Here is a 134,096-nt window from a genome sequence, read left to right as displayed (position 1 = left end):
CCACTGGTCTGTTCTCGTAAGCACCCTGAGTAAGCATCATCCTCATTTTGCAGATGAAGAAAGTTAATCAGAGAGGTCAGGACACTTGTCTAAGGTCACTCACTCAGCTAGAAGTGGTGTCCTGGTGAGAAAAGAGGGATGGGGAAGGGAAATTAACAATTATCGGGCTCCTGATATGAGCCAGGCCTTGCACCAGGGACTCAACATATGTTCTCTCATCCTCATAACAGCTCTGCAGAAGCAGTGATTATTACTTTTTACAAGGAGGAAATGCAGGGTCAAAGGGGAAGGGTCAGGGGTGGGCGCTGGGGGGCAACCATGTGCCAGCATCCTAGTGTGTGAGTTCTGGACCACTCCACAGGGATATGAGGTCTGCTGTGCAGAGGGAGGCTCCCTGGGGGTGCGGGTGCCCCGGGAAGGGTTTTCCCAGGGCTGGGTCTCATCTGGAAAAGAGTCTTAGCCTGGACTCCATTCATGCTTAGTCTGGACCACTCTGGCTTCCAGAAGGAGGCCTGGGCCAGGTTTGAGCTCGGATGGGCCATCCCCACTGGCCACAGGACACAGCTTTCAGTTTTGCTGTGACCCAGACATCCCAACCCGGGTTGCCCACGGCACCCCTCTCTTGTCCCTGGCTGATGGGTCTTGCTGACCAGGGTGGGCCCTCGATATCCCCTTCACCCCAGGATCATGTCACCCCGGGCCTTCACGCTGCTCCCAGAACCCTCTTCCTTGAACCTTGAGCTGGGCCGCAGTTATTCCCTGCCCAGGGCTCGTCTCCCCTTTCCTGATGGATCATGTCCTGGAAAAGGGGCTGTGTGGCAAGGAAAGCTGCGATCCGACCGTGATTAAAGCTGCCCTCTGGGGAGAAGCTCTCCCAAGTGCCCTGGGTTTTGCGTTCATTAGCTGGTTGAATCTTCACAAACCTGCACCGGCTGACAGAGGAGGAGACTGAGGCTCAGAGCAGTGAAGCAACTTGTTCCAGGTCGCACGGAAGGAACTGAGCACAGAGCCAGGCCTGGCGGGCTCTTTCAAGCTACCATCCTTCAAGGCCAGAAGTGACAGTAGAGAGAGCCCTGGGTCCCTGCAGGGAGGAGGCAACATGGAAGGGAGGTGCATGTACTTCACACCTTCTGGGCACGTACTTCACACGTACGCCTGTGACGGTCACGAGCACGTACTTCACACCTTCTGGGCTGCTACTGGGGCAGGTGGCAAGGTGAGTCTTGGGCTTGGGTTTGCCCTGTAGCCTCTCCCTACTTCCTCCCCAGGGGCAGCAGGACCCCTTCAGGACCCCGGAGTTCATGGGTTGGGTCCACCTCAAGCTTTGGGGCAGATCTGAGAACTTGTGATGGACTGGTTCAGGGCGTCAAGCTCTGGCTCGGGTGCAGCAGGGAGAAGGAAAACCAGGTCAGTATTTGCTGATTTCCAGGCCCACCCATGTCTCTGGCCAGGCACATCCTGTCAGGCAGTGTGGGCTGACATCTAGATAACCCACCTCCTACCCATCCCCACCCAGGTCTGCTTTCTCCAACGTTCCAGGCCTCGTTCCCTTTGTCCTGCTGGCCGAGGTGGGGCTGGGTCTCTGAGAGGCTGCTGTCACAAGGAACATTCCAGATGCCATTGGTCTCCTACAGCTCCAGGACTGATGCGGGAAGTTGGGTGCGACGCACGAAGAGACCAGATTGAGGGTTCGGGGCCCACCAACCTGTCACAGATACTGCCTGGGCCCGAGGGTGAGGCGAGAAGGCAGGCTTCAGCCCCTTCACAGACAAAGCCTGTGAGTGAGGCAGGGAAGCCTGTCCCACAGGGCTCCGCTGGGCGGCCCCCAGCAACCAGCAGGGACAGGAGCCGCAGGAAAGGTGTCGTGGAAGAGGAGGGAGTCTCCATTACCTCACAGAGTGCCAGTGACCATGTGGCAGTACCAAGGCTGAGCAGGGAGAGGCCGTGGCCCTGCCCAGCCCCTGCCTAAGCACACCAGGCCTGTGTGACAGCATCACAGCACATGGGTCAAGGCTGAGGGGACTCCAAGGTGACCCTGGACCCAACGAGAGTAACATCAGAAACACAGTATGGCCTGAAACTCCAGGGACAGCCCACATTACCACCTCAGTCTGGTCTTCAGACTGGCACCCTCCCAGGCAGCAGCCTGTTAACACAAGCTGGGCCCAGATCCGGCCACCTGGTGACCTTCCAGGGGGGCTTCTCACATTTCCCAGACCCAAACTTGCACTGAACCTTCATCTGTACTAATAACCATCATACGTTCTGAGTAATCACCTACTTGCTCTATCCTCAGGTCTTTTTGGTTTCCCTTTTATCTTTCTTCTATTGTACTGAGACGTAGCTAATGTGCAGAGAAGTACACAGAACGTATCTGATCACCACCACACAGGTCAAAAAGTGGAAACTGCCACTCCTGGCCCCAAGTGCTCCCAGGCATTACACCCGCCTCCCTCCCCCAAAGGCAATCACTCCCAACTTCTTTTTCTTTACCATCGACTTTTGCAATAAGCATTTTTTTTTCCCTCTAGTTTTACCACCCATGGAGATCCCTACATAGGGATCCAGCTGGGGGCCCTTATATACAAAGCTGCTGTGAACAGTCGCTCAAGTGCTGGTGCAGGTGTGCGTGTCCTCAGTCACAACCCTGGGAGCGGAATTGCTGGCTCACAGGGTGGGTCTTCAGTTTTACTGGCAAACACCCTTTTCCCCAACTGTTCATACCAATTTACGTTCCCACCAGCTGGGTATCTGATCCTGTTGCTCCACTTCCTCATCGGCACTTGGTATCATCTGACTTACAACTATACGTGAGCGTATAATGGCATCGTGTTTGCGTTTCTGACTACGAATGTGATTGAACACCTTCTAACAGGCTTATTCACCACTTGGGGATTCCTCTGTGGCTGCCTTCCACGTCTTTTACCCATTATCCTGTTGTGTTGTCTGCTTTTTCTTGACTGCAGCTCTGAACTTGCTCTAGAGAGTCCTTTGTTGTCGATGTGTGTTGCAAATATTTCCAACCATGGGTTAGGCTCCTCACTCGCTTTATGGTATCTTTAGATGACGGAAGTTTCTATAATGCAGTTGAACTTATCAACTTTTTCTTAATCTTTCCCTACCCTGAGATCATGAAAATCTTCTCATATTATCGCAATGTTTGTATTTATTATCTGTCATTTCTCTCCTCACCAGACTGTAAACCCTCTGAGGATAAACAAAGCTGCTGTGAACATTCGCTGAGGTGCCAGTGCAGGTGTGCCGGTGTCCTGAACAATTCCAGCACTGCATCTGATCCTTATAGCATCACTTTCCAGGAGGGGAAACTGAGTCTCACAGAGGCCAAGTGCCATGACCAAGGAACACAGGGCTCTCAGGTTTCCATATTATGTTTTGAGGACCAGTCTTCCTCACCCGTAGAAGAGGAAACAGTCACTTGTTACTGTGAAAGAAACAAGTGTTTGCAAAGATCTTAGCTCTGGACCTAGTTCATACCAAATCTTCAGCGAAATAAAGATGAAAATATACCAGATAAAAGTGTATCTCACTCAAGCCCCTACCCCAGTTGTGATGCTCACATTCTTTCTGCCTCCCTAAGAGAACAGGGCAGGCTGCAAGAGCCCTGCCCACTCCTCCCAGAGGCCAGGAGAGCACAGGACAGTTGGCAGGTAAACCTTCACCCACATCCCAGCCACCCTTTTCCTAGTAGCTCTGACTGCCACTGACTTTTCCACCAGGTGCTACCTAGCCCAGCTGTTGACCACATGGACATCTGGATCCCAGGAAGGGATCAACCCACACTCTCTCCCACATTACTAAAGGACTGAGACACGCCAAGCCACCTGCCCAAGGCCCGTGTGGCCAGGATGGCTGCCCTCCAGAGTGGGAAGGAAGCTGCCAGTTTCGATCTGCACTGATAAGGAGGGCGGCAAACCTGGTCACTCCCGGAGGAATAGGCCACTCCCAGCACGCCTGCTTCTCATATACAAAGCCCACTCGTGAAGGCCACTGACTTTATTGATTTAAAAAACTTTACAAGGACAGTGACTGTTCTGCCAGAAAGAGGGCCAAATGGCATAAAACAGACCAGAGGTGGGAGCAGGGGGGCAGGGACAGGGCCAGGAATCACTCAGAAAAGCTGGTAGCTGCTGTCACGAAACTGGCAGGGAAAGGAAAAGGGGGATGCATGCAAGGATAAGAATTCCAAAAAAGTTGAAATGGTGAGGGGAGAGAACTCCCAAAAGACCCTGGAGTCCATGGGACGTGCGCACAACAACAGCAATCTTTTCCTTTGTAGAGGACGGGGGAGGAGTCCTCACTTGGCTGCAAACTCTGGAGACTCAGTGCTGGGGCTCGGGGTCGGGGGCTCCCCAGAGAGCATCACAAGAACGCGTCGCACCACTCTCGAAGGCACCCGAAGCAGTCCCGGGACTGCTTGGCGTTCGCACCGCACGTGTCCTTCAGCCATTCCCGGAAAAGATCTTCATCTTTCTTTAGCACCAGAAACTGACCAAGGACCACATAGGCCTGCAAGATGGGCAAAGCAAAAGGCGGGCTGCTGAGCGCTCTGTGGGACTAAGACAAGAAGGCCACTTCCATGCCGCTCCCAGCACAGGAGACGGAGCAGGCTCCAGCCTGCGGGCTCTGCAGATCTCACACCACCGCCCATCCCCAACAGGTACACGCACTCTCCTCACTCCCCAGCTGCGGGGAAGCACTGTAGTCGGCCACCCCCAGCCCTCCCCGGCTGCACGCAGCCGCCCCACACCTTGTCAAAGCCCCTTTCCTCCAGCTTCTTGCCCAGGACTTCGCCAATCCCGGCCAGGCTTCCCACTGGCTTTTCCCCCATGGGCTCTGCCACGAAGTCTCGGTGCTTTTGGGAGGTTGTCATCTTGATCAGGCTTAATCTGGGAATCCTAAGAAAAAGGAAGTTACGGCTAAAAACCCGGGAATTCTCGAAGGCCCACTGGCAATCTCACAGTAAGAGACAGCTAGAGCATCCGTTAGGAAGGCTTTCTCGATTTCCCCCAGTTTACGGATGAGAAAACAGAATCAAGAAGTCTTTTCCTCACTGTTCAAGAGAAAGGTCTCTGCCACTCCCTGCGGGAGCTGCGTTTTGGTACCGCCCCACAGGAAAAACTATCCTGCCCTAACAGGTGGCGCACGCAGGACAAAGAGTGTCGCTCAGTACCCAGGGCCCATCCTAAAGCTGTCACTGCTCTGTGACCTTGGCTGGGCAAAGGCGGCACTGACCCAGAATGGAACGACCACCTGGTCCGAAAAGCAAATGAAGGGCTCTCCCACCCGCCCCACTAGCTGTTCACAGAGCGAAGGCGCAGCGGGAGCGCACACACCCGCTCAGCCAGCCCCTCAAGCTCCACGCCACCAGCCCCCTCCGCGTCCCACGCCGCCGGGCCCGCCCCAAACGCGCCGCGCCCCGCCCCCTCCCCGTGCCGCGGCCGAGCCCTCCCACAGGGCACGTCCGAAAGCGCATCCTCTGGCCCGTCGCAGCACTTGCGGCCCCTCCTCTCTCCCTCCTCCCTGCGCCTCCTCCGACCTCCAGCCCGGGCCTTGCTCCGCGGCTCGCACTCACCCACAGCTCCGGTTCCGTAACGGGTTCTCCCGCCACCCGGCTGCTCCCGCCGATCCCTCAACCCACTAGAACTTTCTTCCACTTCCGCTTCCGGGTCGCTTCAAGGGCCGCCTTAAAAAAAAAAAATCTACATTGGGCACTTCTAGCCGCTTAGAATCACCGAGTTGAGGCACCCCCGGACCTCGAGGGCGCCCTTTGTAGGCGCTCCTTTCCGGTTCCTTCGCGGGAGGCCGGGCTGCCTTCTGTGGTCTCGCTTCTCGGGAAGCATTTCCGGTCTCAGGGAGCAGAGGTCTGTGACAAGAAAACTTTATTTCTCTGCTGCACGGCATCCGGAACCTAAAGGACTTACCCTTGGCCGACCTGATGGTGGGAAGAGTTAGAGGGACGGACAAGGAGAGAGGCGTGGCCGGGAGACTTCCGGGAGAGCGCCGGAAGTACGGTGTGCGACTCAGGCTGACACGCGCCGTTCTCCTCGCCGTCGGGCTTGCGAAAGTCTGACGGGAACCGGAGGCGTAGGAGACCCGAGTCCAAGACGACTCCCTTGTCGTGACCGCCGACAAGTCCTTTTTCTGGGCTTTCATTGGCTCAGCTGCGAAGTGAGTCGTGGACGAGTCGATCTCAGCGTCCAGCCTGGAGAGCGGGGTCTTTTCAGGCAGCGCCCGTGGGATTCGAGGACCAGAGAGTAAGTATGGGGCTTTCTCTCTGAGCGTTTTTCCTCCGTAATAGGGAGGCAGGAGGGCAGGGGGCGGCAGCTAGGGATGACACGTCGGAGTTTCCTTTGGAAGCCATCAGTCTCCTGAGTACGCATTAGTCCTTGTTTTTTCAGTACCCAAGTCAGAAACAGTAGATGTCGAAGACCAAGCCAGCCTACCCTGACCTTTAATTAACTCGTTCCTGACTTGGATTCTCCTAACTTGTCTGTGTCTGTATTGTGTTGAGAGATTGAGCATCTGTGTTGTGTGGTTGTGCTGCACCTGGGATGTACAAGCATGTTGAGGAAGAAATGGTTTATCTTACACTTTCCCCAAGTGGTTGCCAGAATGATTGATTTTTCTAGAACACGTATTTAGTTTTTGTGGTTATGTCAGTACTTAAGAATAATACGAGTTTTTTTACGTGCCTCACACTGTGCTAAGTGTTTTGCTTACGATTATTTTGTTTTAATAACCGTGTTCTGAGTTAGCTACTGCTTTTCTCTGAGATCTAGAGAAATTGAACAGCCAGGAAATAACCAAGGTAGGCTTTGAATCCAAGCAATTGGATTTCAGAGCTCATGTTCTTAACCAGGACACTGTGTCACTCCTCAGTAAAAGGCCTCTCCCCATCTTCAAAACAGTCGTGCACTCTGAGCCTGCCATCCAAGAAACTCAGGAGGAGGAGTTGATAGTCTCTGCATCCCTCACCGCCCTGGGACAGGACCCAACATGTCTCAGGCCACCAAGAGGAAGCATGTGGTGAAGGAGTTGCTGGGGGAGCACATGGTGCCCTCCGACCAGCAGCAGATCGTGAGGGTAAGTGACATTGGGGACCAGCTGCTCTGCCCCCGCTCTCCACTCCTGTTGAGCCCCTGGGGTGGGGGCAGGGTGCACCACAGCTCAGTGGGTGTTGGAACCGGCTGATGAGGCTGACAGGTAATTGGTCTCTCCTGGACCAGGTACTCAGGACCCCAGGGAACAATCTGCATGAGGTGGAGACAGCCGAGGGGCAGCGCTTCCTGGTGAGCATGCCCTCCAAATACCGCAAGAACATCTGGATCAAGAGAGGTGAGAGAGGCAGCCCTTTTGGAGACAGAACCGTTTCCTATGGCCTCAGCTTCCGCCACTGCAAGCAGGACTGACTGTGCTTTTTCTCCTCTCTACCTGCAGGGGACTTTCTCATCGTTGACCCTATTGAAGAGGGAGAGAAGGTGAAGGCCGAGATCTCCTTTGTGCTCTGCAAAGACCACGTGCGCTCTTTGCAGAAGGAGGGGCTCTGGTAGGATGGTCCCCTTGGTCACTGGCTGCCCTACTTCTCTGGAGGATTTACTTCCTAGTTGTGGATTTGGGGGAGGGAAGATCATGGCATCTCAGGCAGGAACAGCTGGAAACAGCTTTTTTGCTGAGGAGTTTCTCTGTCCTTTCTGACTTCGGCTCTTCTCTTGGCACAGGCCTGAGGCCTTCTCCGAAGTGGCTGAGAAACACAACAACCAGAACAGGTGAGGCACAAGTCCTGGGGTAGGGAAGACATAAAATGGGGCTTCAGGCCTTGGTACTTTGAGGGGAAATAGAACCTTCCTTCATTCCTACATAGGGTCCCTGGTGAGAGCTTCTAAATTTGTGGTTGAAAGTATGATTTAAAAGTCAGATCCCCTGGGTTAAAGTTTCGGCCTTGCGAGTTATAACTGAGTGACCTTAAGCAGGTTAACCTATAAAATGGGAACTTTGTAACGGTTAAAGAGAATAACGCTTGTAAAATTGCTGAGCATAGTACCTGGTAAGCAGTGTGGGTTCATTGAGTGTTGGTTGTAGTAGAATCATTATTATTAAAGTCAGTAGCTCTAGCAAATTTTTTTTTTTTCCTAGCAAATTTTTGAGGTGGGGGTGAGGAGGAGGTAGTTTCTTGCCGCTTTTTCTTGGCCAAGTTTCCTGCGATTCTCTCTGTGTCTGACTCACTGAGCCCTGACTGCTTGGCCATATGGTCCTCCTTTTTGTGGGGCTTCTTGGTTTTCCCAGAAGGCCTTGGGCTAATTGTCCTTTCCCCCCACCCCGATGCAGACAGGCTCAGCCAGAACTCCCAGCTGAGCCACAGTCATCGGGAGAAGAGTCCAGCTCTGAAGGTGATGCTGACCTTTTTGTTAACACCAACCGCAGACAGTGTCATGAGTGTGAGGAGGAGAGTGAAGAAGAGGAGACAGCCTGAGACCCCAGGATCCTCTTCTCCTCCTGCTCAGGGAATAGTCCTTGGCTCCTCTGAGCTTGGACATGCCCAGGAGCCTCTGTGGATCTTTCCCCCTGGATGGGGACAAGGCAGGGCCCTTCTCTGAACTGACTTTCTGACATAGGAGAATTAAACCCCTGGTGGGTGGTGACTTACGCTGGTGTCGGAGTGGCTCTTTGGAGGAAGGAGGGACATGTAGTAAAGTTAAAAACTGCTCCTAGGTGGTGTCCTCATGGGCAGGTGGGCTGAATGGGCAGGAAATGGGAAATGGCTGGAATCTTTCCTAGTTTCTCCCTCTCTCGTCGGGCACTTAGTAAGTGCCAGGCCCTGTGTGCTTCCTTGCATGTACTTAGTAAGTGGGAGCATTTCCACCTCATTGCCTGCTTGCAGTTAGTACTGGTTCAGGCATTCAGGATCACAGTGGGGCTTAGTGCCCATCTGCCTTTACGAGACCCTCAGGATGAATTTCACAGTGCCTCGTAAGCTGTTCTCCCTGCCTTTCTAGTCACTTGTGACTGCAGGAGCGCCCACCTCCATGCTGCTGTGTACATCCCCTGGTTGGTGGCCTCCTCATGGCTACTCAGACCATCACTCCTCAGCCCTCGTGCAAACCACATCGTCCCATTTCTCCTTGGAAGCTTTTTACCTCTGACTGTACATTTTCCCTCTTCATTGCTGGCATTCACCTTTTAGTCACTGCTCAGACGTTGACGTTTACCTCCTGGCTTAGAGTCTTCTACTCTTGCTTCCATCATTGTTTTTCTACATCCCATGGATGGGCCCGTTCAACACTATGGCCACCTAGGTCCTTGATGTCCCCATCACTAATGCCCTTGTCTTCTATTTCAGGCCTGTTGCCTATATCTGTAGTCACTCTCTGGACCCCTGACGTCACTAGAAATTGCAACGCCATTTGAATTCAAAAACCTGTACAATCACCACCTCCAGGCCTCCTTGCTCAACTACCACCCCTCCCTCCCCCCATAGAAATTCTTCATCTTCCAGCCCTGCCACATTCTCACCATCATTCTCCTATATTCACTTCCTTCCCTGTGCAGCATCAATTCCGTGGTCTACACCCTGTACTCCCTTTCTTCCTCCATCGTGTTCATCTAGTAAAACCTAACCTTGGGTCAACCCAGTCATTCACCTCTGTGCCTGTACGCAAGTAACTGTTAGAGAAAATAGCCAACCTGGTTCATTAGTTTTACCTTAAATTCGTAATTACAAACCTCAGATGGCCACGCAGCACTGCCTGGCAGATCTACCCTGGGATGTCGTATTAGAAAACTTTCTTTTTTTTTTTTCCAAATCCCTCTTAGCCTGATAGTTACAGACTGCAGCTCATTCTTCATTAAGAAATAGTAACCATTGGAGGGAACTTTTACCTCTCTGTTACCAACCCTACAACTGTGCTCATGGATCTTCCTGTCATTTTACTGCCCATTGTAATCCAGTGGGACTTAAGCCTTTCCTCTGGTGCTTTGGAGCCTGTCTCTCTTTACTTAAGGAGTTTTTGTGAGTTTTGTTTTTTGTCATCCTGTGTACTGGGTATGTTAGCATCAAAGGTGCTATACAATCTCCCATCTGAAAAACAACCAGAAAAAAAACCTGTCACTGATCCCACATCCTCTCCAGCTACCACTTCATTTACCTGCTCCTCATTCACTCTTTTACGCTTGCTTATTGTAGTCTTAAATACGTATATACACGTGTGTGTATGCTTACATGTGTATATACGCACGTATAGAAATGTGTGTATATACATTCGTGAGCAAAAAATTAACCAGGTAAGTTGAAGATGTGAGTGTATTTTTAACTCATCTGAAGTTTATTTTTGTATGGAAGATGGCTAATTTTTTTCCCTAAAGGGCTAGCCACTTGTCCCTATACCATTTATTGAGTGGTTCATTCTTTGCTCACTGGTTCAAAATACCTTTTTTAAAATAAATGAAATTCCTGCATATATATGGATCTCTTTGGAATCTGGCACACTGATTGTGTGTGCACACGCCATATTTTATAGCATGATTGATAACTCATTCTCCCTCACCCTTGCCCCATCGTTCCTTGGAATTTTCCTGTTTTCTTTTACATAAAAACTTTAGGATGAACTGGTCATTGCATTTAAAAGTTCTGTTGCAATTTCCATTGGCGTGGTTTTAAATCTCATAGTTTGATTTGGAGAGGAGTGGTACTTAACGGTTGTTTTTGATCTTCCTATACAGAAATTAGTTATGTGTGTTCTTTCATAAGATGTTATCTTCTGGGAATTCCCTGGTGGTCCAGTGGTTAGGACTTCACACTCCCACTGCAGGGGGCACTGGTTTGATCCCTGGTTGGGGAACTAAGATCCTGCAAGCCATGCGACCAAAAAAAAAAAATGTTGTCTTCATATGGGTCTAGTTCAATGTAGTCTTAAGAATTTTAGAGCTATTTGTTGTTATCAATGTGTTCTTTTGAAATTACATTTCCAACCATCACTGGCAGGTAGGAAAGCTGTCCATCTCTGTGTGCCCACCTATTTATCTAACTGAATTCTCATTAGTTCTAAGAGTTCTTCAGTTGATTCTCTTGGCTTCCTGGATAGAGTGTCAAATCATATTCTACCAGCGGCAGTTTCATCCTGTCCTTTACACTCCTTTCTTTTCCTTGTGAATTGTGGAGGCCAGGACTTCCAGTATAATGTTGAATGGCACCCTTGTTTGTTCCTCTCTTAGTGAGAATTGTTCTCATGTTTCATCATGAAATATTATTCTTGCTTTGAGTTTTTGGTTGATAAACTTCATTAGGCTGAAGATGTTTCCTTCTGTACCCAACTTACTGAGTGTTTTTTTCCTGTATTCAACAGTGATGAATTTTGACATTTATGAGATAGTCAAAAGATTTTTTTTATTATTGCACTGATTTACATGATTAGGTTTCCTGGTGTTGAACCATTCTTGAATTCTGATGTAAACTCTTCTTAGTTTTATATTTATTTATTTAGGATTTTTGTGTCTATCCTTGGGCCAATTTCATTTTTTATTTTAATGATTTCTGTGTCCCATTTTGACAACAGCATTATGCTAGCCTTGTAGAATGGGTTTGGAGACATTTAATCTTTTTCTTTGGACTGGAGTAATTTATAGAAAAGGAGTTGTTTGGGGACTTCCCTTGTGGCACAGTGGTTAAGAATCCTCCTGCCAGTGCAGGGGACACAGGTTCAATCCCTGGCCCAGGAAGATCCCACATGCCGCGGAGCAGCTAAGCCCATGCGCCACAACTACTGAGCCTGTGCTCTAGAGCCTGCGAGCCGCAACTACTGAGCCCTCGTGTCACAGCTACTGAAGACCGTGGGCCTAGAGCCCGTGCTTCGCAACAAGAGAAGCCCCTGCGACGAGAAGCGTGCATACCGCAACGAAGAGTAGCCCCGCCTCGCCACAACTAGAGAAAGCCTGTGTGCAGGAATGAAGACCAAATCTAGCCAAAAATAAATTTATTAAAAAAAAATTTTTTTTTAAAGAAAAGGAGTTGTTTCTTCAGGGTTTGATTGAATTTTAATTATAAAATCTGTGCTTGATTCCTTTTTTAAGGGTAGATCTTTGCCTTGTAATTTTTCTGTGGCATTTTATTCAAGTTTTCTATCCTTGAGTCAGTTTTGATAATGTATATATTTTTAGAATTGTGTGTTTTTTGTATATTTAAGCCTTTTTTGCAAAACATCATGCGTACTATTTGTATCATTTGGGACTGTCTTACTTAAAAGTGACAAAAGTCTAATTCAAACCAGCAGAAGCAAACAAGAGCTCATTGTTCTGCAGTCTCAGGGCAGAGCTTTAGGCAGAGCTGACCTAGGCCAGCATAATTTCGTCAGGGCTCTCATTTATTTCTTGGATTGTCTGTGCTCCTCTTGGTTCAGCAATCTCTTACTCCCTATAGGTTTTTTCTTCAGGAAGCTCCAGTTTGCACTTGGTCCTGACAGACAAAGAGTTACTTCTTCAGGATCCATGAACTTCAGGGAAGACCGACTGGTCTTGCTCTGGTCACTTGCCCTCTCCTGGCAACCACTCTGGCCAGGGCTGAGTAGGGGGAATAAGGGGAGGCGAGATGAACCTCCCTGATCCATATGACATGCGTTTCCCAGGGAATAGAGAGGTTCTTTTACCCAAAAAGGGGGCAAGGGGTGAGAGCAGATAAAACAACAAACATTTGTGGCTTTTGTTTTGGGGAGGGTTTTTTTTTGGCCATACTGTGCAGCTTGTGAGATATTAGTTCCCCAACCAGGGATTGAACCCCAGGGCAGTGAGAGCGCCCCGGAGTCCTAACCACTGGACTGCCAGGGAATTCCCAAAACAACAAACGTTGTCCTGAATTCTGTGTATTTTGTTTTCTTTGACTAGCTTTGCAAGATACCTGTCTATTAGCCTTTTCCTTCTGTTTCTTTGGGGTTATTTGCTCATTCTGACTTCTTGGGTTGTATGCTTAATTAATTTCAGACTTGTTTTCTAGTACATTTAGGGCTAAGAATCTTCTTTTAAGTACTCCTTTGTTTCCTGCTTTTTTTTTTTGGCCGAGCCGCATCGCTGCGGGAATCTCATTTCTCCGACGAGGGATTGAACCCAGGCCACGGCAGTGAAAGCACTGAGTCCTAACCACTGGACCAGCAGGGAATTCCCTGTTTCCCACTTTATCGGGTGTACTTGTGTGATTTGGGGGGGCATTGTATCTAAGCATGGCCTTCTGTTTTTCTCCAGCCCTCAGTGATTCTGTGATCTACCTAATAACCTCTTTTTTCTTCCTAAAACCTTTTAATCTCGACTTTCTCTCTTATCAGCCATTCAACTCCTGGGGGTCATACCTAGGAATTCTGATGGAGGTAGAGTCCTTGTATTCTGTATACTGTTCCCCTTTGTCATTCTCCAAAGTTGAATTCCACCTCTATTCTCCCAGCTTAGTAGTGGAGTCCAACCATATATGTATAGATGTCCCCAAATGAGCTGGCTTTTAGGAGCCCTCCTTCCCCAATGCCAATGCCAGTCCATGTGATCTGTTGCCTAATAGTACTGACCCCTGCTGCAGTTAGGTTTAAGACTTGTAGCCCGCCAGACTCCGCACGTCTATCACTTTACGACCAACCTTTACAGCCAGGTCATGTCCATCGGAGCCCCCCCAATGCAGCCCAGCTCGCTTTCCTCCCTTGTCATCCAGCCACACATACATGTGTGCCAAGGAGCACCCATGGCACTCTGAGCTAGCCGCATGGTTTTTCTCTTGTAATATGTAAACGTGGTGAGATATCTTGACACAGTTTCTCATGTTAAGACATCCTTGCATTCCTGGAATAAAATAGCCATGATACATTTTTCAGTGTATTGCTGGATTTGGTTTTCTGATGTTTGGGAGGATTTTGGCATCCAGGTTCATAAGCGAGATGGTTTAAGCTTTTCCTTTCCTGTGTTGCCCTTGTCTGGGTGGTTTTGTTTTATCAAGGTTATGCCAACCTCGTAAAGTGAATTGGAGAATGTTCTCTCTCATTATTAGTGTTTGTGTAAGATTGGAATTTTACATTTCTAAAATTTTTGGTAAAACCGCCTGTGCCTGGCATTTTCGCGGTAGGTTTTTAACTCTAGATTTTTATTGAGTATAGGATTGCTCGGGTTTCTGTTCTTGAGTCAGTGATATTTTCAAGAAAAAATATTTTCTTATTTTATCTATGGCACAAAGTTATTTGTAGAATTGCCTTATGTTCATAATCTTGACTATATCCAAAGTTATATCCCCTTTTTTATATCTAATACTATTTTTTTGTGTTTTTTCTTTTTTAATCTTGTCGATCTTGGCTGAAGTTCATTTATTACTCTCTTCAGGGCACTGGCTTTTTTTTTTTTTTTTTTTGCGGTACGCGGGCCTCTCACTGTTGTGGCCTCTCCCGTTGTGGAGCACAGGCTCTGGACGCGCAGGCTCAGTGGCCATGGCTCACGGGCCTAGCCGCTCTGCGGCATGTGGGATCTTCCCGGACCGGGGCACGAACCCGTGTCCCCTGCATTGGCAAGCAGATTCTCAACCACTGCACCACCAGGGAAGCCCAGGGCACTGGCTTTTTTGTTATCATTCTTCATTGTTAGTTTTTTTTCTATTTCATTAATTTCTGCTCTTACCATATTTCTCCTTATACTGCCTTTGGGTTTATTCTGTGGTTCTTTTTCTAACCCTTTTGGTTTGGTCCTTAACTCATTGATTTTCAGCTCTACCTCCTCCTTCCCCACAAAACTAGTTAGGGAATTTTCAAATCTGAAGAAAAAGTAAAATAATTATAAAATAAGTACCTGTGTACCCTTCAACAGGGTCACTAATTTATAACATTTTGTCATGTTCTACTTCTCTATACATAAAAAACACATAGGTTTTGCATTTAATTGTTACATCTCTTTAGCTTCTTAATTTAGAATAGACTTAACATTTTTTTGGTTTATTTTTCATAAAATAGACTTTTTAACAAGTTCAGACCAGTTTTCTTATAACAAATGTCCTGGGTTTGGATTTGTGTGATTATTTTTGTGTGCTTAGATTTGAGTTAAACAATTTTAGCAAAAACCTAGAGCTGATGTGCTTTGACCACATCACCAGGTACAGAGATGATGTTCATCTATTGCAGATCACAAGGCACGTGATACAGGATGTCCAACTATTGGTGATGCTAGTTTTGATCACCTGGTTAAAGGGATGGCTTCTAGGTCATTTTCTTATGAAGGTATTATTTTCCCTTTGTAATTAGGTAATCTGTGGGACAGTCTTACCTTTTAAGGCTAAAATTTCCCTTAATGCAGCTCTATAAGTATTTGTATTTGGTTTTGTTCTTTTTGTGTGTTGAAATTTTTTTGTGTATGAATTTTTCATAGCCGTTAACAACTCCCCATTTGCCCTTCCTCCAGTCCCTGACAACCACAATTCTATTGTACCTTCTGTTTCTTTGTTTTGTTTTGTTTTGTTTTCTTTTCTTTTGGCTGCACCACGTGGCTTGCAGGATCTTAGTTCCCTGACCAGGGATTGAACCCGGCCCCTCGGCAGTGAGAGCACGAAGTCCTAACCGCTGGCCCGCCAGGGAATTCCCTACTTTCTGTTTCTGAGTTTGACTAGATACCTCAGATAAGTGGGCTCATTCAATAGTTGCCTTTTTGTGACTGCCTTATTTATTTCACTTTGTATAATGTTCTCAAGGTTTATCCATGTCGTAGCATATGCCATAATTTCCTTCCTCTTTAAGACTGAATAGTATTCCATTGTTTGTATGTGCATTTTTTTTATCCAAGAGTCGGTGGACTCTTGGATTCTTTCCACCTTTTACCTGTTGTGACTAATGCTCTTATGAACATGGATGTACAGATATCTCTGAAACCTTGCTTTCAGTTCTTTTGGATATATACCAGGAAGTGGAGTTGCTGGATCACAGGGCTATTTTTAATTTTTTAAGGACCCACCGCCATACTGTTTTCCATGGTGGCTGCACAAGTTTGCATTCCCCACCATCAGTGCACAGGGGTTCAAGTTTCTTCACTTCCTTGCCAATGCATTATTTTTTGTTTGTTTGCTAGTAGCCATCCTGATAGGTGTGAAATATCTAGTATTTTAATTATACTTTAGTTTTGAGTGTTTTTAAATTTCCATCATGATGCCTTTTTTGATCCATAAATTTTTTTATTATTTTTTTTATAAATTTATTTATTTATTCTTGGTTGCGTTGGGTCTTTGTTGCTGTGCATGGGCTTTCTCCAATTGTGGCGAGCGGAGGCTGCTCTTCATTGCGGTGCACGGGCTTCTCATTGCGGTGGCTTGTCCTGTTGCGGAGCACGGGCTCTAGGCCCGCGGGCTTCAGTAGTTGTGGCTTGTGGGCTCTAGAGCGCAGGCTCAGTAGTTGTGGCGCACGGGCTTTAAGTTGCTCCGCGGCATGTGGGATCTTCCCGGACCAGGGCTCGAACCTGTGGCCACTGCATTGGCAGGTGGATTCTTAACCACTGTGCCACCAGGGAAGCCCCCGCACCTTTACTTCTGTCTTCCATATCTCTTAGCTTTTGTTTTACATTTTAAAAATTCTCAGTCCTTCTTTGAAGATTTTCTCAATCTGGTCTTCCAATTGACTGATTCCTAAACTGTGTCCCTTCTATTGTGTATCCTGTCTATTGTGTTCTTTATTTCAGCTCAAGATGAGTTCTCTAGCAGGTTTAAACTACAAGTGACTGTACTGGAATTTTCCTTTATAGAGAACTCTGGGATCCAGTGTCTAATACACTTTAGCAGTAGCCCCCTGGGGGATTGAGTAGACCAGGCTTCAAGGCCACTGAAATTTGGCCAGCACGCACGTGTCTATCATGTTCTGAGAGGATACACGTGAAATTCTGGAGTGTGCACTGCTCAGCAGCAGGAAGAAGTTCACAAATGCAAAAGCCCTGGGGCCAATAAGTACTGGAGGAATATAATTTCCAAAGCTGAGACGAATTCCATGGGGCTGAGTGTCAGGGCCCCTGCACACTGGTCTCGTCTGGTGACCCAGTTTAAAGGCTTTAAATGTGGAATATGCTGCCTTCAATGTACAAAGAAGCCAAATTGGTGTAGGGCCTCTTTGTAGTTTGAGGAAAAGGACAGCAATTTGTCCTTAGTAGTTGCCCAGATATCCCCTTAGGAAAGTCCTTGGGTTGCGGGACCCTGGATTTTGTCTTCATTCAAGGCCCAACCAACTCTGCCTACCTGTGTCTGAGGAGCACGTAAAGCAGCGTGGGCAGTTTCCTCAGTAGGAACCACTCTCAGAATATCATCAATGTGAGGGAAAGTCGGGACGCCAACAGTGGCTCATGTGCTCACGTGTGATGCATTGATGACATACTTGGGGGAATCCAGAATCCCTATGGAATGTGTCAAGGCCCATTGCGCACCTTGCCTGGCGACATAGAGGAATAAACCGTTAGCAGTGCCCAAGGCTGTCTCCCAAGTGGCAGCAATTTCTTCAGTTATTGTTACGATAGAATCTGGTGATGCTAAAATATCCACTTCATTAGGTAACCTTTGCTCGTTCACAGTGAGGTGCCAAGCACCCGAAACCCTTGTTTCTAGCCAGTGCAGCTTGTTAAGCCTGGAAACAGCGCTGTGTATCACTCCGTTGTCATGAATTTCTGTATGAGAAGGGTATTCTTTTTCTTCCTGGGGTTCGAACTGCATGACCTTGGCCAAAGTGAGAGGGGTGTAATCAGTTCCTGGCTCCACATTCAGTCAACGTTCATAGAAGCTGCCAGCAGGGTCACAATAAGCATGTCCACCAGTAAGTGAGCACTTGCCCTGGGTTGCAGGAGCCCAACGGTCCACTCGGATGATACAATCCAGTAACACAGTAGCAGTCTCAGTCCAAGCATAGGGTGCGACGGCCCCAAGAGCAATTGTGACTGGTTAGCCACTGGTAACAAGTTCCACAACAGAAGAGGGGAGTTCACTTACCCAGGCGTTAGTCTCCCAACCCTCAGCACAGACTGGAGTATGTGCTCAAGAGCACTTGGAGAGTGGTGGGGAGCTGCCCTAGTCCTCTCAGTTCTAAAGGACCCAAATCAGGGTGCAGAGGAACTCATACAGCAGTATCTGCCCTGACTGATCTGTCTCATACAGAGCTTTGCGGGAGGGGGCCTCTGCAGGGAAATCCTCCCCTTTTTCAGTTTCCCTTTCTGTCGAAGGCTGACAAGTCAGACACATTTTGGGACCCCCTCCTGTCTCCGCCCACCCCCCCAGGGGAGCATATATTGACACAGAGGGCAATTTTGCTTTTCTTAGTGTCCCCAGAGCAGGTGTACAGCGGAGGGAAAGGGCAGGGGTCTGAGGAAGGGCAGGTAACGTGGTCTCACTGGGCAGGGCCATGTTGTCTGGCAGGTACAGGCCTGGAGTGCCAGCCTAGGGGGTTTTGATGGGAGTCACCTGAGATGGCAGGACCTGGTGCGTCAGGAGTCAGAGAGGGGGAAATGGGTGTCGCAGGAAGGGCTGGGACCCGCCGGAGTGAAGATCCCGAGTGAGGCTGACTACCCAGGGCATTAGGGCCTCGGAGAAATGGCCGTGGGGGAGTGACTTTGGCTCTCACCTCCGCCCTGTGAGCGAGGACAGCCATCTCCATCCTATACCAAAATGAAGACATTCAGAGCAGCAGAATATGGTAGTTTATCACCAACAGACAGAACTTCTAGAAGACAAACTTCAGAAAAAATTGAAAATGACTCCAGAGGAGAGATCTGAGAGGCAAGAAGGAATGAGGAAGAAGTTCATTAATGATGATGATGTCTGACTAGGGGGTGGTTCTTAGAAAGTCAAGATAAGGTCCTGGAGGATAAAAACACCTAAGAATAGGGACTTCCTTGGCGGTCCAGTGGTTAGGACTCTGCGCTTGCACTGCAGGTGGCACCAGTTCCATCCCTGGCTGGGGACTAAGATCCCGAAAGCCATGTGGCCAAAACTAAAAAAACCCAAAAAAACAAAACCCATGTAAGGATAGAGAGGGAGCAATCATAATTAAAGGGTTCTAAAGGCCTGTATAGTTTGAAAGGAGATAGATCTGTTGACCAAGTTTAGACTTTAATACACACGTTGAAACATTAAGGGTAATCTCCAAAAGAATAGGAAGAGTGGATAACTTCCAAGCCAGTAAGAAGAAAAGGTGTTAAACACTCAATCACTCAAAAAGAAAGCAAAGGAGAAAAACAAGAGAAACAGGACAAAGTATTACTTGTATAGAACAGAAACTACTGTTTAAGCAGAAAAGGGATTTTCTAGACCATTTTAGGTGACTGTGATAGTTAATTTTGTGTGTCAACTTAACTGGGCTCAGGGATTCCCAGATGGCTGGTAAAACGTTACTTCTGTTATGTCTGTGAGGGTGTTTCTGGAAATTAGCATTTGGAGCAGTAGACTGAGTACAGAAGGCCCCCTCGCCAATGCAGGTGGGCCTCACCCATTGCGCCCCGAGAGCCTGAGGAGGACGGGGAGGGGGCGGTGAGGGCGAGTTTGCTCCGTTTGAGCTGGGACACCCGTCTCCTCCTCACTCCTCAGGCCTTCAGGCTCAGACTTGAGACTCACACCACCGGCTTTCCTGGGTCTCTAGCTCGGAGATGGCATATCTGGGGCTTCTCATAATCACGTGAGCCAATTCCTATAATAAACCTCCTCATATATGTGCATATCCTAACGGTTGTTTCTCTGGAGAACTCTGATACACTCACAGAATCCCAGGGGGTCAGAGAACAAATCTCGGAAGGGTGCCTGAACTGGCAGGGCCCTGCCTGGGCCTCCAGGGTAAGAACTGGGGAGGCTTCATCAGGCAGCCCTGGGGAGGGGGAGGGGAGAAGGCAGGGGACACCCTGCTGCTTCCCAGTGCTGTGGGGAAACGACAGAACTGGACCATGAGCTGACAGGAGCCACAGCCTGGGTATGGCTGCTGGGGCTTGAAGGGGTTCAGTGGACCTGGGCAGGGTGTGGGCACAGCTCAGAGGGAGAAGGACCACCTGAGTGAGGAGGGGACCCATCCTGCCCGTTTCACTTGCAGGCCACACCCACTTCGGATAATCGGCTTTTGGGCCGAGGTTTCCATCACCAGGCCCAGAAGAAAGGGCCTTCTTGGGGGCTGGCCAGGGAATGAAGCAGCTGGGAGTGGCGAAGGGATCCTGGGCAGGCCTTTATACCTTGGTGAGGGTGCCACGTGGGCCGGTGGCAGAGAGGCAGATGTATGGGCTTCTGTAAATTAAAGCTGGGCTCTCTGAGCCCCTTTGAAGGCCTTGTGTCACGTGGAAGGGCATGGACTCCCCCCATCCCCTTCACGTCTGGTGGTGTCCTTGCTCGACGGCTGCTCACCCATCAGATCCTCACGGGCCCAGGCAGCCAGTCTGGCCCTGCTCCTTACCCTCAGGCCCAGCAGCCCTGATGCTCAGTAAACATTTGCTGAAGTAATGAAAGGATGAACGTTCTTAACTCTGCTTTACACCAGCCCTGGAAGTCTGAGATGAAACACGGACTCAGTGGTAATTCGCCCAAGGTCAGACAGCTTGTGAATAGAAAAGCAGTCCAGATGAGTTAGTGCCCCAGCCAGCTTGCCCCCAGGCCCTGGCTAAGACCTCAGTGACCCTCACACCAGCCTGTGCGGAGGCATCACTGCCTGCAGTTCCTGAGGGGGAAAGTGTTGCTGGCAGGGCCCCACCTTCTCCCATGGTTCTTCCTGCGCTGGGGGCTCAGGCCTCAAAAGATTTGGTGGCCCCCAGCCCCTCCCACCTCCAGAGAGCTGAACTGACGCCTTGCTGCTTCCCAGCCCCCGGCAGGGGCAAGCACAGCCTGGGGAGGGGACTAGCTAGCATGCATTCGGGCCAGGAAGGGCAAGCACGGGGCCTGGGGACCAGAGGCCACAGGATGTCTCAGAGGAAGCAGACGGCCAAGCAGGGAGGCTTTCTGGAGAGGCCCCTGCGAGTCCCTGGAAGCCCCTCCTAGCCCCTGGTGCACTATTTACTGTCTCCTCAGTCACAGGGTCAGCGTTGGGAGGCATCCTGGGCCAAACCTGGTCAATTTGACCCTGGTCCACCGTTGCTTTAGGCCTTGGTCGTTTCTGGCTCTGATGATGGTGACAGCCTCCTAACAGGCTGCACAGCGTACGGTGTGAACTTTGACAAGAGCTCGGCCAGAGCTGGTGCTATGCCACCAGGGACACTGGACTGCCCATCCATAACACCGGACGTGCCTCAGAGGCTTCCAGGAGAAATGGACTGAGATTCCCCAAATCCCAGATCTGGGCTAGGCATCCTACGGGGACCCTCCATGAGGAAGCAGCCCAGATGAAAATTAAATCAGAATCAGACCTCAAAACGAGGAGATGAGCGCAAGAAAGCACGAGGGGCTGGTGCTTGCTGGGTCTGCCACGCAAAAACTGTCATCAAAGGCAATGTGCTAAGCAACTGTATTTTTGTCCCTTGCTTACATTTCTCTCACCCTAAAGTTATCCACTCTTCTTCGTTTCATTAAAAAAAAAAAAATCCGTGAAGCGTCTGGAATGCATCCGGGTGTACGTCAGGGTGGGCACTGGTTCGGTCGGACTCCCATGGGAGCCAGCTGTCACCTTTCCCTTGATTCAGGCTCTTGCTCGCCCCTCACAGAGTTCTTCCCTGCTTAACCGGACACAGCTCCCAGGAGGTGCTCCGAGGAGCTCTCAGCCTCTCGCTCCACACACACCAAGGCGGTACAGGATCACGGAGCAGCCTCGGTTAGCGCCTCCACCCTGCGCTGCCCCCAGTCCCTGCCCCGCCCGTCCTGGCCGGGGAGGGCAGTGCCACTTGTGGCTCTGGAGGCTGGGAGAGACCAGGGTGACTGAGCCTCTAAAACACCTTCCACTTCTTACCCAAAAGCTAGCCCTGCAGAGGATAAGGCACGGCCTTCAACAGACGGCCAGGACCCATGCAACCACACCGGGGAGGCCAGGGGAGGGGGCGAGAAAATGAACCAGCTGGCTTCTCTTTAGCTGGCTGGGGCCCAGGGTGGGCTGGAGAACCGCCTTAGAGGATCCAGGCTAGCTTTCGCCCTGCATCTCCGTTCAGTTATTTGTGTCACCTAGGACCAGGTCTCACCTGGCAGAGGCCATCACTCTAAGCCACCTCTGAGGGGTCTTGCTCACCTTCGCACTGCAGGTGAACGAACGAATGAGTTCATTTAATTGTCACAAGACATCCTGTGAAGCAGAGGTGTCTTGATGGTACAAAATGGCAGAATTAAAGCCCAGAGAGGTTCAGTGACTTGCCCAAGGTCACAAAGGTGATGATGGATGGAGCCTGAGGGCAGTGTCACTGATGCTCCTCCACCTGCCCTCCTCCCAGGTCTAACCCTGGAATCTGCACCATGACCAGGGGGGGAAAAAATAAGGAGGGAACTTTATTTAATATTAAAGTCGGGAGGGGATCAGAAGGGAGGTCGGCTTCACTTGGTAATGGTGTTCCTGCGGAGAGAAGAGGGGCGTGAGGCTGCAGAGCGGCTGCGCGCCTCCCCGACCCCACGCGTGCACCGCGAGGCCCTGTGCCCGCCCCGCCTCCCCACTTACGCGTTCATGCTCTTGCCACTGCCGCTGAGCACGATGTACGGTGTCTTCTGGGCCTTCTGCTTCTCCTGGAGCAAAGCCACGGTGCCCAGGGGCGTGTCGCTGGAGCTCATCTTCTTCAGGAGCTGCGGGAGCAGGGTTGGTCAACACGGGTGGGAGCGGGCCTCGGCACCTCAGCTGCCCGCCACGCGTCCCGAGGCACCCCCCGCGACCCCTCGGGCACCCACCGCCTCCTCGTCCAGCTTCTTCATCCGCCGCTCCGTCTTCATCTTGCCCGAGCCCTTCCCATGGAAGCGGTGGGACAGCTGCCGGAAAGCCTGCGATGGGGGAGGGGGGCAGGACCGTGTTGGAGCCGCCCAAGCCGCACGGGATAGGGGAGGGGCAGCGCTAGGCCCAGGGTGGGGTGGGGTGGCTGGGAGGGGATGGGAGAAGGCCAGCGGCCCCAGCACCCTCTGGGGCCCCCAGCAGAGTGGGGGGGATGGACTTTGTCGGGGCACCGGGGCTGGGGCTGGAGCGAGGGGGCAGCACACCCAGGGAGCATGTGGGGAAGAGTGCTGGCGGGTGGAAGACAAAGAAAAGATGGGAGAGTCGGCCGCCCCGCGAGGGCCGCCGGCGGTGAGAGTGAAGGGTCAGGCCAGCAAAGGCACCCTTCCGCCAGGCCTGCGAGGGGGACCACCGGGCCTGCCAGAGACACAGACACCACCAGCCCCCAGCCCAGACCCTGGGGTGCGGCTCTGCCTCGCGGCCCCGCCTCAGAGGCCCCGCTCACCTCCTTGGGAGTGAGTTTCCGGCCCGTCTCGTCCACGTACTCTATCTTGACGTCAGGCTTGTAGCCATCCTTCTCCTTGAAGTCCTGGGTGAAGCCTCGGTACTCCTCCCGCCGGCTGTACTTGTCATCGATGGCCCTGCCCGAGACGGATAGGGATTCAGTGTGAGCCGCTGCCCCCCCGGCCCAGGCTCCAGGCAGTGCGGCCCCGGCTGGTGCCCCACTCACATCTTGTCCTCGATGCAGTACACGGCTGACGGCAGGGACTTGTTGGGCGCCTTCACCCGGGCCACCTTCTGCACCGTTGTCTCCAGCAGCCCTGAGGACAGGGGTTATGAGACTCCAGGCTGCCCAGCACCCACCAACAGCACAGGGCCACTGGGAGACCCTCAGAGCTGTGCTGTGGGAGTGGACGGACATCAGGCCCATTGTGCAGATGGAGGAAACGGAGACAAGAGTCAGGTCCTTGTCAGGGGCCACTGGCCAAGTAAAAGGCAGAACTGGGATCCTAATGCCAAGGCCTCTGTGCCACAGCCTGGACTGTTTCAGCTCCCCACACTCCTCCCCAGAGGAGACACCAAGCCTCAAAGGATGCTTTGCAGGGGAATACGTGAGCACGGGCATTGAAAATGGGGTGATGCAGCACAGAAGGCCAGCTGCTACTAAGACTGCCCTGGAACCAGGGTGCAGGGGAAGGAGTGGCTCATGGCATCAGAAACGAGGAAGAGGCAGCAGAAGGGACCAGGGGAAGCCGCGCCAGCACCTGCCTCGCCTGCCCTTCCCGCCACAGCACCCAGGCCCCAGCAAGGCTGCCCCGAGCCCCTTACCTTTGTTCTGACACAGGAGCAGGGCGGCTGCCAGCCCTCTATTCACGATGGGCTCCTCATCCAGGATGGTGGTGGAGGAGGCAGAGAACTGGGGGTGGCACAGAATGATGGGGGTGGTAAGCGGGCCACACGGGCTCTTCTGACCCTCCAACCCAACAGTCACCCCCCACTGGACTGTGGACCTCTCTATGCACCAGGCCCTGCATGACAAGACGTCTCATTTAATCCACAATAACCCCGTGAGGTTTATACACTCCATGTACGCATGAGGAGACCAAGGCTCTGAGACATGGAGGCCCCACGGCTAGGAAGGCACAGAGCTGGGCCTCCAGCCCAGCTCCTGACCCCAAGGCAGCGGGGTCTCCACTCTCATGTCCTCCCGGCCCCAGCCCCGTTCCTCCCTGTCCTCACATCTTGCTGCTGCTTCTCCTCATCAAGGTTGACTGTGCTCCAGCCAATGTTCTCCTCCCCATCAGATTCGGAGCCGCCGTTGGCCGATCGCTCCTCATCCCGTTCAAAGTCCTAGAGGACAGATCAGGCTCAGCCCAGGCGGCCCAGCCTTCAGCCGGCCCGTCCCACCTGAGCACTGGGGCTCAGCACTGAGGACCGGCAGGGCCGACACTGCCGCCCACGCCGCGCCCCTGCCCCCGGAGCAGAGCAGGCCAAGGGAGCGTGTGGGCGCTGGGCTGCCGAGGACCCACCATGAGCTCTTCCTGCTCCTCCCGGTTGCCGGCCAGCCCGTAGGTGGGGATCTCCCCCAGCGTGCGGCAGAACTCTGATGTGGCGTTGAACACGATGGCCCCCTTCCGCTCCGGATCCTCCTCCTCCTCCCAGCCCCGCTGGCGACACTCCAGCCTCCTGACGATCTCCACCACCTGAGGGAGGGAGTGGCTGTGGGCAAACCCGCAAGTTTCTGGGGTGGGGCCACAGAGACCCGGGAACCCAAGACCCTCCGTGGTGGCAGTATGACAAGCCATTCCCACTGCTCACGGCAGACCAGACCGGTCTCTACTTCTCCCTGAACCCCGATCTGCTCTGCGCTCTGCACCGATCTCACTGGCTCGCTTCCCTCCTCCAAAGTCGTCAATGGCTCCCCACTGCCCTTTGAATTAATATCCAAAATCCCACAAGGCCCTTCATGACCGGGCCTGGGCCGACCCTTCTCCAGAGCCCCTCAGCTCACTCCTGCAGCCTCACACGCACGCCTTCCTCCAGGGCCTCTCCCGCCACTCCTCTGCCACCCACTCTTCACCTGAGAAACTCCAGTTTTAGGACTCGGCGTAGACATCCCTCCCCCCGGAACCCTGTCCCTAAGGCTGCAGGCTAGATGCTCTGTTGACCTTCCACCTGCTTCTGGCACTGAATCCACCAGCTACCCACCCTGCCTGCCCTCCCATCACAGCAGACGCCCGGCCCTGCTCCCACCTCAGGCCACCTTACCTGGCACGGCTCCAAGGGCCCGCAGAACTCTGCTCCTGACACTACCCCCCTCCTGACTACACTCACTGTCCCCTCTATTGTGTCGTTCCCACAAGCACACAGGGATGACCTAGGATCTCCCCTCTTTTATTTTTGGCTGCGCGGCATGTGGGATCTTAGTTCCCCGACCAGGGATCGAACCCACGCCCCCCGCAGTGGAAGCACGGAGTCTTAACCACTGGACCGCCGGGGAAGTCGCTTTCCCCTCTTTTAAAAACTCCTCCTTGGACTTCCCGGGTGGCACAGTGGTTAAGAATCCGTGCTTCCACTGCAGGGGACACGGGTTCGAACCCTAGTCTGGGAAGATCCCACATGCCGCGGGGCAACTTAAGCCCGTGCGCCACAACTACTGAGCCTGCGCCCTAGAGCCCACGAGCCACAACTACTGAGCCTGTGCACCTAAAGCCCATGCTCCACAACAAGAGAAGCCCCCGCAGTGAGAAGCCTGTGCTCCGCAACGAACAATAGCCCCCGCTCGCCACAACCAGAGAAAGACCGCGCGCAACAAAAACCCAACACAGCCAAAAATAAATTTAAAAAAAAAAAAACTCCTTTCAATACCGCAGCCCTCCTGCTCTGCCCCCTGACAGCAAACTCCTCCGAGAAGTTTCTAGTCTCCATGTTCACTTTTGCAACCCTTTTCATTTTATTATGTTACATTTTTAAATGAATGTCATCCTACACAAAAAAGGGTTATTTATAATACATGCATATTTTAAAAAATAACAACCACCAAACAAACACCCATGTCCCCATCACCTGGCTGAGAAACATTATTAACCTCAAGTGTCTCTTCCCCACATATCCGTGGTCATGATTCACTGGCTTTCCTTTATAGTTTACCACATAAAGACCTATCCACGAACAGTCTGTTATTTTGTTGTGCATTTTTCAAACATTATGCAATCTGAATCGTACTGTATGATTCTACTATGACTTGTTTTTATATATATATAAGTATATATGTATTTTAAGGTTAATCTTGACACGAGCGGCTATAGTTCATTAGCTTTTAACTACAGAATCATATTCCGTGACACGATCATACCTCAATTTAGTTATCTAGTGCACCAAGGATGTTCTTCTTCTGTTACCACGAGTAACGCAGCTGAAGCAATCTGATGCAAGCATTTCTCTGGGGCACACGTGAGAGTGCGGACCGGTGAGCCGCACGGAACACACTCACTTTCACTCTGCAAGGTTCGTCAGTGTCTTCCCACTGATTAGACTCGTTTACACGTCCATGAAAAGTGTGGCTAAGAATTCTGGCTGCTCCACATCCTCACTGACATTTGATGTTGTCAGACTGACATTTTTGCCAAATGATGCAAATGTGACACAGTCTGTCATTGTTTCAGCTCACCTTTCCTTGATCACTACTGAGGTTGGGCCTCGCGGGGGATTCTAGTGGTCATTTATCCTTCTAATTCTCTGAATGCCATTCTGCATATGGACAAACATCTTCTCCCTCTGGCCTATCTTTTTACATTCTTTATGATGTCGTTTTTCTTCTTTCCTGGCCACGTATCGAGGCATGTGGGATTTTAGTTCCCCGACCAGGGATGGAACCCATGCCCCCTGCAGTGGAAGCGCGGAGTCTTAACAACTGGACGCCAGGGAATTCTCCTTCATAATGTATTTTAAATAAAACAAAGTTTTAAAATTAAAATTAAGGGGCCTCCCTGGTGGCACAGTGGTTAAGAATCCACCTGCCAATGCAGGGAACATGGGTTCGAGCCCTGATCCGGGAAGATCCCACATGCCACGGAGCAACTAAGCCCATGTTCCGCAACTACTGAGCCTGCACTCTAGAGCCCACGAGCCACAACTACTGAGCCCACGTGCCAAAACTACTGAAGCCCGTGCGCCTAGAGCCCGTGCTCCGCAACAAGAGAAGCCACTGCAATGAGAAGCCCACGCACCACAACCAAGAGTAGCCACTGCTCGCCACAACTAGAAAAAGCCCACATGCACCAACAAAGACCCAATGCAGCCAAAAATAAATAAGTAAATTTTTTTAAAAAATTAAAAATTTTTATTTCTAAGTAAAATGTCTGTTTTCTTCTTCATGGTTTATGCTTTACATTTATATTGTAAGAAATCTTTCTCTTGAAATAATCCAATCACATAAAAACAAATACTCTATGATTCTACTTATAGGAGGTCCCTAGAGGAGTCAAGGTCATAGAGACAGACAGTGGAATGGTGATTGCCAGAAGCTGGGGGGAAGGGAGAATGGGGAGTTAGTGTTTAATGGGGACAGAGTTTCAGCTTTACAAGGTGAAGAGAGTTATGGGGATGGATGGTGGTGACGGCTGCACACAAGGTGAATATACTTAATACCACAGACCATACACCTAAAAATGGGTAAGATGGTAAATATTATGTGTATTTTAACACAATAAAAAAAAGAATCTCTACCACGAAGTCATAAACATAATTTTTTTACTTTGGCCTCAAATATTAAGTTTTTACTTTTAAGTTCTTAATCTAAGTGAATTTGCATAAGGTGTGAAGTACAAACCCAATTTCACATTTTTCCAAATAGGTAACTGATTGTCCCACCACCACTTATTGAGCTGAGCACCTTTCACACTGGGACACCACGTGTCCTGGCTCAGTAGTCTGTTTCTGGGTCCCTGTATTCAATCTCAGCCCTATTAGTCCACACTTATGCCAATATCATGCTGTTTCAATTTCAACTTTCTAAAAAGACTGTACAGAAGGTGTACAGAAACACAATCAACGTTCATCTATTAATCTTGTGTCCAGCAACCTTGTTAAAGCCTGCATGATCTAGTCCCCATTTCCCACCACCCCACAGAGCTGACCTTAAGATGGGAGCATCAGTGACCTCCATGCTGCCCGATCCCAAGGTCAGTTCCCATCCTCCTGATACCCAAACTCTCTGGAGCATGCGCCACAGCTGCTCACACGCTTCCACTCCAGACCTTTCTTCACATGGCTTCCAGGACGGCACCCTCTCCTCTTTACCCTCCTCGCTTGGAGCCCTACATTCTCTTCCTTATTTATACTCACTCTCCTGGTGATTCCATCCAGTCCTCTGGTTTTAAATCCCAGCTACACAGACTTCCATGCTTGTATCTCTCATCTCAGCCTCTCCCCTGAAGTTCAAAGTCATATATCCAACTGCCTATTCAATATCAATCACCTCCAATAAGGAGGCACCTCAAAGCTAACTAAACCAAAAGGAAACACTTGCTTTTCTTCCCCACACCTGTTCCTCCCCTAGTCTCCCCCATCTCAGTAAATGGCCCAGCCAGTAGAAAACCCAATCGTGATTAATCCCACCGGGCCACGTAACCTTTACTATCCTTTCAGCCGTAGACTCTGGGACACTCGCACATAATTTTTAAATATTAACGCTATTCCGCATTAACTATGAAAGAAAAACTTCCCTCAACTCGCGCCCCCTTCGGCTATTGCCCCATTTTCCCATCCTCTATTAGAGTGGGGTTGGGCAAACTGGGGCCCACTGCCTGTCCTCGTAAAGCAAGCTGTATTGGCATGCAGCCATGCCCACTGGCTACACTGGCAGAGCAGCTGAGTAGCTGCTGCCAAGATCTAAGCCTCAGACGTTTACTCTCTGGCCCTTTAACAAAAAGCCCTCACGCTCCTGCGCTGAGGAATCATCCCCAGCTGCTGCCCTCACCTCCTTGAGTCCCATCTCTCCTCAATCCTCCAGAAGCTACTGTCTCTGCCAGGGCACTGTCTCCACTGGTGCCAAATCTGACCTGCCCCTCAGCAGTGTTAGATGACGCCACTCTCCCTCTCCTCGAAACCCCTCCTCGGCTTCAGGGAGGCCTCACTCTTGTGGCTCCCCTCCTACGCTACCCCACACAGTAGGCACCCCAGGTTCGCTGCTGCAGCCTCTGTCTCCAGCCCCACTTTCTCCCTCGGTGGGAGGTGCAGGGTTACAAGTGTGGGCTCTGGAGTCAAGCTGTGCAAATTCCAGCTCGGCCACTTACCAGTCACGTAACCTTGGGCAACTTGCCTAACGCCTCTGTGCCTCAGTTTTCCTCAACTGTAAAATGGAGAAAACAGAACCTTCCTCATAGGGTGTTGCTGTGAGAATTAAATGAAGCAGCACATAAAGCACTTAAGCAGTGCCCGGCACGTGCCAGTGCCCCGTGAGGGTCAGCGATGACCACGGCCTCAAGGCCCCGCTGACCTCTCCACCTCAGCTCACACCACCAGCCCTTCACTCTGCTCCAGCCTACCTGGTCCTCCAACATTCTAAAGTTGTCTATCCAAAGGACATCTGCTGTCCCCAGGGCCTGAACGTCTGTCTACGCAACCTCCACACTGAATCTGCACAAGATCGGCTCCTTTGTGTCATTTCAGTCTCAATTCAAATGTCTCCCCTTGAAAGGTCTTTCCTGAACACCCGAACCAAGAGACCAACCCTCCGGTGACTCCTGTCTGGTCTGCTCAGCTCTAGTCACTATCAGAAATTACCATTTACTCGTGTTCACAAGCTCACCGCCAATTCTGCCTCCATGAAAGGCATAGGCCTTTGGCTGTCCTGTTCTCCAATGACTCCCCAGCCCTGGGACAATGCCTCACACACAGTAAGGCATGCAATACACACTCCAGAAGGAAAGAAGGGAGGGAAAGATCCAACCACTAAAGCATCCCCTAGTGGAAACGCTGCAGAAACCTAGAAATCTACCAATATCTATCAGTAACACCATATGAAACAAAAGAGAGGATGCAAATTGAAATGCGGGTGCTGCCTACGATGGCGCGGGAGCACGTGCTCCTCAGGACAGGCCACTACAGACACACCTGTCACCGAAGGGCCCAGCGCCCACCCACGCCTCAGGAGTCCCCCTACCTTCTCACCGCTGTCCCGCAGCTGCTGTAGCTGCCGCAGGCGGCGCCCCTTCTCCAGCTGCTTCTGCAGCTCCAGCTCCGCCTCATCCTCCTCCAGCACCTCAGGTGACCCAGACCACGGTGCTCTGCCCTCCTCTGGTGGAAACACGGGAGACGCCGGCTCAGATCACTTCCAGGGGCCCTGGGCTCCTGTCCCTGCTTTTCCACCCCTGCCCCCAACTCCCCCTCTGCCCTCCCACCCCCCGAAACGGGCTGGCTGGGCCCTTACCCTCGTCGCTGATGTCCATGTTCTCCACGCGGGGGTCATCTGACTGCAGGGGCTGAGACACAGGCTCCTTCTCCCCCTCCTCCTGGGCCTCCTCGTCTGCCTGAGGCACTCGGCGCCGACCGCGGCCCCGCAATCTGTGTGAAGAGGCCTCTGCGTGAGCCCTGGCCCCGGGGCTGGCTCAGCGCCAACACCGACCCCTGTCCCCACACCCACCTGGAACCGAAGTCCTCATCTTGAGTCTGGTCCCCAAGGGGCAGCAGGTCATCAGCCTGTATTACCACCTCCTTCTCCTTCTTGCGGATCTTCTTCACTCGCCGCTTGGTCTTTTTAAAGGTCACCTGAAGGGGAGAGAGAAAAGAGAAACGTGAAGGCCGGGGTGGCGGTGGGGGGAAGGCAGGCAGCACAAGCCCACGAGAGCGAATGCTGCCTTAGCGTTACTCTGCGCTGGCTGTGGTCCTACGTAGTTTACGTACATGGGCAAGACATGAGGTGTGGGCGATTATTCTCCCGCCTGTGAGCTGAGAAAAACCGAGGCACAGAAAGATTATGTATCTCGTCCAAAGTCAGCTAGCTCCTAAGCAGGAGAGCCGGGATTGTGAATCCCAGGAGTCTGGCTGCAGAGTCTTGCTCATAATCACAGAGCCAAGCAACCTACTGAGCCAGTAGTCTACCTGCGAATTCACACAGCCATCCCAAAGGCGACAGCCACGCGCAGCTGTAGAATGACCACTTACCAGACCACCACCAATCCTGGTATCAGCCCCCAAGAGCTGGCTCCCGCCATCCCCATTTCAGATGGGGCGCCTGGTACTTACATCACTCACCCCAGGCACAGGCTGGCTAAGCGGCAGGGTCTGAACACCAGTTCAGGGCCACCTGGCTCACGGTCCTTGTTCTGTCTACACCAACTGCCTGCCCACAGCTCCTCCTCGGGGCTGCCAGTGACTGCGCATCCCCAGGGACCAAGCACCACATGATCACCTGATCCCCCTCCTTAGCTCATTCTGGCAGCCTGTGACCTCCGAGGGGAGGGAGGGTCACCACCCTAGTCACAGGTGCGGGTGGAGGCCTCGGGGCTCACCATCTCCTCGGGCGTGAGGTACTCGGAGGCGAGCCGGGGCCCGGCTGCGCTCAAGGACTGAGCCTGCAGCCGCAGCTTGGCCCGGATCTCTTCCAGCTCCCGTTCCCGGAGGCCATCGGCCACGCCGCCCTGCTCCAGACGGAAGGACTGCAGCCGCTCGCCCTCGAGTTCCTCATCGTACTTGGACAGGACAGAGCGGGGTTTTTGCTGAAAGACAAGAAATACAGGTTAGGACCCAACCCAGCTCCTGAAAAGCCACCACCGTCTCCGCCCAGAGCCCACACTGCCGGCCTGCCTGTGCCAAGTCATCCACACTCTCATCCTCTGCGTACGGCAGGTAGTCAGGCTTCTTCTTGCGCAGCTCCACGTTCTTCTCTGCCCGCTCCTTATCCACCAGGTTCACGTTCACCAGCACATCCTCCTCCTCCTGCAGCACTCCTGGAGCCAGGGCGGAAGCAGTGGCCGGTCACGCTTGCCCTCAACTCAGCAGTGCCTGTGGCCCCAGCCACAGCATCCCAGTTCAACCCACCTTTGTCCTTGAGGGTGAGGATGACAGTCTCCCCCTCTTGGAAGGCGTCAATGGCATGCTCCACAGTGAGGCCCTGCAGGTCCCGGGCACTGTACAGGACCTAGAAGGGAGGCAGAAGGTCCAGCCGGGTCAGGAGCCCGACCCACCAAGCCCTGGGATCCCAGCACCAAGGACAGCACCCCCCGCCCCCACCCCCCAGCTGCTGCAGCTTCACCTGCCGCCTCTGCCCAAACTCCTCCTCCACCAGGGTGCTGACACCAAACTCTTGGTCCATCTCCTCCAGCAGCTTGGCCTATGGGACAGGGAGGGGGTGACGTCTGACCTCAGGCTGTTCAGGATCAGCAGAAGGTGCGGGGCCTTACTAAATGTGAGTGCAAAGAGCACAGGACTTGGAGGCACGCTGCTGAAAACCCAGCGCAGGCACTACTGACCACTCCTACAGCCCCGAGCCCAGCCTCACCTCCCTAGGGTCCATGTTCTGCCTCACCAGCCGGTCAGGCCACCAGAGGCACTGAACGACACCCCAGCTCCCAGCACCTCACCCTCCTCTCTGCCAAGTCCTTCTCCTTCTGAAGCTGCCGGGTCCTCTCGATCCAGGCTGCAGTGTCATCCAGCCAGGGGTCATCCTCCCCCAGGGCCTTTATCTTCCTGAGGAGGGAAGACAGTGATGCTCCGGGAGCCAGCTCCTGCTCCCCCACCCCAACTCCAGAGCTGCTTGGCGCCTCCTCGGGCCCTCCCCCTGCCTGCCCGGCTGGGACCCTCACCCCAGCTTTTGGTTCAGGAGGCGCTTTTCTTTGGCAGCCGCCAGCTTCTCTCGTAGCTCTTCTCGCTGTCGCAAGGCCATGGGATTGATGACATCGGCGGTCACGGGCTCCTCCTTGGTGCCCGCCTCTGGAAGGGAGGCCCAGGCGTGAGGCTATGCCTGCCCAAGGCTGGTGGGGAGAGGAGGGAGCCACTCACGCTGCCCCCGTCCAGCTCAGGGGGCCAGAGGGGCCATGGGTGGGGGAAGAATCCGTGCCTCCCTACTCCCACGCGACCCCACCCTCCCATGTCTCCCCACGGCACAATGGGACCCTCCATGCCTTCCAGAGTCCCTCTGATCATACTTCAAAAACAAAACAAAATGAAAAAACTAGCACCTGCACAGCCCAGATCCGTTTGCAGGAACTGTGCACATCTCTCAGCCCATCTAATGCTACCTCACAGCCAGACTGAGGATGCAATGCCAACTGCTCAAACTACAAGAAGCAGCTGAGTCCCAGATCCGCCACACAACAGCAAGGAGGGCCCCGCGCCCACTGCCAGCACACACACAGGACTGCTGAATGGTGCTGAACCTGTGCCCACTTTCTTCAAAGACCCCTTCAGATGGCCTCTCTCCTTGGTCCCAAATGCCCTCCCTTCCCCCACCCTCAGCCCCACACTCACCCTTCTTGACGGCATTGACCTCCAAGGGTTTCAGCCCCAACTTTGCCCGGAGTTTACTGAAGGCAAGAGATACAAGTGTTAGGAACTGTCAAAGAAAGAGCACCGAATGCATTTCTGGACAGACGGGGTGAAAACATGAGGGGACTGAGTGGTCCTAAGGGTCCCAAACCTAGGGCCTGACCCAGCATTGGGAAGAGCACTGGCCTCCCAATCAGGCGGAAGGCCTGGCCTGCCTCTAACCAGTGAAATGCCATCCTTCCTCTTGGCTCTTAATTGCCCACTTCTGTAACTCAAATGGTTGGCTAAGATGATTTACGTGGCAACTTCCAACTTCAATCAGAACGTGTTACTGTGCGAAAGCCACCCGAAACAGCTGCCCCTGAAACTGCTTGTAAGAAAACACAGAAACATAAAGGAGACAGTACTTACTTGGTCTCCTCGATGCTGAGTGACGAGGCATCACCTGAGCTTGCTTTGGAGCTGGCAGCTGGAACAAGAAGCAGCAAGGCTCAGGAGCTGAACACAGGGCTTGCAGCCACAGCCTTGGCTCCAGCTGCAGGGCCGAAGACGAGAGGCCCTCACCAGCACCTGGGCCTGCTTCCTCCTCCCCAGGAGCTCCTTCTACCTGAGTCCCAGGCTCTGAGAATGCCACCTCTCCACACACCTTCCTTTCTTCATCCAAAAGGTCCAGCTTTCTACATCCTTCACTTTGCCGCCTCTTCACTTTTGTACATTCTGTATTTTCAACCTGCACTGCCCTCTCTGGCCTCACCCTGATTAACAAAATCCTATCCGAATGCAACAGTGAAATGCCACTTCCTTCGTGGAGTCCTGTTCAATTATTGATCAGCATGAACTGCTCTCCCCTGCACTGCATAGTACGGTCAGTCATTTCTGGGTCTGTTTCTCCTCACAGGGCAGGAACCACCTTGGCAACATAACCGTGTCCTCTGTGTAATTCATGCAGTCAAGAAACACACTTATTGGTGCCTGTTCTATGATGATACCGGGGTCACAGAGATAAAGGGGCATTTCGGACCTCCTCCACCCACCTCACAAACAGCAAATAACTTCACCGAACACCAGAGACAACAGCCAGACCCCATCAGGCGGAGCTGCCCCAACCAGCTGCCACCACGTGCTCATCCTTCCGGCAGGCCCACCTCACAACCTACCTCTTTCCCTCTTTCCCTTTTATCCCACCTGGACCCTGCATCCCAACCCTTCTAGGCTCTCTCCAAGGTCACCAGCCTCCTTAATTCGAAATCCCATGGATTCTTTTCAGCTCTGGTTTTCGCCTGATCTCCTGTGGTGTGTGACATTGTTGATCACTCCCACAGATCCCATGACACAAGATTCTACGGTTCTCCTGCTTTGGAGGATAGCCTACCTCCTTTTTCTAGTCTCCTGCTCTGCCTACTACTAAAACATTGGCATCTCTCAGGTTCTACTCCCAACCCTGGCTTCTCACTCCTCAGTCTCTCAAGGGACTTCATTTGCCACCTGAACTCTCATGATTCCCAAATTGCTCTATCTGGCCCAAAAGCTGGGTTGCTCCATGCACATCAAATGCAACACTCTCCAAAAGCGAATTCGTTGTCTCCCTCCAAAAATCTGCATCTCTTCCAAACTCCTCAAGTTCAGTCGACAGCACTCCCACCCACCTAATCGCTCAAGCCAAAATTCAAGGAGCATCCTCAATTCCTTCTTCTCCTTCCCGTCCTCTTCCAAGTGCTAAGCTCTGTCACATCGTCCTCCGAAACACCTTTCCAATCTCCCCTCCATCCCACTGCTGCTGCCTTGGTGCAGGCCACCATCAGCCTTCACCTCACCTCCAATCTTCACTGCCCTTGACCCAGTTCTCAACACAATGATCTGTGCAAAATATGAATATAATCAGCGCACTCCTCAGCTCAAACTCATGGCTCCCTACGACTCTCAAGACAAAGTTCAAATTTCTTAACAGGGCCTATCTCACAGCCTCGTGTCTCTGCTGTGAACTCCACAACTTGCACAATATCAGGTTTCTTCTTGCCTCTGCACGTGCTGGCACCACTTCATTCACTCACTCAACACACTTAGGGAGGACCTGAGATATGCCAATTGAGGAAAACAGGAAAATTTCTACCCTCACGAAGTTTAACAGAGAAAAACAACCTTTAATTCCAAATAACCACAGGAAGACCCGTTACAGTACTGACGAAGAGAGTGTGGCGATGCCTCGGCCTGGTGTGCTCGGCCTCCAAACCCAGAGCCCACCACCCCCAGACACCCCCCATCGCCCCGCCCCCTGCACAGGCCCCGCCCCTCACCGGCCTCGTAGCCGTCCTCCCGCTTCTCCCGCTTCACCCGCCGCTCGGAGGGCTCTGTCTGGTTGCGCTCCCGCCCGTGCGCGCCGCTGCGGGCCTCAGCTTCGGCTCCGCGTCGCCCGCTCCCGCGTTCGCTCCCACGCTCTCGGCTTCGCTTCCGTCGTTCGCCGCCGCTGCTGCCGCCGCCGCTGCTCCGGTGCTTGTGTTTTTTGTGTTCCCGGTGCCGAGGCGGCTGTTCGGTGGCGCCCCCGGTGCCGGCCGCTGCCGTGGTCCCGGCCGCCTCCTTCTCCCCACGGTGCTTCTTTGACGACCCCATGGTGGTGTGTGCACCCCGAGCCCGGCTACCGCCGAGCCCCGACAACGCAAAATGGGAACACTTCCGGGTCGCCAGACAGCCGGTGTCGTATTGCCGGAAACCAAGAGCGGCTGCTTCCGTCGCTTGCCTCGGAGCCGGCCCCAAAGGTTCATGGGAAAGCCGGGATCGGAGCCCGACTGTGCAGTCGCGGCCGCCTCGGGCCGTGGTGCAGTCTTTGAGCAGGTCGCCCAATTGCGCATGCGCGCCTCAAGGTGCTGTGCGACCGGGTCTGGGTAAGACGGCATCCCAGAACTTTAAGGACTTAGGGGCCATCAAAGTCAGCACCGCCGACGCAGAAAAGCCCCTCTCAGGCTTCCCTCCGCTTGCACACCCTCAGTCACGGGACAGCCACTGCCTCACGGACTTTCCGTGGCCAGCGCCCACCGCTCCAGTAGGCGTCCTCCTAGTGAACTCCCTGGGGTCGTGGCTCCATCAGGTGTTCAACGACGAGCGTGTTCTCCTGAGACCCCCCCCAGCTCCACATTCCAGCCTCCTCCCAATCCCTACAACTAGTACTGTCTGCAAACGCTACCTTCCCCCGTTCCTTGGATCGGAGTTTTTAACTTGCGCCCTGTGACTGCTACGGAGGTCGAGATGAACTTCTGCGTGTCTGAGTCCCCTGAAATTGAATGTAAAATTTGGCACGTCCGTGTGTTTGAGGGGTTTTTTTCCCCCTTGAGGAGAGGGACTCTAACCTGAAGTTGCTTAAATGTAAAAGCTCAGACCACACAATCCCTCCTGACACCCCCGCCTCACAGTTGCTCGTTCTGGCGGCCCGTTTGTTACACCGTGCGCCCCTTTAATGGTCCGACCCCCTCCCCCACAGGACTGGGAGTTCCCAAAGGCGGAAGCCATTGTGTCCTATTCACTCTTGAATTCCAGCACCCAGCATTTTTAGGAGGTGCAGCTCTCGCTCTTGGAGATGCCCCGCTCAGTCCTCAGGGCAGAGGCAGAGCCGTGTGTGCTGGGAGGGGGCAGCCAGAACAGCCAGAGTTCCTCGTCCTGGGAACAAGCCAAGAGCGCTGCATACCCACCTGCCACCACCTACTCCCAACCTGCAGCCTCTTTCCACTACCACCAGGAATCCCACACTGTACATTCCACAAAGCATTTAATTTTTATCTCAGGGACTGGACTCGGTCTGGGCTTGGGGTGGAGTGCTTGTCAGGCTGGCTGCCAGTGGGTTCTTTCTTTGGGGGACTCTTGAGAAGAGTGCTCCATTCTCACTCCCACTGACCTGTGGCTCCTTAAAGATAAAGACACAGATAGAGGCCATTGGGATGTGCAGCTCCCCACCCCCATAACCAAGGAGACCTGGGCTGTAGAAGGGGAAAGGCCATCATCACAGATGTGGATTCAAATCTGGCTCCTATGCTGTGTGACCCTGAGCAAGTGACTTCCCCTCCTCAAGCCTCATAACCCCTGCTCTGCACCAAGTTGTTCTAAAGCATAAGGGTAGGTGGAGTGACCAGCGTGGCACCAGCCCACAGTGGGGGCTTGATGTGTGGCCAGTCAGGTGGCTGCAGGTTCCCAGATAGGCTCTGCTGCTTATTCATTCCTGTGTCCTTGGGCAAGACCCTACCCCTGGGGTCCTTAGTTTCCTCATCGGAAGTGGGGAAAATAACCCTGGCCCCGCCTTCCTTGGGTGACATGGAGGACAGCACCTGGGGAAGGCCCTGCTGACTGCGAAAGCTAGACAGAGTCCTCCAGGCCAGGGGGTGGACGGGGCAGGACTGAATTCACGGTAGATCCGTGTGGCTGCTCAAGGAGTCCCCTCGGCCTTTCCCCAGGGCAGGGTGACAGGTGGATGAGGCCCTGCAGGGCAGAGTGCTGGTGACCATGCCCTTCCTCCCCACAGCTGGGCCTCACCTGGGTTTCCTGGGGGTGCCCTCCGTATCCCCCTTTCCTGCCTCAGCCAGCAGCCGCTCCTCGTCCAGTCCCAGTGCCGACAGCACCTGGGAGAAGCGCCGGGTCACAGTGAGCCGGGCATTGGCCTGAGGAGAGAGAAGCGGGGTTCCTCTCTCACCTGGGCTGCTGAGGATACGGTGAGCCTCTGCTTACCGAGGGGGTCCCAGGGCTTCCAGCTGGGCAGCAGCCCAGGTGTCCCACTAAGGGGGCCCACGCCCACCTCATCTCCCCACCCACTCGGCCAGTGAGAAGCTCTGGTCTTGGGGAGCCACGTGCTTGCCCAGGTGCTAGCCTCACCTGCATGGCCTGCTGGAACAGGTAGGGCCGGGCCTGCACCCGCTGCTGGATACCTTGCAACTCTGCCTGGTACTCAGCAAAGCGCTGTCGGTCCTGGCGCCTGCGGGGAGACGGGCCTCTGGGCGGCTAACTGTGGACATGAGCCGGCCCCCTCCTGAGCCCACTTGTCCTCATTAAGAACTTTCGGTTTCTGTCCTCCTGCCCTTAGCTTTACAAAACCATTTGATTTCCATCCTTGCCCTGGATTTCTCCTGAGGTCAGTGGGGCGGGAATCATCTGTCCCATTTTACCCATGACACGCCTGAGGCTCAGGAGGGTCAAGGGACTTGTCCAAGGTTGCACAGCTGGGAAGTGAGGGACTGAGCGCTGAACCCAGGTCTGCAGGCGGTGCCAGGCTCGCCCCTCCTCCTAGCCGTCACCAAGGGAGAGGGGCCAGCACTGACTTCTGAGCAACTGGACATCTGCATGCACAGCCCTCCCCTCTCTGCATCCACCCCTGCACCCTCTCACACTCTGCCTGTGAGGAGACGCTGTGACTGTTGGCTGTGACTTCGGGCAAAATCCCAGTCTGGGCTCTGGGTTCAGTTTTCTTCTCTGTGCTATAGCCCGAATGGGACAAGCTTGCCAGCATTCTCTGTCGATCTTATAAGCCGATAGTTTAGAAAATGGGACAGAGGAACTAAAGAAATGTATTGCAAATGAAAGAACACATCCCAGAAAGATCTAGGTTCCACTGGAGAAGCACAATCCCATTTACAAAAACCCAGTCTGTGCGCTTGTCGGAAATCTGTCTGCTCGCAAGCCGTGCATCCTGGCAGTGAGGGGCCCTCTGGCTACACCACACACGGGACCGGGCATCCTTCTGGAGAGCACACGAGAGAGGCCGAAGGGCGTGGTGGCAGCACCCACAGACAGAACGGGAGGGGAGAGGCACACAAGACTCCAAAACTCATGCTGGGACTTCCGGCAAGTATGCTGAGCCCTGTGGAAAACACTGGCTTGCTGGGCCAGGCCCCTTGGCTATGTGCCAGAGAAGGAAACTTCCTCCGTTCGAGAAAAAGGTGGACTTGAAAACCATGGCCAGGAACAGAAGTCACTGCAAAGAGAAGTCTTCACTGTTCAAGAGGGGATTTTACAGCAGTTACAAGGAGTGGGGAGTGGGGGAAGCATGAGCTGCATTCAGTCTCGGTCTTGCCCGTGAGGTTGTGTACATTTTTCCTGCTTGGTTCTTGATGCTATTTCTGTTAGAATTGAGAGGAAGCCCATGTCTTGGAGCTCTAAGCGAAAAAGGAAGTGATGTCAGTGGATGTCAGCCCTGTCTCAGAATAAAAGTAAAGTACGGAGCTTCCCTACCACAGGGAGATATCTTTTGTGCCCACCCTCCCGGGAAGGGCAGAGTCTCCCATGAAGCTCAGAGCAAAGTTCATGCGCTGGAAGGGCTGAGACACCCCGTGGGAAATATCCTCTCCCAAGTCGAAAATGAAAGGAGTGCGTTTGGAACGCTCCTCTCACTGACATCTGCCACTGGAGTCTGGCCTTCCACTTCCTGCCGTGTGAAGAAACAATGAACTTGAGGTCCGGCAGGGAGAAGGCATCTCCCCGATCACTGGCCAAGGATTCCTTTAAAGTACACGCGACCTCTCGAGTCTTGGTTTCCTCATCTGTAAAGTTGGGAGTGATGAGGCTGAGCCTCAAAGAGTAGGTGATCAGAGCCCCCCTGAGTCCTCACGGGCCCCATTGCAGGGCAGGAACCCTGTAGTCTCTCAGCAGCGCCCAACTCACCTTGCCCTAGCGCTTCTCCCTGGATGAAAGGGCTGCCTGGGTGCCAGCTGCACCCCGTAGGTCTGCAGTGTCAAGGGCATCGGTCATCATATTTACTTGAGTTATCTCCTTCCCTAGCTTGGGCTTTGGGGGGAAGATCCTGGTGCACTTTATCTGAAGATTGGGCATTTGAGCTCTCCGAGGCAGCATAGCAGGGCAGATGAATGGCTGCCTGGGTTGGAATCCCAGCTTTGCCCCTCTGTTGTGACCTTTGACAAATTATTTAAGCTCTTGAAGCCTGACTTTCCTCATCTGTAAAATTATGGGAGTGCTGATGATACCTACTTCACTCTCCTCTTATGAGTCTAAGAAAGATTTGCTTTTAAATATGAATTTGCTTTTTTATGATCAAAATATAGGAAGAAAATGAAACAGATGACTCTTCCCCTGACCACGAACAATGGCTGTTTCCAGGAGCCGGATCACAGGCACTATTCACATTCTCCATGAACTATTTCTGTAATATTTGAATTTTTATAGTAAGCACGCCTGGCATTTGAAATCAGAAAACAAGATTTGAAAGTGTGATAATTCAAGAAGAACATTTTAAACTTCAGCCTTCGACGGCTGCAGGAATTGTTATTATTAACAAGGTGATCCTGGCCCAGCCCCTTCTCCTCCCAGGCCTCAGTGTCTTCATCTGTAAAGCGGCCCGACCTGCCCACCTGGTGGGGAGGCTGGCCCTGGAAGCTCAGCCCGTGGGAAGGTGAGGGCAGGTTCCCCTTGGTCCTTTGGTCTGACACCCAGCACCGCCTCCCTGCCCTCTCCCCTCCAGGCCCCCCGCAGCTCCGGCCTACCTTAGCTCCTCCAGCTTGCGCTGGGCAGCCCCCGGCCCCCGGCTCCCTCTGGGTATGTAGGCTGCCAGGCACTGAGCCAGCCGCTGCTGTAGCCGCTGCTCCCGGGCCCGCCGCAGCTCGGCCTGCTGCCGCTTCTCCTGCTGCTGCTGCTCCCAGGCCTGCAGCCGGTTTCTTGGGTGGGGAGAGGAAAGGAAGAGGGGTGGGAGAAGTCTGCAGGGAACCAGGAGCCTCATGGAGGGCCAGGGGCAGGTAGGGGCGTATGGGGGCCTGGAGGGAGGGACTGCTGCAGCCCAGAGATCCAGGGGCCTGGGGAATGGGGTTTGTTGTGGAAGTTGGACAGGATGCAGGCTGACTCTGGGGGCTCAGCCCTCAGGCCTAACCCAAGGTCTTTCCCTACGCTTCCTGGAAGCTTCCTGCCTACTCCAGCCAGGGGTGTACCCCAACTCGGACAGTCCTTAGCCTTGTGGAGCTCAGCACACACACCCATGACCTCACCTGTATCGCCAACGTCCCCTTGCAAAGCAGCTCTCCTTGAGGGGAGGGCCCAGATCTTTTTTTCTCTCTGACCCCTATATCTGGTAGGAGCTAGGGTAATGCCTACGGGTTTGAGGGACAGACGGATGAATGGATGGGAAAAAGAAACAAATGGTGATTGGTGGGTGGATGAAAGGATGAAAGGATGGATGGATGGTGTGGACGGTTGAATAGACAGCACCTAGATCCACCTGGAACATTCTTCCCCCAGATGTGATGGTCAGTTCCTCTGGTCAATCAGGTCTTTGCTCAAAGGTCAGAGAAAATGAGACCTCAGCACCCCATCTACCTCCCAGGGACTTTCTATCTCTAGCTATACATTCTGTTCATTTCTTTATCAATTATCCTCCTTCCCAAGTAGAATGTGAGCCTCATGAGAGCAGGATCCTTTGTCTGTCCTCTGCACCACCAATGTATCCCCAGCACCTAGCACAGTGCCAGCACCTAGCACAGTGCCTGACACAGACAGAAACTCAGTATTGATGAGTTCATGCACAACTGAATCATGGTCAGATAGAAAGATGGACAGATAGGCAGACATACATTCAGCACATGTTTATTGAGCACCAACTATGTGCCAGGTCCTTTTAGGGTGCCAGACGGGGGCTGTGATCAAAAAGATCTGTCACCAGGACTTCCCTGGTGGTCCAGTGATAAAGAATCTGCCTTCCAATGCAGGGGACGCGGGTTAGATCCCTGGCTGGGGAACTAAGATCCCACATGCTGCGGGGCAACTAAGCCCGCGTGCCACAACTACTGAGCCCAGGCGCCTCAACTAGAGAGCCTGCGTGCCACAAACTACAGAGCCCACACTCTCTGGAGCCAGCACGCCACAGCTAGAGAGAGAAAACCCTCACACCACAACTAGAGAGCAGCCCACGCGCCACAACAGAAGATCCCACATGCCGCAACTAAGACCCAATGCAGCCAAAAACATAATAAATAAATAAAATAAATATTAAAAAAAAAAAAAGAGCTGACACTGTCCGTGGAGGAGCCCTCAATCTGTACAAAGGGATGGACAGACAGCCCAACACCTTACCAAGGAATCTGGGCTTTGTCCTAAGGGCACTGGGAAGCATGGAAAGGTCTCAAGGAAGGATAACAGGATAAGACTTGAAGGGTGCTATCAGGATGCTGAATGGGTTCTCACCTACCGCTTCTAACTTGTCACCGAGGCCCACTGAGCCAGCCTCCAAATATCTTTTAAATAAATCCCCCTCTCTTTACTCACATGGCCACCCGGTCCAAGCCCTCATCAACCCTCACCTAGACACTGTCAACAGCCCCCATCTGTCTTCCCCTCTGCTCCCACTGTCTCTCGTTCAAGCCCTAAGTATAGTAATGATCTAACTCTTCTGCCATTGTCGCTGTTTTGCCCATCTGTCTCCTTTTCCAGCCGACCTTGAGCTTCTTAGGGCTGAAACCAAGTCTTTTTACCTTTATATCCTGAGGACCCATGAGCAGATACCTGATATATGTCGCATTAATCACTTAGCTAATAAATTAATGAATGGCTAGAAGATGGGAAGTGAATGAAAACTGGCTTGTGTCAATAAACAGTTGGCCAAGCAGACAGATGTATGCATGGATGGTGGATGGATGGATGGATGGATGGTGGATGGTGGATGGATGAACAGATGGTTGGATGATCAGAAAGACTGGTGAATGGATAAATAAAGGAATGAATGAGAGGATGAATGAATGAGAGGATGAAGAACTAGCTCCTTCTCTAGTCCCTGTGCTTTGCTCCCACCCTTCTTCGTCTCCACCTCACCTGGTGGCCTCCTGTCGTTTGTGGAAGGTGCGGTTAGGGAAGTGTGCAAACAGGCAAGTCTCATCAGCTCCCAAGGCATGGGCCTTCCTGTTCCAGCGGGAGGCCTGAACAGCAGCCCGCGATGGCTCCCAGGGCAGCTTTTCGGGATCTGTGCACAGAGGGACAAATCAGGCACTGCCGTCTCTCCTGGCCCCTTGGGCAATCCCTCCCCGCACCTGGAGCGCAGCCCAGCCCAACCCAGCCAGGTGGCTGGCTCCAGCCCCTCTCCGCACTGTGCGGCTTCGTGGGGGAACCCGGGCCTTGAGCCCCATGCTCACCACAGTCCAAGTCCTGCTGCAGCTGCCTCTGCAGCTTCTCCAGGTTCCTCGGCCCCTCCAGCTCCCTGGCCCTTGGCCTCCTCCTCTGTGGTCCTCGGAGGTTGTTGGAGCCAGAGCCACTCCCCTGGCTCCGCAGTTCACTCTCGTCCCAGGCCTCCTCGCCAGAATTCCGCCCCTTTCTTGGAGAACTAGTCCTCCTTCTCTGGGGGACCCTGTGCTCCCCCTCCTCGGCCTCGTCTGTGGCCTCTGCAAATGGCTCCTCCTCCAAGATCGACCCCCTTCTGGGGAGCTGGGGCGGTTCCCCGGGGCTCAGAGCCCTCTCGGCCACCTCAGCGCCCAGGCCTTCTGGCTCGGCCTCCGGCCCCGATCCTGAGCTCTTCTCAGGCAGCTCCAGCTCTTGGCCCCCCGCTTTGCCAGGAGGGATGGGGATGCATCTACAGGCCCTGAGCTGCTGTCTCCTCTCCGGATCTGGCGCCTCTGTCTTCCAGCAGGAGCCACGGGCCTCCGGGTTGTTGGCCGTGGACTTGCGCCTGGACTTGTGCCGATGGACCGCTGGGGGCAAGGGCAGGGCTTGGTGGCCAGGGGCCGAGGCAGAGCCCGGCTGAAGCGGAGCCCGGCCATCTGTGGTGAAGCTCTCCCAGACCCACTGGAAGGGGAAGGAGGGTTTCCGAGGAGGAGAGGGGACCAGACTGAGGAGGGAGAGGGCAAGGGGCAGGGGTCAGGGTCTGTGCGCTGGCCCCAACTGGGGCCTGGCACCCAGCAGCCCCCCGGCCCCTCTGCAGCTGCTTACTCCTCAGCCTCAGCAGAGCCTTGCCCCTTCTTGTTCCGGTCCCTGGGCCTCCGGTCCTTCTTTGCCATCTGCCCTGTGCTCACAGACCTCTGCTGCTGGCCCTGAATTACACCATCACTGCTCCCAAGACTCCCCTGGGCAAAGACAGGAGAGGAGGCCCAGCTCTGAGTAGCTCCCCCAGGGGACCCTCCTGTTCTTTCGTTTGTTTGTTTTATGGCTGTGCCACACGGCATGTGGGATCTTAGTTCCCTGACCAGGGATCGAACCCACACCCCATGCAGTGGAAGCTCGGAGTCTTAACCACTGGACCACCAGGGAAGTCCCAGGACCATTCTTTTCTGTCAGGCTGGCCCCTCTGGGCCCTTGTTACCACTGAAACTGACTGATCATGACCTGAATTATTAATATTAAAATAGCAACAACTGCTATTTACTGAGCATCTACTGGGTGCTCAGGACTTTCAAGTATTAACTCGTTTAACCTTCCCAAGGATCCATGAGGTAGATATTCGCTATCACCCCTGTCATGCAGATGAGAACACTGGGGCTCAGAGAGGTGAAATCACTTGGCTAAGGTCACACAGCTGGTAAGTGGAGCCAGGACCTGAGTGTGTTGAGTCTGTCTCCAGAGCCCAGATTTGTCACCATTGCACTGTACTGCCTCTGGGCTCCGGATAGCTCTTCTGAATGCCCCACAGGGCCCTGGACTTACTAAGCCAAAGTGGGAAAAACTCATTGTCTTTCCAGAAATCCTGATCCTCCCGCAGTGTTGCAGAAGTTGCTCCATCAGAAGCCTGGGAGTCATCCCTGGGCATCATCCTTTTCTTCATCCGACATCCTGCAGGCCTCCCTGTAGTCCCTGCCCGCCTGGGGCCTCCCTGACTCTCACCTGGGCCTCAGCTCCAGTCTTGTGGCTTCTCAAGGGCTTCCCTCAGCCCTAGCCTCCCCACCCCAGAGAGCCAACCTGCCTCTGGGCCATTGGCTATCCCCCCAAGGAGCCCCCCTCACCTGCTCAGCTTGGGGGATGCTTGAGAGAAGCTTGAGCAGACATGGGACCGTCCCTGGAGCCTGCTGTGGTGTGTCTTGCCCTGGTCTCCCCGATGCGGTCCTTACCAACTGTTGGTGGGCGTTTAGCATGTTGGTGTCTTGTCCCATCCCCCGCCCCGCCCCACATCTGCCAACCTTGGAATTCCCTGTCCGACCGTCTCTATGGCAACCAGTCCTCAGCCAGTCTCAAGGGCTCTGGCAAAAGCAGGCCAGGAAAGGTATATATATAAGTCCTACTTCCTTCCGGAGGGGAGAGTTGGGCAGGATGCTGAGAAAGAGTCCAGGCCTGGGAGTCCAGAGATCCAGGGCCAAGGCCTGCCTCTGCTCCTGACTCTGCAGGACTCCCCGTTGACCGAGTACAATTCCCCCCTGCCCTTGCTCAGCCTGTGTTTCACCATCTATCTATCAAAGGGGTCTCAGGGCTCTCCGTCTCAAAGGGTCCTCACACCCTACGAAGATGGCAGATGGCGCCTGCCGTGTCCCTCTCCCCCTGCCTGCCTCCTTGCTGCCCCTCAGCCCCTGCTGAGGCCATGTAAGGGGCAAACTGAACCCTCACAACAAGATCTTGTTCAAACCACTTACCCTCCGAGGCCCTGACAGGACGGGAAAGGCCAGGAAGTTGGATACCACGTCCAGGAACAAGGCAGCAGGCAAACCAGAGCACTGAGGAGGCTCTGGAGGGAGAACATGCAGCCCTCATTCCAAACTTCTAAGCATCGCCAAAAAGCCTTGACATGGTAAATCCCCGTGAGATGCCGGGAGCTGACCACTGTGACCAGCAGTATAGGGACATGGTGCCGAGCTGAGGCCCTGGAGATGGAGTAGCGTGGCTTAGCCTCTCACCGGTCTGTGACCTTGGGCAAGTCACTTCTCCCCTCTGCCAAACTGGAATCAGAGGCCCATCCCGTAGGTTTGTTGCAAGGATTCAATGAAATCACAAAGGCAACACACTCGGTAAATGTTGGTTAAAACTGCTAAAAATCACTGATGACTATTGGTAGGCAGCAGAGTACGATGGTCAGGAGTACAGAGGAAAGGGACTTCCCCGCGGTCCAGTGGTTAGGACTCTGCACTTCCACCGCAGGGGCACGGGTTTGACCCCTGCTGGGGGAACTTAGATCCCGCAAGCTGCAGGGCATGGCCAAAAAACCCCCCCAAAAAACAGAGGAAGTACGGGGTTTGAGATCCCAGCCCCTCCACGTGTCACGTACCTTCTCTGTTTCCTCCTGGGCAACATGGGGCTGGTTATAATAGTGTCTACCTTCTAGGGCTGTGGCAAGGATTAAATCAGTTAATGTATACACACATGCATCATGGAACATTTCCACAGCTTGTCACAACTGCCAGGTGAGAGTTGTTATTAATCAGCCAACAGTGCGGCCCCGGTGAGACTGCTCGTGGAAGTAAATCCCAGCAGATGCCCTACGGGCATGTTTTGCTCAGAGCTTTGTTGCTGTGGACCCCTGTCTGCTTGCAGACTCCATCCCAGTAGCACCTCTGCAATGAGCACATTTCACTGAACAACCTAAGTAACGCTCCAGGGAAAGATCTTTTCCATTCAAAATAGGTCAACTCTGCTCTTTCTGGTGGGCTGCCAGCCCCGCCCATCCACCTCCTCTGCTGAATGTCACCCGTGGGACCCCAGGTGAAGGGCAAGTGTGTGGGCTGCTCCATTTTCAGAGAGCAGGTCCCCTCCAGACCCCCACCGAATTGATTTTTTGGACAAACTCTGGGCTACTTCCTTCCTTGGCAGAGGACAGGTCTGGGCTCCTCAGGTAAATATTTTCACGAGGTGTCTACAGACCTTTCCAGCCACACTCACTCCTCAAGTGAGCTCCTCCAGTCTGCTGGCCTTAAAAGCCATCTATCACCTTCCAGGTCTGCCCGAGTTTACATATCTCAGGACTGACCTCTCCCGCAAAGTCCAGACTCGTATCCAACAGCCCATTCGACAACTCCACTTGGATGATGAATAACCATATTAGTTAATTTGACTGTTGAAATTCAGACTTTCCATCTGCCCCATCTCAGTCAAGGCCACATCCATCCTTCCTGCTGCTCACGCCAAAATTCTGGTGTCATTGTGGACTCATCTCTTTCCTTCACACTCCACACCCCAGGGTTTGCACTAGCAAACCCTGCTGGTGCCGCCTTCAGAATACACACAGAATCCAGCCACTTCTCCCCTCCACCACCATTAGCACGCTCCCCCAAGCCCCCACCCCTTCTCATCCGGATCACTGCAGTAGCCCCTGCGCCCAGCTTCTGCTCTTGCCCCAAGTCTGTTCTCTACTCAGCAGCCAGAGTGATCCTGTTAAGACCGGAGCCTGTCCTGCCTTTGTTTAAAACCCTCCAGTGGATTCCCACCCCCTCACTTTTTGGCTGCGCCGCACGTCTTGCGGGATCTTAGTTCAACCAGGGATGGAACCCAGGCCCCCTGCAGTGGAAACGCCAACTCCCAACCACTGGACTGCCAAGGAATTCCCGGGATCCCATCTCTTGAGGAGTAAAAGCCAAAGTCCTTACCATGGCCTACTAGGTCCTGTGTGATCCATCTGCCCCATCTACCTGCAGGTCCCACCACAAGCACCTGCTTCGGAACACGGGAGCCGTTGAACTGTTGACTTATGCTTGGCCTTCGATGCCAAAACAGACCTGAAACCGGGGACCTTTTTAATGTCTTGTGATTTTGCATGTGTGTGTGTGTAATTTCTCAACAAAAGTGACATCATACTTTTTTGCTTAATAGTATATTATGCTTATCTTTCCATGTCAGTACATGCAGAGCTACCTCAGCCTTCACACTGGTTGTCACCATATGTCTGACATGATGTACTAAACTCATCTCCTCCTGTCAGACACGCACACAGCTTCTGCTAGCTTCCCTGGGACAGACATTGCACCAGTGACATCCTTGGAAATGCGCCTTTGCACATGAGGTATTTCTGCAGGATAAGTTCCTCTAAGCAAACTTGCTGGCTGTCAGCAATTTAATTTTGATAACGCTTAATCACTGTCCCCAAATGCTCAATCAATATAGATTTCAATCCACAGTGTTTACACCCTCACCAGCAAAACATAGTATAATTCAAAGAAATCTTTGCTGTGCTCACTTCAGCAGCACATATACTAAAATTGGAACGACACAGAGAAGGTCAGCGTGGACCCTGTACAAGGATGACATGGAAATTTGTGAAGCGTTCCATATTAAAAAAAAATCTTTGTTAATCTCATAGGTGAAAAAATACGAACTCGTTGCTGTAACTTGCATTCCCTTCATTATTTGTGAGATTCGTATATTTTCCTCTCTTTATGGGCCATTTGTGCTTCCTCTGTGAATTCCCTGTTCCCGTCCTTTGCACATTTCTCTTCTGGTCCTCGGGCACAGGGTGCTGAGTTGATTATGTTCCTTATTTCACAGTGTATGAGAATCACCAATGGATACAAGGTCAATCTCTTGTTTTGGTTTAGCATTTTTTTCTCCTTTATCTTTGCTCTTCATTCCCATCTCACTTAAATAGGAATGGCTCTGTGAAGTATCTAATATCATGTTTATGCATTGGTGGTTTTAGTTTACATAAATGTATTATGCTGTTGACCTCATTTTTGTTCCTTACTCTTCTCTCTGAACGCCACGTTTTGAGAAGCTGTCTGTTGTTTCTGACTGTTGCCTAAAGTTCTGTAGTTTGCTTCCATTACGCTTTACTATGCATTCCCCTGAGGTTGGATGCCAATGTTGCCCCCAGCTTCTGTTTCCACACAGGACACTGCAGTCAATGCCCTTGTACATGCCTCTTTGTACATCTGCACGAGAATTTCTGGGGCTTATTTACCAAGGATTGAGAGTGTGGGATCTTGAAACAAATGTATATCTCTTTTTAGATTGCTTGAAAAAGAAGTTGTACCAGTTTATATGCCTGCAAAAGCGATAAGGGGTTCTGTCGGCCCACACCCTCACCAAACATCAGTATTCACCTGATGAATTTTTACTCACCTGATGGTTATAAAAGGATATCTCCCTGGGATAAACCATAATGGAAAAGAATACAAGAAAGAATGTATATATGGGACTTCCCTGGTGGTCTAGTGGTTAAGAATCTGCCTTCCAATGCAGGGGATGCGGGTTCAATCCCTGGTGGGGGAACTAAGATCTCACGTGCCATGGGGCAACTGAGCCTGTGTGCCACAACTAGAGAGAAACCCGCACGCCCTAACAACAGATCCTGCATGCTGCAACGAAGATTCCGTATGCCACAACCAGGACCGATGCAGCCAAATAAATAAATAAATATTTTTTTAAAGTATATATGTGTATAACTGTGTCACTTTGCTGTACAGCAGAAATTAACACAACATTGTAAATCAACTACACTTCAATAAAAAAATAAATTTTAGGGACTTCCCTGGAGATCCAGTGACTAAGATTCCGTGCTCCCAATGCAGGGGGCACGGCTTCGATCCCTGGTCAGGGAACTAAGATTCCACATGCCACGCGGTGCGGCCAAAAGAAAAATACATATATGTATATATAAAATGAATGAAAAAATAAATTTAAAAACATGGTATCTCATTGTAATTTTAACTGAATTGTGCTGATTACTTCTTTGACCCCATCTTCATTAATTTTTTGCCTTTGGGCCAGTTCAGTTCAGTTCAGTTCAGGGGTACTTGTTTCTGTTCATGGCCATTTCTCTATTGTGTTTCTTGGCTTTTTCTTATTAACTTGCAGGAGTTCTTCATTCACTAGGTTGCAACCAGCTATCTATTAACATTATCTCTGATGGCCTTTGTGGAGCAGAAATACTTAATTGTTTTTGTTTGTTTGTTTTTGTTTTTTTTGCGGTACTCGGGCCTCTCACTGCTGTGGCCTCTCCCGTTGCGGAGCACAGGCTCCGGACGCGCAGGCTCAGCAGCCATGGCTCACGGGCCTAGCCGCTACGCGGCATGTGGGATCTTCCCGGACCGGGGCACGAACCCGCGTCCCCTGCATCGGCAGGCGGACTCTCAACCACTGCGCCACCAGGGGAGCCCGAAATACTTAATTTTGATGTGCTCAGATCCATAAATGTTTTGAATGAGAGTTTGCATTCTGGATGTCTTAAGAAGTCCTTTCCCTACCCCTAGGTGGGGCATTCTTCTCTATTTTATGCTATTAGATCATAATTTAACATCTGTGTTCAGAGTGAAATGCTCTACACTTTTCCTTTTCTGATACTGTTCTTTTCTGGTTTGGGAGTCACCTGAGGAAGTGGGCAGCCTTTTCTCATTCTCTGTTTTCTGGAACAACTGGTATAAGATAAGGACCATCTCTCTGTTCCTTGAAAGTCTGGTGGGCTCCACTGGGACCCTTTGGCACTGGAGTCTTAGATTATAATCTTCTTTACTGGTTATTGATCTATTGAAGTTTTTGATAGTTTTGTACCAATTTTGGCGTTTCACACTTTTCTGAAAAGGCCTTCACTTTGATTAAGTTTTTATTTTGGGTGACATACAATTATTTGTAACATTCTTTTTTTTTAAATTGGAGTATAGCTGTTTTACACTGCTGTGTCAGTTTCTGTAATATTCTTTGATATTATGGCATTTTAAATTCTCTGGGGGCTCGGAAGTCGGGTCATGTGGCCCAGTGGCCACGGGAAGGTCTTGGGATTGGTCCTAAGCATGATGGAAAGTGTGAGAGGATGTTAGAAGACCCATTTTGTCACGCGAAACCCCCGGTCTACTTGAAGATTATAAAGGGTTGGGAGGGTGGATTCTGGAAGGAGAATTTTGTGATGAGATTGATTTAGAAAGGGAGTCCCAACACTCCCCTCAGGGACTAGGGATGGGGTCTGCCTTCTAATCCCAAATCTGGGGAGAGGTGTTTCAAGAAAGCTGCCTGGAGAGCTTGAGATGGGCTACCTGAAGTCGTGGCAGCCCAGTGGATCAAGGGTACAGGAGACTTCCAGAAAGGCTGCGGAGCCACGGTGGGACCTGGCCAGCACTGTGGAGAAACATGGCACAGAAAGTCACGACTTCATCTGAGGGCATAGAGACAAGTTTCCTTTGGAATTTTAGAGGGACATTGGGAGACAAATTATCCTTTATTATATCCCGCGCATCTTGTATTGTCACAGTAGCCTCACAGTAGAAGATTTTGAGGGGAGGAAGTGATGGGGGCTGATTCAGGGCTTTTTTTTTTTTTTTAAGATTTTTTTTGATGTGGACCATTTTTTTTTAAAGTCTTTATTGAATGTGTTACAATATTGCTTCTGTTTTATGGGGGGGGGGGGTGTTGTTTGTTTGTTTTTGGCTGCGAGGCATGTGGGATCTTAGCTCCCTGACCAGGGATCGAACCCACACCCCCTGCATTGGAAGGCAAAGTCTTAACCACTGAACCACCAGGGAAGTCCCTGATTTAGGTGGTTGTTGTTTTGTTTTTTTTCTTTGAGGCAAGGAGTAGTGACTTTATTCACAACACCGGCAGACTGAGAAGATGACGGGCTAGTGTGCCCAAAAAACCATCTTATCGGGGTCTGGATGCCAGTTTCTTTTATAGAACAGAGATGGGGAGCAAGTGAGGAAGTAAAGTAAAAAGGCTATTAGCTTTGCGTGGCTTGGCCAGCATCGGGGAGGGGACGTGTTAATTTCTTCTTTTCTGCAGCCATTCACAGGTGGGCAGTGGGCAGCATGGACGAATATCCCTCCCTCCTGGGGCCTCGATCTGTACACTGTGTAACTTTCTTTCCACAAGTGGAGACATTTGAGTTGTTCCCCCGATGAGAAAGACTGCCTGTGTCCAGCATCATCTACGAAACTTCATCAGAGTTTCCACGAAGCCCCTACTGTGTCCCAGCCCCTGTCAGGGTCTGGTACAACCAAAGTGCTCAATAAATATTTGTTGGGTGAATGAACTAAATTCACCTCTCTCCCAGGCAGTGTTAGTCAAACTTATTTGCCCAGGATATATTCAGAAGACAAGCAAGGGGCTTCCCTGGTGGCGCAGTGGTTGAGAGTCCGCCTGCCGACGCAGGGGACACGGGTTCGTGCCCCGGTCCGGGAAGATCCCACATGCCGCGGAGTGGCTGGGCCCGTGAGCCATGGCTGCTGAGCCTGCGCGTCCGGAGCCTGTGCTCCGCAACGGGAGAGGCCACAACAGTGAGAGGCCCGCGTACCGCAAAAAAAAAAAAAAAAAAAAAGTAGGAAACAACCCAAATGTCCATGGAGGGATGAATGAATCAACAAAATATGGTATATACATTAATAGACTAGTATTCAACCTTAAAAAGAAATTCTAACACATGCTACAACATGGATGAACCTTGAAGACTTTATGCTAAGTGAAATAAACCAGACATGTATGGATAAATATTGTATGATTCCACTTATATACGATGCCTAGAATAGTTGATGACATAGAGACAGGAAGTAGCACAGTGGTTACCAGGGGCTGTGGGAAGTGGGGAATGGGGAGTTGGTGTTCAATGAGAATAGAGTTTCAGTCTGGGATGATGAAATAAATTCTGGAGATGGAGAATGGTGATGATTGCACAATGTGACAGTACTTAATGCCACTGAACTGTTCACTTAAAACTGGTTAAGGGAATTCCCTGGCGGTCCAGTGGTTAGGACTCCGCGCCTCCACTGGGTCAGGTACACGGGGACCAGGAACTGGTTTGCTCACAGCCTAAGGCCAGCACCTAGCATAGCCTGGCACTAAGCAGGTGGTCAGCAGATCTCTATAAATATCTCTGTTAACAACGCTTTTATGAGGCCCATTTTATACTAAGGAAACTGAGGCACAGAGAGGTGGGGTTATCTGCTCAAAGCCACAAGGCTGGTAAGGGGTGGTGCTAGAACCACAATACATACAAGGAGTATAGCCCAGAGCCCAGACTCCTTGGTGGGGTGAGGGCTCTGCTCCCTGGAATACGGTAGGGGGGTGGATCCTGACGGGGAGATGGGACCAGGTAAGTGATGAAGTGGGGCCTTTGGAGCAGCAATGGAGGCCCCGGCCCCTACCTCATCCTCTGTCCCCCGCCCCGAAACTGTTTGGCTTCCCTGCTACTTCAGATGTAACTCCAGACAAAGGTGGTGCGCGGGGGCGGGGAACCCACAGACAGAAACAAAACTCAGAGAATTTAGGGGAAGGGGAAAGTGAAACCAACCCTGGGCACAGGGCAGGGGTGGGAGAGAATCAGTGGCTGGAAAAAAGGGCAGCACCCCAGCCCCTCACAGGAACAAGGAAGGGTGAGGACTCCAATGGCCAGGGTCCCCGCATACCTGCTGGCTGCTGCTTCCACACACTGGCCTCACTGGCACCCCCCATCCAAATTGGTTGTTTGTGCATTTGTTCATCGGAGCAGGTTGACCTTTTTCTTTTGTGCTCTTCTCCCCAGAGCCCAGAGCAGTGCCTAGCACAGAGTAGGTGCTCAGGAAATATTTGTTGAGTGAGTGAAGGAAGGAAATACCTATGACCCCAAGAGCACTGCAGGGCCACTGTTTACTTGTCCTTATAGGACACTGTCTAGGAGGATCAATTCGTTTGGCCCATTCTGAAGATGACAATTGACAATATTTTTTGGGTTTGCTTTAAACATGGCGTGCATAGACTTAGCTGTTCATCTCTTTGGTTTGAGCACTTCAGGCACCACCAGGGTCCTGAAAAGCCTTCCTTTAAAATGGACTTGCTTGGGGATTCCTTGGTGGTCCAGTGGTTAGGACTCCGCACTTCCACTGCATGGGACACAGGTTCAACCCCTGGTCAGCGAACTAAGATCCTGCAAGCCGCGAGGCGTGGCCAAAATAAATACATTAATTAAATAAAATGGACTTTCCCTTTCAGCCCATCCCCAATCCCATTCTTGCTCCCCACAGCGCCCCACTCTTGTGTGTCTAGAGCATGTCCTTCCAGTCTGCCTTCCAGGCATTGATTTCCATCTGTGTCAATTACAGGCACCATTTATTGAGTGCTTACCATGTGCTAGGCACTGTGCTAAGCACTTTATATGTCACGTCTCATTTATTCATCATACGTCCCTGAAAGAGGTGCTATTATTTTCTTTTATATATAAATTTATTTATTTTATTTTTGGCTGAGTTGGGTCTTTGTTGCTGCACGCGGGCTTTCTTTAGTTGCAGTAGGGGCTTCTCAATGCGGTGGCTTCTCTTGTTGCAGAGCACTGGTTCTAGGTGCGTGGGCTTCAGTAGTTGTGGCATGCGGGCTCAGTAGCTGTGGCTCACGGGCTCTAGAGCGCAGGCTCAGCAGTTGAGGCCCACGGGCTTAGTTGCTCCGCAGCATGTGGGATCTTTGACCAGGGCTCGAACCCGTGTCCTCTACCTTGGCAGGCAGATTCTTAACCACTGCACTACCAGGGAAGCCCAAGAGGTGCTATTATTGTCGCCACTTTACAGATGAGGAAACTGAAGCACAGAGAGCTTAAGTCACTGGCCCAAGGTCACAGAATAAATGGCAGAAATATACGGCATTGCTGTGCTTGTCTGTGTTTTGACTTTCCATAAAAACTGCTGTGCTATAGATCTTGTTCTACATTTTTCTGTTTTCTGATACGTTGAAGCTTTGTCCACATTGCTACCTGCCATGCAGCACCCCAGTGACAGACAGCTTGGCAGCCTGTAATACTTCACCACTTCTAACCATGCCTAGGGCATGTCTTTCTCTTTGGGAGAGGTTTTACCCACGAGTGGAACTTCCGGAAGTCACTTAGCCATCATAATGACCTTTCAAACACGCCAGAAGCACCTGACTTCTGTGTACCCACCTCCCCACCAGCCATCAGTTTTATCTTTCTTCCTTCTTTTTTTTTTTTTTTTGGCGCTTGTGGGATCTTAGTTCGCCGACCAGGGGTTGGCCCCGGCATTGGAAGCGTGGAGTCCTAACCACTGGACCGCCAGGGAATTCCCTTATCTGACTTTCTGTTCTTGCCAATCTGACGGGTCTCATGTGAGATCCTTTGTTTTCCTTTGTAGCTTTCTGATTACTGGGGTGGGTGCAGAAATCTTAGCGCTTATTCCATTTCTAAAAATAACATTTGAATACACACAAGCACACAAAATAGGAAGGACATGATTTCAGAATAAAGAAAGCTCACTCTGGTGATGGGAGGTGAGTGTCGCCCAGGTCCTGCCCCACTCCCCAGCTACAAGGAACCCCCTGAGAGAGTCCAGAGCTACCTGCCACTCTCACCAAACACTCTGCCAAGGAGAGGAGGGACCAGGACCCTGGTGGAGCACCTGGATCACAGGTGTCACTCCCTTGCTGCAGTTCCTATAGCCTAGAAGAGTGGGAACTTGGTCCCATCCACGTCCTGGAGACAAGCTTACCACACCCAAGAAGGAATGGGGGGACCTCAGAACTCCACCTCCCCACACTCTGGACCCATAGGCAGGCCAGTGTACAAGCCCCTGCCCATCTCTGTGCCAATGAGCAAACTCGGGGCACTCGTCCCACTTCCTGAGCCTCAGTCTCCTCCTCTGTAAAATGGGAGGTGATGGGAACACCTCTCCGAGAGAGTGGACTCAGATACAACGCTGGGTCGTGCTGCACTCAGATACACAGCGCTGCAGATCAGTCCACCAGGCCAGTGGGCGGTGGGTGAGGTCACTCCCACCCCTTATCTCTCCCTCCTTCCCCCTCACCTCCTCCTCCAGCCCCTGGGGCCTCCAGGTGTGGCAGCCCCCGGCGGGGGGGGGGGGGGGGCAAGTGTCAGGGAGGAGCCCACACCACTACCTTCTCTCCCTCCACGAAGCTTCTGGGACCCTGAGGGGCCATCAATGCCAGAAGGACACCCCTTAGCCAAGGTGGGCTGAGTACAGGGCTGGTGCCTCCTGAATCTGGGTCCCGGGTGGTGGATGAGGACGTGGGAGCTGGGGGAGACCACAGGGAAAGCTGAGTGGATCAAATCTCAATCCTGGCCTTTGCTCTCACTGTCCCCTCTGCTCTTTCCCCACCGATAGCCTGTGGCCTGCACACTCCTCACTTAATAGGGCTTTCTAGTGAAATCTCCCCTTATCAGTCTCCCCTGAACGCTGCATAGAATGGCTGGGGCCACCCGTCCTGTCCTGCCTGGGATTCCCCACTCCTTTATTATGCTTCCTTTTCCCCAGTACATGTTATCGCCATCTGACATACTATTTATCTTCTTTATTGTCTCTCTCCATCAGAAACGAACTCCAAGAAACGCTTTCTTCGTGTAATCACCACTACCTAGAATAGTATCTGGTGTGCAGTAGGTTCTCAATGGACATGTAGATAAAATAAAGTTTTTATGTTGTATCATAAAGGTGTGTGTATCGTTAAGTGTGCAGCTTAGTATATTTTTATATATAACCATCACCCAGTTCAAGCTATGGAACATTTCCAGAAGGCTTCCCAGTGACCCCCCCCCCATCAGCCCCCAGCCCAAGGTAATCGTTATACTGACTTCCATCACCATCGGTTAGTTTCACCTGTCCCTGAACTTTATTTAAATGAATTATGTCATAGCGTGCACTCACTCTTTTGTTAGGTTTCTTTTGCACAACATAACGTCTATAAGATTCGTCCTGATACTGTGTGTCACAGTGGTTTGTTCTTTTGTGTTTCTGTTTTATTATATATTATCCTATCATTTATTTATTCATGCTCTTGTTGATCGGATTTGGATTGTTTCCAGTTGGGGGCTATGAACATTCTTGTACGTGTCTTTTGGTGGCCGTATGCCTAGGAGTGGCATCGCCGTGTCACACGGAAGCGTATGTTGATAGACTCGATGAGAATCTGCAAAAGCGTTCTCTTTCTTCTTTTTTTTTAAATTTATTCATTTGGTTGCGTAGGGTCTTAATTGCGGCAGGAGGGCTCCTTAGTTGTGGCATGCAAACTCTTAGTTGCGGCATGCATGTGGGATCTAGTTCCCTGACCAGGGATCGAACCCAGGGCCCCCTGCATTGGGAGTGTGAAGTCTTATCCACCACGCCACCAGGAAAGTCCCTTCTTTTTTTTCCTCCAAACCGTTTTCTAAGGTGGTTGCACCCACTGCTATTCACCCCAGCAGTGTGAGTTCTGGTGTCCCCACCTCTACCCTAGCATAGGTGGTATCAGATTTTATTTATTTAATAAAAGAGCTTTTTGTTTATTTATATAATTTATTCACTTTTGTTCCCCACCCAGGGATTGAACCCGGGCCCGCAGCAGTGAGAGCATGGAATCCTAACCATTGGAGCACCAGGGAATTCCCAGACTTCTTAGTTTCTGTCTTCTGGTGGGTGACTGGTAACTCATTTCCCTGCTGGGTGATGATGTTGGGTGCTTAATAAACGTTTGTTGAATGGATCCTTAAATGGGCTGTGGAGGGGGGGCTTTCCACTTGGCAGGGAGAGGTGGGTCTGTACTCTTCACATGAAGGTCACAGCTGCTCCCTCTTTCACACACTGGTCACACTTACACCCTGGGGCACAGCTGATGCCGGGCTGAGGCATTCAGGCTCAAGGCTCCCCAGTGGACAGACAATAAAGAATGACAATCATCTGGTTCCCAGGAAGAGCTCTGCAGATGGGGTACTGAGAGGCTGCCCCTCCCTGTGCCCAGTGGTACCCAGAGGGCAGGGCAGAGCCATCTTTTCCCATTCCCAGGAGGCACCCAGAGGCCAGGCCCCGCCAGAAGCACTGTCTCCCTGGGGCCCCTGCCCTCTGCCTCAGGAGGCCACACTCCTAACACTCGTCAAAGGCTGGGTCAGGCCCTTCCCACTGGACCATGAGGTCCTGTGGCAGAAGCTGGCTGGTCACCCAGGTTGGCTAGACCACCTTCCCCAGCCTCCCTCGGGTGGGACCCTGTGACAGGTCCAGTGGGAAAGTAAACAGAGGCAATGGGACCACTTCCAGCCCTGGCCCGGGAAAACCTCCGCAGGCTGAGACTCCCCGTTCCGCAGTGACTTTGAAAGCCATGAGTTGAGGGTGGTGGGGCCACAGGATGGAAGGAGCCTGGGCCCAGAAGTCCCTCTTGGAGAAGCACGGCCCACTGAGCAGAGAAAACCCGTTATGAACCTTACGTGGGCAAGAAATACATTTCTATTGTATTTCAACCTACACATGTTGAGTTTGTTACATTAACCCTTTACCCTAACTAATAGGTATAACTCGTACATAGAGTTTAGTACATATAACTAACACAGGTAATAACTAGGCCCCGTTTTACAGATGAGAGAACTGAGACAGAGAAGCTGAGAACTCGTTCAAGGTTAATAAGTGGAGAAGCCAGGATCTGAATCCGGGACTAATGAGGTTCTACTCATAAGCACCCTGTCAAGTCTGAGTCAACAGGCTGAGGATGCAGAGACCCAGGGCAGCGGCTCCTGGGCATCTCACTCCCACCTGCACCTCCTGGATGAAGGGAGGCTGCTCCCTGCACCTTTGCCTCCTCGCCTTCCCCAGCCATCGCCCACCCTCTCGGTGCAAAATCTCACCTTTTGGACAGATCCCAGCAACGGGCTCCCAGGGTCTCTTTGTCTCCCACCCACGTGCCTTGCATGGCTTGGCAGGCCTTCGGCTCCGTGGACCCCAGGAGCTCACCCTCCCTGGGACTGCGCCCAACTTGCTGCTGGAGAAAACCGCTTGCTCCCTCTCCGGGGCCAACAGGAAGCACCTCCCATGCACAGTCCTTGCCAGCCGGAGCTCTCTTAGTTACAAGTGACAGAAAGCCAGCTGGCTTCTAGGGAGAAAAATATTTTTATTGGCTCACGTGACTAGGAAGTCCAAGGTGTACAGGCGTCAGGGTCCAGGTTATCAGATGTTACCAGAAGATGGTGCCTCTGAGCCTCCTGGCACTGCTGTGCTGGCTCTGTGCTCAGTCAAAATCACCCTTTGGGGTGGGAAGCAGCTTTCAGCACCCACCAGGCTCCATTCCGCCAGCCTTGCTACCCCAGTGTGGCCACTGTCGTCCTCACCTGGACTCCTGAGAGGGTTCCCTGCTGCCACCAGAGCCACGGGGAAGCCAGCGGCGATCTTGTCAAAACCCTTTCCCAAGGGTCCCACCTAAAGTCCCAGGGCTCAGGTGTGTTGCCCACTGGGGTCATGACACTGCCTACGTACTCACGGCGGTCAGAGCCTGTTTGATTGGCCAGGCTGGCGGTTCCCATGCCTCAACCCCACAGAGTGCAGTCAGCTGCACACACCACAGGCTGAGTAGGGATGTTTCCCCAAAAGGAACCGGGGGCTTTCCTTTCTTACACCTAGAGCAGGAGCAGATGAGAAGCAGACAAGACCCATGTGCCCTCAGGCTCCAGCTGCCCTGGGCCCACCCAGGCTTGCCACGGTGCCTCCCACTTCACAAAGAAGTCATACGCCATCAGATAAAAACCGAATACCTCAGTCCCCCACCAAAACCTACTCAACCCCTCTCCCCAGTTAGGCTGGGGTTGGCTTCGGGCAACCCCACCTCACTCCATCAGTCCCCCCTCCCATCCCTTCAGCCCCTTCAGTCTGCATTTCTGCCATCTTAAAAAATAACCCATCTTAAAAAATAACCCCCCCGGGGCTTCCCTGGTGGTGCAGTGGTTGTGAGTCCGCCTGCCAATGCAGGGGACACGGGTTCGTGCCCCGGTCCGGGAAGATCCCGCATGCCGTGGAGCGGCTGGGCCCGTGAGCCATGGCTGCTGGGCCTGCGCGTCCCGAGCCTGTGCTCCGCAGCGGGAGAGGCCGCAATGGTGAGAGGCGCGCATACCGCAAAAAAATAAAATTAAAATAAATAAATAAACCCCAATCCGTTCCTCCGTCCTCACTCTGAGCCACTGCCCTCTCCCACCTCCCCTCCACGGTTCTGAGTGTTGCTTCCACTCACCTCCAAGTTTCTCACCTCGCTGTCCCGTCCACAACCCCCAAGCCACTGAGGCATCCGACAGCTGAGTTCTCCCTCCTCCCAGATGCCCCTGGGTGGGCACCGCAGTGGCTCCTGGGGGGCCCTTGGGCTGGCTGCTCTTCAGTCTATTTTGGTGGTCTGTCCCAGCCCTCCCCTCTCCCCGACGCTCAAGGTTCACACACCTGTCTTTAGCCCCCTACGTCCAAGCGCCCACTCCACTCCTCTCCTCAGTGGCCTCACAGGCACCCCAAACCCATCACAGCCAAACTCAAGATCTTGCTAACCCTCTTCTTCCTATTCTCCCCCAGCCCCACCCAAAGAAACCTGGGAGTCCTTGAGGATCCCCTGCCCCTGATGCAGTCAGTCATCAGCGTCCAGGATTCCCGACAGCACGCCATGCCTCCCCGCCCGCCTCACCAAGCCACTGCTCCCTGAAGACACACATCTGCCTCGCGCCCGCAGCTCCAGGGTCTGCTCAGGGTCACAGCCTGCTCGCTCACAAGCCAGCCTTCAAGGCCGCCACAACCCCACGTACCCCTGCTCCCACTGCCCCTCCCCACACGCCCTGCAAGGCAACTGGCCCAAGCTCTTGTTTACAAGACCGTTGCCGTTTCCTGTCCCGTCTGTCCCTTCGCAGCAGCCCAGAGTGACCAGAATGGTCTCCATTAGACAGACAAGAAGAGGCCACTCACAGAAGAGCAGAAACCTGCCCAGGCTCACACAGCACAATGAGACAGGTTGTCTCCCAGCATGACCGGCACCAGCTGGCTCAGGCCCTCTGCCACTCTGATCCGCCTTCCTTCCGTCAGCCCCCCGGTCCTGCTCTGGCAGAACCGTGGCCTCTGGCCCCTCCCTTCAGTCAGCTGCTGTCCAGACCACCACGGCTCCTGGCCCCAGCTCAGCGTGGGGAAGTAGGTGGATGGACGGGAAGGAGGCCACAAAGCGCTGGACACAAGCTGGGACAGACACTGGTGCTCCCTTTTATTGTTGTTTTATTAATAAATTTAAGAACAGCTCTAACTTCTCTCTCCCCCCAGAGCAACTAAAACCAACTAAAAGGGGGTGGGGCCTGGGGGGCAGAGGGCGCTAGGAGTCATAATCCTCTTCATCCTCTGCGTCAGGTGCTGAGGGGCCTGGGGGTGCTGGGGGTAGAGGCAGAGTCGAGGTGAAGGGCATGAAGGGTGTCGGGGGGCTGCAGGGCAGAAAGCAGGAAAGGAAGATCAGGCCACTCTCTGGTGCAGATTCCTGCCCACTCAGCCCCACCCGGTCCTCCACACAGGCAGCCCTGGAGCCCAGCGCCCTCTGTACCAACACGGAGCCAAGCCGAGAGAGGGGAAGGATCCAGGGCAGGTCACACAGCCTCACCCAGGGGGAGGGGACCTTCTGAGAGCACAGTATTCAGCCTTTAAGGTCTCCTCAGTTCCTCCCCTCCTATCCCTGAAATTTGCTACAACCAACAGAACCAAGTGGCCAGGGAGGCCAGGAGGGACAAGTCAGCCTTGGGGTCGGCTAGCCCTCTCTTGGTGCCACTGAACTGCTTACCTCTGAAAGTGGACAGAAGGGTGGCTGGCCTGGGGTGGGGCCTGTGGTGTCTCCTCTTCGCCGTCAGTATCTGTATCCTCAGACTCATCCTGCGAACAAGGCAGGAATGAGAAATGACCAGAAAGGCATGGGCTCATCACTGGAAAGCAGAAATAGGAGATGGACCTCCGTAGCCCCAATTTACAAGCAAACAAAGCAAAATGAAAAGGTCACAGGTGAGGTTGGGACCAGGCCTCCAGCCAGCTTGGCCTGGCCGGATGCAAGGCTGCCCTGCGGGGCAGGACAGAGGGCTGGGGCCGCACTCACCTCCTGCTCCGAGTCTGTGCCCGACAGCTTCTTGTCCTTGCCCTTGCTTCCCATCCCACCATTCTTCCGGTTGCTGCTCCCTGGCTTCCGGCCCCTTCAGGAAGGTATAGTGCATCTGCCCAGAGGTCTCTCCCCTCCTTTGCCACCCGCCAGCCACCCCCAACCCCAAGGGCCTTGGCCTTCCCCACCTGGACACTGGACCCTGGCTCCCCACCTGCGGGGACCCTTGTCCCCATCCATGTGGTTTTCTTCCCCGTCCCCCTGCATGTCAGGCACAGATGCCACCAGGTCCTTCAAGAAGTCAAATTGCTGCTCCAGCTCAATGCACTGCTTCCTGTAAGAGGTGGGGAGGGGATGGCACTCAGGTGGGGCACAGCCATCTGCACCCTCAGCAAGGGGCTCTCTGGATGTCAGGGGAATGGAGCCTGGAAAATTTCAATCCCAACCATCCCCCCCTTTGCTAGAACACTCAACCCCTCCTCCCAAGTTCAAACCCACTAGTCTTTGAGGCCTTGCTGATCTCCCAGCACCTCCTACCTCCCGCACTATCAAGGCACAGCCTCTCCTAAGCGTGTGAACTTCTGGAAGAGGACCCCAACCGGGCCCTCCCAGAGCAGAGCCACTCACAGGTGGGACGTGGTCATGGTCTTGGCGTTTCGGGACTGGGTCACTTGGCAGGCCTTCTTCAACAGTGACTCCAGGAAAAGCTCGAGCGCCCGAGCTCAGGGGGGTCAAGGAGAACGCCCGGTGGTGTACCAGCCCACACAAAGCGACCCCGGGCTGCCGGCCTCCCCCACCTCCCTCAATCCGACCAGCCCCCAACAGGATACAGATGATGACAGGCACAGCCGCCGCCACCTTCCCAATCTCTTCATCCGTCTGCATGATCTTCTTGATCCGTGCCTGGGGAGGGGGTAGAGAGCTCGGACCCCGTCGCCTCCGTCCCGGAAGGGGTGCTTAAGTGGGGGGAGAGAAAGGGAGCATCCCAGGAGAAAGGGGGCGGGGGGCACCGACGCTGAGAGGGCACGGAAGGGGGCGGGGCGTCCGGGCCCCCGAACATCGCGATGCGCCCTACTCCCTAGCCGGGCCTGGGCCGGAGCCTCCCGAGAGCCCGGCCCGCTCCTCCGGGGCCTGGCCACGTGCTCACCGGCGGGAACCGCGCGTTATACTTCTTCTTCTTGCTCGGCATCTCGGGGCCTCTCTCGCCGCGCCGGGCCCAGCGCCGCCGCCCGCAGCCTCCCGGCCCACGGGCCTGCTCGTCGCCCGCCCGCCGCGGTTCCCCCGGGTCCTGGTGCCGCCCGCTCCGCCCCCGCCGCTGCCCACAGGGTCCTAGCGCCGCCGGTCACGACACCGCCGCAGGGCCCGAGCGCCCTCGTCTTAGAGCCTCCCAGGCGGTGCGCGTCTGTCGCGGACTGGACCGCCACTCCCGCTCGCCCCCAAGGCCAGAAGAGAGAGCGTTAGCCCCGCCCCCCGCAGGCCCGCCCCTCCTCGCGTTCCCTGACTGCCCCGCCCCTACTGCCCCGCCCCTACTGCCCCCGCCCCCTACTGCCCCGCCCCTTCCCCCGGCCCCTCCCTGTGCTGCGCTTGTCTATAAAGTTGTTGTTGAAGCGGCGGGGCGCTAAGATGGCGGCGGCGGCGGCGGCAGCCGTGGCGGGGGCGGGGCGCGGCGGCGGCGGCGCAGATCCCAGGCAGGAGCGGAGCCGGGCCCGGGGCTGGGCCGGCGCCGAGCGCAGCGAAGGCCGGAGGTGACCCCGGGCGGCGGGAAGGGGTAGGGCGGGGCGGAGCGGGGGCGCAGCTAGGGCCGTGGGCGCTAATGGCGGCGGGCGCGGCGGGGCGGGAGGCTGGCCCTCCTGCAGGTTCTATCGACCGTGGGTTCGAGTCCGGACACCGCCCCGTTGGCCTCGGATCGGTCACTGCCGTCTCTGGCCTCAGTGTCCTCGTCGTTAAATGGGCTGGATAACGCCCACCTGGAGGCCTGGCGCCATGGGGCCTGCCGCGGTGCTGCGCGAACGTGTGCTTTGCCTCCCTCCATTAACTCCCGGCGCCCGGGAAAGCTGCCATCCTCTGGCAGGGCCGGGAGGTTCCCACGCCTGAATTCACATTTCGGCCCTGTCACTCACTGCAGGTGTGACCTTGGGTGAGTCCAGTCTCTCTGAGTTTCGGTTTCCTCGTCTGTAGGTCAGGGAGAGTAGTAATAACATTAACAATAGCTACACAGCTTTTGTTCCACTTCAGGCATTTAATTCTCTACAGCTGTTTGAGACAGGAACAGTTGTTATCCATTGTAAAGATGAGGCAACTGAGGCACAGCGACATTAAGTTTTGCCCAAGGCCACACAGTTAATTCAGTGTCTGGCACCCACTAGGGCCCAGCAAGTTGGGTCTGTCGTGGACCTGCCCTAACTCAGTTCCCTACGGCAGGATGGAACCAGGTGAGGAGCTGGAGGACGAGGACTCTCCAGGTGGTCGTGAAGATGGCTTCACTGCTGAGCACCTGGCTGCAGAGGCCATGGCAGCTGACATGGACCCCTGGCTGGTGTTTGACGCCCGCACTACACCTGCCACAGAGCTGGATGCCTGGTTGGCCAAGTACCCACCATCCCAAGTTACCCGCTACGGGGACCCTGGCTCGCCCAACTCTGAGCCCGTGGGCTGGATTGCAGCATACGGGCAGGGCTATGTCCCCAACTCGGGTGATGTGCAGGGCCTGCAGGTAGCCTGGGAGGCTCTGCAGACCAGCGGGCGGCCCATCACGCCAGGTACCCTGCGCCAGTTGGCCATCACCCACCAGGTGCTCTCTGGCAAATGGCTGATACACCTGGCACCTGGCTTCAAGCTGGACCACGCCTGGGCTGGCATTGCTCGAGCCGTGGTCGAGGGCCGGCTTCAGGTGGCCAAGGTGAGCCCACGGGCCAAGGAGGGTGGGAGGCAGGTCATCTGTGTTTATACAGATGACTTCACGGACCGCTTGGGTGTACTGGAAGCAGATGCAGCCATCCGTGCAGCAGGCGTTAAGTGTCTGCTCACCTACAAACCTGACGTCTACACCTACCTGGGTATCTACCGGGCCAACCGCTGGCACCTCTGCCCCACTCTCTATGAGAGCCGTTTCCAGCTTGGGGGCAGCACCCGTGGTTCCCGTGTGCTGGACCGTGCCAACAATGTGGAACTGACCTAGTGGGGCCAAATGGGGGAGACCACCCTCTGCCGCCCCTGCTAGGGATGGATCCTCCTGTCTGTCTTCCCCCTCCTTGTCCCAAGGAGGCTGAGCGTCCCCAGCTCTGAGGACTGGGTCACTCGGGAACTGCCTGCATCTACGAACCCTTTGAACTTCTGTCCTGTGTTCAGGGCTGACTCAAGTCCCCACTGGCTGGAGGCTCTGGCTCCCCGAGTGCCAGACCTTCAGCCTCTCTATTCGCTGCTGCGCCCCTTGGTCACCCAGGACTACAGGCTGGGCGCGGACACCAGCAGGAGAGCCTTCCTTGGCCACACCCTCAGTTTTGGCTGTACCTCCCCCTCCTCCTGCATCCTCCCCTTCTCTTCCTCCCTCACAGGAGAGAAAACCTAGTGCTTCCAGTCCCTCTCCTTGGGGCCTTCACAGTCCAGCGGGCAGAGGCCCTGCAGGCCTGAGCATGCCATTTTGTTGGGGGTGGGTGGGTGATTGTTCCACTCAGCTCCTGGCAGAGACAGGGGCTGCCAGGGCCATGGATACGGGGCCTGCCCCTCCCTGCCATCTCATAGCCCACACCACCTTCCTCCTTTCTTCAGCTACCTTGTCACATGCCTGCTCCTGGCATTTCAATAAAACCCAGCTTGGGTCTGTGTCTTGAGTGTTTTTGAAGACACTGTGTTGGTGGTTACCTGCTTTGGTTGCTGGAAAGAGGCAGGGCCAGGAGAGACTGCCCCTCTGTTCTGACTGGGCCCCCCCAACTGCCTCCAGTAGTAAGATATGCCTCACAGCCAAGGCTGGAGCCTCTCTGAGAGCCTCTGCAAAGCCGGCCCTGTTTCCCCTCCATCCCAAGAATCAATCAGTTTCTCAGTGACTTCCCATAAATTCAAAGATTTGGCCCAGCAAAGTCTGAGGGGCTACTGCTAGCTCAGAGGGTATATTTGTGCCCACTAGAGAAAGGTACCTCCTTGGTCCTGGCAGTTCTAGGCCAGGGCACATGGTCTGGTGAACAGAGGATGGGTTGGGTTTCAGCCGCCTAGGCTGGATATCCTTGTGCAGTGAACAACCTGCACAACCTCAGGGAGCCTTGGAAGTCCTTCCATTTCTACTCACCTCTCCCGCCTCCCTGACCATCACAGAGGCCACCGGACTGTTTGCACATCACTTCCATATGGATTATTTAATTCTCGCAACCTAACAGGAGAAGATTTGGGCCCAATTTATGGTCAAGAAAATTGAGGCCAAGAGGGGAGAGAGATGATCCCTCAGGGTCATGCAGTGAGTTGGGCAGAGTTGAGACTTGCACCCCAGTTCTCCTCAGGCAGAGTGGCGTCCCTGGCCTCACCTGCAGTTAGCTTTTTGCAACCCAGCAGGCACATTCACTCAACATGACCTCCCTGGGCCATACCGCTCAGCTGAGGCTGCTATAGCTTCTGGGAGGGCCCTGGGCTTGGCTGGCGGCTCCTGGCAGGGAGCCCCTTGGGACTCTGCTCTCGTGCCGTGCTGGAGCTGACTCAGCCTCCAGCAGCCTCATCAAATTGGAATTTGGAGCAGGGGAGCGGAGATGCCACCAGGCTGACTGGGTGGAAGTAGGTGAGTCATAAGATGCTGGCTCGGCCCCCTCCCCAGCCTCCTCCGCACCCGGGGCTGAGTCCCCTTCAGCCCAGCTCTGGGAAGTTCCTAGGGTTGGGTGGTCTCCAGGTCAAAGCCTGGTGCCCCTCAGACTGTCAGTGCCTTGCACTTACCCAAATGGGGCCAAGGCTTGGGAGGATCATGGCCAGGCCCTTGTGGGTCCCACAAAGATGCCCAAGTGGTGTCAACACCACCTGGTTCTTCTTCCATAAGTAGCCATTTCACACACTTAGCGCCTGTCCTCCATCGTCATGGCCCTGCTTTAGCCCCTTCCTCACTCTCTCTCCCAAACCATTACAACTTGCCTCTTCTGCCCCAATCCCCCTCCCTCCCCCCACTGCCAGCTGTCCTGCAGAGCGGCCTGTGTCCATCTGCTACTCAAAGCCCTTCTGTGGCTCCCCACAGCCTGCAACTTAGAGTCCACTCTCCTGAGCCCGTTATGGCCTAGCCCCCGCCCCCAGCTGCCCAGCTTCCCTCAGGCGTCCCTTTCTGCCCGTGCTCACCCCCGCCCCCCAGCCCGGAGCCAACTGGCTCTCCCTTCACCCCTGGCACGCAGCCCTGGGCCTCAGGCTCTTCCTTCTGCTTGAACACCTGCCTTGCAGTGAGGATCGAGGGGTTACTTAATGTAACCACTGGATTAATGTCTCTCTCCCGCTGCTGGCCCCTAAGCCATGTGCCCAGACTATGCTCAGTGAAGGCAGAACAATGCCTAAATCTCAGCCCTGTCCCCAGAGGGCCTAGCACAGTTTGTGGCCAGAGCAACCTTTTCATAAATTATTGAATGAATGAATGAGTGACTCAAGTCCATCCCCTGCCACTGCCTGCAGCCTCATCTCCTCCACTCCCTGTTTCACTGCTTCTGGGTCCAGAACCATGAGCTGCCTGTGTTTTTCCTGCACACCCGCTGGCCTCCTCACTTTTGTGCCTATTCTCATGCTGTTGCCTCTGCCTGGTATATCTGACCCTCACCCGCTTCCCTGTCTGACTCCAGATCTCAGATGCACATGCTCAGGTGTCATCCACTCAGGGGTTCCCCCTCCCCCAGCCATGCACACCCCAGGCTCCCGTAACGCACACGCACCTGTGGCTCTCATCTGTGCATCCGAGGCCCCTCAAGGACAGTGGCTGCGCTTTATCCCCCAGCGTGTCCTCAGCATCCAGCATAGTACCTGGCTTAGCATAAGTGCCGAATAAACATGATTGAATAACTGAGTGACTGAATGAAAGTTGCCCTCTGTCTCTGGGCCTCAGTTTCCTCATTCCATTCATAACAAGAGCAAGGCACTGTGCTAAGTGTGTACCTACGTTATCTAAGCCTCACCCAGCTCTACTATTATTGCCATTTTGCAGAAGAGGAAACTGAAGCCCAGAGTGGTTCAGTAATTGGTTCAAGGTTACAGAGTTCAATATTTGAATCCCGGTCTTTCAGCTCCACAGCACCCAGTGCACTGTTGAGCCCCCACTATGTGAAAGTGCTGTGGGGAGGGGGGCTGCCGAGGTAACTGAGATCCAGCAAGGACTTAGGATCTGATTTATAAAGCACACAGGTTCGGCCCTCAGAACCACCTGAGAGAGAGGCTGGGCCAAGACTAAGATTCCCATTTTGCTGTTGGAGAAACTGAGGCCCAGAGAGTAGAGTGACTAAGCCTACTGAGCAGGAAGGATCTCCCGGGCCTACAGCGGGGACTGCTCCCCTGCCAGGGCAAGAGCTCCCAAGACACACCCACTCAGGCTGGCAGGGAATTGTGTCCTGTTTGTCTGGCCCGTTCCCATACAGGCATCAGGGAGCAGCCCTGACCCGGGTTAGGCCAGGCTGGATAAATTTGGACAAGCCGCTGTGCTCTGCTCCCTTTTATAAAACCACAGAAGGATGACTGAGCCAGGAAAAGGAGGACACCTGCACTGCATCTACTCCCGCTCGCATGCACCGCGAACCCCAGCCCCCAGGCAGGAGGCTCCAGAGGGGCTAGCCTGTGAATGGGGAGAATCTCTACCCACCTCCTGATTCCGGCTAGGGCGAGGGGCTGAATTGGGGAGGACAGGAAACAGCTGAGTCGGGAGAAAGCTTCAGCCAGAGCTTTGGCGAGGTTTGGGGGATTTTCCCAGCAACTGCACCCCACTCCCGCCCACTGGGAGGGGCCCTGGCAGAGACCAGGCTTGGGTCACACAGCTGATTCATCTGAGGAGGGAAACTCCCCGTTTCTCTGACGCGCATCCCCCAGGTGCTGAGGAGTAACCTGAGGGCACCTAGCCCAGAAACCTACCTTTCCTTGATTACTGGCCTCCTAGTAGGGCTTGAAAACCCCCCAGGCTGGACAGAGGGACAGCGTTGGGCAGGGTGGCAGGGCATCGGGGCAGCTTCCTAGGGAATAGAGGCAGAGACTGGAACCAGAGCGACAGCTGGACAAGGGGCACCTCAGGCATTTCCCCCCCTTACCCATTTTTCAGATGAGAAAACTGAGGTTCAGATAGCAAGAACAAACACACATGCAGACCTGCTCTGTTCCAGACACTACTCTAAGCAGTTTGTACGCATTCACCCCTTTTGGTCCTCACAGCCTTCATTTTACTGAGGAGTAAACTGAGCAGAAAGGGGGTAAGTAAAGGCCACAGTCAAGGCTGGAAATGCTCCGGAGGCTCTCCACAACGCCCGAGCGCTGTGCACACCCCTACGGCAGGGTGCTCCTCCCTCTCCCTGAGCACCTCTGGCCCCAGGGGCCAGAGACCTCCCTGGGGTGAAGTCTGAAGTGGTCTCTGGGGACCCTTTATCCTCACGTCCCAACTCAGGCCCCTGGGAACCCTAGAGGACAGGCAGGTCACCCACGGGACCCTGGCTCCTCCGAGGCTAAAGGGAGAAAGCTGGCTCCTGCAGAAAAAAAATCAGCCAAACCCACAGAGGGCAGGAGAGGGCAGCGAGGCGTTCCCGCCAAAATCTTCCTCTGGAGGGTTTTGACTCCTTTCCAAAGACCAATCCTTTCCCGCCCCCCATCCCTGCGTCAGAGCCTCCCTTTCCTGTCTGCCTGCCCCCGGCCCTGACACCACACACACTCATGCCCGCACACACAGGCACACACGTGCACACCGAGAGTCCAGCCTCCAGGCCACTGCTCCTCAGCAGGCCGGCCCTGCGCCCTCTGTCCTGGGCCAGGGGCCCGCTGGCTACTCGAGGGGAGCTGAGGGTGTGGCTCTGTGGAGTGTAGCCCAGGGCCCCACGCAGACAACTCTGCCCATCTGGCTCCCACTCACAAGCGGATGACTCACCCCCTTGTCCCCCATGACTCAGTTTACACGGGTGCCCAGAGGTCCTCCCAGCGAGGGTGGGGCGGTTTATTAGCCCAGCCCAGGCCCACCAGCCTTTCATCCCTGGATGAGAGTTTCATCCCCCTCCTGGCCCACAGCCAGAGCTGGCACCCGGAGCCTGGAGCCTGGAGGTGGCGGGAAGCCTCAGGCCTGGGAGGGTAGGAGAGTCCAAGAACTGAGTGACAGTCCCCAACTTCCCTGGGCCTGGGTCTGCAGGGAACAGCAGCTACTCTAAGAAATAAGAGGCCAGGCTGAGCGGGCAGAGCGCCATCACGGGCACCAACAGCAGAGCCCTCGATGTCCTGCATTCAGAGGAAATGGTCCACGTGGCACAAAACATAACAGCAAGAAAACCCTCACTAACGTGTATTGATCGCTTACTGTACCAGTCCTGTGCTAAGTGCCATCCACACCTTGCCTCATGTACTGAAGAGCGCGTACAATCATTATGATCTCCGTCTTAAAAGTGAGGAAACAAGCATAAAGAAGAGAATGACCCAGGTCACACAGCCAGGACTCAAACCCAGGCCATCCAACTCCAGAGCTCACGTTGCTATCCCTCCTGCCTCCCTGAGCCGCGCTGGTTGGAAGAGGGATGACGGCCCAGTCTGCCCTGCCCCTTCCCCCAGCGCACCTCTGCGGAAACCTCTGGTTTTAGGGATCACTGTATGTAAACCACTAATCTGCAAGAAGGAAAAACTGAGGCTCCCAGAGGGAAAAAGACTGGCCTGAGGTCCCATAACAAATCAGAGGTGCAGCCAGAGCTGGGACCATGTAGTTAACACTCTCCCCAGTGCCCTGGGATGGAGAGGTCTGCCCCCGCACAGACTCCCTGTAACCCTTTAGCCCAGCTCCTTTCCCTCTCTGGAGCCTCATGTGCTCCTCTGCATCATGGGGACAGGACTGCCTTCACAGCAGGGTGGCATGAGGCTCAAAGGACAGCAGAGGGACCAGTGCTCAGTGGCATCTGGGGAATGAGGAGGGTGATACCTAGGCCCTGGAAGCAGCAGCCCAGCCCCTTCTCATCCCACCCCGTTCCTCGGCCCGGGCCCCACCAAATGGCTTCCTCCACCCCATGGGCCAGAAGACCTTCCCATAAGGGACTCCAGCCCTCTCCTCCCCAGACTCCAGCCTCAGTAAAGTGAGCATAGGTCCCTTCCCCGTTCAAACAGCACTCAGGGGTCCTCTTGTCCTCTAGCCCAAGTCAAGCCCCTCACACGGGACTAAGGGCCCTGGCTTAGGCCTCACTCAGCCCACCCTTCCCATCATGGTCCCAATACACATTCTACTACATGCCCTAGACAACAGGGAGCCAGGCCTCGCCTCTCCCAACCCCCGGGCCTTTGTAAAGCCTACTGACTCCAAATCCAGAAATATCTCCTCCATCTTCAGATACCCCTCAACCAGGAAACCTGCTGCCCCTACCCTCACAATAGGAAAGCATCCTTCCTTCCTGGGCGCTCCTGTAATTCCCCCGGCGCTCTCCAGCTCCTGGCCCCAGCACTCTCTACCTTCCACCAGGGATGTTTTCCTCAGCAGCTGATCCCTTTTTTGGGCTGTAAACACCTTGGGGCCAGGACCAAGTCTGCTTCCCTACCTCCCCGACTGCTGGTTCCATTCGACTTTAACTCTGTTAATTCAGGAGAATGGATAAACTTGTCCATCATGCAACGGGACCAGACTCAGAAATCAAAAGAAGTGAATTACTGCTACCCACAACCTGGATGAATCTCACAGACATAATGGTGAGAAACGGAAACCAGACACAAAAGAGTACACACTGTATGATTCCACTGATGTGAAAATCTAGAAGAGACAAAACTGATCTATGGTGATAGAACCGAGATAAGTGACTTTCTGGGTTAGGGAGGATTGACTGCAAAGGGGCAGGAGAAAATTTGCTGGTGGATGGAAATATTCTATATCGTGACTGGAATGTGCTTACATGAGTGAATACAAATGGTCAGACATAAGACCAGCACATTTTTTAAAATGTAAATTTTACTGAATGTAAAATATACCTCAACGAAGTAGATTTTTGTTTGATGGGGCAGGTCTACATATACTCAGTGGAAGGATTTCCAAGATATAAGAAAACAAAAAAGCAAGGAGCAAAACAGGGTGTAGAGCAGGCTAACTTCTGGGTAAAAAGATAGGCAAGAGACTGAATACAATAGAGAGGGAGGCTTTTCACTGTACACCTTTGGGTAGCTTCTGGATCTTGAAGCATGTAAATGTATTACCTAGTTGAAAAACAAATGCAATGAAAAATTTTAAAACATAAGTAAAAAATAAAAATCATGTTTTAAAATGATTTTTTCTCTTACACGCACTATATATATATATAGTGTTTTGTGTTTGTCTCCCCCAAACAGAAAATCTTTAAAAATTATTCTGAGCAGGTTAAAAAAAAATGTAATACCCTGCATAGTGCTATGGGACTCTATTACATGAGGGATTTAACCTAGGTTAAGGACTCATGGGACTTACCTGGTGGCGCAGTGGTTAAGAATCCGCCTGCCAATGCAGGGGACACGGGTTCGAGCCCTGGTCCAGGAAGATCCCACATGCCGCGGAGTAGCTGAGCCCGTGTGCCACAACTGCTGAGCCTGCACTCTGCAGCCTGCAAGCCACAACTACTGAAGCCCGTGCACCGAGACACCGTGCTCCACAATGAGAAGCCCGCCCACCACAATGAAGAGAAGCCCCCACTCGTCGCAACTAGAGAAATCCCGAGTGCAGCAACGAAGACCCAATGCAGCCAAAAATAAATAAATATATAAAAATTAAAAAAAAAAAAAAAAAGGACTCATGAGGACTTCCCTGGTGGTCCAGTGGTTAAGAATCAAACTTCCAATTCAGGGGACGCGGGTTCAGTCCCTGGTCGGGGAACTAAGATACCACATGCCGTGGGGCAACTAAGCCCAAGTGTTGCAACTACTGAGCCTGCACGCAACAACTAGAGAGAAGCCCGCGTGCCACAAAGAAGAGCCCGCATGCCACAAAGAAAGAGCCCACATGCCACAACTAAGACCAAATGCAGCCAATAAATAAATAAATAAATAAAGGACTCATGGACTCATGGAAGGCCTCCTGAGGAAGTGATGGGGAAACTGAGACCTGCAAGATGAGAGTTGCCCAGGCAAGGGGATGAGGGAGGGCATTGTGGGCAGAGAGAATAGCCTCTGCAAAGGTGAGAAGCTTGGTCCAGTAGTAAGCCTGGTGCAGAGAGAGTAACTGGGTGCTGCTGAGGGAGGACCCTGGGCAGGTGGCCCACACCTGGAAGGGCCTGGGATGCCATGTTAAGGATTCTGGCTGTTTTCAAAGGACAGACCAGTAAGGCAGTGAGGAGCTCAGGCTCCGGAGACTGACTGCTTAGGTTCAAATCCTGGCTCCACAATTTCCTTGCTGTGTGGCTTTCAGCTAGTTGATTAATTTCTCTATGCCTCCATTCCCTAATCTGTAAAATGGGTATAATATTATTATCTGTCTCTACAGGGTTGTTGTGAGGATTAATGAATTACTTTGAACAGTGCCTGGTTCATAAGAGCTACATGAGCGTGAGCCACTAGTGTGACCCTTTTGGCCCTCCAAGTCCCCCAATCAACAGACAACCAAAAAGAACACAGAGTGTATCAAGCATCCTGACCCCACCCCTTCCCAAACCTCAGACCCTCCTGTGTAGCAATCTGAAGCGTGGTGGCTCGGAAGGGTCCAAGTTTGAGGGTGAAATGGTCAGAATTGTAAGAGATTTTTCTGTAAACATTGTCAGGATTTTAAAAATTCCTCAGGCTGCTTGTGGGAAGTGGAGGGGAGGGAGCAAGCTGGAGGCTGTGGAGAGTGTCCAGAACAGATGGAGGGGACTAGGACCAAGGGAAAAAAATCTTTTTGTTGAAATGAACTGAAATGTCACCTCCAGATGTGGGGAGACTGGAATTCTGACCCACTGCTGGTGGGTTGGAGAACTGTTGGAGAGAATCAAAGCCAAATTTATAGGTACCCTATGACCCACAAATCCACCCCGGGCACATATCCAAGAGAAGTGAGTGCAATTGGCCACCGAAGGACATATCAAGAATGCTCACGAGGGAATTCCCTGGCAGTCCAGTGGTCAGGACTCCGTGCTTCCACTGCAGGAGGCACAGGTTCGATCCCTGGTTGGGGAACTAAGATCCTGCAAGTCACGCGCAGCACAGCCAAAAAAAAATGTTCACAGCAGCCTTATTCAGAAGAGCCCCAAACTTGGAGAGCCCCCAATATCATCATCAGAAGAATGTAGAGAGTGATTATGGGATATTTGTGCAATGAAATGCTACACAGTAATGGGAAAGACCAAGCTACTGCTTTACCCAACAATGTAGACGAATCCCTCAGACATGCTGTGTAAAAGAAGCCAGACCCCGGACTTCCCTGGTGGTCCAGTGGTTAAGGCTCCGTGCTTCCAATGCAGGGGGCGCGCAGGTTCGATCCCTGGTCAGGGAACCAGAATCCCACATTCCGCATGGTGCGGCCAAAAAAAAAAAAAAGAAACCAGACCCAAGAGAGTACATGCTGTATGTTTCCATTTACATGAAGTTCAAGAACAGGCAAAACTGATCTATGACTCTAGAAGTCAGAATAGTGGTTACCTATAGATGGGGGATGGTGAGTGGGAGGAGGCACAAAGAGGTTCTGGGCTGTTGGAAATACCCTACACCTTGATCAGGGTGGTAGCTACATGCGTTTACATACATGTAAAAAAATCACTGACCTGAACATGTTGGATGAGTGCACTTTACTGTAGTTATGTTAAACTTCAATTTCATCAACAACCTAAATATAAGAATCAAAATTATAAAACTATTAGAAGAAAACATAGGGGTGAATGTTCATGACCTCAAATTTGGCAATGGATTCTTCAATTGGACACTGGGAGCGTGAGCAACAGAAGGAAAAATAGATGAACTGAACTTCAAAAAAATTATAAAAACTTTTGGGCATCAAAGGACTTTATGAAGAATGTGAAAAGACCACCTACAGAATGTTAGAAAACATTTGCAAATCATATATCTGATAAGCATTTGGTAGCCAGAATATGTAAGGAACTCATATAATTCAGCAACAACAAAAAGAAAGCAACCTAATTAAAAATGGGCAAAGGACTTAAATACACATTTGTCCAAAAAATATATACAAATGGCCAACAAGCATATGAAAAGATGTTCGTTGGTCATTAAGGAACATGATTGGTTATTAAGGAAATGCAAATCAAGAAATCAAGACACAATGAATAGAGAACAAACGTATGGACACCAAGGGGGGAAAGCGGCGGGGGGCGGGGGGGTAGGGGGTGGCGTGATGAACTGGGAGATTGGGATTGACATATATACACTAATATGTGTAAAATGGATAACTAATAAGAACCTGCTGTATAAAAAAATAAATAAAAGAAAAAGAGACACAATCACTTCACACCCTCTAGGATGTATTTTAAAAACAGAAAATAATAAGTGTTGGCAAGGATGTAGAGAAATTAGAACCCTCAGGCACTGCTGGTAGGAATGTAAAAGGGTACAACCACTGTGTAAAACAGTCTGGCAGTTCTCACAAGATTACACAGAGAGTTACCATATGACCCAGCAATTCCACTGTTAGGTATATGCCCAAGATAAATGGAAACACATGTTCACACAAAAGCTTGTACACAATGTCCACAGAAGCATTATTCATAATAGCCAAAAAGTAGAAACAACCCAACGTCCATCAACTGATGAATAAATAAATTGTGGTATAGCCATACAATTGAATATTATTCAGCCATAAAAAGGAATGAGGTGTTGCTACTTGCTACAACACTGATCAGCCTGGAAAACATTATGTTAAGTGAAAGAAGCCAGACACAAAAGGTCACAAATTGTACAATAAATTTTCCATTTATATGAAATGTCCATATGAGGCAAATCTGTAGAAACAGAAAGCAGATTAGTGGATACCAGGGGATGGGAGGAGGGGCTAATTGGGAGTCATTACTTAATGGATATGGAGTGTTTTTCTGGGATAATTTAAAAGTTTTAAAACTAGAGAGAAGTGGTGGTTGCACAACCTCGTGAATGCACAAAATCCCATTGAACTGTACACTTTAAAATGGCTAGGAAGGAACTTCCCTGTTGGCGCAGTGATTAAGAATCCACCTCCCAATGCAGGGACACGAATTCGATCCCTGGTCCGGGAAGACCTCACATGCCGCGGAGCAACTAAGCCCGTGCGCTGCAACTACTGAGCCTGCGCTCTAGAGCCCGCGAGTTACAACTACTGAAGCCCACACGCCTAGAGCCCGTGCTCCGCAACAAGAGAAGCCACCGCAATGAAAAGTGTGCATACTGCAACGAAGAATAGCCCCAGCTCGCCATAACTAGGGAAAGCCCATGTGCAGGAAGGAAGACCCAACGCAGCCAAAAATAAAAATCAATTAATTAATTAAAAGACTTTAACAAAACATTAATTAAAAATGGCTAATTGTATGTTATAGGAATTTCACCTCAATTTTAAAACTAAATAAACTTCAATGTAGAAAGTGAACGGAAACTGGAAAACATAAACATCACCTACAATGCCCTGGGAGCATTGACAGAACCTACTGGGCGCAAGGCACACTCATCCACCACCTCCTTTCACCTCATTGCAGCCGCAGGAGGTGGAGATTGTCAGGGGCTCAGAGAGGGAAAGTGATTGAGCCAGTCTCACACAGCTGCCAAGGGACAATGCCTGGATCTTTCAGACCTCCCAGCCCCCAGACTCCTGAAACCACTGTGGCCCCCTGGGATTCTCACCAGGCCTCCCTGGGTGGGAGCCGGTGAGGTCAGGGGCCAGGAACGTTACTGCAGCCACGAGGCGGGCGTTAGTGACTGAGGAGCTTGGAATGTGCTGCCTCTGAAAGGACCTCCTTGTGGCTCCACTGACGGTTAGAGCAGGAAGGGACTTTCAGAGTCACGTAATCACACACACACACACACACACTCACACACACACACACACACACACGAAACCTGAGCCCCTGCTCAGTCACTGTCCCAGGCTGCTTGGGGAGTGGGGGTAGGGTGGTGTTTCTGGAGCCGGCAGACGAATGCAGTCAAGGCTGACCGGTGTTAAGCCTCGCATGTGCCACAACCTGGCTGCCTGTGTCACTCCGACCTGTCCTGCTTGGACTTAGCCAAGGAATTCAGATATCAGTTAGTGTGTGTGCATGTGCATGAGTACCTTAGCATGTGATCAGAGCCCCCAGAGCTCCCAGCCCTGGGGCTTTTTATTAACACGTAATTATTTTTGCTATTTGTCAAATTTTTACTATATGCTGTATGAAGCATGTGACATCATTTTATATCTATTCTCCGACAACCTTGAGACGTTATCACTATATAGTTATCGTTATGTCTTCATTTTACAGATGAGGCTCTGAGAGACTGTATGCCTCATCCAGAGCACACAGCTGGCGAGCAGCCTAACCAGAATTCGAATTCAGACCTCAGGCTTGTCTGATTCCAGCATATCTGTTCTTTTCCGTGAATCACACTGCCTCAAAAAATCTCTCTCTCTTCTCTCTCTCTCTCTCTCTCATGCACGCACATGCACACACACACGTGCACACACACACACACACACACCCATATATTTCTCATTCTGGTAAACTGCTGGTGGTTCCTTTTCTTTTTAGAGAATGACAAGCATTGAGTAGAATAAGGGCAAGGGAGAGGCACCAGGCTGGTAACCACCTTCTGAGTGCACATCACTTTACGGCCTACAAAGCACTTTCACATTTGTGATCTCATCTGATCCCACAGCAACCCCATGAGGTCAGCAGGAGGCTCAATTATTCCCATTGGGAGTGGGACTCAGCAGGAAGGTGACCCGCCCAGGGTAACAGAGACAGAAAATGGTGGTACTGAGACTGGAAGCCCAGGGCCAAGCTGGCCTCTTGGCTCTAAGTCCTGAATGTGTCAACTGACCCTGACGTCTGTCCCCAAGGAAGGCAGCCCAGGTCCCCACCTTCCTGAAATCTTCCCTCCCTGAGGACAAAACTGGAGCTGATCAAAAGGAGGTACCAATGGAGGGCCTCCCTAGTGGCACAGTGGTTAAGAATCTGCCTGTCAATGCAAGGGACACAGGTTCGAGCCCTGGTCCGGGAAGATCCCACATGGCGCGGAGCAACTAAGCCCGTGCGCCACAACTACTGAGCCTGAGCTCTAGAGCCCGCAAGTCACAACTACTGAGCCCACATGCCACAACTACTGAAGCCTGCGCGCCTAGAGCCCGTGCTCTGCAACAAGAGAAGTCACGACAACGAGAAACCTGCACACTGCAACAAAGAGTAGCCCCCGCTCACTGCAACTAGAGAAAGGCCGCGCACAGTAACAAAGACCCAACACAGCCAAAAATAAATAAATAAATAAACAATTTTTTAAAAAGGAGGTACCAGTGGAAAGCAGGAGAGCCCAACTCTCTCTCTGTATAGTTGTGTGACACTGGCAGCTCCTTGTTCTCTCCAGGCCTCAGTTTCTTCATCTGTAGAATGGGAAGAGGCAAAGAAGAAGTTTCAGGTGGTTCTCTCAGCACTGATATTGTGCATGTGTGAAAACATGTCTGTCTGTGAGGGCTTTGAAAACCCTTGCCTGAGCCCGGGCTTGGAGCTCCCACAGCCCTGATTTGGCAACCTGCTTCAGCCACTGGCTTAGTGATCTTAGGCACCTCATTTCAACATCTCTCAGCCTCAGTTTCCCCATCTGTAAAATGGGGATGATAACGACACCTACCTCCCATGGTTGTTGGTCTTTGGTTGTTGACATTTGGTCCTGGCCTCACATTCACACAGACTTTTGACATAATCCCCAAACAAGGGTGGTGACTATGCAGTCCTGGAAGAGCAGTTACAGTATTTAAAGAAGATGGCGTTTATCAGAGCACAGGACAACTGTGTCCCACCACAGGCTCTCACTGCTTATAGGGGCTCTGAATTAAAATTTGTTATAGCTCCTGAGATTATCCTGAGAGTAGTGCAATTATATTGCATTGCATTTGTGAGTAGTTCAACGCATTAATATGTCATTGTAAGCATTTAAAATATACACCATTTTGGTAATCCTGGTTTGTCATTTATTCACTTTTTAGTATACCTGAACCCTAAAACAATGCAAGTGAGTGGGCCTCACCCCAAGACTTGGATGGTAGTAGCACGATTCCTGGCATGAAATAATGGCAGTAGCACGGTCCCTGGCAGTAAATGATGATGATGATAATAATTACATCAATCACATTTATAATCCGTTTTACAGTTTCCAGACCACTTTCACATTCTTCATTCCAACTTCCCACGCGTGGCAAGCTCGCTATGTGATTATTTCGTCCCATTTTACGGATGCAAACACTGAGGCCAGACCAAGCAGTGAGAGGCTCTGGAGTCTGGCGGCGGAGGTCTAGGTCTGCGCTTGAGGCCTGGGCGGGGCTGGGTGGGGCGGGGCGCCCGGCTGCTCTCAGGTGCGTCTGTCCGCGGGGGAATCCTTCGCTCCACCTGGGCGCGGCGAGGAAATTGCACCATGTATGGGCAGCTACGTCAGAGGGGGCGGACCCGCCGCTGTCTCTGGGGGCCGCCAAGTCCTCCCCTTTTGCCCAACAAAAGTCGGCTACTGGATCGTAGGAAGCGATGAAAAGTTCAGGGCGGACTGACAAAAGGCAGTGCGTCTGGAGAGGTGGAGCCCAGAGTTGTCCAGAGCCGCTGCGATACGCCCGCTCTCCGCTCCCACCCCCAGTGGAAGTGGTTCAGCCCGAGGACTTCTCATTCATAAAAAGAAAAGACTCCGCTAGGAGCGAGTGAGTCAGAACCGAAGCCGCCGACGCGGACCCCACAAAGCAGCCAGCCCAGGGCATGTTCCGAGACTACGGGGAACCCGGGCCGAGCTCCGGGGCCGGTGGTGCGTACGGCGGCCCGGCGCAGCCCCCGGCGACAGGCCAGCAGGTGAGAGGAACTCGACGCCTGGGATCCCCAGGTGGACAGAGCCTGGGACTGTGCGGGCCGCTCCCGCACACTCGGGGACTGGGACCGGGAACAAGGAGCAGGGAATGGGTCTCGGAGCAGTGGCAGCGGATTATGCCCATTCTCCGCTGTCTAAGGGCACTTTCTCCCCCACTCCCCAGCGGAACGGGCGCGGCGGGTGGAGCAAACATCTGCGAACATCCCCTCTCGCGCTCGTACCCCTTCCCGTCTCTGTCTGCTGTCTATCTGTCCCTCCGTCTCCGTTACCTTCTTTCCTTCTTCCTGTTCACCGCTAATTTCTTTGTCCCATCTACGTCGGAAGGGGACCCCTTAGTCCGGGATTAGTCCTAGCCCCGACAGGATCAGAGAGGGTCTGATCCATCTCGGACTCACTTTCCGAGGTCCGGAGTCTGAGCCGCGGCCGTCGAGACGTCCCTACGCACGGGATCCACCGCCAGGCTAGCCCCGACAGACTGCGAATCCTCGGCAGTCTGTCTGTGATCATCCGTGTGCCTGACCGTTTGTTTGTCCCTCCCCACCCCGTCGCCAAGTCCTCATCCCCATCTCGGCGCAGTGGAGCCTGGTGGGCCCCGGGAGACTGGCCCTTGACCCTTTTACGGGTTGGGGCCGGTGGAAACCGCGAGGTGCCGGAAGTGCGCGAGGTCCTGCAGCGGCAGCTCCCGCGCCCCCGACTCTCGGCACCGAACGGCGTCCGCTGAGGGTTGAGGGGGGACCCGGGAGGCTGCAGGTGCCCATTTCCTGTCGAGGGGCCATGAGCACGTGTCGCTAGGGGAGGGAAGGAGCGGCGTCCGTTCCGCCGAGTCACGGCGGCGAGTCACGGTGGCTGACTCACCCGGAGCGCCCCTCCCTTCCTGGCTCGGAGCGTCCCGGGCCCGGACAACCTCGGGAGCGGGAGATGCCGCCGGCGGCACCTCGGCCCGGAACTGGGGTCACTGGGTCACTAGGCCCGCAGCGCTGAGCCGGGGACACTGCTGTCCAGACTTGCCTGGGCTTGAACCCAGTTCTCCTCCGGAACACTGAGCCCCCATCTCAACCCATTCCTCACGTTTCTGGCTGAAAGTATCATGACAGGTAATACCTGGAGCGCATACTGTGCAGCCTTGCATTGTGATGGGCAGTTTCCACCTCATTTACTTTACCTCACAGAATCCAAGACCCCACTGATTTTAAAACCCACCATTATTTTGTGCCACTAATATTTTTTTTAAAGTTACCAATTCAACTATGATTTCAGAGCTACTGAAGGGAACTTGTTAGCATCAGTGAAATGCTGTAATCCTCACCTATGACAATATTAAAAACAAGGAAACGGAGGCACATTGAAGTTAAATAATTCGCCCTGACAGCCAGTAAATGGCTGAGCTAAGATTAGAACTGGGCTAGCTTGAACTCAGAGCAGTGGCTCTTGCCCACCATGGCCCCTGTGTGTTGGGCACCTGCCAGTTACCAGGCTCTGTCACACACACATTCTCTCACCTGATTCTCACAGTCACCCTCGAAGTTAGGGGCTGTCATTATCCTCTTTATGTAGATGGGACTCAGGCAGGGTGCAAAAGTGGGTAAGAAGAGCCTGGCTGCCTGGATCCAAACCCCACTTCCTACTTATTGGCTGTGTGTCTGGGGACAACTGTTTTCCTGTCAGAAAATGAAGATACTCTTGTGCAAATTATATGAGTCAGTATTTGTAAAGTGGTTGGGACAGCACCTGGAATTCACACGTTATTACTGGAAGCCCCTCAATCCACAGAGACCTTATCCCTGGCCCTCCATGTCTTATCCCTCAGAAGTTCCACCTCGTGCCAAGCATCAACACTGTGAGTGGCAGCCAGGAGCTGCAGTGGATCGTTCAGCCTCACTTCCTGGGACCCAGCAGCTACCCCAGGCCTCTGGCCTACCCCCAGTACAGTCCCCCACAGCCCCGGCCAGGAGTCATACGGGCCCTGGGCCAAACTCCAGCAGTGCGTCGCCGGCCCTGTGAACAGGTAAGAAGCAGTGGCGTTTGCACGGGTTCTTGTGCCCACAGGGATGCTGAGGTGCAGAGCATAAGCTCTTGCCCAGAACGCAGGCTTAGAAGGGGCATGGGGAGAACAGACCCACTGGTGACTACTGGCCAAGACAGAAAGTGATGAGACCCCCTGGGGAGACCCAGAGGGCAAAGCAGTCACTTCTGGATCAAGGAAGGCTTCCTACAGGCCTAGAAGGATGGGTAGGATTTGAATAGAGAGAAAGATGAAAGAAAAGACATTCCAGGAAGAGGGGATGGCAGAAGGAACGGAGGTAGCAGTGAGAACATGCAAGGTGTATGTGTGGAAAGTTGTGTGGACAGTAGAGGGTCTCCAGCTGCTGACAGGTATGGAGAGGGCGGGCTTATGCTGTCTATGTTGCTGGGAAGAGAACAGAAAGAGGAGGGTTCCCTTCAGCTACTCTCTGAGGCTCTGTTTCTCTATCTCATTTAATCCTCACGAAAACCCTCTTGGGAATGAACTCTGGTATTCTCCATTTTACAGCCAAGGAAATGAAGGCACAGAGAGGTAGTCACTTGCCCAAGATCACACAAGTAGTGAGTAATGAGACAGGTCTGTCCAATTCTAAAGTCAGATCGCAACCACTAATCCACACTATCTCACCAGGAGGTTAAGAGAAGGCTTGAAGCTTAGAGAGCTGGGAACTCTTACCTCCCAAACCAGGGTTCTTAGCAGCACACTGCTAATAAAGTCCGTGCCAAAATAAATGAATAAGAGCTAGAGGGTCTTTAGGGAGTGGTTCCACTTTCCTCTCCCTGGGGCATTTTGGTATCTGAGACTATAGTGGGTGAGGTCTGCACGTTAAGGAGCTTGCTCTGACAGCAGGGTAGAGGATGGGGAGGACGTCAGGATCCTAAGAAAGATGTGCCGTCGGCCAGGGGTGACTTCCCCAGAAACAGAATGGCTGGCTTTTGTGACCAACTGGAAGGAGACCATGGTGTAAGCCCCAGAGGCAGGCTCCTGGACTTCCTTCAGCCATGATCCTGGGTACTCCTAGACTGAGGCTGTGAGCTGTGAGTGGGGTCCTTTCGGGGGAGGTGGTCTCCATCAGCTGGCCTCTTTCTCAATGTTAAATAGAGTGAGTGGATTTTAATTTCTGCTCTGGAACCACAAACAAGTTATTCTTTCTTCTCTGGGCTTCAGTTCCTTACACGAAAAGTTGGGTTAAGAATCTTCATAAACAGATGTAGAGAACAAACGTATGGACACCAAGGGGGGAAAGCGGCGGGGTGGGGGGGCGTGTGGGGTGGGATGAACTGGGAGACTGGGATTGACATATATACACTAATATGTATAAAATAGATAATAAGAACCTGCTGTATAAAAAAATAAATAAAACTTAAATGATTAAAAGGAATCTGTGTAAAGCTCTTAGCTGGCACATAGTAGATTCCCGATGAACAACTACTTAGCAGCTCTCATTAGCCCCTCTTGGTGCTTACAGCCCCTGGGGAAGAGGAGACTCGGTTATCAAGAGACTGAAAAGAATGAGGGTCCTTTTAAAAAGAGTGGCCTGGTCCCAGAGGCTCAGGGGAGGAAAGGCCACTTATAGCTGCGGAATGAAAGAAAGCTTCCAGGAACGGCCGGGGTCGGGTGGGGAATCTTAGCTGAGCCTGGGAGGGGAGGAGGGTTAAGGTTTGTAGAAGGACGGGAAGGGCATTCCGAGAGGAATCATAGGAGGCAAAAGCTGGGTGCGAGGAGGAAGTATGACTCATCCAAGCTTACTAAAGCGGGGAACCGGTCGGGGTGCAGAGGTCCCAAAACGCAGCCTGAGGGTGCCCCTGCGCTGCCATGCCCTCGGCCAGGCTCCTATCACTGGGCCAGCAGCACAGAGTCCACCTCACTGCTCTCTCTACTCTCCCCAGATCAGCCCCGAGGAGGAGGAACGCCGTCGAGTGAGGCGCGAGAGGAACAAGCTAGCCGCGGCCAAGTGCAGGAACCGGAGGAAAGAACTGACCGACTTCCTGCAGGCGGTGAGCACCGGCGAGTGAGGAGGGTGCCCAGGTCCCGGCCCACTCAACCTCAGAAGGCCCCCAGTTCCCAAGAGCCCGCGGGGCCGCAGGGGGCGCCGGTATATGAAGTCCCCTGCCCCACCCCCGGCTCCCTGTCGGAGGCGCACTCCGACGAGGAAAATGTGATTAAAAATTAATTGCAGCGCGTCTCTCTCTGAACAGAGAAGAGCTGAAGCTGGGACCGACAATGTCCTTCGAAGATGCCCCCCGAGCCTGATGGGAGTCGTGCCCATTTTCTCCCATCGACTCATGGGAGTTGTAGTCCAGACTTGCTGGAGACTCCCCACTCCCCCCCGCCCCCTCGCCACCACCACCCACCTTCCGCGCCCCAACCTTCCAATCACTACCACAGTGGGAGGCTCCGCGGTATTCAGACCTCATCCTCCTGACTCCTCTCCTGATCGTCCACAGGAGACCGACAAACTGGAGGACGAGAAATCCGGGCTGCAGCGAGAGATTGAGGAGCTGCAGAAACAGAAGGAGCGCCTGGAGCTGGTGCTGGAAGCCCACCGCCCCATCTGCAAAATCCCGGAAGGGGCCAAGGAGAGCGAAACCAGCGGCACAGGCGGTACCAGTGGCACCAGCAGCCCACCAGCCCCCTCCCGCTCTGTGCCTCGTATCTCCCTTTCCCCAGGGCCTGTGCTTGAACCCGAAGCATTGCACACTCCCACGCTCATGACCACACCCTCCCTGACTCCTTTCACCCCCAGTCTGGTCTTCACCTACCCCAGCACACCGGAGCCCTGTGCCTCAGCCCACCGCAGGAGTAGCAGCAGCAGTGGGGACCCCTCTTCTGACCCCCTTGGCTCCCCAACCCTCCTGGCCTTATGAGGCACTCCAGCCCCCACTCCCTGCGGGTGCTACCCTCACCAATATTTCCCTGCCCATTGGTCCAGCTGGCCTGGACCATATCTCATGTCCAACCCCAGCAGATTCTTCTCCATCCCTCCAGATGAGACTGGGCATATTTTGCTTCCTGGTAGTGCCAGCTTGGGGCTACCAAAGCTGCCCACTCTTTCTCTAGAGCTGGCCTCTCTAGCACAATTTGCACTAAGTCAGAGACAAAGTGGTTCCTGTTTGTTGGAGAAAATTCCGGGCAGCTCCCAAGGGACTTTGTAGATTCTCAGAGGTCCTCTGGAGCCCTAAACCCCTGCAGATCACCCCTATAGTCACCATCACCCTCTTCCTGTGATTCACCCAACCCTACCCGTGACAGGAGGTGATGCTCTACCCGCCGAGAACACTAACTCACCCAGCCCCACTGCCAGCAGCACCAGGTTATTGAACCAGGACACTCTGCCAGCCCCTCATAAGTGGAACAGCTCAGGAGGTGCCAGAGGTTTCTATGATGAGCTGACCTGCAGCCCCAGCTCTGAGAAGACTTTAGCTCCAAGCCTCCACAGCGTGGGCAGCTGCTATTTATTTTCCTAAAGAGAGTATTTTTATACAAACCTGCCAAAATGGAATAAAAGGCTTGCAGCTCTAGCCTGCTCTCATTGGACCCAGAAGCTAAAGGGAGAAGATTTGGAGCCAGAAACCCTAGGCTCCCATTTCAGCTCCACCAATTCACTACATGACCTTGGACAAATTCTTTGATATTTCTGGACCTTGATTTTCTTATCTGACAAGTGAGGCTACGTCTGTTCTGCCTCAGCTCCAGGACTGAGAGGAGGCACAGAAGTGCTATGAGGTGCCAAGCCAAGAGGATTACCATCCTCCTCCTGGTGGGGGCCCACAGTACTCCCACAGGAGGGCACTGTTATGCCCCTTCCAGCCTCCCGGGAGGCGGCTGAGTGGGTTTCAGGCCCCCAACACCTGCTTCCTGCCCCATTGTCTTGGACAGGAAGGAGCCGGGAAGGGAGCTGGAGCCACTTCAGGGGCTGGATTACGGCCTGTCCTGGGGCCTGATGGGGGGAGCCAGTGGCTTACCACGGTCCCACATCCCGCCCCAGGATGCAAGTAATGGGGGAGTCAGACACCTTAGTTCTGCAGTCCCTCCAGATGGGAATGGTACCCAGTCTCAACGTCCCCGCCCTCGTCCCAACGCCGGCGAGTCCCAAACAGACGCTGCCCCAGCCATGGGCTCTGCTTCCGCCTCAGTTTATTAGCCTCCACCCAGCCCCCAGCAAGTCCCTCCGCTCCAGCCTCCAGTCCCCCTCCTGCCCCGCCAGCGAGCGCCAGGGGCCCTCCTCAGTGTTAGGGTTTCTAAGTCCATGCCAGCGGCCCCTCGTGCGCAGCGGGGGCGGCGTCCGGGTGCCGAGGTCCACCGCAATCTCCGCGCTGGAGGAGCAATCCGGGCGGGCGTCGGCGCGAAGCTGTGCCCTCAATCATCTGGGGAGCAGGCCAGGGGCAACTGATCGGGGCTGCCCACGCTGCCGGTACTGGAGCTTCCATCGCCCAGGTCACGGGGACCGCAGGGGGGCAAGGCCAGCTCGGGTGTCGGCCCAGCGCCAGAGCCCCCCGAGCCGCCGGTACCGCCGCGCGGGCCCCACTCCTCGCCCAGCGCCAGGCAGAGCTCCTTAAGGGCCAGGTTCTCCCGCAGCAGCTCCTCCTGGCGGCCTTCCAGCTCGGCCAGCTTCTGCCAACAACCGCCTAGATCCTCGCGCACGGCTCGGGATGCTTGGGTCCCGAAGAGCTGCCACTGGCGAGCGGCTCGCCGCCCTCGCTGGCGCTCCGAGTCCAGGAAGCAGCAGAGGTCGCGCAGCTCGCGGTTCTCGGCCTGTAGGCGCCGGTTGAGCTGCTTGAGCTCGCGGATCTCGCCCAGGTGACCCTGTAGCTGCCGATTCACCTCCTGCATGAGGCGGCCGCGCTGCACCAGAGCCGCCAGACGCGCCGCCTCCTCCCGCCGCAGGCGCCGCACCAGCTCCTCCTTGCCCAGAGCCGCCATCTCTTCATCCGTCAGCTCCTCCAGGCCGCCCGTCTCGGCCTCCATGGCTGCTCAAGCCTCTGGAGCATCGCCTGCCCGCCGCCGCGGCCCAGGAGCCCCACGACGAGCTCCTCGCCGCTGGGGCTCAGGCACCCGCTCGGCGGACAGGCTGTGGTAGAGATAGCTTAGGCTGCAGCAGCCGCGCGTGGGTGGGCACGCGGCGGGGCGCGCGCCGGGTCGGGACTGCATGGCGTCAAGGAAGAACAGCCAATCCGAGCCAGCTCCCTCGGAAGGGGGCGGTGCCTAGGAGCCGGGAGCAAGGCCCTTCCCCGCCCACTCTGGACCGCGGAGTCCCCGACTCTCGCGGACACTCGGTACCCGCGTCACCGACCTCCTAGGCAGTCAACAGCAAACTAGAAGATTCGTACCTTCCAATTCGAAACCTCCTCAAGCTCGAGCTCCCTCTGAGAACCAAGATTCGGGGGTCGGCCCCCAACTTTCCTGCCCACCCCCGGGCGAAATCCAGACGGATCGCCTTTCCTTCCTTTCTAGCTTTGCTCGAACTCAAGAGTCTCGGCTCACTGAGCATCGTTCCCAGTCCACGGAAACATAAGTCCAAACGTCCTGGCTCACCATCAGCCTATTCTCCCTCTCACGGACCTTGTCCTGCCCAGTGGGAGGGGCATACAAGGGATTCTTTTGTTCAATAAACTATTATTGTATGTAAGGCTTATAGAGAAACAAACTTGATCAATATCCTTATACTGTCCTTAAAGAGATCGTAATCTGGCAGAGGAGACGAGCTGCGTTAAACAAAAAGCAAATGGAAGAAGAGCACATTTTGAGGGACCGCCCCCTACCTGCAAAAGGTTTCCCAAAAGAGGTGATATCCGAGGGGCCCTGAAAGATGCATAGGACTTTGGCAAGTAATGAGAGAGCTATTTCAAGGAGAGGGAATAGCATGATGAAAATCGCTGGGGTCTGAAAGAGGCTTGCTGCTTTGGAAACCGTGAGAGTAGCTTGTTTTTTGGGTTTTTTGTTTATTTGTTTGTTTTGGAAAGGCAGGTGCTTAGAGAAAGTGGTAAGAGAGGAAGGGAGGTAACAAAGGTAATCAGAAGCCAGGTTTTTAAGAGTTTTCAATACCAGGCTGGAGCATTTACACAGGCCAGTAAGAATTTAAGCAGGAGAGTAACATTTTTAAATATGCATTTTGTAAAAAAGGTTGTTTGGACGGCTTTGTGTGGGATGGACCACAGGGAGGGGATGTAGGCAGAGAGATTACTAACAACACTGTGTCAATGGGCAAGGAGAGCTATGCAGAAGGAGTGGGCTGGGACAGTGCCAGTGGGGGTGGAGAGGACAGAACAGATACTAGAAATATTCAGGAGGCAAATCGGCAGAACTGAATGTAGGGAGAGAGGAGTCTGGGAGAAAGCCCAGGTTTCTGGTATGAGAACCGCGTGGATGGTGGGGCTGTCACCAAGATAGGAACGCAGGAAAGAAACAGATTCGGGAGACCGACAGGTCTGTCTGGCTTTTGAAGGTCCTGTGGGGGACAGAGTGGAGTCACACATAGGTGGCCGTCTGGATGTGGACTTGCAGACAGAGCTCTAAGCTGCAGAATAAGAGAGGTCATTAGTGTGTGGGGGGAGGTGGTTAAAACCATGGGAACAGGTGCCCCATGTTCAGGAGAGGGGCTCGTCTGCAGGATGGACTGAGGGGCTCCCACCCAGCAAGGGCCCTTGAGGATGAGCCAGACACCTTTTTTTCAGAGAAAAGACTTAGGATAGAGCCCAGTGGAGCCCCTAAATTTAGGATACAGGTCAAAGTAGGGAGGCCCCGAAAAGGGCAGAGAAAAACCAGAAGGATGCGAGGGTAGAGGTTGCCGGGATAGGTCAAACTGGCCGGAGACCTTGACTCTGGACGCCCTCCCGCTAACCTGGCCGGGGTGAGGGTGGGGTGGGGTGGGGACTGAGAGCCTGAGATTCCCCCTCCCGCTGGGAGGAGGGCGGGGCTACTCCACTGCCTCGGTCTCCGCCTCTTTCCTCGCCGCTCCTGCCCCGACTCGCTCTGTCCCGGAAGTGGTCCTTTTCTGGCTCCGGGTGCCGGGAGCCGAATGCCTGTGCTCACGGAAGTGGCCCGGCGGCGGCGCGCCGGGCCCGGGCAGTGCTTGCTCCTGCTGGGGCGCTGCGGTAGCGCCCGGGTCCCGGCGTCGCCATGACCAGCGAGCTGGACATCTTCGTGGGGAACACGACACTCATCGACGAGGACGTGTATCGCCTCTGGCTGGACGGTTATTCGGGTCTGTGGGGGACCGTCTGTGGGTGCCGGTTTGGCGGAGCTGTTGTTTTGGATGGGAGAGCGGGCAGAGCCAGGAGTAGGCATCCTATAGGGCAGTGGGTAGAGGCCTGGGAGTACCGAATACCTAGGGGCCGGGGCTGGAATCCCTGAAGGGCCTCTGGGGTCGGCGGGGCGGGGCCTGATGCTAGCGCTCACTTCCTAGTGAGCGACGCGGTGGCCCTGAGGGTGCGCTCGGGAATCCTGGAGCAGACCGGCGCCACAGCAGCGGTGCTGCAGAGCGACACCATGGACCACTACCGTACTTTCCAAATGCTTGAGCGCCTGCTACACGCCCCGCCCAAGCTGCTGCACCAGCTCATCTTTCAGATCCCGCCCTCTCGACAGGCGCTGCTCATCGAGAGGTGCTCACCTGGCGGGATGGTGGGGACGCCAACCAGTCTGGACATATACCCATTTTGCAGGCTGAAAATGAGGCCCAGGGAGGGACGGGGCTTATCTAGGCCGGGAGAAAGTTGAGAGCAGAAGGGGCCAAACCCAGGTCCTGCCAGTTCTCCTTTCGCCTCCTTTATGGAAAGTCAGCAGTGTCCCCTGACTCCTCACAGGTACTATGCCTTTGACGAGGCCTTCGTGCGGGAGGTGCTGGGCAAGAAGCTGTCCAAGGGCACTAAGAAAGACCTGGATGACATCAGCACCAAAACAGGCATCACCCTCAAGAGCTGCCGGAGACAGGTGGACACCACACTCATCTGCAGCCCGCCCCTTCACACCATCCCTTTGGTCACTGCCCCACCTCGAGGCTCCTCCAGCACCTCGGTGGCAGTGGCTTCATATCCACTCTGCTCTCTTTTTGGCCCTTCCAGGCCATCCCCGACTCTTCAGCCAGAGTGAAGAAGCCCAGATCTGACCTTAGCTTTCCTGGGGCTTAGCCAGGAGGGTCAGTTTCAGCACAAATTAGTGAAGAACTGGAGAGCATGATGCTAAAATGGGGGTGAATTTATTGATAAGAGTGAGTAAACATGTATCCAAGGCAAGATGGCAGAAGCTGGTGAACACTTGTTGAATTGATAACAGGTATTAATAATTAATAGTTTGTTGAAGGAATAACAGATGCTCCCTCAGTGTCTGTTGACTGGATAGGTGGGTAGGTGATAGAGGGACGGTCACTAAACAGCTTATTGGGTGAGCAACCTCTGACCAGTCCTCTCTCCTCCTCTAACTGCCCTGCAGTTTGACAACTTTAAGCGAGTCTTCAAGGTGGTGGAGGAAATGCGGGGCTCCCTGGTCGATAACATCCAGCAACACTTCCTCCTGTCCGACCGGCTGGCCAGGTGAGGGGCCAGATGAGGGGCTAGATGAGGAGCCAGCTGCCTCCTCCTCCTGCACACTCCTTCCTTGCCCCCTGAGGCTGGTCCATATTCCCCACACCAACCCGCTTGACCTCCTGGCTGGGCTGGAGGGATGGTTATCCCACTCCTGGTCTGCACTTTGGATCAGACTGGCCTGGGTTTGAATCCCAGCCCAGCCATTCACCAACTGGGCTGTTGTGAGGTGCCACATGGAAAGCCCATGACGGCACAGCCCCTGGGGCTTAGTATGTACTCAGTGAATGGTAGCTGTTACCCTGTGGTCTCCCACTGTGTCCCTTAGGAGACCTGGGCTGAAACCTTCTCTTTCCCCAGATGAGGAGGCCCAGAGAAAAGTGACTTGAAACACATCACACAGTGAGTTAGGGTAGAGAGAGGCCAGAACTCGGATGCCCAGCCAGTGTTGCAGGTGGGAGCTGCTCGCTAAGAAGGAATTTCAAGCCCTGATGGGCCCACTCTCCCCTCCCTGCAGGGACTATGCAGCCATCGTCTTCTTTGCCAACAATCGCTTTGAGACAGGGAAGAAAAAACTGCAGTATCTGAGCTTTGGGGACTTTGCCTTCTGTGCTGAGCTCATGATCCAGAACTGGACCCTTGGAGCCGTCGGTGAGGCCCCCACCGACCCAGGTGCCTGACACCTCCTCACCTTCTCAGGGCCTGGCTTCCCACCAGCGGTTTCTCCTGCAGGCCCCCGTTCCCAGCATCCTTTCTTCTTCAGGGCCCCTCCCCAGCCACTTCTGCTCCCAGTCCGGTGTTCCCACCCACACGTCTGCAGACAAAGGGCCCACGGCTTCCCTATGGCTTGGGGCCAGTCACTCCACGTCCCTCACACTCCACTTGCTCTTTTGTCTCATGGGGCGCAATGAGGTGGTGGGGGAGGAAGGCTCGGGATGTCACAGGAGGGGTTTTTATCTCCCACCCCAACTCCCTTCATGGACCTCACTCAGACCCCCAGGCGGATGACATGGACATGGACTTAGACAAGGAGTTTCTCCAGGACTTGAAGGAGCTCAAGGTGCTTGTGGCTGACAAGGACCTTCTGGACCTGCACAAGAGGTGACCCTTGGGGTCTATGGGGCGGGGCCTGAAGTGGGGGCCCAGGCGACTCTGGGCTTGACCCTGTCTCCCTGCAGCCTGGTGTGCACTGCCCTCCGGGGAAAGCTCGGGGTCTTCTCTGAGATGGAAGCCAACTTCAAGGTCTGTGGCCCAATCCAGCCTCTATCCCATTGGCATCGTCAGCCTCCAGAGCACTGTCCCCTCCGGGCAGCTCTGCTCATGCCTGAGATTGACCGGCAGGTGGCGCTGCTGCTCCCTCTGCCTGCCTGTGAAGGGGGAGCCAGCTGTTAAACAATGGGGAGTTATTTGATTGAGGGAGGTGGATAGATTTGGGCTCAGCCCCCAGCCTCTTGGGCAGAAGGCAGAACTCCCAGGCTCCCTGCCCCACAGAACCTGTCCCGGGGGCTGGTGAATGTGGCCGCCAAGCTGACCCACAATAAGGATGTCAGAGACCTGTTTGTGGACCTTGTGGAGAAGGTGAGCTGTCCTGCCCGCTGCCCTCTGATCCCCATCCTGGCCTGTCCCTGGGCTGTACCAGTGCTAGATGTTACCTCGGACCCACAGTTCGTGGAACCCTGCCGCTCCGACCACTGGCCGTTGAATGATGTGCGACTCTTCCTGAATCAGTATTCGGCATCGGTCCACTCCCTGGATGGCTTCCGGTGAGACACCCCAGGCTTCCTCACTCTGCCGGCCTCCTTCTGGGGCCTAGCCCTCCTGCAGACTCAGAGTTCCCTGTTCTGTCGCCCTGGAGGTGGAAGTCTGTGTTGACTAGAATCTCAGCTCCACCTCTTGGAAGCTGTGACCCTGACTTTGGACAGGTTCCTTAACCTCTCCTTTCCTCAGTCCCCTCGTACATAAGCTGGGGGTGATAATAATGAGGATCATAGGAATATTGTGAGGATCAAACAAGTGAGGGTGTAGAGAGCACTTAGAGCAGTGTCATGACACGAGGGGCATACAGTAAACGTCAGCCGATCCCGTTACTGTTACCATTGCAGGCACCAGGCCCTCTGGGACCGCTACATGGGCACCCTCCGTGGCTGCCTCCTGCGTCTCTGTCATGACTGAGGCCCCCTCCCCCTGCCCTGCCCACATTGACAATAAAGTTGCTATGACTTTGGAGGAGGCTGTGAGTGGGTACAATTATGGGTCCGCGTGTGGGAGTGTGTGCAGGTTGCACACGTGTGTCTCTGAGTGTCACAGTGTCTAAGGATGTATGTGTCCGTTGGCCCCGCAGGGACTAGGACATGTCAGAGAATGTTATCTATGTACTCCCCATCTATTTCCCCACTCCAGCTGAGTCCACTCCGAAGACAGGGGTCTTGTCTAGGTTTATTCAATCCGTAGCAGAAACACTGGGAGAATAGGCAAAAACCTTGGGGTGGGGTGGGCAGGGAGGTAGCTGGCACAGCAGGAGAGAGCTGAGGGGCAGCCAGGTGTGCTCAGGGAGGGCAGGAGACTTGGTGCTTCTTAACGGGTTTGTCCAGTCTGGCAGTGAGCGGGTACTTGGTGATACCGCAGGTATTACTCCCTCGGTGCAGCCGGAAATAGCCCTAGGAAGTTAGGGGACATCAGGGCCAGTCGGCGGGGAGAGGTCTGTCCGGCCCTGTCCTCCCGCCCCCAGTAGATCACACTCACCTCCTCACCCCAGTTGGCCCCCCAGGAGTTCTTCAGGATCCAGTATGGGATGGAGTAGCGAGGATGAGGAGGAGACCGGGATGAGATTGCCTCTGCCTGCCTCCCCTCCACCGACTTGCTTTTACCAAAACCCACCAGCAGGACAGAATGATCCACAAGCTGGGGGTCACAGGTGGTAGATGTGGCCTTGATCACACCCTTCTGGTATTGCTGCAGGGGCAGAGAGGTTGAGTCGGGGGCCACCTCCCCTATATACCCCTCCCCCCAGTTCCCTACCTTATCCCACCTGCAATAGCTTCATGTTGATGGTCACAGTGATGGGGCCTTGGGTGGCCAGGTACCTGGCGATGCCTGGGGGTGGAATGTGCCGTCAGGCCCTGCCTGTCCTGTGCCCCCTGCTCTCGGCTCATGGGTGTCTCTATCTCTTTCTCTTTCCTACGCCCAACCCCCCGCCCCCAAATCCCTCCATCTCTGTCTGTAGCCCTGTCTGTCCTGGTCTGTCTGTCCCTGTCATTCTCCCCCCTGGGCCCGCCCATGTATCTCCATCCTGCCCGTACTCTGCTCGCAGGGCTGCAGCATGATGAAATCCTGGATCCAGGCCACCTTCTTGTGCTGCTTAGCCCGGCATCTGTGGGGTTTGCTGTTCCCCTCGAATGGGTAGTCCTTATCACTGGCCAGGCCACCTGGACATGAGCAAGGCCCCGGAGGAGACTCGGCTCAGCTCCGGAACATCCCACCCCCCACCCCCCCGACACACACACACACACACAGCTGCCCCGAGAGACAGGCACTCACTGATGTTGAGGACAGTTATGAACGCATCCCAGACGAAACCGCCCTCGCAGCCATTCCCACAGCGGCCACAGTCGAGCAGCTCTGGTGCAAGCAGGGACAGTGTGGGTGCCCGGGCCTCAGGCACCCCTGCCTCAGTCACACAGGCCCCCCCCCCCCCAGCCGTACCTTGCACAGAGACTTCCAGAGATTGATCGTATTTGATGGCCCACAGGGCCTCGATGTTGCCCGCTGCTGCCATGGCCCAGCAACAGTTGCAGTTTTGCTAGTGGTAGAAGGATGGGGGTGGGGGTAGGGAATGCAGGCCTTGCCCCTCCCCTCCCCCTCCCGCCACCAGGGCTGGATTGGGCCAGGCCGCATGGGGGCAGATACCTGATTCCTGATGGATGAGATGATGCCAGCCTTCTTCCGCCAGTCACAGGTCGGGGGCACTGACTGCCCCCACTCTTCAGACCCTACCTTTTGGCTCACACTGGGGGCCTCTCCAGCCACCCTCTGATGCCCATAAAGCTGGCCAAACTCCTCCTCTGGGAGACAGATGGGGCCCCCAAGTTTTGCAGTTTTTACCCCCTCTCCCCCACAGTTTGCCTCTCACTTCAGCCATCCACATCCTCAGCCATCTGAGTCCCCCTAATACCCTGGGAGACAGAAAGGCAAGGGTACTGAGGCCTAGAGAGAGGCCAGGTTCCTTGCTGGGGTGCACTCCCCTGCACCTGCTGCCTCCCCCTGAGCTGGGTTGTGACCCCAGCCTCCGGAGTTCCTGCCCCTGATCTCTGATTTGGGCCAAGCACCCAGGCCTCTGGTCCTCAGAGTCCCTCTGGGATACAAAAGCCAAAAACCTGCCCTGTCCATCTGCTAGTATCCCTGGAGAAGGTTCTGCTTCCCCACCTACCACCTAGGGACCAGGAGGGGGTCCCGGTACCTGTGAGGTCACTGAATGGAGTCACCCCAAACTCAGCTGTGCCCAAGTCCTCCTCTTGCAGCTGCTGAGCCTTGGCCAGGTTTCGGGCAAAGATGTCCAGGCGGCGAGCATGCTCTAGACCAAAAGGAGGTTGTCCTAGGCTGGCTTCCAAGCCCCCAGGGGTAGGAAGTGGTCACTGGCTTGGCTTCTCGTCCACACTCGCCCAGGTGAGCACTGGCTCTGTTTCCCGTGGTCCTTGCAGGCCCTGCTACAGACACCTGGGCCAAGGAAGTGGCTCCCCAGCGCCCCTAGGGTTGGGTTTTCCTAGGAAGCCAGAAGAGGGGTATCTCCGCCCACCTGGGGGAGAAGCCAAGTAAAGGGTCGGAAGGCAGAGTGACTCAAGGGAAAAGTGGATGGTTAGAGATCGGCATCCTGCCAGGTCATCGCTCTCTGTACTTCACATCTCTGACCGCAAGTCTGTGGCTGGAACGAGGCGGGGGAGGGTGGGGTACAGGTCCATGGCACAGGAAGTCTGGGCTGAAAGGTGCTCACAGACCATCCCCCTATGGGAGATGAGATCCAGAGGGCAGGGGCAGGGCTGGCAACTCCTGGGGTTGGAGAGGGAGTCCCCAGCTTGGGGACAAAATGGGTATCCTTGGGTGTTTGCTGAATGAACTCATGACTAGATGGCGGCCTCCTGCCTGCTGCCTGCAGTCACAGGAAAGTGGCTCTGGAGGTGAAGGATCCTCTTGGACCAGTCAGACCCCCAACAGCTGCCGCCTCCCTCCAGGTTCGTAGCCAAGGATGATCCTGTCCCCACTTGTGCATTTGGGAAACCAGGGAGTACACCCCCAGCCCTGTCACTGTCCTGCTGAGTGGCTTTGGCCAAGCACATTCCCCACCCTGTGGCTTGATTTCCTTGTCTCTTAAATGGGAGAAGGGGGGTTGGACCGGAGACATTTGCGCCCCATGATACCTGCTGGGTGTGAGTAACTCCGGTTGTACTGGATCTGGAACAACGTGAAGACCTCTTTCAGCTCCAGAGGCTGGGGACCTGGGTCCTGGAAAAACAACCAAGGGCAGTGGGGAGGCGGAGAGGTGAGGAGTCATTGCTGGGACCCCACCTCAGCTCCCAGATGTGCCAGGACTGGGTTAGGGGAGCAGCCGGTTCACCCCCTCTTCTCCCTGTGTGGGCCTGGACGCGTCAATCACCTCTCCAGCCTCAGTTGCTCCCTCTGAGAAGTAGGAGCAAAGCACTGTTTCTGAGGGGGTGAGCCCCAGGCATGGGGAGCAGGCTGGGGACGCTTACCTGGCCCCTGAGGGAGCTCTTGATGCCTTGGGCCAGGCCTGCCACCAACAGGGCCAGGAGACAGGAGAGATGGACAGTTAGTGACATGACGCCGCAGACCAGAGTGTCAGCGGCAGGAAGCTATGCGACCAAGGTGGAGGGGCTGAGAGGGTGGAGCTGGAGAAACCACAAAGGGGAAACCAGGCTGCGAGGGGGAGGAGGACCCCCGAGCACAAGAGGCCTTCAGGCTTTTGTCCCTACATGGCCCCCTGCCTTCCTGTACCCCGCTCCACCCCTTTATTCAACAGAGGCTCTCTGCCCATGCTGTTCTGGGCGATTCTAGGGATATGGAGATGGATCTGTCCTTAAGGGGACAGGAGGGGACAGATCCTAAGTGGGCAGTGACAATATAAGGCCATCAGTGCCTTGAGCGGGAAACAGGGGGCTATGGAAGCCACAGGCCCTGATGACTGGGGGGATGGACGGTGGTCAGTGGCCCCCGGAGAGCATTCTTGTTCATCCTATTACAAAGCTCAGTCGGCTCAGAAGTCACCTCCAAGCAGCTCACCCATCCTGTGGTGTAACCTGCAGCTGCTTGAGCCCCTGCTGTGCCTGTGCCTACTGGGGATCTGCGTCCCAACCGCACCGGAGGTATCTGCCTTGCTTGTGTCCTCAGCACCCAGGAAGGGGCTGGGCACAGAGCTGGCTCAGTGGGGATTTGTTGACTGAGCGATTGGTCGTCATGGGTTTTAAATAGAAAAGTTCAGGGTCCGGGGGACAGCAAGTGGCATCTACTACCTCCTTCTGTTCTTCATTCCTATCACAGTCTGGGGATGGGGATGAGGGGTGTGGGTGGGCCTGAGGGGGCGGAAAGATAGCAGGGTTGGCATCTCAGACAGAGTAAGGCCAGAGGCTAAGGGCTGGGCAGGGGTGTTCACACCTGTTACTTCTGCCTTGGTTTTAAGTGGGTCCTTGGGCTAGGGAGCTCCCATATGGGCCTCCAGGCTGGCAACCAGCACCCAATACCAGAGATGGGTGAGAAAAAACCTGGCTTTCTCGGGGTTCCATGAGGATTGGAGCGACGGGAAGGGATCTATCCACTCATGAGCTCACCACCTCTTTTCTTCATTCATTAGGAATCTTCCCAAAGCTGTGAGATCCTGTTTTGCTGCACCCAGCCCCCGCCCCCCCCCCACACACCCCAGATAGTAAGCCAAGGGACTCCTCTATTTGGAAAAAAGAGTGATGCTGCCTTTATTAAAATACAGTAGACAGACCATCCACAGAGGGGTACCTGGCTTCATGATTCTAGATCCCAGGCATGTGTCCCAAGCTGGTTCTGGCTGTATGTGACCTATGGCTAAAGCCCCATGTCAGCCCTCAGAGCTGGAGGTTCACATAACAGCTTTATTGAGGTATAATTCACATACCATAAAATTCACCATTTATAAGTGTACAATTCAGCGGTTTTTCACGTATTTGCATAATGGTGCAACCATCACCACTGTCTAATATCAGAGCATTTTCATCACCCGAAAAGAAACCCCAGACCCATTAGAAGTCATTTCCCCATTCCCCTTCCCCTGGCAAACACTCATCTAGTTTGTCTTTCAGATTTGCCTATTCTGGGTGTGTCCTATAAGTAAGTGGAATATGTGGCCTTTTGTGTCTGGCTTCTTTCAACTAGTGTACTATTTTCAAGATTCATCCATGTTGTAGCATATATCAGTACTTCATTCCTTTTTATGGCTGAATAACATTCCACCGTGTTACCATTTTTTGCTTATCCTTTCATCAATTGATGAACATTAGATTGGTTCTATATTTTGGTTCTTATGAATAGTGTTGCTATGAACACTGTACAGATTTCGTGTGTGTGTGTGTGGATTGTGTTTTCAATCCCCCTGGGTATATACCTAGGAGTGAAATCGCTGGGTCACGTGGTAACATTTCTGAGGACCTGCCAGACTGTTTTCCACAGTGGCTGCCCCATCTTACATTCCCACCCACAGTGTATGAGTGTTCCAATTTCTCCATCTCCTCGCCAGCACTTGTTACTGTCTGTATTTTTGGTTTTAAAGAACTATTATTTTTAGGCTCCTTCCCCGCACGTTGGGGGATGGTGCTGGGAAGGATTTGGGGGTGGCGAGGTGCTCTCCAGTTCACACTGCACCCGGAAGGCTCACCCCAGGACCCACCGTTAAGTCCTCTCCTCTCCCCCGGCGGGGCGATAGTGAAGATAAACAGGGGTGGGAAAGGGAACCGAGGGCTCGGCAGTTCCCACACCCTGTCTGCCTCCAGGCAGGGGACCCCTAGACACGCAGCCCTTTCCCGTCTGGCCCCGCCCTGAGACGTGGCCAGGGCAAGACCCCAACCCCTTCCTGGGAGCCAGCTCCGCTCAAACTCCTCCCCTTAGGGCTCTCCCTCTGCTTGGGAGAGGATGCAGAAACCCGGGGACTGGGGGCGGGGTGTGTGTGTGGGGTCGGGGGACGCTGGTGGGAGGATGGCCAGGAAGGCGATGGCACCGGACCCTGGCGTCCTGCACGCCCGAGTTCGGCCCTGCCCGCCTTCTCAGGGGCTTCCATTCATTCTGAGCCAGAAGTGAACTGCCGCCCCCGCCCCAAACTGAGGTAGACTCTCGGACTGAGGGCTCGGGCTCGCAGGAGGCCGTTCTGGAGTGAAGGGACCGCCTGGCTGAAGACAGCCCTGGGGATGGAGAGGAGAAGGGACCGAGATGGACAGTTCTGGACCTGGGAGCGTCTTTTCTTAGGGCGAGGGTCTGGTGACCCTGGACGAAGTTCTGGTATTTCCAGAGTGACTGTCCAAGTGCACAGAATAACATTCTGGAGGCTGCAGAGTGGGGATCTGGAAGTCCCAGAATTAGGTGGGGTCTAGGTCCCCAGGATGACATTCTGGGAGGCGCAGAAAGAGTCTGTGGGCCCCGGCCTTAAGTGCACAGGAATTCTGGGGGCGCAGATTAGGTAGGGTCTAGGTGCGCAGGATGACATTTTGGGGTGCGCAAAGTGAAAGCGTGGGGGCTCCTAAGTGAGTCGGGGGCCTGGCATCAGGGCCAATGCCCCCAGGATCGGGCGCTAGGGGACCCTGGCCCGGCGCCGGGAGGCGGCTCCGGGAGGCGCCGCGGGGGACCGGGTGGGGGCCTGCGGCCGGCTGGGGGCGGAGAAGTGGGGGGTCGGGGTCCCTCCCCCTGGCGCGGGCTCAGGAATCCGCTGAGGGGCGGGCGGAGGCGCCGGGGTGGGCCGCGCCGCGGCGGGCGGGCGGGCGGGCGGGGGGCGCTTCCTGGGGCCGCGCGTCCAGGGAGCTGCGCCGTCCGCCTGTCCGTCTGCCGCAGGCAGTGCCGAAGCCAGCCGAGCCGCCGGAGCCGCGGGCCGCGGGGCCGTCGCGGGCCCAAGTGAGTGGCCGTCCATGGGGGGAGGGCGCGAGCCAGAGTCTCGGCCGAGTCGCGTCAGCAAGGAGCCGAGAGGCCCGCGCTCCTCGGCCGGAGCCGCTGGGGGACCGGGCGGGGGCGGGGCGGCCCCGGGCGGGTGGGCCCTGAACCCCGGCCTGCGTGAGGAGTCGGCCCTCGGCCTTGGGAGGCTCCGGTGCCCCAAGCACGGTTCCGGGCAGGAGGCGACCGGGGCCACGGCTCTGAGTCCTGGTACCGGGAATGCAGGCTGCTGCGGCAGAGGCGCCCTGACCCCCGCCCACCATCCCCCAGCCCCAGGATGCTCCCCTTCGCCTCCTGCCTCCCCGCGTCTCTACTGCTCTGGGCGCTGCTGCTGTTGCTGTTGGGGGCAGCGTCTCCCCAGGATTCCGAAGAGCCCGACAGCTACACGGTGGGGACAGTGGGGTCACTGGCCTGGGCTGGGCTGAGCAGGGCAGGGACACAGAGACCAGGATCCTGGGGTGGCTGCTGCTGGGGAAGATTCTCCCCTCCCCTGGTTGGTGGAGCAGCTGGGGCCATTGTTTGGAGCAGGCGGGGAGGGTGGCCAGGCTTGGGCCCTGGTCTTGGCCTGGTCAGCTAGAGGGGGCCAGGAGTGACCACTGACCACCTCTGGTCCCCTTGTAGGAATGCACAGACGGCTATGAGTGGGACCCTGACAGCCAGCACTGCCGGGGTGAGGATGCTTGGGGGACTGACTCACCCCCGAGAACCGGGAAGGGGATTGCAACCCAACCTCCAAGAGCTGCTCTGTCTCCTGCCCAGCTCTGCCTGGCCGTGGCCAGCTCTGGTTCTCAGGGGGCCAGCTCGGCTAGGGGTGGAGAAACCATCCAGGCCCCTCCCTCTCAGAGAAACCCAGGACACCCTGCCCGCCCCCCTCCCCACCCCCTCAGGAGTCTAGAGAGCAACAGGGCGCTGTCCTGGATACCTCCTCTAAGCACTGTCCTATCCAGCTTTGTCCCATCACGGCTCCAGGAGAGCAGTGCCTGCGGGGGTGGGTAAGGAGGCCTGCACATCACTGTTAGGCTGAGTCAGGGCCAGGGCTTTGGGGAGGGACAGAGACCCTCTTGGGGGCAAGAAAATGGGGGTGACTATAGGAACAACTGCTCCACCATCAGCCCTGGCAGGCCCTGGGAAGGGGTCCTGGGCAGGCAGCCTTAGCTTCTTGAGTAGAGAGGGAAGGCCCTGCCCGGGTCACTCAGCTTAGAGAAGGCTGAGATGGGCTCCTGCCTCCCACCCCCTCCACGGCCGGCCCAGGAGACTGGCTGTGCCCAGCAGGCCCCTCTCCGCAGATGTCAATGAGTGCCTGACCATCCCGGAGGCCTGCAAGGGGGAAATGAAATGTATCAACCACTATGGGGGCTACTTGTGCCTGCCCCGCTCTGCTGCTGTCATCAGTGACCTGCATGGCGAGGGACCGCCACCACCAGTGCCCCCTGCTGAGCACCCCAACCCCTGCCTCCCAGGCTATGAGCCCGATGAGCAAGAGAGCTGCACGGGTGAGTAAGGGTCACCCTGGCACTGAGGCTTCCAACCCTTCTACCGAGCGTCTCTCACTGCATCTTAAAAACTTACACCTCATGTTCCTCCCTTGCTCAAGAGCCTCCTCAGGGCCACTAGGATAACATCCAGACCCTTGTCCAGACCCTCACTTTGCGTGGGGCCTGCTGCAGGGGGCCCCAGCTCCTGTTACACTGCCCAGCCAGCCTCTGGGACCCTCGCCTTGACTGCTGCTGCAGACGTACTGCAAGAGCTCTGCCTCTCAGCCTCTGCCCCTGCCCCTTCCTGGTCTGCACCCCACCCGTGGGTGCCTCGGGCCTTGGAGGAAGGCCCTGGAATCTGTGCTCCTGGGAGTATGGGCAGGGCCTTATCCTATGCTTCCCTGGCATGAGGTGTCCCAGCGTAGGGGTGCCGTTCTCATTGGCTCCAAGCTGGTAAACTCTTATTTGTGCTGTTGGGCGGGTCCACGTGTTCCTGTTGTGGGTGCATCAGTCACCCACACATCCATGTAAGTGGTACCTGACCTGTGTGCTCCCATACTGAGGTGTCTGTCGTGTTGGGTGGTGCATGGGCTGCCAGGCGGGGGCTGAGTGGTGTCTCCTGCAGACGTGGACGAGTGTGCCCAGGCCCTGCACGACTGCCGCCCCAGCCAGGAGTGCCATAACCTGCCTGGCTCCTACCAGTGTACTTGCCCCGACGGCTACCGCAAGATCGGGCCCGAGTGTGTGGGTGAGTCTGGGGAGCGGCCTTTCTGGTCCCTGCTCTTGCCCATGACCTGGCTCTCACTCTAGCACCTGATCCCCATTCCAACGCACCCCCAGGTTTCACCCCAGTCCCCTGCCACCTCTGCCTTACTGTCCCCAGACACAGGACTGTGTGCATGTATGTGTGAGTCCTGGCTGATCTGACCCAGCCCAGACACAAGCAAGACTACGGGTGATGAGTCCCAGCTGGCCTGGGCCACACCTGACATTTGCCCTCTGCTGTCCTTCCCCTGCCTCCATCCCAGATATAGATGAGTGCCGCTACCGCTACTGCCAGCACCGCTGCGTGAACTTGCCTGGTTCCTTTCGATGCCAGTGCGAGCCGGGCTTCCAGCTGGGGCCCAACAACCGCTCCTGCGTGGGTGAGGCCGGGCTGGGCCAGGCTCCTGGGTCCTGCGCAGGGTGGTGTGTGTGGGGGGAGCTCCCTTCCTGACCAGCCCAGGGGCAGCGGGGGCTCTGGGCTGCTCCTCGGCTTTCACCCCTCCCCCTCTTCCTGGCACCCCCAGATGTGAACGAATGTGACATGGGGGCTCCGTGTGAGCAGCGCTGCTTCAACTCCTATGGGACCTTCCTGTGTCGCTGCCACCAGGGCTATGAGCTGCACCGGGATGGCTTCTCCTGCAGTGGTGAGAGCTCCACCCCTGCCGCGTGTCCCTCCACTGGTCCCCCAGGCCCTGTGTCATGCTGCACCTCCTGCCACACAGCCCTCCCCTTGATGCCTCCACGTCCCGTCCATCCTGCACCCATGTGCCTCCTGGTACTCCACCCCAGCTGGTGGCTGGGCACCTATAGAGCTGCCCACCTGGTGGGGAAGGCACAGAGGGGAGCAGTCAGATCCCCACCAAAGCTCAGTAGGGAGACTGAACGAAGATGTAGGTGCCCCCCTCCCTGGGAATCAGGCTGATGTGCGTGCGAATCCTGGACCAGGGCAAGTCACTCTTCTCTCTGAGTCCATTTATTCTTCTGTAGAATAGGTTGTCTTGAGAATTAAGTGAGAAAATGACGACAGACTTTTTCAAGTCCCAAGCAGCAACGCTTTAAAGTGAATTAGCATTTATTGAGAAACTGCCCTGTGCAGTATGCTTTCCTTACATATTTGGCCTTATTTAATCCTGCCAACAATCCTGTGAGATAAATAGCAGTTTTTCCTTCTCTGCAAATTGACATAATACTTCCCTCAAGTTTTGTTGGGAGGATTACAAAAAATAAGATAAAAAAAAAATAAGATAAAATACTTCAGTGAAGAGAGATTGAGTGACTTGCCCAATGGGGCCAGGGCTCTATCTCACTCCATGTCAACCGGCCACGTGCCCTGTTTCTGTTATGCTTTGTGCTTTACTGGCGAGGAAGGCCACATTGGTACCTGGCTAGGTGCCGGGCAGCATAAGGGGCACAGAGGAGAAAACCTGGCTCCTGCCTCTGCTGCTCGCAGTTGGCAGGAGGTGACTGTAATTGGGCGGATTGTAGGTTGCAGGATTTGGGCAAAGTACTGAAACCCAGAGCAGGCTGGGATGCCTCGAGGGCTCCTCAGTCTTAAGCCATTGATTTTATTGACAGGAAAACTTAGGTTCCCCAAATTCAGTCAGTAGGATATAAAGCCAAACCTCTAGATTCCCAGTGCTCTCATTTAGTATCACCTTATAGTCCTGGGGCAAAGACAGATCTGTGAGCTGGGCAGTCCTTTCTTTTTTTTTTTTTTTTTTTTTGCCATGTGGCTTCTGGGATCTTAGTTCCCGGACCAGGGATGGAACCTATGCCCCCTGCAGTGGAAGCGCGGAGTCTTCACCACTGGACTGCCAGGAAAGTCCCCTGGGCAGTTCTTTCTTGAACCCTCTGTCCGCTGCTGAGTTCCGCAGGGCCTGTCTCTTCTGCTTCTTTCTACACTGAGCCTAACCTGGGGCCAGGCTCAGTCGATGAGATGAGCATGTGTGGGGCTGAGCTGGAGGACTGTGGCAGCCCAGTCCTCAGCCCCGCCCCCCTCCCCCTCCCCCCTCAGATATCGATGAGTGCAGCTACTCCAGTTACCTCTGCCAGTACCGCTGTGTCAACGAGCCAGGCCGCTTCTCCTGCCACTGCCCGCAGGGCTACCAGTTGCTGGCCACGCGCCTGTGCCAAGGTACAGGTTGCCCCGGTGCAGCGGGCAGGGTGGTGTCAGGGGATGGTGGCCTGGTATCCGCGTTCCAAGCCCCTCTCCCCCGGCACAGACATTGACGAGTGTGAGTCGGGTGCGCACCAGTGCTCTGAGGCCCAAACGTGTGTCAACTTCCACGGGGGCTACCGCTGCGTGGACACCAACCGCTGCGTGGAGCCCTATGTCCAGGTGTCGGACAAGTGAGTCAACTCGACACCAGGCCATAGCAGAAACTACAACTCCCAGAGGGCTCTGCGGCTGACTGGCACCTGTTCGGGCTGCCGAGTGCTCTGAGGGCCGATGGGAGTTGTAGTCCAACTAAACCACACATGTTGTTACAGCAGGAGTGGGAGGATCCTTTTGGGATCCCTAATTCTGGGGGTGGGCCAGATTTGGAGGATGGGCTATGACCTCATTCGTGTTCCCATCTCGGGGTCTCCAGTCGCTGCCTCTGTCCGGCTTCCAACCCCCTGTGCCGGGAGCAGCCCTCGTCCATCGTGCACCGCTACATGAGCATCACCTCGGAGCGGAGCGTACCAGCCGACGTGTTCCAAATCCAAGCAACCTCCGTCTACCCTGGCGCCTACAATGCTTTTCAGATCCGTGCTGGAAACTCGCAGGGAGACTTCTACATTAGGGTAAGGCTTTCCCTTAACCCCATCCCTCAACTGACTTGCATAATCCAAAACTGAATTCCAGGAAACCTTAAGTGGGAGACGCAACTATGCCACCATGCCCCGCCTCTTCTCTGTGTCCCTCCCCACAGGGGTCAGAATTTCTGTAGCAAGGTAGAAGTGTTATAAGTTCCCTTGGTACAAACTACAGATTGTTAAATACAATTCTAGCAAGGCACTCAGACACTGGGGTTTGAGTCCCTGTGCTGGTCTGCGTATCTGGCTTCAACTGCTTCACCCTTAGGACAAAGGACTAGCATGAGAGGCTGGAGGTAACAGACACAGCGGAGTCTGGGAAGGGCAAACAAGTGGAGCTGGATCTTTGGAGAGAGGCAGCAGGGGTTGGCACAGGGGCCTGGGGTCTGAGAATCCAGCTCTCTGCTGGTGGAGGTGGGAGGAGGGCAGGGTCTGGATGTGACACAGTGAGAGGGGTGTTAAGGGTTTGTCTGGTACCAGTGCTGGTTTTCTCTTTCTGGAATTGAGTGCTTTGAAGGGGAGTCTGCCTGCTCCAGGTCACCAAAGGCCCCACTGCTCCCGAGTCTCACACCTGGTCCTGAATCAGTTGACCATGGTTAGACAAAAGAAGAACTAGCTGGAAAGGGTGGGAAGAGCACCAGTGGGATGTTTCTGAGGGCAGGAGCCCGGGTGCAGATGTCGAGGGAGTCACAGGTCTGGATGAGCGCCTGGGGTCCCAGGCTGACCAGGGCTCTCTCCACTTCACAGCCAACTGGTCGTGGATACCAGACTCAGGGCAGGGAGGTGATGGCGGGGTAGAGTCCTGGTGCGTAGGTTGACGCGATCTACATGTCCCCCCACCCACTGTACCCCGCAGCAAATCAACAATGTCAGCGCCATGCTGGTCCTCGCGCGCCCTGTGACAGGCCCCCGGGAGTACGTGCTGGACCTCGAGATGGTCACCATGAACTCCCTCATGAGCTACCGGGCCAGCTCTGTACTGAGACTCACCGTCTTCGTGGGGGCCTACACCTTCTGAGGAGTGGGCGGGGGAGCTCTCAGGGAGGGGGAGGTTCCCTGTAGCCGAGGAGCCTGGGGCTCAGGGATGACTGTGTTCTGCTAAAAAGGGAAGACGCTGTTGTGAAGGGTAGAGAGAGAAAGGCAATAAAGGGAGAAAGAAGGAGTCCTGGTGGCTGAGGTGGGTGGGTCACACTGCAGTGAACCCCAGAGTGGGGAAAGGGCAGGCTCATGGGAGGCGGGCCACGTCCACCTAAAGGCGGGGGGTGTCTCTGTCCAGGCTGAAGGGCTCCATTGACAGGAGCTGGGAGCTGCATCCCCAAGACTGGAACTGGCCTATATACCATGGGCATCAGAATCACCCTGAGGAGGGAAGAGGTAATGAGGCTGCAGACTCCAGGCCACAGCCCAGAAACGTGGGCTTGGCTGCTCTGCAGTGGCCCGAACAATCCTGCTCTAGACAGTGCCAGGAGGCCCTGGGTTTCCATCCTAGCTTGGTCTCAAACGATCAATTTGGAGAAATCCTAGTAGCTCCCTGAGCCTCAGTGTTCCAATCCATAAAATGAGGCAACTGGACTGTCAGCGCTTTATAAACTTTTCTTTTCCTAGCTACAGAACTTCTTCTCAAAGGAAACTTTATTTGATCAGAGAACTCTGATGACATAAACTAGATTCAAAGTTGCAACGCCTCACTGACTTCATCTCCCTGGCAGTCTCAGTGCCCTGCCAGGGGACCCCACGGGTCCTGAGGAGCTCAGTTTAAAAACTGGACCCAATGGTCTCCCCAGTTCCTACCTGGATATCTCACAAGACCCCTGGGGCCTGGCATCTCCTCCTAACACATAAAGCTGCAAACACTTAAGATTTTTATTGTAGCCCAAAGATCCCGGTTAAAAGGCTGCGTAGCCTGGAAAGATGGGGGCGGGGTTCTGTCTTGTGGCATAGCTCAGGTCAGGGGGCCGTGGCTGCAGTAAAGCTGTGACAAGGTCCTGCTCAGAGCTGGCCCCAGATTCCTGCACAAAGAGAAAGGCACGTAAGGGTCAGGCCTGGGTGAGGGTAACTGCACCCCACCTACTCTCTCCAGGTTCTGTCTCCTGCCCTCACCTCTGCAGGGGTCCGCACTTGATGGTGCTCAGCAGCATTTCCTTTTCCTTCGGCGTGGCACAGGCGTCATAGGCGGCCAGCAGGCTGAGGGTGGGGTGGGGAGTATGAGTTTCTAAGTTTTGGCAATGGCTGACTGCTGGCCCATCCCGAGTGGCTCAGGCCAGTGTCACGGGAGGTGGGCCGGAAGAGGTTGGCATGGGTTAGAGGAGTCAGGACCATGGCTGCACTTCCTGAACCTGGCATTCAAGGCCCTGCTCCATCCTGCTCACCCTCCTTTCATGCTCCTGCAAATGTTTCCCAAGTATGGCTGTTCTTGGCCCAGTCTTCATGGCCCGCCCACTCCTCCAGGAAGCCTCTGCTGTACCAGGTACAGGAAGTCCCCTCCATACGAACCTTCAAGTTGCGAACTTTCAAAGATATGAACATATGTTCGCATGTCCAATCACGTAAGTTAGTTCATGTGTCTGGTGTACATGCTCACTCACGTGCATCCTCTACAGGTGGGTGTGCTTTACTCTACAGTACTGTATAGAGTACAGTAGTACAGTATCTTTACTTCAAGCCCAGGATGTCCAGAAGCAAGCGTAAAAGCAGCGGTATATAGCTGACTGTGTTAGTTGGGTATTTAAGCTAACTTTGTTAGACTTACGAACAAATCGGACTCATGAACGTGCTCTTGGAACGGAACTTGTTCGTATGTAGGGGACTTAAGTGTAGAATGTCTCTCTCCCCCTCCTCCCAATGCCTGAGATTCTGTCTGGTCTTGGCTGGCACTGCCTTCCTCACCACTGGACCTCCATGAACTCCTCAGGTATCAGCTGGGTCTGTCCAGCCCTCACAGAGCCAGACCACCCGCAAGGCACTGGCTGAGTTGACATCCACGCAGGGTGGGCGGGGGCAGAGGACAGGGGCTCTGTGGCCGCCTACCTGGCAGGGGTGCTGTACTGATCTACCAGGGCTGCCGCCTTCTCCCCGCTCACTCCGCGCACCTGCATCAGCTGCCTGGCAAACACCTCCCGCACAGACTGGGCCTGGGGTCGGGGGAGGACCATGTGAGGAGCGGCCCAGGGCTGGACCTCGTAAGGAGGGGCTGGGCAGAGGCAGTACCTTGTTCTTGATGGCTCCCGCGTTGAAGTCATTGAAGGTGAGGAGTGAGCAGAGAGGATTTGGGGAGGGCCCAGCCCTTGATTCAGGGTCCCCTTGGGTTCCCCAGGGGCGACTGTGGAGGGTGTGGCCCTGAGGGAAGAGGGAACTGAGGCCAGGCCAGAGCTCTAGGGGACAACCCCCAGCCAGGCCTTGCCCCATCCCAGGCCTCAGTGGGATCTCACTCACCTCGCCTTCCTTGAGGGAACACGCGACCTAAGTAAGGGGCCAGTGCCGGATGGACGCACCTGCTCACCTGGTAGAGTCTCTGCAGGCCCCTTGTCAACAGGGCCAGGTAGGCTGCTGACTCCTTAATATCTGCTGTGCGTTTCACAAAGAAGCCATCGATGACCTGGAGAAGAGGATCCAAGGGAAAGAGAGTGGCTCCCGAGCAGAGCCGTAGACCACAGGGTCCCTGCCAGCCTGGCCCTGCCCTCCCGGCTCACCTGAGTGTTGGTGACAGCCTGCAGCAGCGTGCCCTCGGGAAGGCTGAGGTTACGCACTGAGCCATGCTCTTCCACCAGGTATACTCGACGGCCCAGGCCGCAGCGCTTCAGCCGGAACTGGGCAGGCAGTTGGGGAGGGTGAGGTGGGTCAAAACGTGGATGCTCATATGCTAGGTGTCCATCAAGTCACCCTCAAAACTGTCACAAGACCTTGGTCCCACCAGTTCGCCTCCTCATCCTCCCTAGCTTCTCCACCTGCCTCAGAGCGGCCTCCACACCTTTGCTCACGCTGCTACTCTTGCACAGAAAGCCCTGCCACCATCTGAGCGATGCCCATTCTTCAAGCTTCCCTTGGCCTATACGTGGCCTATGGGGTCAGCCTAGCAGCCAGCACTGACACATAGCTGCTGCGGTTCCACTCCTGGAGGGGTGAGCCTTGTTTACCCCGGCTGCAGGGGCTGGACACCCTAGGGGTCCTAACATGCTCCTCTGCCCTGCCCAGAGACCCTGCATACCTACTGTGCGCCTGGAGGGGCCCGAGGGGAGTCTGATCTCGGGGCTGCCCTGGAGCAGCTCTAGAGGGGGTGTGGCTGGAGGTGTGGGAGCTCTGCCTGGATACCACCCAGAAGTGCCCCTGAGTGGGCCCGGGGCAGGGAGGGTGGCGAGGCCAGTGAAGGAACCTTTTGCTCCCGGAAGCGGCCGTCGATGATGCTGCTGCACAGGTCGTCCAGCCGCTTTCGTTCCACGATGTGGTCCAGGACTAGTTCTCCAGGTCGTGCTGCCGAGAGGCCAAGAAGTGTCCCGTTGGCTCGCGTCCCCTCACCCTCCAGGCCCTGCCTCTGCCCCCCACCTGCCCATCCACACCCCTTACCCGGGTCCCTGGGACTGGTCTCTTGGGCCACCCACACGAAGTCCCCGACGTGCAGCTTGCGCACCGTGTGGGTCACGTGCAGCCGCTGCAGCTCTCGGAGCAGCTCTGGCCTGGATCCCGCCCTGGAGTTGCACGGTGGGAGGCCTGAGGGAGGGCAGGCCAGGGCCCTCGCCGCATCCTCTCCCTCACCTCCCCCCACCTCACTCACCCCTTGGTCTCACCAACGTCCACGCACAACAGCACCCTGTACTCTCCAGGCCCCAGCTCCAGCGGTGGCTGTTGGACGTTCCCTTCGCTGGCGCCACTACTGGGGAGAAGGGGTGGAAGTCGGTGTGTGCAAGGCCCGGGCTGCTGCTCCTCTAACCCCTAGGAGGTGGGGCAGCCACAGCTCAGCTGGAGCTGATGGAGACAGGGTGGGGTCCTGGCCTCATTTTGGGGACGATTCCTGCTCCCCGTTCTCCCCCCTCCCCCTCCTCACAGCTCAGCTGAGGCCGCTCCTGGCACCGCAGGCTCCTCCCCAGGGGGCTCCTCTGGCCCGCTGCCCACACTCAGCAAGCTCAGGCCCTCCGACTCAGCCAACTTCTGGGCCAGCTCCAGACCCTCTGGGGTCAGTGAGTACCTGGCGGGTGGAAAAAGAGAACACAGATCTCCCTTCTTCACTCATACTTGGCGGGCTCCCCTGCCTGCCCCCAGCTAGGCTGGTCTCACCAGCCTTGGCGACACTTCACAAACAAGGCCAGTGGCTGCCCAACACCCCTCCTGCTAGCCACGTTCTCGCCCTTCAGATCAGCTGCCTCTGGACCTGCCCAGGGCCACTCCTCTGGTCGGCAACAAGTACACATCAGGCTGCAGGGCCACCTCAGCACGGCACGCCTACTCCCCGGCCCTGCCTCCTGCATCTCACGTCGTTCTCCCCACCTAGCTGGCTGCTGCGTCCTGAGGACGAGATTCCTGTGGAGGAGGGAGCGGAGGGCTGGCCAGGGCCGAGCACTTCCAGGGGCCACCTGTTCGTGCGGGAGGAGACCCTTAGAGAGCTCCCAGGGCTACCACCTGCCCACCCCCTTGTCTCACCCCGCTGCTCGCTCCCAAGAAGGGCAGCCTGCGGTGGGCTCAGGGTCAGATCCAGAGCCACTTGGCTCCCTCCTTCCCCCTCTCAGTGCTCACCCTTGGAGCCTTCTGGGCACACCTCTGCAGCAGCTCATCCTTGGTTAGGAAGCCGTGGCTGCTAGGATTCTGTAACCAAGGCAGAAATGTAACCAACTTAGGCTCAGCGCCCGAGCAGCCTGCCCCAGGAGCCGCAGGCCCGTGGCCTCAGTTCCCCGGACTCCCGATTTGGTCAGGCGCTCACCAGGTGTTCCCAGTACAGCAGCAGCAGTACTGCTCGAGCTCCCGAGTGCCGAGCTGGCCAATACTTGCCAGAGCCTCCTGCTTTGAGCTGGGTTGGACCCTGAAAGGTACAGGGGGCCTTTGAAGCCAAAAGCCAGCCAGCTGTTGCAGACGCAATCCCTGGCAAAGCTGAGGTTCAGGCTCTATCTCAGCAGACTAAACGGCCCTGAGCAAATTACTCAGCTGCCTCTCTAGCTTCTGTATCTGTAAAATAGGCCATGTGATAGTATGATCTCCTGCAAACTTGGGATGAGACAGTGGACAGTTTCAGGGGGTGGGGGGTGGGGTAGGGGTGTAATCGGCCTGGCCCAGCCTCAGTTCTAGCACAGGACAGAGAAGGTAAGACAAGAAGACTCAACAGCAAATCCCATAACTTACTGGATTTGGCCCCCTAAATAGCTTGATCATGGAATTCTCTCAACTGACTCTATTATAACTCACTATCTACACCTACAGATAAGAAAATTAAGCATCAAACAGAATAAGTCATTTGCCCAGAGCCAGGTGTCACTGGTGGGATTTGGACCCAGCCCAGCTAAGTCCCCCAAGCCAGAAAATCTTACTTCTGGTGCTCCCGCTTTCCCTTCTACCCCCCTGTCCTCTCCTCACTGGCATGTAAGGATCCTGGACTTTGGCAGGCCTTTCCCGGGCTGGGCTCTTCGCTCCAGGTGGTGAACATGGGGCGTGGTCACCTGCGGGAGTAGAAGAGAGTCAACCCTGTACCCTGGAATCCAGCAGGTAGGATGGTCTGTGACGCGGCCAGCTCAAGTGGTTGGTGAGAGCGGTGAGGTTCTGAAAAAGTCAACCACTAGCCCGACGTCAAACAGCAACTTGGACAGGAGCAGGGAGCCTGAAGCCAAAGTATCCCAGGTGGTTACAGAAGCTGCATCTGAGGGAGGCTCAGGGGACCACAGACCCCTGCTCCCAGGGTTCACCACCTGATGCCTTGTGCTGCTGCAGCCGCCGGTCCAGCATCCGGCAGAGCCCGTCTCCGAAGTGCTGTAGGATCTTAGCTTCCTTGCCGCTGTGCAGGGGCAGTGGGTACCGCCGTAGGGAGCGCAGTGCCTGGCGGAGTAGGGGTACAGTACCGGGTCAGGGTGGACCTGGCTGGCTGGCCCGGCCAGCACCTGTCCCCCATCAGGCCCGGCCAGAACCCACCTTCTGAAACACGAATTGCGTGCGGCGCCCTCTGCTGGCTGCCTCGTCCCGCCACTCGGTCAGCCAGCGTACGAAGAGCGGGTTGGCGCAAACGGGCAGCGGTCGTTTCCGGCCCAGGCGGACCGGCGCTGCCATGAGCCCCAGGGCGTGAGCCCCAGCCCTCACGCCGGCAGGACTGAAATGCCGCTAGTTCTGGAGACGGGATTCGAACACCTGGTTCCGCCGGAGGAGGGCGGGACCTCTCCAATCACGTGGTCCCATGCGGGGAACTAACCAAGAGGACTGATTTCTGCTGCCCTCCCCGCCCCTGTACTACTCTAAGTGGTCGGTGCCAAGCACAGTCTCTACCGCCTCTCGCCTTCCCGCCGCCCCGGGACAGGACGAGCCTTTCGGACGCGCCCCGCCCGCCCCAGGCCTTGACCCGCCCCTTCCTCCCACCTCAGATTCGAGAGCGGGGGTGGAGGGGTGGGGTCCTCTTTGTGCAGGAGAGAGGAAGGTGGACAGCGTCGCCCTGTGGCTGGGAGGTCTGGTTGGGGCGGTGCATACCGAGTAACCTAAGGCTGTCAGTGTCGGGCTCGCTCTAGCGGAGGAAGGTATAGAGACTGGGCTTATGAAGAGTCCGGGGGGGTGGGGGAACAAATGGGTTGCAGGTAGTTTCTTCGGAGGGACATTAGGAATGGGTACAGGGAATGACGACACGAAGGTAACGCGAGAGCAGCTGAAAGACCCTCCGAGGAAATGGTGATCCCGAGCTGGGGCCTCCATGGGGGAGGGGCGCGAAGTCGGGGACACGCAGGGAAGGCCAAAGCTTGCAGGACGGGGAGAGGGGGACAGAGGACAAGTAGAGAGGGAACAAATAGGAGGTACTGGACATCGGAATATGTGGGAGGGGCTGAAGTGGTCGCGTTGTTGGATTCGGGGTAGCAGCCTGGGAGTAAGAAGCCCGGACAAGGGGAAAACACTTCATCGTTTTTGTTTTTTTTAAAAATTATTTATTTATTAATTTTTGGGTCTGTGTTGGGTCTTCGTTTCTGTGCGAGGGCTTTCTCTAGTTGCGGCGAGCGAGGGCCACTCTTCATCGCGGTGCGCGGGGCTCTCACTGTCGCGGCCTCTCTTGTTGCGGAGCACAGGCTCCAGACGCGCAGGCTCAGTAGTTGTGGCTCACGGGCCCAGTTGCTCCGCGGCACGTGGGATCTTCCCAGACCAGGGCTCGAACCCTTGTCCCCTGCATTGGCAGGCAGATTCTCAAGAACTGCGCCACCAGGGAAGCCCCACTTCATCGTTTTTGAGACTCATTGGAGGTGGGGGACCCTCAGGGAGGTTAAGATGGGAACTATGCCGAGGGGTCCCAGTTGAGCACGAGAGTCTCGCCAGCAAATTAGAGCAGCCCTCATCTGCTACACCGGAAGTGACGAGGTGCGGATCTGAGGTCTTACTGGAGCGGAGAGGCGGGCGCCAGAGCTTCCAGGCCCGCCCCTTCAAACTCCGCCCCGCCTCGATCCCTCACCCCCCCCCCCAGCCTGCTCCACACTCCCGCCTCCCGCCCGACGCTGCCTTATAAGGAGCCTCCAGCGGGCGTTCGGTTTGGCCCCGCCCTCTCCAGCCTCATGTCCTAATAAGGACATCTAGGGCATCCCGCAGCTAGGGGCGGGCGGGAGCGCGTCTCCAGGGTAACTGCGACGTCTCCCTCCCCCTCGTCGTTGCTCTAGGAAACTCCGAAGCTCAAAAAAGGTGGAGCCAGCCTCCTCTCCAGGCAGGGCCGCTTGCGCGAGGCGGTTGAGCTGTGGCCCCCGCCTGAGGCTCCCGGGAGCTCGGTTGGTGGGCGATGCGGCGGAAGGTCCCCGACTACAACCCCCAGCATGCTCTGCGACGTACCCCACTCTCGGGAGTCGCTCCCCGGGTCCTGAAGCCCAGCCTTCTGGCTCTTCATTTACACCCTTTATTCTGCATATGGGATCAACGCCCCCAATTCTCTTGTTTGCGACCCTGTCTTCTCTTCCTGCAGAGAAAGAGGGCATGGCCTTTGTTCGAGGCCAAAGAAATCTTCCCGGACTGCCCCACCCCAGTTTCTTTTTTTGAAGGTTATGCTCCCACAGAGTTTCTGTCTCAATTTCTGCCGGTACTAATTAACCATATGCCTGGTTACCAACTCGAGAATGAGACTCAAGTTTGGTTTAATATCTATTTCCGCTTTTCACTGTTTAGTAAAAGGCACATAATCCTTGAATTGAATGCACAAACCCCTGTCTCATGATTTTGGCTTATTACCTCATGATTTTGCCAAACACCCTAAAAACAAGTACAAATCTCTATTTTCAAAGATTTCCTCGTAGCCTTTCCCTTGCGTTTTTTTCTCTTATTTTATTGACGTTGCATATGGCCTTTTCTCAGTAGACAAGAGTGGCTTTACACATGGAGGATGCTTAACAAATGTTTATTGGATAGAAGGTGCCTTATACTGGCGATTCTCCTTGCTCTAGGGCTGGATTCCAGGCCAATGAATAGGTGCTTCAATTCGGAAAACCAAAATACTAACTCACTGAAAATTTTCAGACCAAAGGATCCAGATAGTGCCAAGATGGATCTTAGGAAAACCGTTTCCCTCCGAGGTAGAGAGCGCGAAGTCGGGGCTCATTTTCAGGTCATATTACCCAACGCCGAGGCCTTCGCTCAGCTCCGAGCATTTCCTGGGAAATTCGACCAACGGGTGCGCTCTCCGTGCCATAGCCCCGCCTCTCTCGGCTGTTTTGAACTACATTTCCCAGTATGCAACGTGGAGCAGGGAGGCCGTCAGGTGAAAAAGACTCTGTTACCCAGCGAGCCCGAAGACGGCGCAGGACCCTCGGACTTCATTTCCCGTCGGCCCGCGGGGGGAGCGCCGGAAGTCCGCCCCGCCCCTCATTGTGCGGCTCGTACTAAACGGAAGGGGCCGGGAGAGGCCGCGTTCAGTCGGATCCCGGCAGCAGCTGCAGCGGCTCTTGTCTTTTCTGGCTCTCCTTGCTATCTCCTTTTCTCTTCCGGAAACATGGTGAGCGGCAGGCCATGGCGCCGGAGGGGAGGCGGCTGTGGGTCGATCATCTGCGCGCGCTAAAGGGAACGGGGGAGCGACGTCGGCATCCCCTCCCCCAGCTCCCCGGGCGGGATGAGGGTCTCGTGCTGAGGGGCGGGCGGCGCCGAGACGCGCGTGCGCGCCCGCGGGCGCCGGTGAGGGCCGGCTTGGACGTCGCTCGCGCGCCCCCTGGACTCCCTTCCCCTCCCCCACCCCGCTGTTGCGCCCGCGCGGACAAGGGCCGTGGGGGAGGGGTCCAGGGCGCGCGCGCCCGTCCCTCGCTGAGCAGCCGGTGTCGCGCGCCGCGGCGGGGCCGAAGAGAGTCGGCTCACGGGGGCGCGCTCGACGGGAGCACGCGGCATCCAAACCTGGCCCGGGGGCGGCGAAGGAAAAGCGCGCGAGCGGTCTCGGCGCGCGCGCCCCACCCAGGGGCTGTTCCTATCTCCGCGTCACCCTCCCTCTCAGGCGGGTCTGTCTCGAGAGCAGGTGGCAGGGATGCTCGCAAGGGGCGGGGGCGGCGCGGCTAGCGGGGATGCGGGGGTGTCCGGGTCCGGGCGCAGGCGCCTGGGATTAGAGACTTGCACCGCGCAGCACAGAGCGGACAGCGCGGAGATCACAGCCGTGCTCGGGAGCTAGCGAGCCCACAAGGCGAGCTGGGTTCGCAGACTACACCCGGCGGAGGCTGGAACGGCGCTGTCGGCCGGCGCGTGCGCACACGGTCCGGCCTGGCTGCTGGGCCCGAAGCCGTGGACCAGCGGGGCTGTCGGCTTTCCAGGATGGGGCCTGAGGGTGGAGCCGAGTTTAGGGAAGTGACCCAGGCGGGCACCGCCCGGAAACCACCCCGTCCCCTGTGTTCGGCCCGAGGGCTGCGAGAGCCGAAGGTTGGGTAATTTGTCCAGGCCCGCAGCGCAGGGGGGCTATAAGCTTGTCGGTAAGGGCGCTTCCTTAGGGTTGAGGCCCTGGAGGTGTTGCTTCCTCTAGGTACGGGTTTTTTTTGGGGAGGGGGCTGAGTCTAGCCGATCTCCTTTCCCCGCCTACTCCGGAAGCGGCTCAATCACGTGGCCGGCTTCCTCTGCAGTTCCGGGAGCGGGGGCAGATTTCACCGTGGACAGTCTCACCCCCATTCCTGGCTAGGGTGGACCCCAATACGACCCAGAATAGAAGTTTAAAGAGCTCTCACGGAGCTCTTTGAGTTTGGGCCTTTGAGTTTGGACTGCTAACTTCTATCAGCGACCTTTGGGGCCTGCATTTTTTTCTGGAGAACAGGGAGTTGTCGGGTAGGGCCGTAATTAGGGGTTTGTTGTTCTTCCTTTGGTTTAGGAAGACTCCAGCAGAGAAAGGGATACCTTGTGTGATAACTGCGTTGAACAGTTCTGATGGGCTTGCTAGAACTGTTGAGCACCGTTGGTGACTCCTCTAGCGTTGTGGGTCCTGGTTCTCTCGTAGATGGCTATGACCTGGTTGTCTGGGTCCCTTTCTACTCTCTGTGAAGTTCTGAGTCAGCACTATGCAAAAGCTGAGACTGAGTACCGTGCGTCTGTAGGTTCTTTTAATTCTGGGTTCACATCTTGGCCAAGACTTTGCTTTTCACAGGTCTTTAATCTAGCCTGCAGGATGTCGGAGTGGGGAGGAATGGTGTTGAGTTATGTGATCAGAGGTCTCTTCTGTGGCGGCTCTTCTGGGGTTGTGTCACATCTGATCCTTTGACAGTGACTTGGGTGGGAAACTAGTGATACTTGTCTTGGGAAGGGGATTAATGATCTCTTGGGGCTGAGGACTATATTTGTTGACATCTAGACAGATTTCCTAAGAAAGCAAAGGAGGGACTTCAGGGCACGTCCCAGAAACTTGTTCCTTATGAGGTGCGTGTGGCTCGTCCTCTAGGCCTCTGGCGTGGCTGTCTCTGATGGGGTCATCAAAGTGTTCAACGACATGAAGGTGCGTAAGTCGTCGACACCAGAGGAGGTGAAGAAGCGCAAGAAGGCGGTGCTCTTCTGCCTGAGCGAGGACAAGAAGAACATCATCTTGGAGGAGGGCAAGGAGATCCTGGTAGGTGATGTGGGCCAGACTGTAGACGACCCCTACACCACCTTTGTCAAGATGCTGCCAGACAAGGACTGCCGCTACGCCCTCTATGACGCAACCTATGAGACCAAGGAGAGCAAGAAGGAGGACCTGGTGTTCATCTTCTGGTGAGCTTCTCCTGCAGGCACCTTTTCCTGTCACCTGCCATAGCTCTGCCCCACCCTGCTTTCCCAGGACAGGAAGGTCTGTGGCTCCTTGTTAACCCAGAGGTGTGCGTTTCAGGGGAGGGTGTTGTAATAAAATGCTTGTCAGTGAGGAACTTGATAAAAGCTTGAATGTTAGGGGCCAGCTCAGGGGTTTCTGGAAGTCCTGTATCGCTTCAGGGCACTTGCTAGACTTGGAGGAGGGGGCTTTGCGGTAAGTTCTCTGATTCTGTTTCCCTCCAGGGCCCCTGAGTGTGCACCCCTTAAGAGCAAAATGATCTACGCCAGCTCCAAGGACGCCATCAAGAAGAAGCTGACGGGTAAGGGCCAGCGCTGGTGGTGCCGTAAGCCCTTGCATTCAGGCCTTGGCTGCAGGGTGGGGTGGACGGCATGGTGGAGGAGAGCCCTCTCTCTCTGTCTCCTCTTCTCTGCCTGTTGGATGTAGCCTTATCCCGCCATCTGTTCTGCTGGCTCCTTCCCAGCTGCAGCACACCCACCCCCGCCCCAGGGCTCCCTCTCACAGATGCTCCCCCTTCTCCTCCACAGGGATCAAGCATGAATTGCAAGCAAACTGCTATGAGGAGGTCAAGGACCGCTGCACCCTGGCAGAGAAGCTGGGGGGCAGCGCCGTCATCTCTCTGGAGGGCAAGCCTTTGTGAGCCCCCTCCAGCCCCCTGCCTGGAGCATCTGGCAGCCCCAGACCTGCCCATGGGGGTTGCAGGCTGCCCCCTTCCTGCCAGACCGGAGGGGCTGGGGGGAACCCAGCAGGGGGAGGGCAGTCCCTTCACCCCAGTTGCCAAACAGCCCCCCCACCCCCTGGACCTTCCTCCTCTTCCCTCCATCCCTGACGGTTCTGGCCTTCCCAAACCGCTTTTGATCTTCTGATTCCTCTTGGGTTGAAACAGACCAAGTTCCCCCTAGGAACCCCTGTTTGGGGGGGACCTGTATTTTTTTTAACGACACCCTAGTTCCCCCCTTGTTCCTCCCTTTTCCCATGCTGCCAACTTCTAACCACAATAGTGACTCTGTGCTTGTCTGTTTAGTTCTGTGTATAAATGGAATGTTGTGGAGATGACCCCTCCCTGCGCCACCTGGTTCCCCTCCCCCTTGCCCCTGGTCACAGCCACTCATGGAAGCAGGACCAGTAAGGGACCCTCAATTAAAAAAACAAAAAAAACACACAACAATAAAAAGGCTCACTAATGGGATGTTTGTTTGGAGGTTGGGGCCCAGGGGACCTTGGGGGCCGGTAGGCTGGGAGAATGTGTAGCATCTCTTCCCTAACCCTCCTTCCAGCCAGCCCCACACACCCTCATTTGGCGCCAGTGACTAGCTGAGCCTCCTTTCTGACAGTTCCCTCTCTATATCCTGGCGTCATAGTTGGCACCAGCCTGGAAGGTAGTTGAGCCAGGGTGTGTCTGCTACTGGCTGCAGGGGTTCCTTGAACAGAGGGGCTTAATCCCTGAACTAGTTTCTTCTGTTGCCTTGACCCAGGTGGGCAGTAGGACAGTGAGGCCCATTCTGTGATCCCCTGTGCAGTCTTGCCCAGATGTGGGCCCCGAGACTGCAAGTTACTGGTTGCTTCTTGACCTTTTTCTCCACTTTCAGTATTTGGTCTTTGGCTCTGCTCTCTCCCCTGGATGGCTGACTCATTTATAAGGGCTGGGTCCAGTGGCTGCTGTGAGTCCAAAGCCAGGTTGAGTCTTTGGCCTTCTGCAGATGTGGCTGGGGGCCAGGGTGGGGCCAGCCAGGTGGAGTCCAGGACTTCAGACCCAGGTGTCTTGGGCTCCACCTTCCTGTGTTTAACCAAGAGAGTGTTGGCTGGAGCCCCACGCTTCTTGCTGGCATTGCTGTGGGCTCTTTTCCAGCCCTGTGCTTTGGGTTTTCACCTGCCCTGCAGGTAAGGTGGAAGTGTTGCCCTAGGGGTGGTGGTGATGGAGGATTTATACCCTGCCCCCTCCCCCCCTCCCGCCATCAACTAAAAAAAGCCTGGAGTTAAAGAGCTGGTTCCTTAGTTCCTTGGAGCTGGCCAGTATCTCTGGTAGGGAGGCAGGAAGGGGTAGTTCCATTTTACTGATTAGGAAATGGGTGTAGAGGATTTATAATTCGTTTTATGCGTGGTCTGTGCCAGGGTTTATGGGGGTGGTGGCACGCCTTGAAGACTGCTCCTGGATTCCAAGTTCTGGGTCTTGTACCTTCCCACAGAGAGCACCACTGGCACTCTGAAAAGTGGCTGAAGACACTGCAGGGGTGTCCCCCGCCGTGTTCCCCCAGGATCTGGTCTCTACCATGGTGCCCCGATAGAGGATGTACCTGGTGGGTCCTCCAACTGGGAAGTCAGGACAAGCAAGCCTCCTTGCTACAGAACCAGGCTTTTTATTTGTGAACAAGCTGGAGACAAATGAACTCAGGGGCCAGAGGTGGGTTGAGGCTGCCCCATAGCCTCTGGGGAGGGAGGTCAGGGCCCCTGGGTTTCCCCAGGTTAGGGCTCTGCTTACCTGTGGCCAAGTGTGGTGCCCATGCTGCCCTATCTTGCAGGGCCTGGCACCTTGGGGTAGGGGTAGGCCTTGCCCCGAGAAGTCACGGGGCATGGTGAGTGGCTCCTGGGGTGGGGAAGGAGGCATCTTGCTGGGGTGGGAGGTCGGGGGGCACTCTGGTGGCTCTAAGGTTCCCCCTTGAGGATGACAAGGGTGTTCCGGAGAAGCAGGGTGCTGGCCTGCAGAGGAGAGGTTCTTGATGGCTCCCATCTGCTGCTACCCCCTCTGTTTCCCCACCTTGGGTAGCCCCTCTGTCCCCATCCCTGTTCTCAGCAATAACAGCTACCATTTATTGAGGCCTCACTACCAATGACAGAAGGGAATGGTCCTGATCCAAAATGGGGAACTGTGGTCCTGAACAGCTGGGGCTGCTCCTGGCAGCCTGACCTCCCCCCAAGCTCCACCACACCCCCCATGCGCCAAGACACTTGATAAGGGCCTAGAGGCCCAGCGGTGGGAGGCCAGGAAAGCAGCAAGAAGGCTCGGTGAGGCTGGAGGGCTCACCTTAGCGTGTTTGAGCTCCAGCTCCGCCAGCTCGATGAGGTTCTTGCGGAAGGAGGAGACGCGGCGGGATCTGAAGTCCATGAGCTCTGGAGAAGAGAGGAATGGGGACCCCGGCAGAGTCAGCAGTGCAGTGGCAGGGGCTCCAGGGCCGTGGGGCTTACCCTGCTTGGCTGAGTCGGAGAGGCGTTCAAAGCGCTGGCAACACAGCTGCTGGTGGCTCTCGGCGGTCCGCACCTCCCGGTTCCTGGTGCGCGCCTTGTCCAGTGCCTTGTTGGCGTTCTCATAGTCTGCCAGCGCCCGCAGCCGCCGGTACAGCAGGTCCTGGGGCCGGCAGGGGCACAGGATCCCTGGCCCAGGCCCTTGCCTACCTGCCCGCCCTCCCTGGTGGCTCCAGCCCTGAGGTCTGCTCCGGGGCCACCTCTCACCTTGGCTGCCTGTGAGTCGCGCAAGTAGTACCTCAGCATGTCCGACAGCTTCAGGTCCTCGTCGGAAGCCACTCGGCCCTCCAGTTTCTGAATCAGGAAAGTGGAGGCTGGGGAGGGAGCTGGTGGGGGGGCAGCTAAGGACTGGGAGTGCTGCTGTTCATCTAAATACCAAGTAGGGTCACTTGATACCCACGCTATGTCAAGCCCTGTGGTTCAGGGGAGCAGGCCAGGGAAGGCTTCACAGAGGAGGTGGCATCTGATCTGGATCTTGGGGGTTGAGCAGGGCTTAGACGACAGCCAAAGGCTTTGCAGGTGTGCAAGCCTGGTATGTTTTCAGGGAACCATAAGTTCAGTGGGGCACTTGGGCAGCAGTGGGCCAGATCACAACAGGCCTAAGATGCAAGCTAGAGACTTGGGGCTTTGTGTCTTGGATAGTTTCAAGGAGGGATAGGGTCACTGAAGGGCCCTGAGCAGGGAAGAGATGGGGTCCAACGGACATTTTAGGAAGACGGGCACACTCTGGTGACTTTCTTGGAGAGGAGTTCAGAAAGAGCGTGTCTGGGGCAGGATGCTGGCAGCACAGAACAGTCTGCCAGAGGCACGTGGCACATCCTTGTAAGTGCCTCGCCAAGCCCACTTCCCACCTCCTCCCCCATCACCACACACCCACACTTGAGGCTGGATCCCTGTCTCCACTCCATCTCTCATTAAACTAGTCTGCAGAGTGAGTCCAGGGCCTCACTGAGCCCAAGTTATCACTGAACAATCCAAAATGACCCTGGAGCTTTCCCCTCTCCTGGGACACTCTCTTCCCTGCAAAGGATCATTGGGTGGCCTTTCAACACAGAAGGCAGTACTCACCCTTAGTCGTTCAAAGAGCTCTGCCAATTTGAGGAAGCTCCTAGGAGGCGGTGGGGAGGAGTTAGGGCAGGGGTCTTAGGGATTGCTTAAAGCTTCCCTGCCCTGGTGAACCTTCCCTCTCTTTCTCTCCCAAAGCCCAAGAGGAGCTTCTGCATCTCCCACTAGAGCTGATAGTAGGCTTCCACGGAGTGACCCCTCATGGACAGACACAGTATTACAGGCAAAGAAAGAGGGCAGAGGAGCAAGAGGGAGTCCTCACGTCTTTAGCTGGTTGACTTCTTGTGTTCCCAGACTGCTCAGTGCAGCTGAGATAGGGATATAATCATCTGCCAGGCCTGTTGGGGAAGAGCCGTCTATCAGAGCCCCTTGGTCTGCACGTCAAGTCCCACCCCTGGTGTTTGTGGCCATGGACAGACACAGGGCATTTCCTGCTCTCTCCTCTCCCCTGGGGAGTAGGGCCACTGGGGGGAATCCAGGGCCCCTGGGGCCCTGCGTACACTTGTGAGAGTGCATGACTCTGTCTGCCCGAAGGCAGGCGTCCCGGATGCGGGTGTGGTACTCCAGCAGGAAGGTCCTCTCATGCTCGAAGAAGTCATCCACCTCCTAAGGGAGCCAGACAGGACCCACTCACACCGAGTCACCAGGAGCAGCGCAGTCTCGGGCTCCCGGGCGTGGCACAATCTCCCTCTAGGCAGGGCCCCATCAGTGGCTTCCCTCCCACAGGGACCCAGGGTCTCAATCCTTGCTGGGGACTTGAGGCCCTGGGTTGAATCCAGAGAGGGGGCCCCCCAAGTCACCTTGAGCCCTGACATGCCAGTGATGAGGGCTTCATCTGCAGACTTCACAATATTCCTCAGAAACCCCCCAAGGAGCTCCTTCCTGTTTTTTCCTCGGACACTCAGCTGAGGCACACGTGGGGAGGGTGTGACGTCAGGGTGGGCATTTGCACCTCCCACCCCGGTCATATACCACTCGCCGAGCTGATGAGATAGAGGCCTGAGCCCACTTAGAGCCTTGCCCCCCACCCCCGGGGGGACCCCAGCTCTGTGGCCCAGCTCACATCCTGGCCATATTCCAAAAAGACAAAGAAGTTGTGGTCTCGACGCAGGGTGGGGTGGGCCGCCAGGCGCTGCAGAAAGACTTCATGCATCGCAACTGTCTTCTTAAAGATGGCCAGATACTCCCTGCAGAGGACGGCAGGCAGCTCGCGGGCCCTCCCTGGCTCCTTCCCCCCTCCTGCCCCCTTCCCCCTCGGCAGCCCTGGAGCGAGGAGCAGGGTCCTAAGCGTCCACAGGGGACAGTCAGGGGAGAAACTCTGGGGCTGTCAGGAGAGGCTGGGCTGGGGCTTTGTCACAGACAGGAACGGGAGGCGGCACTCACGCTTCCAGCTCCTCCTTCATTTTGGCAAACTCTTCCCGCGTGATAGAGCTGTCTCCCTCACCCAACTTCTGCAGTTTTTCCCTTGAAGCCTCAAAGTCTGGCCTTGGAGGGGCTGGGGGGATCTGCTCCAAGGAGGGACAGAGCTGGAAGTCCTCTCGTCGTTGAGAAGGCCGTCACCTGCACCCCGAAGCCTGGCCCAGCCTCCCGGCCGCCCCCCGGTGCCCAGGCCGGCCCCTCCTCACAATGAGGCCGGCGTACTCCTCATTTTCCACGTAGGCGTTGTGTAGCCAGATGAACTCCTCATGATGTCGCACGACTGAGAACTCGGTCCGGGCGAAGTGAGGGACGCAGCTCTGGAAGCCAGGGAACCTAGCTGAGGTGTCTTTCCTCCCCTGCCCAAACCCTACACCCACCAAGCTTCCTGGGCACCCACTTTTGGGCCTCCCCAATCCCACATCCCAGGGGAGGCCCAAGTTGGGGCTCACGCGTCCATGACTACCCTCAGGAGTGGACAGGGGATGGTAGTACTTGGGGCCTTAGGCAGGCAAAGGCTGTACGAGACTAGACAAGATGCCCTCTTTCTCAGAGGGCCAGGGGCCAAGAGCCAGGCTGAGGAGCCGGGCCCAGAGGCTACGCGGGCATCCGCGCGCCGGGCTCCTGAAGCAGCCATCTGAACCCCCCCTGCTCCGGCGCAGCCTCACCTTGGTTTGAACAGTGAATTTCACCTTGTCCCGCTCGCTGACGGCATCAGAGATCTCCACCTGTAAGGAGCTGTCTCCCTGCAGGTCCGGGGACATGGAGGAGGGCTGTGGGGGAAGGGAGGTCCCTGACATGACTGACCACGCCCCCCCCCGCCCATCCTCGCCGCAGGCTTCTGGTCCTCCTGCAGGGCCCACCTCAGCAGCATTACTCCCAACACGCCCTGGGGTCGCCGGCTGTTCCCCCCACCTCCCGAGGGATCCTGATAAGTCACTGCTCAGGGATTCACAATGACACTTTCCCACCCTGCCATCCTCTGAAGTAGGCAGAACTCTCCCTGTTTGATAGGCCTGGAAGCTGTGACCACCAGAGAGGTGAAATAACTTGGCCGAGATCACACAGGTGCAAAGAGGCAGGGCCAGATTTGAACAGTTTCGCGGTTCCAAACCCCATGCACTTCCTCAGTTACCGGCCCACCCCTTCTCAGCTGGTTACCTCAGGTACCTTTCACCAGGTGTAAAGTGAGCTGGATAAGATGGTCCCACCCCTTTTGAGGGGCTCCTGAGACCATTCCATTCACTACGTTTGGTACCAAGAGGCACTGACTTGGAGGCCAAGCACTTGTATTTTTTCTCTAAGTGAAAAGATCCCTGAGGCACCAAGTTACTAGTTCATCCTTACACTGAGCTATCTCAACAAGCATTTAGTGAACACCTGCTATGTCCACACCATTGTGCCAAGAGGTACTAGGGAGAGAGGCAGAGGCTCAGAAGCCACTCTCCCTTCAAGTACTACTCACCAGTATATAAACTGACACCTGCCCACCTCTCACACCCAGACGCCTCCCTCTCTCCTCTCACAGGCTTTAGCACTTATTTGGGACACTGTGGGGCCACTCTTAGACTTCTAGCACCATAGATTAATTTTACCTGGCCTTGAGCCTCATATCAATGCAGTTACACAGTATATACTATTTTGTGTCCATGTTCTTTAGTGAGACCCATCTATGTCATTGAGTGCAGTGTTTCTTTTTCATTGCTGTGTAGTGTTCCATCATATGACCGTATCGTAGTTTATCCATTCTACTGTTGGTGGTCTTTTGGATTATTTCAAGTTTGGGGCTATTATGAATAAAGCTGCCATGAATATTCTTGCATATATCTTTTGAGGGATCTAAGTACTCATTTCTGTTGGGTACGAGAATGGCTTCGTCAGAGGGTAGGCATGTGTTTAAAACGCTTTCATAGATACTGCCAAACAGTTTTCCAAGGTGACTGTACTAATTCACACTCCCTCCAGCATTGAATGAAAGTTCCAGTTGCACCACATCCTTGCCAATACTTAGAACTGTTAGTCCTTTTAATTTTAACCTTACTGGTGGAGGTACAGTAATACTGCATTGTGGGGACTTCCCTGGTGGTCCAGTGGTTAAGACTCCATGCTCCCAATGCAGGGGGCCCGGGTTCAATCCCTGGTCAGGGAACTAGATCCCGCATACCACAACTGAAAGATCCCACATGCCGCAACTAAAAAAAAAAAAGATCCCACATGCCACAACAAAGATCCCGCGCGCGGCAACGAAGATCCCACGTGCCACAACTAAGACCAGTGCCACCAAATAAATAAATACATCTTTTTTTAAAAAAATAGTGCATAGTGGCTTTAACTTGTATTCCCTGGTGAGAAATGATATTGAACACCATTTCATGTACCTATTAGACATTCAGAGATCTTCTTTTATAAAGTGCCTATTCATGTCTTTTGCTCCTCCCTGCCATACTCTTTTAAAAATCAGATCATCTTTCTCTTATTGATTTGTAGGAACTCTTTAAATCTCCTGGAGACAAGCCCTTTGTCAGTTATATGTTTTGCCAATATCTCCTACTCTGTGGGTTGCCTTTTCACTCTCTTAATGGCTTATAATTTTACAAGCTCAACATATCAATCTTTTGTGGTTTGTGTACTCTTGAAGAAGCACTCCTACCCCAAGGTTATGAAGATATTCTCCTATTGTTTTCTTCTAGAAATTAACAGTTTTAGGTCTATGATCCATTTAATTCATCTTGTATGCAGTGTAAGGTATGGGTTGTGATTCATTTTTGCCCTATAAATAGCCAGTGATTTTACCACTATTTGTTTAAAAACACTATTTTTTCACTATTGATTTGTTTTGGTAGAAAATCAATTGACCTCATAAGTGTGATCAGTTCTGTATTCTCTGTTCTGTTCCACTGATCTATATATCTATACTTTTGATAATATCACACTCTCTTGATTACTGTAATTGACAGGCAACGTTGAAATCAGGTAGAATTAACTTTGTTCTTTTTCAAAATCATTTTGGCTATTGTAGGTCCTTTGCATTTCCACATAAATTTTAGAATCAGCTTGTTATTTTCTACCCCCAAAGAACTTTCTGGGATTTGATTGAGATTACATTGAATCTATAGATCAAATTGAGAAGGACAGACGTTTTTACAATACTGAATCTTCCAGTCTATGAACATGGAATATCTTTCCAGTGATTTAGGTCTTCTTTAATTTTTCTCAGTAATTTTATATATATATATATATATATTTATTTATTTGTTTATTTTTGGCTGCGTTGGGTCTTGGTTGCTGTGTGCGGTTTTTCTCTGGTTGTGGCGAGCGGGGGCTACTCTTCGTTGTGGTGCGCAGGCCTCAGTAGTTGTGGCTCGCAGGCTCCAGAGTGCAGGCTCAGTAGTTGTGGCGCACGGGCTTAGCTGCTCTGCGGCATATGTAATTTTTTATTTTGCATATTTTGAAACTGTTATTAGGTGCATAAAATTGAGGAGTGTTTTCCTTTTGAATTGACTCTTTAATCATTATAAAATGTTCCTCTTTATTTCTAGTAATACTTCTTTCTTGTCTTCCAGTCTGAAATTGATAAAGCCACACCAGCTTTCTTTTGGTTAGTGTGTTCATAGTGTACACATTCCATCAGTTTTTCAATATTTCTATGTCCTTATAGCAGGTTTCTTTTGTTGTTGTTTTTTGTTTTTTTTGCGGTACGTGGGCCTCTCACTGTTGTGGCCTCTCCCGTTGCAGAGCACAGGCTCCGGACGCACAGGCTCAGCGGCCATGGCTCACGGGCCAGCCGCTCCGCGGCATGTGGGATCTTCCCGGACCAGGGCACGAACCTGTGTCTCCTGCATCGGCAGGCGGACTCTCAACCACTGCGCCACCAGGGAAGCCCTGGCAGGCATATTCTTAACCACTGCGCCACCAGGGAAGCCCAGATGTTTGTTTTTTAACTGTACTTTTTGTTCCATTCATTATTATTGTAATTACTGATATAGTAGGCTATAAACCTGCCATCCTACTTTTTGTTTTCTCTTCATCTCATCTGTTTTTTGTTCCTTTATTCTTTCTTTCTTTCTTTTTTAAATAAATTTTTATTGGAGTATAGTTGCTTTATTCTTTCTTTCTTGATTTCTGTTAGATTACTCAAGTATTTTATGTTATTTCATTTTCTCTGTTATATTTTTACTTACATATTCATTTATTACTCTTTTCATTTCTCTGTATTTATAGGAGAATTTTGAAGAAGCCAATGATTACTCTGGAGGACATGGTCTAATAACAGATTTTCAAAGAGTCTGGCATCTACAAAGGTTAGGGGTGCACCCATGAGTTTGACAGCCCAGTATATCCTTAGAACACATAGCATCCACTATTACTGGTAACAGTAATAGTAATATAATAGCTAACACTTATATTTGCTCTACTTATATGCCAGGCATTGGTCTAAGCATTTTATATATATTAAGTAATTTTTTTTTAAGATTTTTTTTTTGATGTGGACCATTTTTAAAGTCTTTATTGAATTTGTTACATTATTGCTTCTGCTTTATGTTTTGGATTTTTGACCACAACGCATGTGTGATCTTAGCTCCCCCACCAGGGATAGAACCTGCACCCCCTGCATTGGAAGCCAAAGTCTTAACCACTGGACCGCCATGGAAGTCCCTGTGTTAACTAATTTAACCATGAATATGAACATAGATAAACACTGAAACAGATGCTTTCTGTTCCATACTTTGGTCTCTCACCCCTCTCACTTCTTCAAATTCCACTGATCCCCATTCCTCACTTCTTGGCTTCTCCGACACCCCCATGGCAGGCTCTGCCTCTGTCCAACTGCCCCCCACCCCCAAAGTCTGGCTCATTGGTGCAATAGGCCCCCAAGTCCCCTGTCTCCTTCCTGCTTGGTAACTGCTTGAGGGAGATGGGACTTCAAAGATGAACCACAGCTGCTCCATCCTTATCCTCAGTCACAGTCCACTAGGCACATTCCTCCTACCCCTAAAAGCGTGCACCTCTGTATGCCCCACCCCTAACCATCCTTGGCACAAGGATGCTCAGAAACTATTTGTTGAATGAAGTCAAGAGGAAAGAATGAATGGTCTCATGATTACATGAACATAGATACACAAGTGAAGCCATTAGTGCTGAACAGTATTCCCCCACCTTGGGAAAGGAGGAGGGTACTCCAGCCTCTTCTCAATCCCTAACATCCTTCCTTCTTCCCCATCAAACCAGCATGAGTCGGTCCTGGGAAGGGGATGAGTAAGAGTGACGGGTCCTTTTCCATCTGTCGGGGCCACGGTAAACCCTGCCTCCTTTGACATCCTCACCAGCCCCCATGCTGATGCCACGGAAGCGCCCCCACCCCCTTGCTCAGGTCTCGCCTTTCTCTAGCTCATGCGTGGGCACGAACACACACACACACACACACACACACACACACACACACACACACACACACACACACACACACCATTCCCTGATTGGGCATCACTGGGTATCATGGAGTGAGGTGAAGGTTGGGAGGGTGTTTGCATCCTTTCTGTACCTTGCTCTCCTTCCCAGCCTCTAGATGCTCCTCCATCACTCTCGTTCTCGACTACAGCACACAAGAATTCCGCGGCGGGTTACTGCCCGCGCGCTTCCGTAGGTTGGTCCCCGGTAAATCGCCCCGAGGAAGGGACGATGACAGAGGCTGACAGAGGCACTCTCCCCTCCCTACCAAGGAGTCACCTGGAGCCGGGCGTGGTTCCACGCCGTTCCCTCGCAGCCGCGCCTTTTGATTGGGTAGCAGGTTTACCGTGCGGGACGCCATTGGCTGCAACGCCTGTCGTTCCTGTGCCTGGGCCCCAGCTTTTAAGGGGCAGCGCGGAACTGAGAGGGCCGGGAACAGCCCACAGCTTGGAGAATGGAGTCGGGGGGCGGGGGGGCTCTAGAATCGCAGAGGTCTATTGTCGCGTCAGCCCACGCCCCAGGCTGGCTGACTCCCGCCCGCCGCCCCTCTGGGCCGCGCCTTCTAACGACCTGGCGCGGCCTGCGCGTGCGCACTACCCTAGTCTCGCGCCCTCCAGGCGGTGGGCGGGGCGGCGGGCCAGAGGCCTGGGTGGGAGGGTGGGGTGGGTGAGGGGAAGGGGGAGCTGGTTTGGAGGGGCGGACTAGGGACGAGGACAAGGGCTAATGTCTTTGGAGAAAGGGGTTCCGTTTGGACATCCGCTCTGGGACATGAGGGAGTGGCTGGGTAAGCCGCAACGGGCGGCGAGGGGGCGCGACAGGGCCCGCGGCCAGGGCGCCCGAGGCCAGGCGCGGACCCTCGGGCGGTCGCAACTGGAGCCTGGAAGCAGAGGGGCGCAGACGATGCGAGAAAAATTGTGGATGCCCTGGAACGGGCTCATGGTGATCGGGAAGAGAATGGAGCTCCTGGGTAGAAACACGCAAAAGCCTAGGATGTGGGACCCGAAGCTTGAGTCTGAGGACTGGAGACTGGAAGATGTGGAAAAGGCAGTCTTGAGAGGAAAGTCAGGCCGGAGTCAGGGAAGGATGGATGTGAAACGAGTGCGCAGTGTAGCAAGTGCATTACAGGCTTCTGCGGGTTTGCGGAAAGACAACTCCAAGGAGGTGTGGGGAAAGCAAGAAGTCAGACACGAAATAGGGGCTGAATCTGAGAATGCAGGGACTACAGCGGGGTCTAGGGGGGGACCTGGGTTTAAAGAGAGGTTGAAGTTTACTGGAGTGGGAACCAGTGGAGAGGACTCGAGATCCAGAGGATACGAACTAGGGCAGAATGCGGAGGCGCTGAGGTCAAGTGGAGAGAAGCTGAGGTCAGGTGGAGAGAAGCTGAGGTCGAGTGGAGAGAAGCTGAGGTCGAGTGGAGAGAAGCTGGTGTTCAGCGGGGAAAGGCGGGGATCCAGGGGAGAGAAGCTGGGGACTAGTGGAGAGAAATTGGAGGGTTCAAGAATGGGGAGCATAAATGAAGAGAAAATTGAAAGAGTGAAAGTTACTGGTGATGAAAGATTGATAGAAATTACTGATGCTGAGATGGACATTCCTTTTGAAAAGGTAGAGGAGAACAATGAAGAGATTGAGGAAGGGGTGGGGGTTGAGGAGGATGTCTTGGATGAAGTGAATGATAATACTGATGAATCCATTTCTATGGAAGAGAAAGATTATAGACAAAGGTACCAGTGAATGAGGCAGATGAAGGATTTAAGGTAAAGAAGGAAAGAAGCAGATAGGGGAAGTATTGCAAGTCAGAGAGGAGAAATTAGAGACAAGCAGAACGTTACTGACCCTGAAGGGGTAAATATGAGAGGGAAAGGAGAGCATCTTTGCCTAAGAGAAGAGAGAGTGGGAATGAAGAGCTCCTGGGGATGAAGGCGGAGACCAGGACCAAAGGAAGTGAAGAAGAGTGATAAAGAGGGAAATGGAACATTTTGAGAAGAAAGAGAAGATTCGTTAATGTGTTGATAGGTAGAGGAAGAGTGGACATTGGTTTCTTGGAAAAGAACTGTGACTGAGGAGCTTATAGAGAAATGTTTGAGAAATGGATTTAGGTTAGGCTAGAAGGATTTAGCGTAACACATGATTGGGTTTATGAGATGTAGGAGAATGCACAGTGAGAAAAATGGAAAGGTACAGCAGGGTAAGGATAGGTCATGGAGGTTGTGGACAGAGATGCAGGCTGGAGTGCAGTTTCTGAGAGAGGATCCTAAAGAATAATGAAGGGCTGCAAAGTGACAAAGGCAAGAGCAGAGATAAGAAAATAAAGAAGTGAAGAAAAAAGTAAGAAGCCAAATCCCATAATAGTGATTATGTTTGTTGGATTTTAAAGTTATTTCCTTTACTATTTCTGTACCCTCCTCTCCCATGTAGCCAATTTTACAGTTTAATGGGACAGGCCTCTCGCAGGGCCCTGTATATCTGGACTGAGCCCAGCCTCCCTGATCTTCCCTCTAACTAGCCCCCAGATTGTATCCAGAATAATTGCTGGGCTCCACTATTTTTTTTTATATATACAAATTTATTTATTTATTTTTTTGGCTGCCTTGGGTCTTCGTTGCTGCGCGCGGGCTTTCTCTAGTTACAGCAAGTGGAGGCTACTGTTCGATGCGGTGCATGGGTTTCTCATTGCAGTGGCTTCTCTTGTTGCAGAGCATGGGCTCTAGGCTCCTGAGCTTCAGTAGTTGTGGCATGCAGGCTCAATAGTTGCGGCTTACGGACTCTAGAGCTCAGGCTCAGTAGCTGTGGCGCATGGGCTTGGTTGCTCCACTGCATGTGGGATCTTCCTGGGCCAGGGATTGAACCCATGTCCCCTGCATTGACAGGCGGATTCTTAACCATTACGCCACCAGGGAATTCCCGGGCTCTACTATTTTTTAAAAAATATTTATTTATTTATTTATTTGACTGCATCGGGTCTTAGTTGTGGCATGCAGGGATCTTTGTTGCAGCACGTGGGCTCTCTAGTTATGGTACGCAGACTCTAGAGCATGCGGGCTCAGTAGTTGAGGCGTGTGGGCTTAGTTGCCCTGCGGCATGTAGGATCTTAGTTCCCCGACCAGGGATCAAACCCACTTCTGGGTTTCTTAACCACTGGACCACCAGGGAAGTCCCTGGGCTCCACCTTTTTAATCACTTCACCATGATCACCATTTCCACAAGTTCCCCTTACCTCCACATCAAATTTGAATTTGAAGTGGTCTCAATTATTTTGTATTATTATTATTATTATTTCCATCTTTGACTTTTAATGATGCATCTAATCACATGGACTTTTCCCCTTGTGTCTGTCTCCTTTGGGGTTTTCTTTGATGTCTTCCACATGTCATCCACCATCCATCGTCACCCCAGGGAAGAGAGAAGATTCTCTGAGTATCTAGTGTCAAGGCATCAATATCAAGACTCTTGGGTAGGGATCTAAGAGGTGGCAAAAAGCAGTCATGGATACTTAGGATGAAAGGAATACGTCACCCTTTCTCCTCCACATACTTTTTAAAGTCTATACAATTTCTAAGGGGTAGAAACTTCATCATATCATAAGTCTCATAACACAAATTTATAATAGCCTCATGTTTTTTAATTGTTAAGTTTTCTACACACCCCTACCTAATTTTCCCATCTCCAAAAGTGCTGTTAAACTCTGTGCCATAATTTTGTTCGTATAGTCAAATCTAACAGATAATCTATCAATTCCTTTTTTTTTTTTTTTCCTGGAAATTTCCTTCTTGGAGTCCTTTGTCCTCTGGGTCTGGTGTAGGGTGGCTCGTTCTAGGCTTGTTCCAGAGCTGCTTTCCTGAGCTTCTTAACACTTCTCTCTGTTTCTCTGTGTTGGTTCTCCTACTGCATGGATCTTAGATCTTCTTCCCGTTTTTTGGACAACAGCCTCATTTTGGACAACCACATCATCTAATAGCTTCCAAAGAAAGTAACCACGGGAGGTAAACTTTGTAACACCTTATCTATCTGAAAATATTGACTCTTCTCTCATATTTGACTGATAGTTTAACTGGGTGTGTGATTCTAGGTTGGCAATGTTTTCCCCTTAGAATTTCACAGGCACGCTCTTCTAACTTCCAAGTGCTGCTGTTTAAAAGTAGTTTTGTTCTTCTTCTTTTTTAAACTCTGGATGTGATCTGTTTTCCTTTCATATGTAAATTACCTGTTTTCTACCGCTCCACGGCCCAACCTGCACTCTCACCCCATGTTCTGTGATTTTCAGGGTGTGGGAGCCTGCATTATACTCATTTTTTTTTCTACTTATGTCACCCTCTTTTTCTTCTACTCTCTGGATAGAAAATGTTATTAACTTTGTCTTATCCTTTCTATTGGATTTTTAATTTTAACTCTCTTGTTCAGTGATTGCTTCTTATTTTACATATAGCATTTCTGTTTTTGTTTCATGTACATGTGCTCTTAGCTCTCTAAGGAATTTTCCTGGTTTTAAGTTTTCTTCTGGTTTTCACATTGTTTGCTCTGAATTCCCTTCGACCCTTTCTGGTGTGTGAGTGTGTGTGTGTGTGTGTGTGTGTTGTTGGAAGTTTTCCTCAAATGTTTGATATTTGTCTATTAATATTTAAGAACAAGACGCTGAGCAGAGCTAATTGGAAACTCTAGGTGCACAGATGGGGCTTGTTAATTGATGCGCTTCATTCTAAGGTGACTGGAGAATTGGGTTTTTTAGTGGGTACCCTCAAATGTCAGTATCTGTAGATCACATTGCAGGAACTCTTCAGTTTCTCCAGAGAAGGTTCTCCAGTCTCCTGTCTGGGGATCATGTGCATGGCCACCACTGCTGAGGTTCTGGCAGCAGGGCAAGGGGGATAGGGTTTTGGATCCAACATTCAGCGCGCCTATTCTCACCCAGTCCTTTTGTTTTCAGCTCAGTGCTCACCACTACCTTCAGCTGTGCCTGGTGGCCCTGAGTCAATGTTTTGAAGACTCAATTTCTCCAAAGAATAAACCCTCTGATACCCCGCAAGGGGTCATTGCCAGGCTAAAAAGGCCTGAAGAGGGGATTTGTGAGTTTAACTGATTTATATACAGACTTCTAATCAATTTCCCTGTTTTCAGCTCCATGACTTTCTCCTTCCACCTGAAGTATCTGGTCCCTTCAGGTCCTGAACTTTTGGGGGGACAAGTAGAGTGAACTGTTACTCTTTTGGTTTGTATTCTCCTCTTTAAGTCCCA

General features: G+C 54.1%; 14 protein-coding genes across 22 annotated transcripts; 6 read left to right on the top strand and 8 right to left on the bottom strand.

Moving 5' to 3' along the window:
• Window positions 1-3,999: 3,999 nt before the first annotated feature.
• BANF1 (barrier to autointegration nuclear assembly factor 1) lies at window positions 4,000-5,730 on the bottom strand. Its single transcript, XM_082844711.1, has 3 exons — window positions 5,594-5,730; window positions 4,769-4,916; window positions 4,000-4,527 (listed from the first exon to the last, which is right to left on the bottom strand). Exons 2-3 carry the CDS (start codon window positions 4,889-4,891, stop codon window positions 4,381-4,383), a joined length of 270 nt encoding a protein of 89 aa, XP_082700837.1. The 5' UTR covers window positions 4,892-4,916; window positions 5,594-5,730; the 3' UTR covers window positions 4,000-4,380.
• Window positions 5,731-6,040: 310 nt separating this feature from the next.
• EIF1AD (eukaryotic translation initiation factor 1A domain containing) lies at window positions 6,041-9,061 on the top strand. 2 transcript variants are annotated; one of them, XM_082844485.1, is made up of 6 exons: window positions 6,041-6,275; window positions 6,930-7,104; window positions 7,248-7,356; window positions 7,459-7,567; window positions 7,740-7,787; window positions 8,347-9,061. In XM_082844485.1, exons 2-6 carry the CDS (start codon window positions 7,018-7,020, stop codon window positions 8,489-8,491), a joined length of 498 nt encoding a protein of 165 aa, XP_082700611.1. In that variant the 5' UTR covers window positions 6,041-6,275; window positions 6,930-7,017; the 3' UTR covers window positions 8,492-9,061. The 2 variants fall into 2 exon arrangements, with proteins under 2 accessions (XP_082700611.1, XP_082700612.1); XM_082844486.1 differs by having other exon boundaries at window positions 6,901-7,104.
• Window positions 9,062-22,388: 13,327 nt separating this feature from the next.
• Window positions 22,389-36,475, bottom strand: SART1 (spliceosome associated factor 1, recruiter of U4/U6.U5 tri-snRNP). Its single transcript, XM_082845442.1, has 20 exons — window positions 36,128-36,475; window positions 34,245-34,302; window positions 33,816-33,871; window positions 33,152-33,278; window positions 32,930-33,035; window positions 32,602-32,679; window positions 32,388-32,487; window positions 32,154-32,296; window positions 31,859-32,065; window positions 30,991-31,115; window positions 30,778-30,911; window positions 30,511-30,644; window positions 24,875-25,048; window positions 24,585-24,695; window positions 24,174-24,261; window positions 23,575-23,665; window positions 23,350-23,485; window positions 22,808-22,897; window positions 22,584-22,705; window positions 22,389-22,481 (listed from the first exon to the last, which is right to left on the bottom strand). The coding sequence occupies exons 1-20, from the start codon at window positions 36,438-36,440 to the stop codon at window positions 22,463-22,465; spliced, it is 2,412 nt and encodes an 803-aa protein (XP_082701568.1). The 5' UTR covers window positions 36,441-36,475; the 3' UTR covers window positions 22,389-22,462.
• Window positions 36,476-37,417: 942 nt separating this feature from the next.
• Window positions 37,418-45,874, bottom strand: TSGA10IP (testis specific 10 interacting protein; the record flags this gene model as incomplete). Its single annotated transcript, XM_082844393.1, has 8 exons — window positions 37,418-37,475; window positions 38,349-38,473; window positions 38,685-38,784; window positions 41,303-41,473; window positions 43,614-43,761; window positions 43,931-44,619; window positions 44,721-44,854; window positions 45,728-45,874. The coding sequence occupies 8 exons, from the start codon at window positions 45,872-45,874 to the stop codon at window positions 37,418-37,420; spliced, it is 1,572 nt and encodes a 523-aa protein (XP_082700519.1).
• Window positions 45,875-61,577: 15,703 nt separating this feature from the next.
• DRAP1 (DR1 associated protein 1) lies at window positions 61,578-63,845 on the bottom strand. The gene is made up of 7 exons (XM_082845841.1): window positions 63,592-63,845; window positions 63,275-63,347; window positions 63,072-63,165; window positions 62,659-62,778; window positions 62,445-62,538; window positions 62,139-62,227; window positions 61,578-61,788 (listed from the first exon to the last, which is right to left on the bottom strand). The coding sequence occupies exons 1-7, from the start codon at window positions 63,631-63,633 to the stop codon at window positions 61,683-61,685; spliced, it is 618 nt and encodes a 205-aa protein (XP_082701967.1). The 5' UTR covers window positions 63,634-63,845; the 3' UTR covers window positions 61,578-61,682.
• A 222-nt stretch (window positions 63,846-64,067) lies between these two features.
• Window positions 64,068-66,250, top strand: LOC309965589 (UPF0696 protein C11orf68; the record flags this gene model as incomplete). Its single annotated transcript, XM_082845142.1, has 2 exons — window positions 64,068-64,189; window positions 64,866-66,250. 2 exons carry the CDS (start codon window positions 64,068-64,070, stop codon window positions 65,620-65,622), a joined length of 879 nt encoding a protein of 292 aa, XP_082701268.1. The 3' UTR covers window positions 65,623-66,250.
• A 14,161-nt stretch (window positions 66,251-80,411) lies between these two features.
• FOSL1 (FOS like 1, AP-1 transcription factor subunit) lies at window positions 80,412-85,436 on the top strand (the record flags this gene model as incomplete). 4 transcript variants are annotated; one of them, XM_082844481.1, is made up of 4 exons in its annotated part: window positions 80,412-80,530; window positions 82,354-82,551; window positions 84,459-84,566; window positions 85,017-85,436. In XM_082844481.1, 4 exons carry the CDS (start codon window positions 80,441-80,443, stop codon window positions 85,434-85,436), a joined length of 816 nt encoding a protein of 271 aa, XP_082700607.1. The 4 variants fall into 4 exon arrangements, with proteins under 4 accessions (XP_082700607.1, XP_082700608.1, XP_082700609.1 ...); XM_082844482.1 differs by lacking the exon at window positions 84,459-84,566; XM_082844483.1 differs by lacking the exon at window positions 82,354-82,551 and having other exon boundaries at window positions 80,441-80,530.
• A 1,296-nt stretch (window positions 85,437-86,732) lies between these two features.
• On the bottom strand, window positions 86,733-87,702 carry CCDC85B (coiled-coil domain containing 85B). Of its 2 annotated transcripts, XM_082844392.1 has the most exons (2): window positions 87,480-87,702; window positions 87,027-87,324 (listed from the first exon to the last, which is right to left on the bottom strand). In XM_082844392.1, exons 1-2 carry the CDS (start codon window positions 87,535-87,537, stop codon window positions 87,125-87,127), a joined length of 258 nt encoding a protein of 85 aa, XP_082700518.1. In that variant the 5' UTR covers window positions 87,538-87,702; the 3' UTR covers window positions 87,027-87,124. The 2 variants fall into 2 exon arrangements, with proteins under 2 accessions (XP_082700517.1, XP_082700518.1); XM_082844391.1 differs by having other exon boundaries at window positions 86,733-87,702.
• A 1,888-nt stretch (window positions 87,703-89,590) lies between these two features.
• FIBP (FGF1 intracellular binding protein) lies at window positions 89,591-93,315 on the top strand. Of its 2 annotated transcripts, none has more exons than XM_082844159.1 (10): window positions 89,591-89,773; window positions 89,975-90,173; window positions 90,375-90,501; window positions 91,000-91,100; window positions 91,609-91,742; window positions 92,084-92,192; window positions 92,270-92,333; window positions 92,583-92,669; window positions 92,757-92,854; window positions 93,194-93,315. In XM_082844159.1, the coding sequence occupies exons 1-10, from the start codon at window positions 89,689-89,691 to the stop codon at window positions 93,261-93,263; spliced, it is 1,074 nt and encodes a 357-aa protein (XP_082700285.1). In that variant the 5' UTR covers window positions 89,591-89,688; the 3' UTR covers window positions 93,264-93,315. The 2 variants fall into 2 exon arrangements, with proteins under 2 accessions (XP_082700285.1, XP_082700284.1); XM_082844158.1 differs by having other exon boundaries at window positions 91,609-91,763.
• A 235-nt stretch (window positions 93,316-93,550) lies between these two features.
• CTSW (cathepsin W) lies at window positions 93,551-96,922 on the bottom strand (the record flags this gene model as incomplete). 2 transcript variants are annotated; one of them, XM_082843951.1, is made up of 10 exons in its annotated part: window positions 93,551-93,748; window positions 93,834-94,043; window positions 94,120-94,184; window positions 94,391-94,516; window positions 94,629-94,709; window positions 94,794-94,890; window positions 94,998-95,152; window positions 95,548-95,661; window positions 96,503-96,587; window positions 96,836-96,922. In XM_082843951.1, 10 exons carry the CDS (start codon window positions 96,920-96,922, stop codon window positions 93,638-93,640), a joined length of 1,131 nt encoding a protein of 376 aa, XP_082700077.1. In that variant the 3' UTR covers window positions 93,551-93,637. The 2 variants fall into 2 exon arrangements, with proteins under 2 accessions (XP_082700077.1, XP_082700076.1); XM_082843950.1 differs by having other exon boundaries at window positions 94,629-94,890.
• Window positions 96,923-100,521: 3,599 nt separating this feature from the next.
• EFEMP2 (EGF containing fibulin extracellular matrix protein 2) lies at window positions 100,522-106,316 on the top strand (the record flags this gene model as incomplete). Its single annotated transcript, XM_082843878.1, has 10 exons — window positions 100,522-100,647; window positions 100,881-100,929; window positions 101,546-101,752; window positions 102,360-102,482; window positions 102,763-102,879; window positions 103,024-103,143; window positions 104,514-104,633; window positions 104,722-104,848; window positions 105,091-105,286; window positions 106,155-106,316. The coding sequence occupies exons 1-10, from the start codon at window positions 100,537-100,539 to the stop codon at window positions 106,314-106,316; spliced, it is 1,332 nt and encodes a 443-aa protein (XP_082700004.1). The 5' UTR covers window positions 100,522-100,536.
• Window positions 106,317-107,143: 827 nt separating this feature from the next.
• On the bottom strand, window positions 107,144-112,753 carry MUS81 (MUS81 structure-specific endonuclease subunit). Of its 2 annotated transcripts, XM_082843837.1 has the most exons (16): window positions 112,403-112,753; window positions 112,183-112,309; window positions 111,854-111,936; window positions 111,207-111,305; window positions 111,023-111,091; window positions 110,777-110,862; window positions 110,337-110,477; window positions 110,067-110,165; window positions 109,859-109,980; window positions 109,668-109,765; window positions 108,988-109,104; window positions 108,798-108,893; window positions 108,506-108,634; window positions 108,326-108,429; window positions 107,399-107,482; window positions 107,144-107,307 (listed from the first exon to the last, which is right to left on the bottom strand). In XM_082843837.1, the coding sequence occupies exons 1-16, from the start codon at window positions 112,535-112,537 to the stop codon at window positions 107,241-107,243; spliced, it is 1,656 nt and encodes a 551-aa protein (XP_082699963.1). In that variant the 5' UTR covers window positions 112,538-112,753; the 3' UTR covers window positions 107,144-107,240. The 2 variants fall into 2 exon arrangements, with proteins under 2 accessions (XP_082699963.1, XP_082699962.1); XM_082843836.1 differs by having other exon boundaries at window positions 109,668-109,980.
• Window positions 112,754-115,323: 2,570 nt separating this feature from the next.
• CFL1 (cofilin 1) lies at window positions 115,324-118,887 on the top strand. Its single transcript, XM_082845840.1, has 4 exons — window positions 115,324-115,430; window positions 117,336-117,643; window positions 117,923-117,999; window positions 118,226-118,887. The coding sequence occupies exons 1-4, from the start codon at window positions 115,428-115,430 to the stop codon at window positions 118,336-118,338; spliced, it is 501 nt and encodes a 166-aa protein (XP_082701966.1). The 5' UTR covers window positions 115,324-115,427; the 3' UTR covers window positions 118,339-118,887.
• Window positions 118,888-119,790: 903 nt separating this feature from the next.
• SNX32 (sorting nexin 32) lies at window positions 119,791-128,997 on the bottom strand (the record flags this gene model as incomplete). Its single annotated transcript, XM_082845034.1, is given in 14 exon segments — window positions 119,791-119,979; window positions 119,982-120,008; window positions 120,721-120,806; window positions 120,882-121,041; window positions 121,146-121,232; window positions 122,007-122,046; window positions 122,266-122,341; window positions 122,504-122,609; window positions 122,804-122,908; window positions 123,067-123,190; window positions 123,387-123,508; window positions 123,629-123,739; window positions 124,088-124,192; window positions 128,962-128,997. Coding segments are annotated over 14 exon segments (1,374 nt in total).
• Window positions 128,998-134,096: the final 5,099 nt, after the last annotated feature.

Source organism: Leucopleurus acutus (assembly GCF_964270905.1).
Source record: "Leucopleurus acutus genome assembly, chromosome: 8".
Classification (NCBI taxonomy): domain Eukaryota; kingdom Metazoa; phylum Chordata; class Mammalia; order Artiodactyla; family Delphinidae; genus Leucopleurus; species Leucopleurus acutus.
This window is presented reverse-complemented; position numbering and strand designations above follow the sequence as displayed.

Coding starts and splice junctions, on each gene's coding strand:
- BANF1 (XM_082844711.1), bottom strand. CDS start 4,891: ATGACAACCTCCCAAAAGCACCGAGACTTCGTGGCAGAGCCCATGGGG. Junction 4,528..4,768: donor AGGAAAGGGGCTTTGACAAG/GTGTGGGGCGGC, acceptor CCCATCTTGCAG/GCCTATGTGGTCCTTGGTCA.
- EIF1AD (XM_082844485.1), top strand. CDS start 7,018: ATGTCTCAGGCCACCAAGAGGAAGCATGTGGTGAAGGAGTTGCTGGGG. Junction 7,357..7,458: donor GAACATCTGGATCAAGAGAG/GTGAGAGAGGCA, acceptor CTCTACCTGCAG/GGGACTTTCTCATCGTTGAC. Junction 7,788..8,346: donor AAACACAACAACCAGAACAG/GTGAGGCACAAG, acceptor ACCCCGATGCAG/ACAGGCTCAGCCAGAACTCC.
- SART1 (XM_082845442.1), bottom strand. CDS start 36,440: ATGGGGTCGTCAAAGAAGCACCGTGGGGAGAAGGAGGCGGCCGGGACC. Junction 33,872..34,244: donor CTCAGCATCGAGGAGACCAA/GTAAGTACTGTC, acceptor TCTTGCCTTCAG/TAAACTCCGGGCAAAGTTGG. Junction 32,680..32,929: donor AGGACTTGGCAGAGAGGAGG/GTGAGGTGCTGG, acceptor CCTGTCCCATAG/GCCAAGCTGCTGGAGGAGAT.
- DRAP1 (XM_082845841.1), bottom strand. CDS start 63,633: ATGCCGAGCAAGAAGAAGAAGTATAACGCGCGGTTCCCGCCG. Junction 62,779..63,071: donor ACCATGACCACGTCCCACCT/GTGAGTGGCTCT, acceptor CACCTCTTACAG/GAAGCAGTGCATTGAGCTGG. Junction 62,228..62,444: donor GCACAGACTCGGAGCAGGAG/GTGAGTGCGGCC, acceptor CCTTGTTCGCAG/GATGAGTCTGAGGATACAGA.
- CCDC85B (XM_082844391.1), bottom strand. CDS start 87,537: ATGGAGGCCGAGACGGGCGGCCTGGAGGAGCTGACGGATGAAGAGATG.
- FIBP (XM_082844158.1), top strand. CDS start 89,689: ATGACCAGCGAGCTGGACATCTTCGTGGGGAACACGACACTCATCGAC. Junction 90,174..90,374: donor CAGGCGCTGCTCATCGAGAG/GTGCTCACCTGG, acceptor GACTCCTCACAG/GTACTATGCCTTTGACGAGG. Junction 92,334..92,582: donor AGATGGAAGCCAACTTCAAG/GTCTGTGGCCCA, acceptor CCTGCCCCACAG/AACCTGTCCCGGGGGCTGGT.
- MUS81 (XM_082843836.1), bottom strand. CDS start 112,537: ATGGCAGCGCCGGTCCGCCTGGGCCGGAAACGACCGCTGCCCGTTTGC. Junction 110,478..110,776: donor AGGACGCAGCAGCCAGCTAG/GTGGGGAGAACG, acceptor TCCACCCGCCAG/GTACTCACTGACCCCAGAGG. Junction 108,635..108,797: donor GCCTGCAGAGACTCTACCAG/GTGAGCAGGTGC, acceptor CTCTTCCCTCAG/GGCCACACCCTCCACAGTCG.
- CFL1 (XM_082845840.1), top strand. Junction 117,644..117,922: donor GACCTGGTGTTCATCTTCTG/GTGAGCTTCTCC, acceptor GTTTCCCTCCAG/GGCCCCTGAGTGTGCACCCC. Junction 118,000..118,225: donor CATCAAGAAGAAGCTGACGG/GTAAGGGCCAGC, acceptor TCTCCTCCACAG/GGATCAAGCATGAATTGCAA.